Source organism: Diadema antillarum, unplaced genomic scaffold (genome assembly GCF_040938485.1).
Source record: "Diadema antillarum isolate AM-2024a unplaced genomic scaffold, OU_Dant_1.0 seq00000693_RagTag, whole genome shotgun sequence".
NCBI lineage: Eukaryota > Metazoa > Echinodermata > Echinoidea > Diadematoida > Diadematidae > Diadema > Diadema antillarum.
Window position 1 is genome coordinate 1,517,418 of NW_027271598.1, and position 144,179 is coordinate 1,661,596.

Genomic DNA, 144,179 nt, shown 5'->3' on the forward strand with positions numbered 1-144,179 from the left:
AATAGAACTCTCATCTCTCTGCACTGTTGATACCCGCTAGTGGTTAATCAGGTTATAGGATTAACCATGCACGCGCTGAGGCATTTCACCTCAAGTAGCTGAGTGCACGTGACGAGTCCGACTCCCACGAGTCATACAGCCTACGAGTCATACAGCCTACGTGTCATACAGTCCACGAGTCATACAGCCTACGAGTCATACAGTCCACGAATCATACAGCCTACGAGTCATACAGCCCACGAATCATACAGCCTACGAGTCAATACAGCCAACAGGATCGACACAAGGCAAACAAGGCCAACGAGTCCGCTAGGCAAAAAAGGCCCATGAGTCCGCCGCTACAGGCAAACAAGTCCTCATTCCATCACGGGGCTTAGTATACGCAGTGTCGGTCTCGTGTGCCTATTTTTCGCCTAGTGGTGGACTCTTGGGCCTTTTGTGCCAAGTGTCGGACTCATGCACCTCGTTTGCCTACTGTCGCACTCGTGGGCCTTATTTACTGTATCGAGCACATACATGGGCTGTATGACTCGCGGGCTGTAACGTTTTCAATGTCGAGGTTGTGGGCCATAATCATGATTAATGGGGATGACCCCAAATGGCATTCGTCTGAAAATTTCTCGACTCAAACTTCCAACTCCTGTTTGTTAGATGCACCAATACAACAAACAGATATTCAACATCACATTACTGCTGGGAGCATCAAGCAAGCATTTACATTATCACTTTTATAGGATTGATATTCTTTTTTTTTCCTTTGAATTTTTTGTCGTTTTGTTGCCTCGAATATCTGAAAAAGCTAAAGGAAGTTTACTTTTGCTGCTTTGAAGTGATGTGTCATGATTGTTTGGAGTCCTTTATGAAGTACAATTCTATTTTTGATAGTCATTGGAAAGAAAAACTTGAGCTTTAAGACGGCCAAAAAACAACAACAAGAAAGTTAGCATGCCTCAACTAAATGAGCAAGATACTGAGAAATAAGCTGAGGAGAGGAGATCAAATGATAGGGATGAGATATCTATGAGTTTTATTGTTATTATCGTTGTTATTATCTATATCATTATTATCATCATGTTCAATAGCAACTTAAGCTTCCAGGCGTTGCTGGGTTGGGGCTTTCTTCATTCATTCATTCATTCATTTTGATATAGTTCGCTACCAGAAAACAAAGAAAAATGAAAATAGCTGTGACCGTAAAAGCATCGAATATAACGAAAAGTTTGAAATGACTTGAATCAACAAATTCTCTTTAATCATTATTGAGCTTTTTCTTTCTTGCTTTCTGTGTGTTATGTTGTTTTTCCTGTTAATTTCGATCCCAGGGTTCAATGCGTGTCTTCATACTAGTGAAGGACATCGACGAGTGGCGATACGGTGCCGTCGACGAGGTCATCGAATATACGTTCGCCATTCGCGCCGGCAGACCAGCACCGACTATGGAGAGAAGCAAACCGAGTAGATGGCTGTTGTGCAGGGGGCTTTTTAGGTTTGTAAAATAAACGTGCTTTATTACGACAATAATATAGTGGTGATTATAACAATAATTTCATTGATTAGATGAGTCGTAAAGGAAAAAAAAATACGTATATAGCGATATTCATTTGTGTGATTGTCATCGGCTATCACGTAGACTCCCTTTAAACATAATTTCATAGCTGCATATTTTATTGTCATTTTACCCGAATTGACGAAGTAATGCATTACACCACGGTGATGTTGTCACTTGTTTTTACTCTTTTGAGCATTTTGGGCATATCATTTTGTGCATTGTTTTTCACATCTTTTGGAATTCTTCTACAACTAGACACAAACAAACATTGGAAAACTAGTGCCGAGAGGCTTGGATTTCGATTTCAATTATGGACCCCTCCCCTAGCTCCAACCCCGCCCCTGCTTCACCAAAATGGTCTAGTAATTTTTTTCCCTGCATTCTGTTTCGTAGTTTATCTTGCGTCAGGCACTAATTTCGTTTACAAGCTAAATCATACTTCTAGCAATCAGTAATTGTTCATCTGGTGTGTCTCTATGAACTACTTGGAGTAACTGTATCGTCACGATACTATACCTACTTTTTTACACCGTTTTTTTGGGTAAAGGTATTTCAATATATATGCCTATTAGCTGACTTCATCTCTTCAAAACGTCAAAAAAGAAACCAAATAAACACACAGCATCACAAAACAAAACAAAAAACGAAATGAATGCTAAACCAATCCACGACTATGCGGGATGTGAACTATCAAACAAACGAGAGACCCGTCATTTCCCATTTGGCGCCATTTGACAAAGAGGCCAATTTAGAGTTTAGTAAACTTACTCGCAGAACTGGAGCACCGTCTGTTGTTCCGGAGTTAGAGAGAGGTCTAGTTCGATTGTATGTGGAAATAGCTTTGTACAAACCTCCGATGTGCCCATTGAAATCTCAAAAAAGTGCATATGAACGGGATTTTCAAGGACACACACTGTTAGTTTATATTCATGTTTCACATGAAAACAAACGAAATAAAACATAGGAAAAGGGGATGAAAATAATCAGATCTCAATCACGAGAGAGAACAGCCGGAAATCAATTCAGCGTAGTGAATTTAAAGGGATCGTATAGTTCTGGTTGAGACCTAATTTCAGGTTTGTAACATTTTTTGTGAGATAATGAGAAACCTCTTATGAAATATGAAAGAGCATGTAATTCCATGAGGATTTCAACGTTTATTTGATGAAAATTGGTTTTGAAATGGCTGACATATCCAAAACAGAGCGATTGTAATAAAGTGTGGGACCCACCTTACGATCGCTTTGTTTTACTTTGTTTTTGGATGTTTCAGTTATTCCAAACCCGATTTTTATCAAATAAACTTTGAATTCCTCTTAAAATGGTATGCTCTGTACTATTTCATAAGTGTTTTCTTGGTATCTCGCAAAAAGTTAAAAGCCCAATTCTCATCTCCACCAATACTGTACCATCCCTTTAACAGTACATCAAGAGTCTTTGATTTTTATATTACATTCCGCGAAGTATAGTAGGCCTATTTATCATATTTTTTGTATGGAAATATGAAATACCACTATGCTTTGTTATTCATATTTTTAGTCGTTTTGCAAATTTTGAAAGATGAACTAATTAAGAGAAGTGTTGGGCTCCTATTCTGCCTTCTTTCTATTTCTATGTGTGTGAATTGCATGCGTGCTTTTTCGTGTATAATATTACGAGTCGTGAACTTCTTTGAATTGCTGGTATATTGAAAACAATGTTAACATTACTCACACCAAAGTTTCCGTTTCACTCCTCCCACTACAGACTTGACGTCGAATTCACCATCTACTGTGCTAAGAATCACTACGGGAGGAACTGCGACAGATACTGCAAACCGAGGGACGACTACCGCGGTCACTACGACTGTGATTCCGTCACTGGGATACGACTTTGCCACCCTGGATACGAGGGTGTCCGTTGCCAGTTTAAGATGGTAAGATTGAACCTTATGACAAGTAGTTGAGACGCTGCATCTTCTTTCTGCCGCTCTACCTCCGGTACCTCCGGACATTTTCGGTCAAAGTCGTTTAGTGACAAGGAACAGAAATCGTATACTGTAACCATTTGGGGGCACAGTCTTATAATTACGCCCTGTATCCGTCATTTTCGCCCTTACATGTTTTTTTTTTTCAAAGATAATTGTTAAACTGTTTTTCTATCATTTTTTAAATCAAATATATGGTATGAACTTGCACTTTTTAATCAAACAACATCGGCAAAACAAGCTGACGATATGAATATGTAATTAGATAAAAAGCCATGATATACCATATAACATACTATAATATGAAATGTTGCTTCTGTTCGCTTGAGATGTTCCGTACAGCTTTAGCAGAGGACAGTTATGCTGAATTCTTCTTTAATACTGATCGGAAGTTTGTTCAAACAGATAATTTAGACAGTCTCTCAACCACTTCCCCCCCCCTCTCTCTCTCTCTTTCTCGTAGGTCCCGAGAACACTTCCGCCTAGTACTACCAAGAGCACAACTGAACAGTCGACAGAAAAGTTGACATCTCCCCCACGCACAAGTCCTCAACGCACTTTCCGAAAAACAGCTGCTTCCATGACAACGCTTACAGCTCGTCAAGAGACAACAGCGTCCTACGGTTATCCTTCAAGGCCTAGTACACCCTTTCTCACAACATTTCAAGACACATCATCATCACCGACACCTACGTTTATCACGCTGCCGTACAAGTCCTCAAGAGGTACTTCCGTAGAGCCGTCACCAACTATTGCGACAACTTTTCAGCCAAATGCCACGTCGGACAAAACATATACTGCAAGAAATAATCCGGTGCCAACTACACTATTAAGCAACACGTTAGCTGCAACCACGCCGTCGGTTACCTCACAGCGATATACGACCCGAACATCAAATGCAGATATGTCTGTTCCTCCCGCGCCGCAACATACCACATTTTCGGAGATCGCGACTACAGCTAACGAGACATATTCCGAAGTCAGTGTTACACCACTGTCCACAGCGACCTCTCACCTCTCGACACAGAGTGAAACAACCTTGGTAACGAGAACTACCTATCAGACAGACAATCCTGGCGACGAGACTATCACTGCAGGTATTCAGACACTCTCGCCGACATATTCATCTATACCGACTGCAAACGCTCGGCTGTCGACAGGATCAGGCCGCCAAACGCCCGACGTCGACGAAATCACGGCTACAACCTCCTACGTTGCAACAGATATTCAAACTTCCACAGTTGCATCCAGATTTTTCTCTACGATTAAGAAAGTGTCATCTGCTTCCTCTGGTGTTACCAGGGCAACTATCGCGCACACTACTGACTCCCTTGTGCCAACGAGCATCGCAGATGTGACATCCTCACCAGCAACGTCCTTATCACTGGCTCCGTCAGCAACCAACATGACCGATTTATTCGCTACAACTCAGGCTGCAACAAATTTAAAATCATCAGAAGTTGCAACTTCCTCAGTGACACCTAAGTCGTTTTCAACAATAAAAAAAGCATCATCTACAGTCTCCGGCGTTACTAGGACTCCGAGCGTACATTCTAGTGACTCGCTTGTAACGAGCAGCCCAGGTTTTAAAACGAAATCGACATCGATGGATCCAGTGACGATTAGCAACACCACTTTTTCTGCCACTGCTCAGGCAGCGCCAGATCAAGAGTCAGTTACCACGGATTCAACCTCCACTGTTTGGACGACAAGCGATAAACCCTATTCTGGATCTCCTGATAAGGGGGCGTCAGGCAACGTATCTCTGCCTAGCATCCCTAGAGCTCCGCTGCCACCAGAATCAGAAAAGACGACAGATCTTTTGCCAGGAACACTAGTGAATGATCGAATCACGTCTCAGGGCTACGGGTCATCAACTGCTGCACCTGCGACACAGCCGCGTGTCTCTACGATTCATTCCAGGCCGAATCATACAGCAAATACAGTCAATGATACCACCTTCGTTACCACAGTTCCGGCTATCTCTGTATCAGAGGACTTCAGACAGTCTACGGATACAGACATATTTACCACGCCATATCCAACAACTGATGTCCCTTTTGTTACATTTGACGAGCAACTGCTTTCTACTGAGGAAAACTTGGAACCAACACTGTCTGTAACGACAAGTACGGAAAGTATACAAGAAATTGTATCACTTCACACGACCAGAGAAGTAACTTTACCCCTCAAAACAACCGTACTTTCTCCTCTACAAGAAGTTTCTGAAATAACCATAACTGATATAATGACCACACCGCTTGGTACTCATGAACCGTCGTTGCCCATTACATCTCTTGATTACGATGTGACTGAGCAGTATCCAGCTAATACTGTAACAGAAAATTTGTTGAAGCAATCTACTGCAGAACAGCACATGATATCTAAAGCAACTGCTTCTACATCAGAGGAAACTTTTGGAAGTACTACAAGCACCATCGCGCAGACTGAGGTTCCCTACTATCCAAGCACAACAAAGGAATCACTCCCTTTCGGCGACAGCGATAAACCCGTGAAACCATCACCCAAATCTATCTACGACTCATCTTCAGATGTCGGCACGACGCGGACATCTCTGACATCCACACCAGCTCTGGCGTCAGCTGGGCAGAGTTCACCTTCACCGGAAGTACATAACGTAACCACCCTTGACTTCCCTGTTGAACTCCGCGCAAGACCTACCACGATGGCGTCTCTCCCTATGGCGCCAAGACAGATGCTCTACCCTGTGCGGAGCGTTGCTGATGACGTTCGATTGTGTTGGAAACGGACGTTACCGTCATCTGCTCCTTTTCAGTGTCGATGCAGTGATATGTCACCAACGTTACCGTCATTCAACAATGTGTGGTTAAAAGACTCCACGAATCTGGACATAGTTTAGAGAACTCCGCAGAAATCTATGGACCCGAGGGGTAAAAGGGCCTTGTAAATGTGCTTTGATTATTTATTATGGTTAAGATAACGTGACACAAAATCTATTTTGTGCATTTTATTGTGAAACGATTCATCAATTCAGGGAAGCGTGTTCGATTGTTTGTCATAAGAAGTGACTTGCTGCATAAACGTAGAATGTTCTCATATCAAAGAAGTAATTATTGAGCCAGCGAGGACAAACCATTTGACTGATTTATTTATTCGAGTTCATCCATTCCATGCAACTAGAACGCTTGTCGGGAGTGTATCCAAGGCTTTTCTGACTTGGTAATTACTTAGACCCGTGGAAGATGCTATCTTCCCGGTGACAAAGAGGAAAGCGAGAAAGGGACTGAAACGCGCAGCGTATGCGAGAGCATCACAGCATGGATTCTCGGAAACAGCTACCGTCAACATCGTCATAAAAAACAGCAACACACAAACAGTTGTATATTATTTCCATTAAGTAAACTCCGTTGTGGACGCAGTGCAGGCTCAGTCTTTCGAACATTGTCGTACAGCATTAATGATGCGTTAAAGGGGTCGTATAGTTTTGGTTGAGATCCAATTTCAGGTTTCTAACATTGTTTTTTTGTGTGTGTGTGAGATAATGAGAAACCTCTTATGAAATATGAAAGAGCATGCAATTCCATAATTCCATTTATTTGATGAAAATTGGTTTTGAAATGGCTGACATATCCAAAACAGAGCGATTCTGATAAAGTGTGGGACCCACATTTTATTACAATCGCTTTGTTTTACTTTGTTTTTGGATGTTTCAGTCATTCCAAACCTGATTTTCATCAAATAAACTTTGAATTCCTCTTAAAATGGTATGCTCTGTACTATTTCACAAGTGTTTTCTTGGTATCTCGCAAAAAGCCAGTAGTTAAAAGCCCAAATCTCATCTCCACCAATACTGTACCATCCCTTTAACTGTGATACCGCCATGCTGCTTTTCAGAAAAGTAAACTATTATGTGAAGTGGAAGTTCATATGCGAGATGATATACATGATTTCCAGGCAAATTGTACCGGATTGTTCGAAATAATACTACATTTATTAAAGTGATATAAACAGACTAACGTTTGTAATGTTTGTCAGCACGCAGGCTCAAATTCAGTATACCCGGTACAATCAACCTCGCCTTACTCAAATATAAAAGGACTGAAGAAAATCATTCGACCTCACATACATTTCGATTTATATAATACATTAACACGAGATTTTAACCATTAAGGCTGTTTTTTTTTTTCCAACATGTGTGTGTAACACCCACTTAGGGGAGGTTTACTGCAAATTTGAAAATCAGGTTCCCTAGAATTTCAGTTGGTGGTATGATTAAGTGGAAAGTCCTACTAGAGTGCATCTGTATGAGATCAGTAAATGCCGAAGATGAATAAATTGTTATATGACAGCGACAATACCATAATACATGTAACATATCCAACCGTATAGCGTTTGTACACCATGTCTGTAGCTATGTGCACAAATCTACAGTATGCCTCTGAATCGTGAGAGTTGTGATACGCTAGTGTGCCAGAGCATATGAATGACAGTCACTTGTATAGAGAGTAGAGAATTATTCCCGAGACCATCGTCATTACATATCACTTAGAGCATACAGTCCATCTATACGCTGACGGGCTATACATAATTAAATAGAGATGCCTACATTTCTTCTTGGTTTAAGGGGGTATTTACAATACATGTATTATTTGTTCGAAACACCATTCATGATTTATCTGAAATTTTAGTTTGCGTGTAATTTTGTGCAAATTGGACAGATATTGAAAAAAATATGTATACTGTACATACATGTATAAATCTATATATATATATATATATATATATATATATATATATATATATATATGTATGTATATATATACACATGCATATATACATACGTACATACATATATACATACATAAATGATTGAATGTTAATAATGTGGTCTGCCGACACTTCTTCATTTCACACTCAGACGAAGAAACATACTAGAAGTACTTGTACAGCTTTCCACCTTTAGACAGCAAAGAAGACACAACTTATGTGTCTTTTGAGGATGCTTCATGATGGTTAATAGTGAGGGAATATAGAGAGTGTAAGAACGTAGACAAAATTTGACTGAGAGATGATGCCATAGACATTGTGAATACACCACAGCGTCATGATCGCTCCTTTGACGGTACATGTACAATGTATATCATACAAAGTGACATTCCGTCCGAATATGGATTTCCCCAACATACGCTACATTTCTTTGCTTTAAATTCAAATTGAGCTATTTTGTCTGTATTGTAAGAGAAAATGTTTCCCTGAAGTACAATATCTTTGTATTTAGTTTGGGGCACCTCCTAGGACAGAGAAACATCATGTGCAGATTCTACATCTCAGGATTGAATAAATGACTCTGTGATGCACACCTGAACATAGACACTGTATGTATCTCTAAAAATGGTGACCGTAAGATAGTCTTAGCACAAGTCAGAATGACTTTTGCCGATTTTGTCTGGATGTACCCTGGCCATCTGTATAAACTATTTCAGTAGATTGTGTCTCCATGTCTGCCTGTAATATCAATCAATGAGTGAGTGAGAGAGAGAGAGGGAGAACCAGATGGACAGATGGACAGACAGACAGGAGACGGAGAGAGCAATAATATATGAGATATTTCACAAATAACAAACCGGTGATGGTACCTACATGTACAGTTGTACTTAGAAACAACAACGTTGATTGTTTTGATATATGTTTCGTAAGCAAAATACATAACAAAACAAGAAATATGTTGTACAGGTTTAATTAAATGTTTATGGTTTTGAACTGTTTCATTTACAATATTGCTGCATTTTAATAAATTCATGCTTCTCACATATGAATCTCATAAGACAAATGTTTTTTTTTTCTTCCATTACCTGAAATCTTTATTGATACAAGTATTATATACATACTGTACATTGTGCACTTTGACCTTTAGGGAGGACTTTCTTGCATACACTATACATTAATTCCCTGCTGAACAAGGCTGATGAGACTATGATTATGATTACAAGTATTACATTTATATGTTTATCATCCATCCTGCCATAAACAATTCATACAAGTGTATTATTCCAAAAATAACATCTTGTACCTTAAACAAGTTCTCTGTAGGTCCAGATTCTCTTTTTCATATTTCATTGATTAATTTCTATCGTTCTCCTACCGTACATTGGCCATGCAGCAGTCTGCTGCTACAGTATAACAAAAACCATTGAATAGATAACTCATTTCCTTGGTCCAATGAGTTCAGCACACTAGAAGTCCGATGTATGATGCACTGGAACTCTGGAAATTCATGTAAAGTAGGACAAAGTTGACTGGTCAGTGGAGGAGAATCTTAACCAGATGTATTTCAGATACACTGCAGCATGTTGTGAGGCATCTGCGATGCACAGTCCACTTCACAGACACACATGTTGACACGTTCCCAATCAAAACATACTGATGAGCTTGGCATACAGGGCCTAACAATATTAGAGGGTCTTAAGTCTTGTGATATACAGGTACGAGTACTAGCATTGTGCGCATAGTTTTTCTATTGATGCATGTGGACATACGGAAATTGTCAGTCATATTTCAGATTCTTGTAGTTAAAGCCTGACAATATCAAAGACAAATGATGGCATACTTTACTTTCTCCCTTCACAATTTAAGGAAATGAACAAACCCTCAACATAAACTCTCAACATAAATACAACTCAGAAGACTGTGTGGAAATGAAAATGTACTTGTAACTGAAATATGTACAAGCTTGTTCAATTCTGTGTCCCAAATTTGAACTTCAGTTCCATTTTGGCTGTGTAATTTAAGATTAAGAATAATATTGTTCGAAGGCATTCATCACAATGATTCTGAAATACAAAGATGTACAACTGTATGCCCATTCATGTACACTAGGTCATTTAAAACAAAAATATGAACAAATACAGTGCTGTATGTGAAAGGCCATTGTACATCATTAAATGCTATGCTATCAACAGGAGGATGGGTGTTGCAAGAAAAAAAAAAAGGTCTGTATTGGGACACTTGTCACAAGTTTAGTCTTCAAGCATCTATAAACACGTAGACATTACTGGCACACATATTGCTATGATCACACAAATGTACTCTATGTAAAATGGTTATACACTGTAACAAAGTTCTGGTTACTGCAAAATAAAAATTCAAGCCCCTAAATTATCATCTGTTCGGCTATATGTAACAAAATCTTGACATAATGAAAGAAAACTGCTGTTCCCAAGAAATTTGTCATACATGTACCAGGAGCTGCATGCATAGGCGAAAAATAAGGATAAGCTTTTTTGTCTAGTGAATACATTTTAGCAGTTCCAATCACCACACCCCAAACATGGTCAAAAAAATGAGGTGGTCACGGAATTTTCAACTTCACTTGTTTTCCAATGACAGCATTATAAAGTCACAGTACTTATGAGTAGAAGGATTTTCTTTCCACGGATTCCATTATACAGTCAAGGTGACTGTATTCGGTTGCCCTTTTTGAGTCAAAAACACTCAAATTTGGGTGTTCAAGTTATTCAATTAAAAACAAATCATACTCGCACATCTATGCCCCATATCACCATGGAAATTTTTGCAAAGTTCTGCTTGCAAGACTGATATCAGTTGTAAAACAATAACTTACCATGTAAAGCACATGCATTTCACTCTTTTTATCTATTGCAACCCTTTGAAATACAATGTAATGGGCCCTCAAAAGCTGTCCAGCATGTGTGCTATGGGACGAAGATAATTCTGTAATATGCCACATACAGTATCTTGTCATAAACATCATTAATTTAATAGTGCACTTTAAATATTTACAAAATATGAATCCATATAAACAGAAACATGCAGTGAACCTGTTCACAAACATACTCCAATGATCTCATGTAACTGTCATCACCAGAGTAAGTACACTGTAGTGCTGAGCTAATTCTTTGATGTGCATAGCATGAGTGGTACAAATGTGTGTACTTATACATTGTACCTTATACACATAATAGCTAGCTTAAACAATTTTTGACAAACTGAGAGAGAATTGCCTTCCTGAAAAAAAAAAATCAGGTTTCCAAAAAAATTATGAATACATTTGTGAACATGTTCTGCATTCAATATACGAAGTATAAATGCATCAATATTAAGTAAAAATGATAGAGTAGAGACAGAGAGAGCTGCGCACATCATTTCTTTTTCACATCAGGCAAGCATTTCGGGCAATACCACTTGCCCTTGGGTTTGGTGCTCAACCCAACGCAGCCAAAGTGGAACCATTCAAATGGACAGTCTTTGTTGTCACATCCAACCATGTCACCATACGACACCTGCTGGCAAAGACAGTACGTGGGCTCGTTCGGATCAATGGGTGGATCGATGGGCAAGATATCACGGTCAGCTTTCGCCTTGTTGCGCTTCTTCTTCTTCGCCTTGGGGTTCTCCGCCGGTTGTGGGACGTGGTTGTCCTTCTCCTTGGTGTCGATGTTGCGGCTACGTCGCAGCCGCTTGCTGGTCTTTTCGGGCGCAGCTGTCTCCACGACAGCGGGGGCTGCTTTCTTGCTCTTCGGGGGCGGGTCTGGCGGATGTTCGGGCTTCTCAGTGATCTCAAGGTGGGTGCGGTTCATGTTCATCTGGCGGAGACGGTTTTCAACCACCTCTACAATTTGGGAGGCAAACTGGAGCTTCTCATCGCCAAGTTCTTGGCTTTGGATCAGGCTTCGATGGAGGTGGATCAGGGTGCGTCTCTTGTTGTGATTGTCAAGGTCCTTTGTCAGCAGTGTCTCATACAACTGTTTGATTTCCCTGAGAACACCTACACAGGTAAGAACAAACACAAAAACAAATCTAAAAACATGTGTTATTGTATATCAATAGCCTGCATCAAAGTAAAATGAATTTGCACTACACAGTGAGAGAGAGAGAGAGAGAGAAAGATTGAATGTGAAGTCACACAAAACAAACCAAACATAACATAGGAAATACACGTTCATGTATTAAAGTGGACCACTTCATTGACTTCATGAGTGCCACTGCGTCATTTTACATACATGTGACACTCTGTCTTCACTAACTGATTATAAACTTTGCAGTATGATTTTTTTTTGCAAGTTGCCACTGGCATACACTGCATTTAGTGTAGAAAAAAAAACAACACTTTTGCATGCTTTTTATTTTCGTGAATCTTGGCTCTTGTAAACTCAAAAAATTAAAATACACACACACACACACATTAAAAAAAAATCTGGTTTTACAGTAATCCAGAATTGCTTGCTCAGTCGGTCTCATGTTCAGAGCAAAAGATGTCATCATAATCACATTTTCTAATTAAAAGTTACAGTAGTAGATGGTCTAATCATTGTACCTGGGCCGGGTACAATATAAAATTAAAAAGGAAGTATGATCACATTCACAGATTACACTGCATTTTCCCTACCCCACCCCCCCCCCCCCTTCACACACACACAGTTTCACACAGCATCACTTCACTTTTTTTAAAATCATTTTTTGACATTTACAGCTCTCCTCCATAGAAGGGGATTCCGTGAAGCCAGATCCAGATGCAGTCTCCGCGGAACACATCCCTAACAAGATACAGACCAATCTTTTGGTCAACCCCTCTTAAACTTAAAGCTGTTCGGAGTGTTCCCCAAAGCTGCCGATTTACATATACACAGCCCTGTCTGTCGCTGTACAGAAGTCGCACTGTGTCTGGTCAATCTAAATTTACAATCTACATCTAAATTACTATCTAAATACAGACAGTCTACAAGAGTACAATTGTAATACTAGAGAAGCACTCTGAGAGCCCAGACCTCCGCCAAGCATGCAGCTCATTTCCATCACTGATCTTGTTCTTCCATATATATCAGTGATTTCTACCCATACACTTGTACGTACTATACATGTAGCATGCTGAAAGTGTTTATAATACTAGTAGTGTGCTGAAAGTCTCCCGATTTCCCAATATAGAAGCCTTTGTTACGTCATAAACCCTCAGCTGCACAGCGCGCCTCACCCCAGCAGATTTCTGAAACTAGAGCACGCACTTTAGTGCGCGCATGCAAACCTCAAATACGCGCAGCCTGAACTCCCAAGTTCACTGACCCTCCCTGCCAAAATATCAAAAATCCTTCATAAATTACCCAAAAATTCTCGGATCACTACCAAAAGTTAATTGTTTGTTACTTGTGTCATTCTCAACCTTCCCTGCAAGTTTCATCCCAATCCGTTGTCTACTTTTCGAGTTATTTTGCGCACAGACAAACGAACGAACAAACGAACGAACTAACCATCAATGGTAACGAAAACATAACCTCCTCCCTTGGCGGAGGTAATACAGTTCCTAGATGATTAAGACAAAATCAACACCCACATTAAACTTAACAGACGATTCTTCTTCTTTCTTTTTTTTTGAACATACAGATGTAGTCATTGCCTATAGGGTTGTAGCCTACAATTTTGGTGAATGGACCACGGCCCATCCATGCGTCAATGCCATGGACATGGTGACGGGTGTGTTTAAATGAGTGAGCCCAATTTCCACTCCAGATCTTTACTAAACTTGCCTTTATTTAAACCACATTGAATCACAAGATCACTGGCTTCATTAAGTCTGAATTTATAGCAATCCTAGACTTGAATATTACATTAGAATCTAGTAGAAGACTAGTAGTACAGTGTCTAATCAGTAGTCAATGCATAACACCACACTGCACTGCATGCACTGGCATATGCATGGCACTATCAACATCGGCGCTAGGCAGTGTTCAGCCCGTACGCGGCGCTGAATCGCCGGTGTGCTAGGGGAGCATCGGGCAGCCAAGCATACACCACCTCGTTGCAACACGTTGGTTAGAGCACTCACTCTGATATGCGTTGTCGATCTCCCGGATTTGTGATACATTCCGTTGAAGATCATTTGGGAGCGATTCAATGCAGTCCAAATAGTCCTCCACATATGTAGTGGTCTGGTTCATATTTGCTGCGCTTTGACTCATTTTTGGAGATTGGACAGGTAAACAAACACGTAAAGCAGTCGTTATTATTGTACAAAATTTTGTCGGTCCGGGTTTCTCCCCAACATGAAGCAGCAGATGTAAACTACGATTATGACATGACGCATGCGTCCTGTGGTAGATGCTAAAGGTCATCTGATGGTAATTTAAATAATGTGATTTGTTTACAGTAGGTAAATCTTCTTGAATTTTCTTTCTTTTTTCAATCAATGTGACATCATGGGCAAATGTATATTTTATTTTATATGTTTTTATATGTAGAAAATTTGTTAGTCTCATCAAATAAACGTTACTTTCTTTCTTTCGTTAAATATATTATACTTCAGTGAATTCTATTCACCCCATGTTGATCACCAACATGGTATAGACCGGATATGTAAGTCGCGCGAAATACAATGACATCGTCGTATCTGTACGTCCACAACTGCTACATGATGCAGTCATGTACACGGCAGCTGTGGTTACTGGTAGACTCGCGTGTGGTAGGGTACGGGTCCCTCTACATCAAACCCGCTGTTTGGTGTGATGTGTGGGTGGCTAGCTGGCCTAAGAAACTTGTTGCCACGCGACTCTAGACAGCGTTAGGGAAAGACGGACGGACGGACTCTGGGAACAAGCAGTCATGTGGCAGCAGTAAATTTACTGATTTACTGGTAACTCAATTTTATGGCGAATTGTGGACCCATGGGCCATAGCCATTGCTATCTAGATCCATTTAATTGCCATACACAGCACGAACAGGCCACTTGCCCCCCTTGGCATGATTGGGGGCGCCCGGGCCCTTTTTTGCTTTTTGCGTTGACAAAGTGCCATGCATGACCTTTCCTATGTCGAATTGATGAGAGCAATGTACCAATGATAATTGAAAGTAATTTATTAAGTAATGAGTGTTACGAGTGTAATTTAAATTCAATATAGACCCTATTATCTTTACTAATGAGTTAAACTTACGGATTCCACAACTTCATATTGGAAATATTGTATATTTGCTCATGGGATCAGCCTCAAAAGGCCAATGGCCTACTGCTGATTTCCTCCACCATTTATTTTAATTGTTATGTCAATCTTGAACACACACTTTTTAACTTTTAGCTGTGATTATGTACTTACCCAAAATAATTTTTGGTCTGTGTATCATCGCTGGGGCGACAAGACCTCCTATCTACAAAATGTCAAATGTTCAGCCCGCTCAGGAGATCGAACCAAAAAACATGGCGGCCAAAGCACTATAGTGAATGGGACAGCCTTTCCTTTGACATGCCGTGGTGGCTTCATTTTTGGAGTAAGACAGTTGGGATTTGGACAGGACATCTTCTTCTTGTTGACTTCCTCCTCTTGGAGAACTGTAGTCGGGTATTTCCTGTTATAGGTTTTGTAGGATTGCCACAATTAGTATAAAGATGCAAACAGTACTGATTGAAAGTAATAGAGATAGGATAGGATGCATGCACACAATTGATGAGGCTTGAGCAAAACAACTATGGGTTATTGCAGTGACTATAGATTGTAATGAAGTCGCTTGTGATGTATGTCGACTAGAAACTGTAGAGTGACAGTATGAAAATCGGGGACTTCTATTTTGGTGTGTCCAATACTCGTAATTGCCAGTAGTATTGCCCTGGTGATAGCAGTGCCTTGCTGTGCAGGTTGAAGTTCATTCAAGTGGGCTCGTACTGATGCTGGAAGTTTGGATAGTAATGTCTCTCTGTGTTCGTTGTATACAAGACACTCTCCAACAAAGTGAGTAACCGTTTCTGTAGATGTGCCACATGCAGGGCAGCTGGGGTCTTGCCCAGGTTTCTTGATTTTAGCCCGTCGTGCATTGGTGAGGTAGGTCTCTGTAAGGAGTTGTGCTTTTATTGCGACAGCTTTCCTGAGGTGTGATGGTTCGAGTATTGAAGGAAACACATGTTGTAGATGTGCTAAACTGACTCCTCTGAAGAGGTGAAGCGTGGACCGTTCTTCAGTTTCTTGGAGGGCAGATTTTCTTGTGTATACATTCTACTGCAGCTTTGGTTATCATCCCTTTCCATGCTTGGTAGCTAGTGATTACAGTGAGGCATTCTGACAGATCAGGTAGCTGGTATTTTTTCAGGATGATTTGATATTTGCTGAGAGTAGTGGGAGAGTGTGGATGCTGACAGAGGATGTGGTAGAAGAGCCTGGATTCCAGTCTTGCTGATGGCAGTGAGATGATCTTGCCTAGTAGCCTCAGGTGTAGCAGATCCACTGATGTAGAGAGGGGAGTAAAACCTGTTAGAAGGTAGATTGCTGCAGAGCAGGTAGTCAATGGAAGTCCTAGAAGATTTTTAAAGACCTGGTTCTGGTATCTGTCGAGTGATGATTTTTCTCCTTCCTGGAGATTCAAGATCTCTGCCCCGTAAAGCATCCGTGGAACACAGAAGGTTTCCCATAGTGCTACTAATATGGGTGGGGATAGGCCTTTCCTCCTTGCACCTGCTCTAGTATTAAAGGCTGTAGAGGGTCTTGCATCCTGTCTGCATGATATTATGGCATCGGTTGCTGAGTCGGGTAGGAGCTCTGTGTATACCAAGGTGGGGGTGACTGTCTTTCTCTGGTATGGTTTCTGTTCCGTATCTCCATGGTGGCATATCTGTTGTGGATAATCCTGCTGCACTATTGTTGAAGATTACTACCGCACTCTTGAATGGATTTATTGAATAGTGCCAGTGGGATGCATACGAATGCACAACATGTACAACATCACTTAACCCATTATTTGACCATTAATTCAAAAAAAGTCATTTTCACCAAAATTGCAGATACAAGGTCTTGTCACCCCAGCGACGATATGTATGTTTTTGATTTGATTGATTGTATATATTTATATGTGTTTTAACTGAACTTGTGTGGAAAGAAACTGAAACTGAAACTGAAACTGAAACTGATAGAAATTTCTACCATCACTATCTAGTACAGACCATTCTGTCCATTTGATTGAATTTGAGCGCAGTGTAGAACTAGTCTAGTGTAGAAATGTGGAAAGTAAACTTAAATTAGATTCTACTATTACTAGGCCTAGCCCACTAATTAAATTTAGAGGTTCTACTATAATTATTAGAGCAACCGTCTAAAAAGCCTGTAAAATTGACCAAGGTTCAACCTCCTGTGCCAAAATTTGACCACACGCAAAAAAAATATGTTTTATTAACCCGTTCATTCCACAATTCTCCATGCGCCTTCAATGCCTCGCCCCCACACGAGATTGATCTTTTTGCAGGTCGATGGTGACAGGAACTTTATAGAATTTACAGTACCACGGGTACTCTCAAATCCTAGGGAACACTGCATGATATTCAGTCACCACAATATGTGACCCTGCACCTCAAAACAAACAAAAAGTCGCCAGATATGAATTTTTAGTTAAGACCATATTCTGAAAGAGCAGACTTTAAGCTTTAAGATTATGTATAACTCAAATCAAATGGACTCTCCTAACCTATCTAAATATTGGAAAGAAAGCACAAACTCAGGAAAAGTGTGAACTGAGAAAAGAGGCTCTGAAGTAGTGTCTATTCAAGCGCTTAATCTTTACCAGACCGTGCTGGCTGTGCGATGAATGGGACAAAAAACAGGAAGTAAACCACCAGAGTAACAACAATGAAGGGATTATCTGATTGAACTGAAATTAAGCATACCTCATTAACACATTCTGTCCATAATTAATGCCAACTTTCAAAGCAGTAGCACTATCTTTTCAAAAGTTATTAGAGTTGAAAGTGAAGAGTGTGGACAAGGTTTTTCAGAAATGAAAAAGGGATTCTAAAGACACACCTAATCACACTGTTGTTCCAAAAATGTTCGAGATAAACTGCTAAAAAACACTCTTTCCTGCCCGTTTTATGATACCAAATTTTAGCATAATGTAAAAGAAGACCCGCTCTTTCAGAAAATATGAAAAAGTCAAGTTCGGCTAGGTTGACCCATTTCACTTATTCTCAGTCCTCACGCGAAATCAGTGTGTGCGACTTTATGTTCGTTTTGAGGTGCAGGGTCACATATGCAAGCTGCATCACCACACTATGCAAGCTGCGGTACATGTGAGAGGAATGAAATCGTGAGTGAAGCTTCAGTTGTACTGTCTGTGGCATTTGGTGATTAAACGATTGATTTGGGCAGATTTGTGTGTTTCAGGAAAGTATACAAACTTGGCCATCGATTGAATCATGCTCGGGAACATGGCACATAACATTAACAAAAGAGTTAATCAGTGCCCCGGGGTTAGTGTGTGCCATACTGCCACCAGCAGCACCATTGCTTGTGATAAATATTTCAAACTTCAGGCAAGGGCAGTAAATGATTAAGCATACACCTTTGTCATACACACTCGTAGGGACATTTAGTGTTCATGAACAATGATTCAACTTCAAGGCAAACATCGGTTTGAATGAAATCAAGGCAAATTAGATCCATTTCAATTCAATACTGATGGTAGCAGCTAGAAATCTATACTGTAGATTGCATTAGCTGACATGATTGATACCTGTGCCTGCTGTTCAAAATGTGAGACATACAGTATACCAGTTTATGTGGGAAGATCAGTCTCTGTTTATTTTATTTTTTTTAAAATTTATCACTGCATTCATGCTACTACATTGTATGTACTACATCGTGTATATGAAACAGAAATGTGTATATTGTTTGCAGTCTTGTTCTTCTTTCATTTCACTCTAGTCTCTAGATACAGCGCTTCAAATTTGAGAGGTGGCTTGACATCGCAATCTTGATCCTTGGAGCTGACACCGTCAAAGTCATCAAAAGGTATCGAGATGGACGAGGGAGGAGATACCAAGGACCCTGGGAAGGAAAATGTGGTTTTTCCCTTTCCCTTCCAACCATACCCTATCCAGGAAGATTTTATGAGGCACTTGTATGATGCACTGGACAATGGGAAGATTGGCATCTTTGAAAGTCCTACTGGCACAGTGAGTACACTTATAGGATATTGCTTGCTTATCACACTATCAGCAATCAGTGGAAAATAAAGAGGGAAAAAATTAATGTACTGTAAAATGCACGCGAAAGTTCTTGTCTACACTTTATGCATTGAATGTTGGAGGCAACTCGCGAAAATTTTATGCCGCGAAAAAGGCCGTCGGCTCCAATTCGCGAAAATTTCATGCCGCGAAAATATCGTGTCTTACAGTATAGGCTTATTGCAGAGCATACATGTACAAATGTGTATTTTAACAAAATTTCAATATCTCAAGAAATATTTGCATGTTTATAATTTTTGCAATAGTTTAGTGGAGTGCAAAACTTACACACACTGAAAATCCAAGTCATGCAAAATATATTTTATTTCTTTTGATAAAGAAAACTGAATTATCAAAAGAAAACAGTTTCTCATAGAGACACATTAGATATACCTTGGCATCATCCATTGATGTTTCTATTTTGTGACTGAGAGAAAGTGCTAGCCGTTGCGATTTTTTTCATACTTCAATTTTTTGATTTTGTTGTTTCTTGGTCAAGCATGAATTCATTGCAACTCATTTTCTCAGAAGTCATTATGCGGAACAGTATGAGATGCATTGTTCATATTGTTATAGAAATGGCCTGCCAACCAATATTGAACCCACTTGGGTTTGAAGACAAGGAGGGAGGTTAGGGGTTTTTTCTTCTGCATTTTTATGATAGTGTGATTGCATTTGTAAAGAAATATTAAACATGATTATGTGTTTGTGCCTAGAACAAGTAATGCTAGGAGATCTAGTAGTAGTCTTGTCTGGAGTCCACATTTAAATATTACATCACTATAACCACAGCAAGCTTTAATATAATGCAAGCCAAATTTATGTACAGATAACACCTATTGACTATGCATGCACATCAATTGTGTGTGTGTAAATATGCTCTTCCAGTATAAATGATAACTCAGTAAAATGATATTTGCATCTGACCTCATCAGTTTTAGCTGACTGCTTTGTTAACCCGTTGAAGACTAGTCTCGAGTATACTCGGGCAGGCGTCTATGGGAAATGTGTGTTATAGCAAAATCAGCCCATCCTCAATGGATTAGTGTCATCTAGAAGATGTATGTCAATATTATACAAATAGTGAATGGTCACGAGTGCAATGGTACGAGATTTCGCACGAGGTGAAAGATAGAGGCGCTCTATTCAACGAGGCGAAGCCGAGTTGAATAGTGCGCCTCATCTTTCACCGAGTGCGAAATCTCGTTCCATTGCACGAGTAAAGACCATACACTATTTGTTTTATACAACGTCCAAGTAGATCTTTTTGGTTGGAGGAGTGTCGGGTAGGTCTAAATAGGCCTAGAAGTCTATATATGTATGGAAAATATAGCCATACTTACATGTGGATCCACTGCGATTCTCTTTCTGGCCTGTGCAATCAGTGTAGATACAGGTCACAGCTAGCGCTCATACACGTACACTAGCACTACGTAGGCCTACATACGCGCATGCATGTACCGCACACGCACACTGCGCTAGCTGCATGCGATCCTCAATATGCAACACACAGTACATGCAGTACCGTACAATTTCTCGAACCCTGGAATAGAACGAAAAAATCGAACCAAGTTGCACGCAAAAATAGAACCAAAATTGCACGGCGCGTTGAATGGAGTACTTATTGAATATCACGTCACCAACAATCCTCCAATCAAATTGCAAGGATCTACTTGGACGTTGTATAAATGACTCTGTTTGATATTCCTTTCAAGTGTTTATATTCATATATGACAAAATATGCGATTAAGAAGGAACGAGTACAAGCCGTAATAATAATTTGTACTATTGTACTTGTTAATCCATCTCTCATTGACATTGCAGGGTAAATCCCTGAGTCTCATCTGTGGATCGCTGAAGTGGTTACAGGACCATGAGAAGCAGCAGCAGGAAGAACTCCAGGCTCTCATTGATCATCAAGAGTCCGATAAGGAAAGGTGTGGAAATATACAGGGGAACCGTGTTAATATTTGACCCTCTGCATCACAAAACTAACAAAAAGACACCAGACATGAATTTTTAGATAAGGCAGATTCAGAAAGAGCAGACTCTAAGCATTGAAATGATGTATTTCTTCATACATATTGAGTTTCCTAACCTGTCTAAAAAGTGGAAAGAAAGTTCACACTCTGGCAGAGTGTTTACTGAGAAAGGGGGCTTTGAAGTTGAAGGTCTATTCAAGCTCTTTAATACTCATGAAACTGTGGTCTGGGCAGTGAATGGGACAAAAATCAGGATGTAGACCACCATAACGACAATGAAGGGATCATCACATAAAGCTGATATTGAGCGTGCTCTATTAGCACATTCTGTCCGGGACTAATACCAACTTTTAAAGCAGTAGCATCATCCTCTCAAAAGTTATTAGAGTTGGAAGTGAAAAGTGTGTAAAGGGTGATGGAAAGTTTATTCTTTTCTTTGTCTTCTTAACCCGTTGAGGACGAGTCCCGAGTATACTCGGGCAGGGGTCTGTGGGAAATGCGTGTTGTAGCAAAATCAGTCCGTCCTCAACGGGTTAATGTTTTCTTGTCATCTGTTCCTGACATAATCTTGTTCCAGTTTGTTATTTCGAGGATGTGGAAAAAAGCAGCCATTTTTATCTAATAAAGCACTCGGAGGGCGCAGACCTTAACCAAGCAACTCATTTCCACCCGCGCCCCATACAGGAATGCTGAAAATTGCCCAGTTTCCCAATGTAGAAGCCTTTAGTTTACGTCATCAGCTTCCAGCTACATGAGGCCTCGCCCCAGCAGAGCATGCTCCTGAGTGTGTGCATGCAAACCTCAAATACACACAGCTTGAACTCCCAAGTTCATTGACCCTATTTGCCAAACATACAAAATCTTTCAAAAATTCATAAAAATTTCTGGATCACTTCCAAAATTTAATCATCTGTTCCTTGTGTCCTTGTCAAACTTCCCTGCAAGTTTCATATCCATTCACAACTTTGTGAGTTATTTTGCACACAGACAGATAAACACTAACAAAAACATAGCCTCCTTTCCTGGCAGAGATAATGTTGTATTCACAGTTTTGTTGGCAGCTACATGTCATATCCTCATGTTATTGTTATGACTGTCATAAAAGTGTGAGGGTATACATGTCTAAATGATTGAAGGCAATGAAGAGTTGACTCCAGATGAATTGTAATTATGAAAGCAGATGAACAAAATACAGTTTTTAAATCCCATTTGTGTAATATTCATATCCATCTGATGACTATTAAGATGACTGTTGTTATCTTCTCATTTGTTCTGCACTGCTTTTGTTGACCTGCACAGCAATGGAACAGTCTCAACCTCTGGAACACCTGACTGGGTCATGGAGTTTGATTCAAAGCGAGAACAGCAAGAAAAAGCTACAAAATTGATGGTAACTCACACATTTTTTTTTATTATGTCAAGAAGTATGATAGATATGATTGAAAATTGTTCTTCAGCTTGCAGACATAAACTTGGACTGTGCAAAAATCTGCGTCAGAAGTACTTTTTTATGTTTTGTATTATTTCTGTTTTTCTTTCTGTTGTCCTTTACATCAATTTACAACAAAACCCATCACAGAAACTTCAGTTCGTTCCATATATACAGTATCTGTAGCTGTGTTTTGCAGCTAAACAATGCCAATTGATGTGTTATATCTTCTGGTGTACTAGCATGATATTCTCCCATGTGAGGTCTGACTTTATTATAGAGGCAGCATCTTGGACACAAAAGTAATTTTAGTTCTACCTTGTGATTTCTAACAGGAGGAGCGAGAGAAAAAGATTAAGAGGGAAGCAAAGCTGGACCAACTGAGGAATGACCTACGACACAGAGCAGCATTCAAGCGCAAAGTATGAAATTGTCTCGAAGTGCTGTTGACTGCCCTGTTGTATTAGGGGGCATAGAGATTTGTTTCATCCTTTTCATCACTCATGTTAGCCTTGAGTGTTCATCACTTTCATTTTGTTTGTATGTTTGCATCAGATGTGTTCGCTCTTCCACATGATATTTCATTGGATAATGCAATGCATTTTTCAAAATATGGTTTCCCCCCATTGAATTATTGTGCAGTCAGCTTTGCATTTGGCTGTCGCTGAAGCAGAATGTACCTCATAAGAGACTTACATTGCATGAACGTTGTGAAACAAAAGCAATATCTAAATCAACTTATCGGAAAATCGGACCATATAGAGGAAAGTACTGACCAAACCAATATTTGCAAAGATACCGATGACCCCGTGATAATGATGGTCTTGTTCATGTGACTTCAACATTGCTTGTTTGGTAGAAAGTCACGTGGATGCCTGAAATCTACTACTATTAAAGGAGCATTTTTTTGTATGACTCTTCTCCAGATTCATCAGAGATATGACATTTAAACACGTCTTGTAAGACAGATGATGAAATGCACTTTTCTTGCAGAAATGTGCGTGCGATATACTTCTCATTCTTTGATTCTATATTTTGTGAAAGGTGAAGTAACAATTACCAGGCCCTCACAAACCACAAAATTAATGACACACAAAAATGTCTAATAAGTAGCAATTCATGAAAATATCTACATAAAAATTTTAACTCTTGTGATTGTTATTTCCATCACAATTGCAAGAAAACAATTGTCTTTCTGTTTTCCTAACAAAAGGTTTGGTTAAGAGGGCTAGTTTTAGGTTCCCTCAGAATGGTATTCGTAATGATATACTGACATTCATATCATATTTCTGTTTTGACACTGATGTGAGTTCGCTGAGACTTTATCTGATCTGTCGGATTGATTGGAACCAATGTCATTTGTAACAACTTTATATCCAAGGTAGAGTCTCCAGTACACAATTAATGCCCTGCTATTTTCCAGAGATTGTCCACAACTGAGGACGCCGCGGCGACTGCTGCTGACATCCAAGATGCGAAATCCACAGATGTCCTGGAAGGCATTGACAACAATGACGGCGATAACGATGACCACCTTGTGGCCGACTACCACAGTGATGGGGACACGGCCGAGTCTGATGATGAGAAGGATGACGAACCCGAGGAGCAGGAAGCAACAAAGGTTAGTTTTAGTCACTGCCATATTGTGATGTGATTATTTTTCATACACGCTACTCTTTCAAACAAGAAAAACTCAAGCAGGGGTTAAATATGTCAATCACTGGTACTGTATGTGCATGTGCACCAAAGGTGTTTGGGGACATTGATTTTTGGATAGTCTTCCTTTCATTTTATTGCAAATTATTGGCTTTTTGCGTAATCAGGTGTGTATACTATGTGTACATGTGTGTGTACACCTTTTTATAGAAGAATTGAAGTTAATGATTAATTTGATTCTGATGGTCAACAAAATCTGATGGTCAACAAAATGTGTATTCATGTCTATACCTGTCCTCTATAAAGAACTTATGTAAACTAAAAGGGAATTTACTCAACTCTGTATGTGCCCAGATTCACTTCCTAAGTTTTTTCATCAGCATTCTGTGATCAATGCAAACTTAGCCTAGCTGTAGATTAGCAAGACCACTGAGATGTCATAATAAGCCAGTTCGTAGTTCCACTTTGCGCATGAGCAGAAATAAGGTCATTCGGACCAACAGGCATAATGGTTTTTACATTCACTGGGATAAGCATCTGTAATGTAATGATTATTCATGAGATACTTATAAATGCTGCTTGCCAGCACATCCACCTGACAGCAAAAGTGGTATTTGGCAATATCAATAGAAAGAGATTGTCAATACATTCAATGCAAAATAATGAAATGGATGCTTTCCCAAGTGTAAATTGACGGATCATTCTGCTCAGCTGGTCTACGCAACTCTATTCTTTGTTTGAACAGGATTGTGAATCCCATAAATTGTTATGTAAAGCTTATGCATTATGTCGCTCTAAAACGAGTTAAGTGCCCCTAACCGACTGAGAAAAGAGAAAGGTCATTCGTACCAATGCGCCCATGAGCTAACTCCGAACTAGCTTATATACCACAGTCCAACAGGAAGGCCATGGTAACATAACAGGGATCAGAGAAATACTGTAAAAGCTGCTGCTATTATTCGTGAAATTTGCGAATCACTGTTTTGCTGCAAATCTAACAACATGCGAAACTATCGCCACATGCTAAGGTATGCACTTGTATCTTAATGCAATAAAAATAACCTCGGTGTTAAATTGCGAAAATAACGTCTCACAAAAATGTCTGTTACCCCCTCACTCACAAAAATATCTGTATGCAAAAACAACAGGTTTCTCAGAATATGTAGGTAATCTCTGCTCATTGACAATTAGTTTCTAGACATCTTTGTCATTTGGCAAATAGACCACTATGTGCTAGTTGATAAACAAAGCACAGTAAGGGTTAAAGGTAAAAATACCTGCAAAGATGATCACATCTCGGGTCTCGTGTTTAATCCCAGGCTAGAGAGATGAATTTAGTCAAAAGGGCTCCATTTTACTCCATTGGTTCGCCAGTATTGGATGAGAAGTTTTCAGCAGCCTTTTTTGCTACAAGCATATAGAAAGCTTGATCAAGAAATGAAACAATAGATTCATTATCATTTCGAGGGAATTAATCAGGAAAATGGCTTGTTACGTGTGCCACAAAACAGTTATATGCCTCTTTGCTGCATAGTGGAAAGTCGACACCTATAGGGTTGTTTGACACATCTACATTATGCCCCACTTCGCAGATCTTTTACTGCAGCAGAACACACTCCCAGCTGAGCCAGTTTGTGCACGAGGTACAGAAGAGTGCCTTCCGTGACAATGTCAAGGTTGTTAGCCTTGGTTCCAGGCAGAATCTCTGCATCAACGAAGCTGTGAAGAAGCTGAGGTCATTGACCCTGATCAACGACAGATGCCTTGAGATGCAATCAAAAGCAAAATCAGGTGAAATGGGAAAACCATCTTCTGTGGGTCATTGTAGATGTGAGACAGTATTACCCGGAAATCATTAAAACTACTAGCACATACCAAATTTAAGACATTTCGTGAGTCCTTGACAGCTAAGTAGGTAAGTGAAAATACATGTGTATGAGTTTTTACCCAAATAGATAGGTATTTTGAAACTACTGTGACAGTAAAGCCTGTATGTGATTTTTGTGTGTGTGTGATTTATAGCCACCTGTAAAATTATTTGAAATATGAAATTGATACAAAAGCAGAATGAATATGAAGAATAGCAGGGATAAAGTAACAGTGTGTTATCGGCAATGTGAAATACAGATTGCCCTAGTACAAGGTGTAAAGGATTAAACAGTAGGCTGTGGAACAGCATTTAGAATAGAAATTTTGTTTCATGTGTGTATTTGGATGAACATTGGTGTGCAAATGTAGGTATATTTATGCATGTGTGGTATGTTTGTATGTACATATGACCATGTATGTGTGTATACATGCAGGTGTAAGAGGACAAAATTATCATAATTCACCCCACTCTGACATTCCTAATACCAGGCACCACAAAAGTTGACACGGATTCAATGCAGCCAAAGCGCAAGCGATCCAAGCAGTCCAGGGCATGTCCTCACTTCAGCACAGGACCGCTGGCTCTCTACAAGGATCGGGTGTCTGTTGAGGTAATGGACATGGAGCAACTGGTGGACGTCGGAAAGGAGCTGAAAGCATGCCCCTACTATGGTACTCGCTATGCCGTGCCGAGTGCGCAGGTATGGAGAAAACGCCCTGGTATTCAAACTCCTTAAGAGCAGAGCGTTGTGTCTGCTATAAAAGTTTTGCTTGCCGTTGAGTTAAAAGAGGGTGATGTGTCCCTGTCGACAAAGAATACCCTGCCCAATTACTCCTGTAAAATCTGATCTGCAGGAGTTTTGGTTAGCAAAGAGTGAAAATGCAGAAGAAGGACTTCTGTGTGTGCAAAGAGAGAGCATGGTAATGATTTAACAATAATACTCTGCATGGTGACTGCATATTTGAAGAAAACACCAATTCCCATCATGTTGCAGAATTTGATAGATCAGCTGTAAGCAAACTGATTTGTGGAAGCCTGCCAACGACTTGTCTCTGAATGCAATTAAGTTCGTAGTGTGTTAGAGCTCTTTTTCTAAACCACTTTGTATCATTTCAAATTCTTTGTTTTCTAAAATCATGTCATTAGAGCAATAAAATTGTGACTGCAACACTGAAATGCCACCACCAATGAGATTCTAAGATGACTGTGCATTGAATGTAAACATTGTAATACTGTAAAACAAGGAATGTTCGCGTGCATTTTAATTTCGCGAATTTCGCGAGCGCCAAGATTCGCGAAATTAAAATGCGCACGAAAGTTCTTGTTTATACTGTATGCATTGAATGCCAGTGGCTGTTCACGAAAATTTCATGCCGCAAAAAAGGCCGTCGGCTCTAAGTCGCGAAAAATTCATGCCGCGAATATATCATGTTTTACAGTAATTTTTGTAGTTGATGTCACTACCCTAAATTGTATTGTCCAAGGCAGTGCATTTGTGTTGGTGGTAATGTCTTTTCCTCAACTTTGATGTTTCATACATCCCAGCTATCCATCCTTTTTTTTTTTTTGCAGCTTGTGGTTCTGCCGTACAACACCCTGCTCCACAAGTCAACGCGGGAAGCATGCCGGATCAAGCTGAAGGGTAATGTCGTCATCGTCGATGAGGCCCACAACCTCATCGAGACAATCTGCAACGTGCACAGCATCGAAGTGACAGGAGCACAGGTAATCATGTCTGCAAATTAATCAGGCCAAAACCATCTTTTATTTGAATTGAAAAATTAAAACAAAAAGTTAAAGATTAAAGAGCATCTCCCTTCCCAGATGTTGGGGAATGTTAAGAGCAGTATGCCGCATTTTGTTGTAGCATCTGTTGCTTGATGTTTGACCTGTGTACTGTTGACAGTCCTTCAGGTGGGATGTGTGTGTGACTGTCATAAAGATATTTTGCTTCTTTTTGCACTCACAAGAATGAAGGATCGTATTGGGTAAACAACCCTACATGTACATGTACATTTTATGTAGAATGTGTTTTATTGTACATTTAGCATCGAAATCAAGTAGTTTACTTGTTAAACATATTGGTGTTAGTTGTTTTTTTTTGTGGAACAACCCAGTTTTGTATTTGTTGAATGATAACAACACAGATGTTTAAAAAGAAATGAATTTGATAGACATTTCCTTTAAAGTATACATCAGAGTTTATATAGATTGCAATGCAAATAAATGTAAAAAATTGTGTTAAAGCATTATAGCTTTCAGGTAAAAGCCACTGAGAACAAACAAACAACATCGTACCACAGGAAGGCAAGAAGTGTGATCAGAGCAAATTCCATGTCATTATAGTACTTTCCTTCAGAGACTGATTTTGGTATTGCCATATGATTAGATAGATTTTTGTGTTTGGAAATGGATAATGCCTCACATAGTAAGCAGAGGGGTTAAGAGGTAACTCTTTTCACAGAAATACTTAATCATCAAATCAAATCCCATATCTGAAATCGTATGTAAATGAGGAATCATTCCCGTGAATTGTTGCATCCCAGGTACCGTAGCCAGCATCATGCATTGAAATACATTATACAGATTTTGCTTTTCCCAACTTTTCATTGCTATTCTCTTGTTCTGGTTTGTCTTTACAGCTGTGCAGAGCACACTCCCAGCTGAGTCAGTATATGCAGAAGTTTAAGTGAGTAAAAGCTGCAACTGCAACTGTCCTTAGTAATGGGGGGGGGGGGGGGGGCAGGGAGAGCAATTACCCCCCCCCCCCCCCCATCATAATTTTGTGACTTCAGTCTTCAGTTCAGTGACTAACAGTCTTATGCTTTCTACCAAAAGAGATAGATGGTAGGCCAGTTTAAATTTCCAGTTTCGGTGGTAGCCCAGTGCACTTGATACAAGTTGAAACAAGTTGATGCCAGTTTATTTTCTTTCTTTTAAACCAGCAGTTATTTATAAACTGGTTGTGTGCAATGCTGCATTTGGTCAACATATACATATAGTCTCTTGAGAAATACATTTGTGATTTAAAATACTATTTTCAGCTCAATACAAGTTTCGTAGATGGCTATTTAATAAATACATTTCAAGGTCCCTTGTGTGTGTTAACACCAATATGGATACCCCTCAGATATGCATTGTATCACCCATACCACCCCCCCCCCAACAACAACAGTGTGTTTATTGTGTTAAAGCATTGAAGACTAGTCTGGTGTATGCTCATTGGTTCTGTGGGAAATATGTATTATAGCAAAATAATCTTGTCCTCATCAATTATATTGTTCCCCCCAACAGGAGCCGGCTCCTGGCCAAGAACCTCATGTACATCAAGCAGCTCCTTCAGATTCTCTCTAGCTGGGTCCGTCACCTGGGAGGCAGAACCGACTCCGCCCCGGACTCCCAGAAGATGCCCGGAACCAGCTCCACCCGTCTCTTCACCATCAATGACTTCCTCTTTGAGACGCAGATGGACAACATCAATCTCTTCAAGGTAGTGTGCATTCTTGAAAGAGGAAGAAATAACTGCTTTGATTTTGATAATCTCTGCTGATATCTTTCATTTCTTAGAACTTTGAGACACTCCTGCCCTTACAGGAACGTGTGAAAGGGATTAGCACAACATTTGTAATGTCCTTTAATGGCGCTTTGACCATAGTAAGAAGCTTATTTCGTTGATATATCTGAGATTTTTCAGAGTAGATTTTAAAAATAAATATGTTACAGTGTTTATTTAAAAACCTCCTTTTCTACCATTTGTTTGCCATTGGGTTTGCAACTAGGTTAGTATAAATGAGAGAATAGATTCCAAAATACTACTTAAAAAAACAAAAACAAAAAAAAAAAAAAAATATATATATATATATATATATATATATATATATATATATATATAGATAGATAGATTTTTTTTTAAATCATAGTCAACATTTACACAATCTAGCACTGCACCTGCTTTCTTAGAATGATCCCTACTGCAGTGAGTGTTGTTTGTGGATGTTCCAGATAATCCAAATGTAATTTGTTGTAATCTTCTTGTTGATTTCATGTACAGTTGCAGAGATATTGTCAGAAGAGCCAAATAGCCAGGAAGGTAAGGAAAATGACTTCCATCCTCCCAGAATAAAGTGATGTTTAGAGTTTGGTAGCATATCATTCAGAATCTTATCTGCATGGTTGGGGTAATGATAATGGTTGCTGGTTACACCTCAACTGGTAATGGAAATAGGGGAGGGGGAGGGCTAGGTGATATGATATTATTTGTTATTTACTTTTGGAATATTCTATTGAGAACACATAGTGTGAAATTGGGTAGAGAGATTTTCTTTGTGGGTGTGGGTGTGTGTGCATATGTACACTTGATTAAGAGTATGTTTTTTGCTTTTTTTCCCACAATACAATATAGGAGAGTAGTGTGATTATGCATGTTCAAATGACCCCTTTTCATTTCTTGAAAACCCTTTACACACCCTTCACTCTCAACTCTAAGAACTTTTTAATGGATGATGCCACTGCTTTGAAAGTTTGCATCAGTAATAGATAGCATGTGCCAATAGAGTGTGGAACCTTTTAGCTTAATCTGATAATCCCATCATTGTGATCTCTGGGGAGTTTAACATCCTGTTTATTGCCCCATTCATTGCCTGGAGCACAGCTTGGTTAGGGTAAAGTGCTTGAATAGACCCTAAATTTCAAAGCCTCTTTTCTCAGTCAACACATTTCCAGAGTGTGTGCTTCCTTTCCAGTATTATAATGGATCATGAAACTCCATTGTATTGAGTTATACATCATTCTAAATGTTCTTTCATTCAGAATCTACTCTTATCTAAAAATCTGTGTCTATTGACTTTGGTGGTTTTGTGATGCAGGGTCACATTTTATTTCAAGACTTTTATGAACAGCCCCATCTTACATGTTTAACTCTTTATGTGCCACGTTCGCACGTCCGACACAATCGACGGCGTGCCAACTTCACATATTCCGCTCAAACACCCAAACCCGCCCAAACCGTTCGTTAAATCGCCAAATGCCACAGTACAATGAAAGCTTTTTTCGCGATTCCGTTCCTCTCGTCTATAGCTTGCATTTTGTGTAGTGATTGACTATCAAGCAGTGTTTCCTAGTGGATTTGCGTGCATATTCTAAGTTTCTGGCACTGCTTTGTGTGCAATAGACATACATTTGTAGTACTGTAGCCACTGAGCATTTGAAAGAAAAGCAACCATAGATTTGTCATAGAATTTACATCAATGCAAAGCTTGGTATTTTCTCTACAACTTTGTTCACTTCATCTACAATTTAACAGAAATCTGTAAGAGGTGTACAGATTTGAAAAACAGAATGTTTCTCAACGCATGAATATGTTGGTTCGTCAGAATAATGTGGCACATGGGGGGAGGGGGGGGGGGGGGGTTTCCACCATGGCACATAAAGAGTTAAAGTATGAAAGTTCTAGGGAATATGTGACTCTCTTCTGGCTTGGCGATATGGTTCAAATATTGAACTTTCTGAAAACCTTCGTCAGTGCTGCCTAATTTGCATAAAGTAGACAACTTGCTTACTTTGCAGGTAGTGAGGGAGTGAGTGAGTCTAGGGTATACAGACCAGTAATATGTTGATTACTTGCATATTCATTCTAGAGCAGTCTTGTGTTGGGAAATAATCATAACCCTTTCTCATGATCGACATCAAACAGAAAAATACAAATATCTCAAAAGATACATCATCATTTTTGCCCAAACTTCATGTGGATTATGATTTATCTATATTAGATATAATATGGAAAGTTTCAAGGGATTTGGCTGTGAAATAAAGGAGATACGCGGGGGTGAACTTTTGAGAGTTTTTGTCCCTCACTTCACACAGTGCTTTGATGACCGTTACAAATTCAAAGCTTTTGCATCTTATCGCAGAGTTATTTGCGCCGTATTGCTGAGCCTGTATATTGAATTTTGTCATGGAAAAAATGAATGATTTTTTACTGGAAGATTTTTCTCTTTCCCTGCCAGTTAAATGGTTATGTTGAGAAGTACCAGCCTGCGGCCATCAAGGTCAGTGTACCAGAGAAACCCAAAGCATCAGGGATGACCCAGTTCCTGCAAGAAATAAGCAAACGGAAAGACCAAGCCAAAGAAGTGCCTGTGCCTAGCTCAGGTGAGTCGACTCAAATGAAACAAAATCAGATTAAACAAGTGATAATGGAAGGTTGTATGTACTTCTTGAGCTGATAAGCTCCACTGCAGTTTCAGTAGTTTCCATGAAAGAAGAGATTTGGGAAAAATTAATCACTGTCAGCTGGACTAACACTGTTGTTAGATAGTCATAACGAAGCAAGAGATATCACTAAAGTTGTCTTAATTGACTTTGTATACTAGCAGACACAGTACTACGCATCTTAAATCTCCTCTTTTTCTAGATTCTAGCATTCTGCTGTAATATACCTCTTGCAAAGAAGAAAGAAGGAACACCTTGAGAATGTGATGCATCATTTTTGGCAAATTCAGGCATCCAACCAGTGTACCGCATGTCCCAATAAAAATTATAACGGGACCCTCCACAATGATAACTTTAAAAATAGTAAATCAATCCGAATACAATTTCAGGGTATGAAAATATAACTTATTACCCACGTCGTGCAGGAAATCCCATCCGATTTGCTTCAGTGGTCAAAGAGAAATAAGGATTTTTGTAGAGCATGTCAGGAATCCCTTTCCTCCAAGTTCTGTCCATTGTGTTCACACACTGATATGCAGTTCCAAGAGCATCCAAGATAGAACTAAACTTGGAAGAATCACATCCATGACATCCCTTACAATTAACATTACTCTGTGACCACTTAACAAACTTGAATAGGGTCTTCTGCAGAATATGGGTAAGATGTTGTATTTTTAGATCCTGTAATAACATTCAGACAGTTTAATTACATTGGAAGTTATCAATGCAAAAATTTGATTAATTTTTTCAGCCCTTTTGTAAAAATCTGGCCAGCTCATCATGTGAAATGTCTGTTCCTTGACACTCCCTAGCAGGAAGAGAGCAGGAAGAGCCCCACTTCTTCTCCTCTCCACTGATGCACATAGAGGGCTTCCTTCTCGCTCTCACGAATGCCAACAAAGATGGCAGAGTGGTTGTCAACAAACAAGGTATTTTAATGATGTGTCTCATTTTTCTATTTCATATTTTTTATGCCTCCGCAACGAAGTGGCCGGAGGCATTATGTTTTCGGGTCGTCCGTCCGTACATCCGTCCGTCCCGTTTTGTTTTTGTCAATATCTCAAGAACCGTGTGGTGGTTTTACATCAAACTTGGTATGAGGGTATATCCTTGAGGGATAATACTTTGTGTGGATTTTAGGGTCACAGGGTCAAAGGTCAAAGGTCACAGGTTATTTTGTGAAAAAAAAATTGAAATTTCATGTTTTTCTCCATATCTCGCAAATGGTTCAAGGTATCTTCATGGAACTTAGTATATATGCTTGGACCGATGGGCAGTGATTATCTAGGGAAGTTTGGGGTCATGGGTCAAAGGTCAGGGGGTCAAAGGTCAAGGTCAACTCCTCAAAATATCACTACTCTCCTTAAAATGCAATATGTCTGAAGGTTGTTTTTTTTTTTAACTTGATGTATGGCATGTATTACCCAATATATATTTTTGGGGAAGTTTCTTGCCAAAAGGTCAAAGGTCAAAAGGTAAAAGGTCAAGTGAAAGTGCTAAATTGCACTTTTTTCCTCCATATCTCGAAAGTAACTCAAGGTATCATCATGAAACTTACATATTTATGCATGTTCAACCTAACAGTGATTCTCTTTGGAACTGTGAGGTCAAAGGTCAAAGGCCAGGTTTAGATAATGCTATTTTCCCATTTGATACTGAAATTATACTTTTTCTCAATACCTTGAAAATTACTCAATACATAAACTTATAAAAGGGTCAAAAGTCAAGTAAAACTCATCAGTTCCCCAAATACCTGCACTCTGACATTTTAATCATTCATCCAATTGAACCTAGTTCTAGGAAAGTGAACATTCAGCACATTTGTGTCAAACCTGTCATTTTAATGTTTTGCCAATTGTGTGAAAATGTCATCACACATTGTCAAGACATTGTTCTATAGACCTATTAGGAGAACCATGCATTATGGCGGAGGCATATCAGTAGCCGTAGCGATATATCTAGTTTCAGTTTTTCCTCTCAAAGATGATAAGTTTTGTTGTAGTGCAGCCAATGAGACAAGAATGCTGAATGTTGGAAAATGTTGCGCCATATTGACAAAAGACTGTACAGTCACTGCCGGGGCGCAGCAAGACATTTCTTTTCAGAGTTGCATAGCAACCCTGTCAATGCGCATCTCAGAATGTGTGTGTGCGTACAGGTGCACAATTCAATACCACAACAGTAAGATGTGTTTCATTTCTATCTACACAACCCATTTCCATATTGAACCACATGAGCAAACTTTGATTCATTGTGGATGGTGTAAATAATCAATGCTCTGTTAATACCACTGCACTATGATCAGGTTTTCTTATTCTCTTTGATATCTTCCTGGCATGCTGAAGGACTGAAAATGATAAACAGTCATACTACACCTTTGATGCATTGGACCATACTGTAAAACGAGGAATTTTCGCGTGCACTTTAATTTCGCGAATTTCGTGAGCGCTAAGATTCGCAAAATGAAAATGCACGCAAAAGTCCTTGTTTACACTGTATGCATTGAACGCCAGTGGCACTTTGCGAAAATTTCATGCAACGAAAAAGGCTGTCGGCTCCAATTCGCGAAAAATTCATGCCACGAATATATCATGTTTTACAGTAGTTAAGCCATTCAATACAGATGTAAGCATAGTTTATGGAGAATAACTGAGAGTGTGGTAGACCATGAGTTCAGGTGCTCTATTAGGAGAGTACTCGTGATAAGTCTGCCATTTAAGTGGGAAGCAATATGATGAAACATCTCCCCCACTTGATCAAAACCTGTATAGATAATCAGGGCTTGACATATTCATTTGCCTGGTATCCTGCGGCGACTTAACATTGATGTTAGGGCACCAAATTTCCAAAGCTCTATTTTGGTGACCCAGAGGTCACTTCAGATTCAAAATGGTTTGTTATATGTCCATTTATTTCAGGCCTCTGCATTTCCTTCTTCAGCCACCACAATTTTAGATTTAGAGAAGAAAAAGGTAATAATGAGTCCTGAGTTTGATAATGATACTCGTAACCTCTAGACTATGGGGCGCTGTCACAACATCATGCCCATCTGTATCATATATCTCCTCTTTTCCACAGCCAGCAAAAAATTTACTTGTCTGATTCCATTATCTCATTTTATGAAATAATGCACGGGGCTACATCGAGGATCAGTGAGAATTAGATGCTCTCATTTAGCTTTAGAAACCGTCTAAAACTCACTAGCTATGCTCATGGGTTTAAACAGTTCCAAAGTTAAAACTCGTGCATCCAATTCTCAGCAGTCCACTCTGTCCTGTGCATCATTGGTATAATTACAAAGAATAACCTGCAAATCGCATGAAGATCTTTCAATATCCTTCACCTTTTCTCAATGCCCCAGAGCTGCTGAGTCACTGCAGCCTCAGGTTTCAGCTTCTGAATCCAGCCGTACACTTCACTGATGTCGTCAAGGAGGCCAGGGCGGTCATCGTTGCCGGGGGAACCATGCAGCCTGTGGAGGAGTTCAAGCACCAACTCCTGGTGTGCGCTGGGGTCTTGCCAGAGAGGATAACCGAGTTCTCTTGTGGTAGATATTTTCATTTCATTTTTTCATCAGGACACATACCAGTTTATGTAAAGATAACATTCCTCCTAGTGTGAGATTCTTGTTTAAAAATTGTGTGATGCTAATATGCTTTGTATGCAGTAGAAAGGCATGATGTTTATACATGTACATATGTGAGCGTAAACAGTAGCTAAGAATTACTGTAGCACTAATCACATGGTTGTACGCCGCACAGCTGAAAATTAAGGCTGTCCTTCATGCATGCTTTGTTTTCTGTTTATTTAATTTTATCATTATATAGCAGAATGATACCTCTAAAAACACCCCCACAATGAATGACAGACAGAGCTACAGTGTATACATCTTATTCTTTCATGAATCCTAGTTAGTGCCCTTTGCATGGTATGCATTTGGTTGTCACTCTTCTGCCAATTTTTCAGGGAGTCCTTCTAAGCTTTCAAGTTTTATATTGTAAGACAGTGGTTCATTTTATGATAACTTCTGAAAGGAATATTTGTTTGAAAGTTTTCTTTGCATATTGTTGCTTGTCTTGCCACCTCAGGTCATGTGATACCCCCTGAACAGCTTCTGCCGATCGCCCTTTCCAAGGGTCCGACAGGCCTTGAGCTTGATTTCACCTTCCAGTCCAGAGACTCGCCCAAAATGGTGGGTGATTGCATACAGTGCACTCCCCTTATAATGAATACGGTTATAATGAAAATCTCATTATTACAAAGTAGAAATTCAGGATATAGATTTATTATCTAGCTATCTTGATATACCTAAATGTTTGGTTATAATGTAATTTTAATGTAGTGAAAGAAATTTGCCAGTCCCTCGGATTTTGTTATAATAGGAGTTGCCTGTATCATCACTATGTTTTCTTTACCTCTGCCAAGGAAGGAGGTTATGTTTTCATCGGCATTGGTTTGCTTGTTTGTTCGTCTGTGTGCAAAATAACTCACAAAGTTGTGAACGGATTTGAATCAAACTTGCTGAAAAAGTAGTTAATAACACAAGGAACAGGTGATTAAATTGTGGCAATGATCTGGGAATTGTTAATAAATTTTTGAAGGATTTTTTATATTTTGGCAGATAGGGTCAATAAACTTGCGAGTTCAAGCTGCACTTATTTGGGGTTTGCACACTCGCACTGAAGTCCATGCGCTGCTTGGGCCAGGCACAGGGAAGCTGGAAGCTGATGACTTAATAGAAGGTTTCTTCATTGGGAAATTGGGCGATTGTCAGCATGCGTATATGGGTAGAAATGAGCTGCTTGGTGGAGTTCTACGCTGTCTGAGTTCTTTTCTAGTTATTATTCTGCAACTTTGTTGCTGTTATGTATTTTACTTTTTGTGTTATCATTTGAACATTTTCTCAGCAAGGATTTTTCTTGTTAATATCCATTACTACATAGGCCAGTATATTGTGCCATCTGTTCTTTATTCCAAGTTTTATAGTGTAACTACAGGTGTTTTTGTTGTTGTTGTTGTTAAGTTTTTTTTTTAAATCTTGTATATTTGTATGGACACAAACAGTTATACAAGATCTCCTCAGGCAAGTGGTGTCTGTGTCATAATTATAGCGCTGTTTCTAATTTATTTGCTCACGTTACAGTAATTTATGATTAATGTTGTTGATAATGTAACCAAACCTCAGTTTCCCTCGCTTCAGATCTTGACTCTGCAGGAATGAGGAATGATCGTATGGAATGAATACAATTAAGAAATCATAATACCTCTATTTTCGTTGGTGTCGGGGGAAACTATGTTCGAGCTTACAAGCCTGATGTTGTAATCATACACCATTTCTTTGCATCGTGTTGCTGAGTTTCCAGTAATTGATTAAATGGAAGGAATACTGACCTAAAATTGTAATACCTGGGCATTTCCTCTGGCATGACAGGAAAAAATTGTAATACCTGGGCATTTCCTCTGGCATGACAGGAAAGAGTTGTTAACCATGCAGGCCTGATGTTTTAATGTTCCTTTTCTTTCTTTTCTTTCCCTCTTCCTTTGTTAGTTTTAATGTACACTTTTTTTTCTTCTTTTTGTTCGTCATTTCACTGACTTTGCAGAAATCAAAGTTGTGGAATGAATATATTCTTAAATTGTTATTTTCTTGGGTTAAGGAAAACTGCATTAATACAGCCGTATAGGCCTGACATCATTATGACATATATTGTGCCACCATAGTGTATGTTTGATTGTATATTGTGCTCAAATAATTATTGTACAATTTGTGTTGCACACAGATGGATGAGGTCGGTCGAGTACTTGTCAACGTGTCGAATATCATCCCGGGCGGCGTTGTGTGCTTCTTCCCATCCTATGACTACGAGAAGCAGATCTACACCTACTGGGAATCCCAAGGGGTCATCGCAAGACTCGGCCACCGGAAGAGGGTCTTCCGTGAGCCCCGGAAGGCCAACCAAGTGGAGCAGGTGCTGGGCCAGTACTCGGCAGTGATCGAGGTACGTTGCCACTTCTTGGTCCTGCATCGCAGCTTTAACCCTTCATGTGCCCAGGCATTTAGCTTAACCCATTTAAGACCAATCCTGTGTATACTCAAGCAAGTGTCTATGGGAAATGTATATTGTAATAAAATCAGCTCATTCTCAACGTGTTTGTAACCTGCATTTTTTTTTTTCATTGGCATGCAGTAATCCGTCCAATCTTGACCTACATGTTGCATGATGCATGTTGAAGTATATGAGGGAGAAGGGTTTGTGGTAGCACCGTGTGTACATAGTGCTTTCAGAGATCGTGGCTTGATGAAAGAAAAGCCTAGAAAGAGGAGAATTGAGGAGGGAAGCGAAAAATGGAGAATATAAAGAAGGAAAATAGTGACAAGTGAGGGGCAGTGGAGAGCTGGAAGTTGAAGTTGTACAAGTGAAGAAGGGAGAAAGGGGGACAGAGAGAGATCTCTACAAAGACTACATACATGGTGCTACCACAAACCTTTCTCCCTCATAAATTTGACCTAGTTGTAAAATTTTCAAGCCCACTCAAAGTACCATAGTCGTACAGGGAGGTCATTGTCACACTATGGTGATTAGGGGGAGCAATACTCATTCACAGTTGGTTCCCACACATTTGTGGAAATTGGCAAACACGTCACTTTGACGGTGAAGTTGCCTATTCACAGTTTGATTTGCTGGTTAGTGCTTGTGTTTGTACATATGGGAGCCCATAATCTTTTGTGTGAGGCAAAGTTGATCAAGGTTTTGTTGTCATGAAAGTTGCTGCTGTTCTGTTTATCATCAGTATGATTATAGTAATTCCATGCGAATAAGGCTTGCAATCAGTAAAGACAGATAAGCATTGGTGGAATGCTCTTACTGTATACTTTTGTAGCTCTTCCCTCCGAGATCTAGTACTTGGAGTAATCATGACTTGCAACAGACTATCGTCAAAGAAGAAAATAGTTTGTCCCACTGCACCCCTCCCCTTTTCTCATCCCACTAACTATTTTGTCAATATCAGTAAACGCTTAGTTCCATACCTTTGTGTTCTACATTTCAGAAAGCATGCAGTAGTTGTCATGGCAACCTAAATGGAGCCATCCTCTTCTGTGTTGTGGGAGGCAAGATGAGTGAAGGCATCAACTTTTCTGATAACCTTGGCAGGTGAGTGTTATTTGTGGTTTAAAATGAATAGAAAGCGCTTCCATTACACTGAACATGGTTATAAAGAAATTTTGTGATAATGAAGTTAAACTTCAGGACCCCAAATTAGTGTCATTAAAGTCTATGGTGCAAATTATCTGTGGTTGTGAAGGAATTTTTGATATAATGAAAGAATACTGCTGGTCCTGACGACTTCATTATAATGGGAGTCGTCTGATCACAGACTGTTTACAGCTACATACTGTAAGGCATTTTATCAATCAAAGCCTTTTCATATTACAAAGTGGATACCGGGGATGTAACAAATTTGAAAAAAAAAAACACAAGAGAGAGAGAAAAAAGATGACAGAATATGGGGGAAAATTAAAGATAATAAAAAGTTTTGGTACCTCAAAAGTGTCCTTGAATTTCCTTGTCTTAGTTTGTGTTTCAGGTTAAAGTACCTTTCATATAACTAACACTGTGAGACTTACTCGCCCCAAAGTGCTCTCATGTCTTAGTAATCATGCAATTAACTGCGATCAGCAGCCCCATACGCATAGCGACCAGCAGTCCCATACGCATAGCGTAATCGGGCTTCGCATTGTAGCATTCAGGATCATGACAGATTTAGTATCGCAGGGTAAATGTCAACTTAAAATCCCGTAAGTTCTTCAATTTGAAGACTTACCAATTAACTTGAAGTATTGAAAACAGGCTTCGGGCAACGTTTGGTTCTGCCTATAGTCCCTTTCTGTTCGAATTGATGACTGAATGTGACTCGGTCGACAGGACCTTAGGAGAGCTACATACAGTACACTGAATACTACAGCCAGTGCATGCGAACACATCACATGCACACAAATTTCAAATCCATGAACGGATAAGATGTTTGTGTGCGCATGCGCTGGCCATGGTATCCAGTGTATGTAGCTCTCCCAAGGTCCTGTCGACCGAGTCACATTCAGTCATCAATTCGAACAGAAAGGGACTATTGGCAGAACCAAACGTTGTTCGAAGCCTGCTTTCAATACTTCAACTTAATTGGTAAGTCTTCAAATCGAAGAAATTTTTGGATTTTAAGTTGACATTTACCCGCGATACTAATTCTGTCATGATCCTGAATGCTACAATGCGAAGCCCCATTACGCTATGCGTATGGGGCTGCTGGTCGCAGTTAGCTATGCGTACAATGGGCTGCACGCTGCTGGTCGCAGTCAGTGGTTTCGTACAATATTTATCGACGCTGGACAGCATCGGCTCTGGTACGAAACCATTATTGCATGATTACTAAGACATGAGAGCACTTTGGGGCGAGTAATTCTCACAGACAACGTACTTTAACCTGAAACACAAACCAAGACAAGGAAATTCAGGGAAGCGTTTGAGGTACCAAAACTTTTTATTATCTTTAAACATAGGCTAAAAAAAAGTTATGTGCTACATGTATGTATCTCATTAGTCTTAATATTCATGATCAATTTTTATCTCAATATTCCCAATGTCCTTTTATATCGTACTTATACAAAGTATATTGGCCCTATATGCCTCTCTTAAATTCCTAGAGTAGTTGAAAGCGCAAATTATTTTATTTTCAGTAATGTATCCCCCCCCCCCCCTCCCCATTATTCTTCTTCCATATTGTTGTTTTCCAAACTGGTGATTGATCATCTGAAACGTGGGAAATATGTATTTTGTGTGTGATATAGATGTGTCGTCATGGTTGGGTTGCCCTATGCCAACATTAAGTCACCGGAGCTCAAGGAGAAGATGGAGTATTTGAATGCAAATGTGGTAAGTCATAGTGACCTATTTTAACCCTTTCAGGCTTTTAGCCTCTACACATAGCTGTCATTATCTACTGCAGTCAGCCTTTCCTGAAATGTGAGATCAAGCTCTGTTTAAATGAAGGTTGCAGTGTCAAATAGAGATAAAGAAAGTAAGAAGGAAATCTAATATTGTATTCCTTATTTATCAGTGGGTAAAATTATAATCATTGTGTTTACATGCATGCACAGTCAGACTGATCTGAATGTGTTTAAATATGTTTGTAATGTATTTGGAGAATAATTATGTGACTGCATCAAAGATCACCATGCCGCTATAAAGGCACTAGATTGCATTACTGAAGTGATGAAGAGGAGTAAAGAGAGATTCCTAGTGAAAGAAATGGAACAAAACAAAACAAATCTTCAGATTTGACACACTTTTATATTATTAATTGGAGCAATTGCATTAAATATTGAGATATGCCCTTAATACTCACAAACACACACAGCTTGGGGTTTTGTTGTTTTTTTGTTGTTTTTGTTTTTTCTTGTTTCCTTATTCTTTGTGCTTTTTTGTGTTGTTTTTGCTGTGCGTATGCACATGTGTATGTATGGGGAATTATGTTTATGAGGCCTTTGTGATACATATGGGTCACAGGTCAACTCTTTTGTCTTTTCTCATATTGTTTCATGATTTACAAAACCTTGTGTGAACATAGAGGATCACACAGTTCTCGGAATTGTTTGTTTTGTTTTACCAGCCTCCCATCAATGGACGTAGTGCAGGTCAAGTTCACTATGATAATCTCTGCATGAAGGCCGTCAATCAGTCCATAGGTGAGTGGTTATCTTTGTCATTCCAAGTATTAGTTCTTGTTCTCTAGAGGTTCTAAATGGTTTTTCTGCACTCATAGGCCCGAATTCACAGTGGTGGTGCAATTGAAACCATGTTTTAAACCATTGACAATTCATATGGAGCGCCAAGTGTCGCATGGCCTACGTGTATTTCGTTCCGAAAAATCAGTCATTTTGTCCGACAAAATGACAAAATTTCGTCGACGAAATAACTGATTTCGTAACGAAATAGGCCATGCGACACTTGGCGCTCCATACAAATTGTCTATGGTTTCAATTGTACCACCTTCGTGAATTCGGGCCATTATGTCCACCTAGTTAGAACCTATAGCGATTTTTCAGCTCATGCTTGTTTAGTGATGTGAACACCAAAGATGTCATGGCTCCACCCCCAGCCAGCTTGATTTTTTTTTTTTTTTTTACACTGGATGACTTGATCTGTCCTGAAATCATAGTGACAAGGAAATCCTTTACAGACATGTTCTTGAGGCTGGTATTAATGTGCACAAGAATCTGGAGTTCGCACTGTTTCTGTAAATGATCACATCAATCTACTATGTGGCATGCACACCAAAAAGTTGTTTATTATGTCATCATTAACCATCTCCCGTGTAAACCAGATGACACCATGCATTGTATCTGTCGTATATCATCACATCATGGAAGTAAAGGATTAAAAAATTTGACTTGCCCTGCTAAAGTTGTTGGTGTAGAATATGAGTTATAGTTTTGACACATGGGCACTTTGGATAAATGCAGTTGGAGATGTGCATATCCCTTCTACAAACCACACTTGGTTCGTAACAGATGTCGCTTGTTTAATACTTTTGATCCTTTTTATACCGATGCATTCCACAAGTTGATGAGACACTGATTGTATTGCCACTAGGGTAATTTTACCCCTAAACATCCCAAAGATTTTTATTAGTAAACCCACTGGGCAAATTGATAAGACAGTCCCGCTAGAAGGCCATTGAGATGCAATATGGAGTAGAACAATTGCATATAGTCCTACATTGATACTTATTTTGAGGACTTAGTGTGCTGTTCTAATGAATGCATGAAGTATGCCAGCAAGTACAGTATGCCAATTGGCGAAGCACAGTAGAAGATATCATGTTTTGTTGTACTACAATGCAAGATAGTGTTGTGGATGCATGTTTTATTGGCATCCATGTTTTGCCTGCATCAGTCACTGTTTCCTCACTTAACCACACCTCAACAGCCTGGGAGCTGCCATAGCAGTGATGTGACATTTGCTCCTGCAACAATTGCTCAGGTCTTATTTTCTCCGGGGACTTAGTGTGAGGGTTAGGGTTCTGATAATGTTTTAGGATTAGTTTGATGTGAGGATTAGGGTTAGGGTTGCATTTGTGGGTAGAATCTATGTTTGGTTTAGCTTGCAGATATTTTGTAGGAATAATTGTCGCAGGAGCAAATGTCATGGAACTGTCGTAGCAAGTTTGGCTGTGTGCTAGTTTGAACAGCATTGTATATAATAAATATGCGCATTTATTTTCTCTGGTTCATATTTTCCCCATATTGCCCTTCTCTGCCAGACAATCTCCATAAATACATGATCAGTTTGTCTAAATCTGTGAAAATTGTGCAGACATTGATGATCTCTTCAGTGAGTAGAAGCTGGCATAGCAAAAAAAAAAAAAAAGAATTCTAGATATGAAAATATTTTAAGCCTACACAGGCTTCAAATATTTTCATATCTAGAATTCTTTATTCTTTGTAGTTTGGTTTTGGTTACATCAGCACATGTTACAGGTCTGTAATTGTTGATCTTGCATTGTCTTCTTGTCTATCTGCTGCTTGTAGTTTCTTTTTGCGTGGTATTAGCTTTTTAAGCGTATTTGCTCATTTTATGTCCATCAGGCAGAGCCATCAGACACAAGGGCGACTATGCCACCATCTTGCTGCTGGACCACCGCTACACTCGCCCCTCTATCAAGGCCAAGCTACCGGGCTGGATAGCCGAGAGACTGCAGACAGCCTCCCGCTTTGGGCCAGCCTTTGCTTCTGTCAACAGGGTACCCTTGAACTCTAAACACCACCTTATCAGTAGATGAATTATGTATATGGTGCCAAGAATTGGATGATGTCATGTCAGGCATATTCTTTGAACAGTGCCATACATGTAGAGTATGCCAGCTAGTGCATGTAGTACATGCTGCATGTCATATTTTAGTAGATTTATCATGAGATATGTTGCTGTAAATTGTGTCCAAGTCATTTGTTCATGAATGCATGAATGAATGACATTTTATTTCCAAGTTTACCAGTCCTAAACATATCATCTAGCCTAAAAAATACTGGCAAGAAAATGTTATCCATAGGAAAGCAAAAAAAAAAAAAAATTGTTTGTTTGTGTGTTTGTTTTATAGGTTATTGATTCATTTCATTTCATTTATTTCATTTCATTTCATTTATTTTATTTAATTTTATTTTATTGTCCATAAAATGGAAAGTCTTCATCCATTCAGAACTATTGAAACTACAGTAGAATAATCATTTCTTCAAGATAAATCTGTAAAAAAAAAAGCTTCATGATGAAGTACTTGCTGGGGTATGAGACTAAGCCCATATGCATTAAGCCTGCTGTGGCTTTTCTACTTTGCAGTAGGGTGTGCATGAAATTTTCCTTCTATAATATATTGATTTCTAATCTGTTCTTTCTCCTTATTTTTCCTGACAGTTCTTTGTGGACAAGAGGCCAGACAAACAGCGGGCTAACACACAGAGCAGTGGTGTGGAAGCAAGAGCTAGTCATGACGTGGAATAATGTGAAGGTGTTCAAGATCTATTCACTCTCACCTATACTTCATGTGTCCACAACAAGCAAGTCTCAGATATGTACAACGTACAATGATGACACAGTCATCACAGTCTCCATTAGTGTTAATTGAGAGGAAATGAGGCTGGCTATGATTACTTTGCCAGTGCTTTTAAGATCTTACTATTGCTAATTACCCAAGTTTGGACAATGTCTTCCCATTGTCATTGTCGGCTCAAACTGTGTTTAACCCTGCCACGGCCACTCAACCTCGTAATCTACTCCGTTCTGGCAGAAGGAAGCAAGTGACATATCCTCAAAATCTGATCATTTGTGATATCAGATTGAACAAAGTATTGTATGCTCTACTTGGATATCAAGCTGTGAGCAGAGAAAAGTCATCCCTTTGAGATATAGCCAAGTCGATGTTTGTTACCATTGTACTTGTGTCGAAATAAGTGACAGAGTACATTTTGCTCATCTTTAAGAAATAGGTTTTTCTTATTGTGTCATTTACTTGCTTGTGCCAGCACCAGAGCAGTGATGTGTGTCATGATTTTAGCACCTCTTTGAAGTCTGTGCCAAGTTTGTTGCTCAGTGTGGCTGGGACAGGTGAACCAAGCAAGGAGTTTGTAAGTAGGTGGAGATGGTGATGATCCTGCCTGAACTCAGCTGGGGCCATCTGCCAGTTTAAAGGATACAGACACAAAAGCTGAGGGAGCCATGACCTGGAGGTCTCAAGCAGAAGTAAACCTTAATTTTAGTTAACATTACTTATTTTTTTATCCATTCATTGTTAATTTCAAAGCAAGGACGCTTGTTGTTGAAAGTTTTTGATTTGATATTATAGTCGAGATCATTGTCAAATTTAGATGAGCAGAGAAATCTGGGATTGAGAATCTATATCAGACATTATTTATGACTATATGTACATTTGTAGGTGAACTGTATCTATTATTTATTCTGAAGTTTGCTTTTATTTATGATAAATAGAGAAATATCATGTTTCAGTTATCAATTGTCGAAGCTATTGTAAAGGGAATTGGTGGGGGGCCATGGGTCCGACAGGTCTCGCACCAGACTATGGGCACTCTTGCAACAAATCAGTCCTCACATTGTGCCTTCCAGGAACCATGACGTCACTGCCAGGGAGAAGTAGAAAGGTGCTGAAGTCCTGCCATACTGGCGCCCTCTATTGTTGATTAGCCCAATATGTGGACAATGCAGTCCTTACACGTCTCCCCCACTTAAAGAGGTTATTGTCCCTGATGGCCATAGTAACATAGATGCATACAATGTAAGTACAGTGCACTCCCGTTATAACGAAATGCTTGGGACCGGCAGTTTTCTTTCGTTATAACGAAATTTCGTTATAACCGAACAAATACAATATATAACGAAAACAAGGAAACCACGTATATGGTGTGCTGAATACTCATCATACACCGGAAAGCTATGTGAAATGTGATGGGATAACTGTATCATAATAATAAACACAAGTTCCCCTCAGAAACAGTACTGTGCGTGACACAAAGAGCGAACACACAGTGGTGTGAAGCGTTCACCCATGCAGAGACACAATAAATGCTTGTTCCGCTAGGCATTTTCGAAAGCAATTCGCATTTTGTTATAACGGAGCACATTTCTTTTGTTTTTCTTTGCCTGTGGCGCTCGGAAAAGACTTCGTTATAACGGAAATTTCGCTATAACCGTGTTCGTTATAAGCGAATTTTTTACCATAGACTTTAATGGTGATTATTTTGGGACCAGAAGATTTACTTCGTTATAACGAAATTTCATTATAACCATGTTCATTATAACGGGAGTGCACTGTATACTACATGAGATAACCAAACGGAATTGCAAAACCATTGATGGCCTTTCTGTATCGGCTCTTCAAGTAACAAAGTTGGCTCCCATGCGAAAAAGGAGCAGTTTTAAACCAGTTTGAAGATGAGCAAAATTCTTAAACATTGGTCCCTAGCCATTGCAACATCAGTAATCTGTTTTGAATGCAAGTTCCAATTCATACTGACCAGTTTTCTCACTGTTTGTGTGCATCATGACTGACAAGTGTAATAGACAATAGAGTAGTCACCAGTGTAATGATACAATCCAAAGGGAGGCAGGCGGCAATTCTTTTATCGTCGAAAGTGGGAAGGAGTCCCGTTGAGTCATGCTGTTGATGTGGATAATCTAGGCACAACCTAATTCTTGAGTCTCTTCCTTACCACAACCACAGAAATCGATCCTTTGTGTTAAGGCTCGCTACTGCACTGATCTCTGACATTTGGCCAGTTACAGGAGTTAGTCCTCAGTGCTGTTGCCTCTTGGTTTGCATATAGCTTTATGTACTTTATTGTATGTGGTAGGAACCTCCCCTCCAGGTCCACTGCATAGTCTCTACTGATCTCCTTTTGTTTCTGCTTCCACTCAAGAAAGTGGCACTGCAACTTCTCTGCCGGCATGTGATCTGACTATGAAGTCTCCAAAAATGTAAGGAGTTTCTCAATCTTTTTCAGCCCTCTTTGATGTATAATTAACTTCTAATTGTCGGCCATCTCCATGATAGTCCATAGGGAATGCTCGTGTGCTGGTCTTTAGGGATGGTATACCACATGAATGCATTCCTCGTAGCACTGACAAAATCTGCCCAAACTAACTACAAAACTTGTTTCGTATGTGGAACATGCTTCATACAATACACAGTCACTTCACAATGTTTCCACCAGAGATGTAGCAGTTTTATTAAGGTAGCGGTTTTTCATTGTCTACCGTAACTGTTGATTGCTGTAAAAGTGAAAATTTGCGCGGTGTTGAAATTTTCGCGCATTTCGCGCAACCAGAAACTAGCGTGAAAATAAAAGCATGCAAATATTTTTGCATGCCATACATTCCAGTGGTTGATGTCTTGATTCCGGGGAATTAAAAACACGCGAAAATCTTCTCACCCGGCCAAGCGCGAAAAATTAGTTGCGCGAAAATATCCTCTTTTACAATTACTATTGGATTGGAAGGAGGAACCACGCATGTAAATTTCATTTCCTGCTAGACAGGAAATTTGTATGATCCATGACCAACAAAGCAAAGTTGTCAGACTCCCAAGTTCCTTATTTTCAAATACTTCTGGCATTTTTTATCAAGACGAGAGATGAAAGGAAATACAGTACATGTATTATGTAAAGTTCATGTTCATTGTGATTGTGAATTACTTTGTGACTTGTGAACTTTGAAAGCAGTCACTTGAAACAGCAAGGATGCACATGTCTCTTTGAATGTTCCTGAACACTTGTACAGTATTTCAAAAGGAAAGCGAAATCTCAACAACAAAAACCCACAAAAACAAATTGTAGCTCTCTTTGGTAGAGAGAAGCAGTTTAATAAAACCTTGTCCTTTCACGTTTGCAAATTGTGTAATATGTGTTGTGTGTCATGTTCTTAGAGTTCAGTTTTGTTTTGTTTTTATTTTTATTTTTATTTTTAATGTGTGCAAGAAGAGCGAGGGTAGCCATGTGAAGTGCCATGCCCCGCCCACATAATTATCAGCCTGATGATAACACCAATCACTTCTTCCAGGTCTTGTAAAAAGTTTGTCTGCAGGGTTTGGGTAGCATGCACCATTAGCCTCCAGGAATATTGAGTTTCCATTTGTATCTGTTGCTATCAGGAGTACAGAGTTCAAGAGGGTAGTCTTCCTTTGCAGATCTATCAATCTTCATTATCTCTCATATTTATGATCATGCCAATGAGTACATGTATAAGTAATACTACAACACTTCAGTGCCTTCAGTCTGTATTATGATATGACCAAGATTAAAAAAAAGGGAAAAAAATGATTCAAAATTTCATACAATGGTATTTTCATTTTGTAGTGAATGTATTGATAGAATGGTACATGTTACTTTGCCTGCACAAATATGTGTGTGTGTGTGTGTACTTACAAAATATACACTCCAGAAATTTATTACCCAGGTACAATTGTATTCTAACAGGGTGGTATCAGATTTATATAAAGTAAATACAATCTAACACCCTCATTTATAAATGTATAAATATTACACAAACAAAAAATGAAAAACAAGCCATGTACACTTTTGTGTCATTTATTTCATTTCAAACTTCATTCCAGTCAATGCTAACCACATTGGAGCTGCAATTTCACTGGATCTTTTTTTTAATCTTAAATCAGCTGCTTGGAATTCTCAAAGAATTACATCTACAGTTGCGCAAAATAGCCAAAATTTCTTGTGACAAATCTTACTACATGAACATGCCCATCATCACTGTATTCTGGACAATGTACACAAGCTGATCAACACTGAACAAAAATTATGCAATTTTGTGCATAGCATACTTTGTATGCTAATTAGAACCATTATTATTGCAAATGTAAAATGAATACTGCCATTTTGGGACCATTATTACAAGCACCACACACATACACATACCAGACATCTTTTTAATTGGCAGCACATTCAATATCAAATAGTCATTGCGAACACTGGCGAACAGACATGTGACTATAAACGTGCTGTTGCACACTGGTGGGCAAAGAGTTTGCGCATTTTAGCAAGAAATGGCTAGCCATGCAACCAGGATTACGGTGTAAAAGTTTGCATCTACAACAAGCCAAAAGAAAATTGATCCCACAAATTTTCCAAGCGTCAGTAATTATTGGAAATAGGTACCGGTACGTTTAAAAATGATGGATTTCTGCCAATAAAAGAATTGCTCACTGTTCTATAAAAAAGATGACACATAGGTCTTTTCATGCATCAGTAGGAAAAATGTTCATGCAGTAATTATGGAATCTACTGGTACAGGTTGTAGTTTTAAAACAACTTTGTTGCACCTTGTGGGTGACAGATAAACAGTTACAGAGTTACATTTACACCTGATGCATTCAGACCTGTGCATCATTTGTATACGGTGTACTGTCATAATCCAATATTCACACATTTATCTCAATCTTTTCATGCACAGGCCAGTATCCTTTGCCTTGTTACAGTTGTATAATGTTATCCCAACCAGGCTCACACGACTTTGATGTCTGAGGTTTTTCAGCATAAAGTGTGGTAAGAATTTAAGTACAGGCAACTCACTGCTTATACTTTGATTTCAGTATCATGGAATGGATTGCAGAAATATGAACTTTTATGGATAATACAGCTTTGAACTTGTATAAGCCACTATTTGGATGAAGTGAGTTTGTTGTAGGATCTACCACGTAGGTTAAAGACTATAGTTATGTAGTGTACTGTTGAGTATACAAAGACTGCTACAATGCTACAAAGTACTTGCAATGTTTGGTAGTGGTTTGGCAGCAGTCAGTCAGTTGTGAACATTTCAGCAGCACCATGTATTTAGTGCAGTTTATCGAACTTGCTGGGATAGTGTCCTTTCTTAAATTACAAATTACAATTGTACATGCACTGGTCACTTGCTGTAAAATAAAGATCAATTGACATGAAGACATGCAAACAATTCCCCCATCTTTTTGATGATGACCAAATGACATTTTGGAAGACATTAACAATTAAATACAAGTACAAAATATTACATGTGTAATTCATTATCCTTTGTCCGGGTATAGTCTGAAATGATTAAAAAAAAGAACCACCAAAAACTTTCATGAAATATATGAAATTCAACAACGAACAAGACGATAATTACACTTCATTAAGGGGCATTCGATTTTTAGCAATACCTTACAAAGAAAAGAAGTTACACATTGTGATAATTATCAACCACACTGCTTGTGAGCATATGTACCAATCACTGTTAAAGTAAGGCATTAATACAACAGTGTATAAAACATGAGTTGACAAACTGTCTTCCTTTCATTACACAATCATGTAGTTAAATGATGACATTTTTATAAAGTCCCTACAATTTTCCTACCCAAAGAAGAGTTGTTCTGTTGGAATGTGGGTATTGGAGCATTTTTTATGAAACCAACTATCAGAACAGTAAGCCATTTATTTGTAAAGATCCAACACAAAGTCCTTGATGTGGTTACCAATCTCTATGGGTGAATCCTCTTGCAGGAAATGCAATCCTGCACACTCTACGACCTTTTGGTTCGGCCAATTCTGGGTTCCGCGCAAGATCCCCTTACTGAAAAACCCTGGCTTGCCATTGATGTACAGCTTGGGCAAGCTGGCCGACTCTCTGAGCCAGGCGTAATATGCAGAGACGATGGCAATGACATCATCGGGACCATCACCCACGATAGGAATCTCCCTGGGCCAGGTTAGGGTGGGGCGGCGGTCTTCTCCCGGAGTGGTGTATGGCTCCTTGTAGGCATCAAACTCCTCCGGCCGCAGCTCCCTCAGGATGGAATGCGGCAGGAGCAGCTCTACGAAGAGGTTCTTGTCCAGGATCATCTCCTCGCCGGCTTTGGAGCGTATTGCCTGGAACATATTTTTGGCGACCTCTGGAAAGCTGTCCCAGCCTGGAACAGGTCCCACGATGCTCTCCATGTGGACCAGACCAAGGAGACGGTCCTGGTGCTTGTGGCACCAGTGGAATCCAAGTCCAGATCCCCAGTCATGGCAGACTATTGTGATCTGCAGAAAGAGACCAGTGGTGCTTTCAGTATCAACTATACGACCTCAAACCTGCCTTACAGGAACCTGGTGGTCCGAGCATTAAATCTATGGGCATTTCAGAATTTAGTATGGAATGGGTTAAAAGTTCATTCTTGCTATAGAAAAGTTGTATGCTATTACTTAAGTGCACTGCGACATTATGCAGATGGTAATTACACTTCATAGTGGGTGTATTATCATATTCTATTTACATAATGTTTATGCTGAAAACATGAGCAAAGAAACACTCGCATGCACCCATAAATACAAATTACAATATACCATTACCAACTTGGTTTGTTTAAATATAAATTTTCATGACAATTATGCAACATTAAAGGGTTATAACATGTAATGTAGATGTGGAAGGAATTTATCCACTTCGAGTCAAAAGCTGCACAGGTAGAGCTAGAGGTTCAGAACATCCTATAAATACTTAGTTCAAAGTAAAACTTGTGCTTTGAAAGGCTAAATAAATCTGCAAAATAATTATTTTCTTGTGTTAGACCAATCTACTGGACATTGTCATTGTAACTTGTACCGGGCCTAGAAAAAAAAACTAGAAATGTCGCTATGGCGACTGGTATGCCTCCACCATAATGCATGATTCTCCTAATAGGTCTAGATAGTACATGTGGACAATGTGTGATTACATTTTTACAATATTGGCAAAATATTAAAATGACAAGTTCAGAGCTACCAAGTCTCACGCATTTAGGGCCTGTCTCACGATCTCACGCAGGGCACCCATTTTTCTCACACATCGGGTGAAGTCTGCAATTTGTGCCAAAAATAAGGAGTATAGCTCAAAGGATTCAAGTGATAGTTGCATTTTAAGGTATATTTCCCTTTCGTCTTTCAAAATTAGTAAAAAATAGTCACTTAAGTATGCACCAGATCGCATCATTAAGAGCTAATAATTCAAAAAAGCTCCCTACCATGGGAGGGGTGACACCCTCCTCGTTCGCGCGCGCATGCGCACGAGCGCCGAAACACCGAGGCATGAAAATCTCACTCATAAAAGTTTTTTGAACTTGGCATCTCTGCAAGTTTGTCACAAATGTATTGAATGTTCACCTTCCTTGGCCTAGGTTTAATTGGATGAATAGGAGAGCATGTATTTGGGGATTTAAGGACTTTAACTTGACTTTGACCCATGCATGTTTTATATGCATTGAGTAATTTTCAAGGTATGGAGAAAAGGTGCAATTTCTGTATTGATTAGTAAATTGTTACCATTTTCATCTGGCCTGTGACCCTAAAGTTCATTAGATAATCACTGTCAGGCAGAACATGCATAAATATGTAGTAAGTTTCAAGATAACTTGAGCCACTTCCGGGATGGAGGAAAAGGTTAGTTCAGCACTTTCACTTGATCTTTGACCTTTTGACCTTTGAACTTTCCAAAGAATCTCTATTAGGTTATAATGTATGCATACACCAAGTGTAAAAGAAAAAAATCCTGCTGGCATTGCACAAACATGAGGGAAATAGTAAAATTTTGAAGTGTTGTCCTTAACCTTTGACCTCTGACCTTTGACCCCAATGAACCCTAAATTGTCTAGTCACTGCCAATCAGTACATGTATGTTCCATGAAGATACCTTGAACAATTTCCAAAGTATGGAGAAAAAAGTGAAGTTTTACTATTTTTACTTGACCTTTTTACCTTTGACCTCATGACCCCAAACTTTCACCAGAGAATCTTAATTGGATAATACATGTGTACACTAAGTTTCAAGAAAATATCTTCAGGCATTGCATAGATATGGTGGAAATAGTGAAATTTTATGTATTTGACCTTGACCTTTTGCCATTTGACCTTGACCTATAGTATTCACATTTGACCTTGAGCATGTGCACCCAAAATTTGATAGTGAGATAGGCACAACTTCACCCCCTATAATACACATACATGCCAAGTTTCATTAGGATACCTCAAAAGGTATTTTTGCTCAATACGCTGTCCACAAAATTCAGTACGGACGGACGGACGGACGGACAACCCCAAAACATAATGCCTCCGGCACCACTTCGTGGCGGAGGCATAAAAATACCTCAGGCCCCTGAAAGTCAATTGCTTTAGAATTCTTAAGTAGACGTTTATATACCTTCTGAGGCAGATTCATCAAATCAAACCACGCAGACAGGTACCGGTACTGATCAACAAAGCGATAGGAATGGTTAGCCAACTTGCTGGACCGCCCCATGCCCATGAGGTCCGGCGCCAAACACCGGGCGAACGGCTGCACTTGCGGCATGACATTTCTCCAGAGATACGATGACGTTGGGTTCCCATGTAAGAATACGACAGCATGCCTGCTATTCAGTTGATTGGGATCAGAATCATAGTAAGACATAGTCTCGCCGAGGACTTTAATTTTCTTACACTTTCCCCACCATTCATCAGCAGTAACGAGACGTACGGCCGACCCGGCCTTTTCGGCGACTTGCCGGACAGCGATGCGCCCGTTGGCCGGTGCAAGTCTGCCAAATTGCAAGTGGCCGACTACTGTTTGAAGCCTGTTTTTCGCATCTTCTGCCATCTTCGAATGATCAAAATCAGCCTTATGCCTTCATGTACGTCCTCCACACATGTATCTGAGCTGAGACAGCTGTCCTGTGATGTGAATAACAACCTGCTTCGTAGCTCGGCCTCCGGGTTTCTCTTGGTAAGCTGTCTGAGCCAGCTAGCTGTATCAAAGATCGTACACGATCGATCGCGAGTCCGAGGTACGATCTTTGGCTGTAGGGAGCTGTATACAAACGTGTCATACTTTCGGTACCCGTACGTTACCACACCAGTGCAGCATCAGCAGCCGCCAGCCAGCAGCAGGTTGATGGCGTTCCGTAGTGTCACGTACCGCTACTTAGTGGTCGCTCGATCCTCGAGGGCAAAGGCCAGGCGCAGGCACGTACGTACAATGTATAATATGTCGCAAGCAAAGAGCTCTTCAACATGTACTTTATCAGTTGAGGATGTTTGACGATCGAAGCCAATCTTAAAAGTTTAGATGAACTCTGACTGATAGCTATAGGCCTATTGTCACTGGTTTCCTTGTTTAGTTTATACAATGCCTACAGATCTGGGGCATTTCATGAAGCATTTTGTCAGACAAATTTGCTCTCAGTCAATCAGTTGCAAGAATTTCTAGCTTGTAGTGTAACAGTTAGTCAGAAAAATATCGGACCAAAACGCTTCATGAAATGCCTCCCAACTGAATCCACTTCAAAATGTAATAACAAAGGCGCTGAAGATTTTTAGCTCACCCATCACCGCAGTATATACCGATATATCAGGGGCGGATCCAGGAACTCCGTAAAGGGGGGGGGGGGGGGGGTGGGCGCAAACAATATTTCTGGTGTTACTTCCGGGTTTCATCTCTTTTTCTTTCTTTTTTTCTTTTTATTTCTTTTGTTTTAACATCAAATAGTGAGGGGGCGCGTGCCCCGGTGCACCCTTTCTGGATCCGCCACTGAATATGCTACCGTATTTTATTTCCTTCCACCAAGGAGGATAAGTTTTTGCCTGCATACTACACCGTATGTGATGTAGGATATGTGTTTGTTTGCAATATAAAAAAAAAAGTGTTATGAACGGATTTGGAGTAAGTTTTCAGGAAAACTTGAATCAGTATGGGCGTCACGGGGGGGGGGGGGTGCAAACGCACCCCCCCCCCCCAAAAAAAAAAAGGGGGGAGGGGAAATGCCACTTCAGTCTGCGAGCGACTTCAACGCCGGACGCTAAATATAATTATTCCTTTGTATACTTTCCTTTTTATTTTGCACCAGGGACACCCCCCCCCCCCCAAAAAAAAAAAAAAAATAAATAAATAAATAAAAAATCAAAAAAACTCAAAAAAAAAATCAAAAAAAAAAAAAAAAAAAAAAAAAAAAAAAAAAAAAATGCACCAGGGCTCTGGCAGCACTGATGTTCCAATGACACAAGGAATGGTGATCCAGATCACCATCTGGACTCAGGAATTGTTTGCGAGAGTGGGTGAATCACGGTAGATTAGTTAAGGTACATACTGTATGTATAAAGGATATAGAATTTGCCTGGATGCGCTCTCTTTCGCATGAGCAGCATCTTTCGAGTACATGAATCACATCACACAGTAGGATACAGTGAACTTATACTCATTTTCCTTTTAATAGTTGATGATTTAGGACCTATTCAGGGCCATACTTAGACCACCCAAGGAAATTCAAGAGATAGAGTAGTTCCAGATGGTTTTTTTTTTTTTTTTCCAACAGGGGCGGATTTAGCACATAGGCCTGTTGTGCTATGGGGTGACTCAATGACGATGGGTCATGACCAAAACAAACAAACAAAAAAAGTCTGGCACATATAACAGTACTTCACTTTTTTTTTTTGCTCCCTTACACTTCTCTCCCTAAATCCACTGACACACAAACACACACACACACACACACACACACACACACACACACAAAGGAGCCCAAGAGGGGGGGGGGGGGTTCAAAAACCTTTAGTCAAAACCTTACAATAAAATTGGTATAGCTAGAAAGCCAGCTGCATGATGGAAAAATATCTTGAGAAACTTTATTTTGATGTTTGAGTGCACTCAAGTACATAGGAGATACAGTAAGACATTCAGAGCTACCAAGTCTCACGCATTCTGAGTGAGACTCAAGCATTTAGGGTCTGTCTCACGATCTCTCGCATGACACCTATTTTTCTCACGCATCTGGCAAAGTCTGCAACTTGGGCCTACAATAAGGAGCATAGCTCAAAAGATTAAAGCGAAAGTTGCAATTGAAGGTATATTTTCCTTTTGTCTTTCAAAATACGTACAAAATAGTCACTTTAGTATGCACCTGATCACGTCATTAAGAGCTAAAAATTGAAAAAGCTTCCTACCGTGGGAGGCCACAGAGGGCCCACACCCTCGCTCGCGCGTACATTCGCTCGCCGAGATGCCGAATCATGAAAATCTCACTCATAATTTTTTTTTGAACTTGGCATCCCTGGACATTCTACACGTAAAGTCAATTCTACAATGATAGCATGCTGAAAAAAAAAGTTTCAATTTTCAAATAAATGTACTCGTAGATATCAAATTTACTTTTTTCAGCTGAATCACACACTCTCATGTGCATATTTCTTAGCTTTGATTCCCCTCACTTTTGTAATGGTTCCCATTATGGAGAATCAGACACAATTTGTATACATAAGTATAAATTTATGCTTGTAAAATGAAAATAATGCCTCGTTTTGATTTATGTAAATTTAGCATCAGGGAATATTGTAAGGAAAATTTATTGCAAGAAATAATCATAAACTGCAAGTGTTTCAGAAAAAATAATGGTGTCTATTTGGACACCTGTTTTCTTGATACATTATGTATGATGAGATGGTCTGAGTCATATTTCATTGTCTGTTTTTAAAGTGCTTTGTTTGAAATAGTACATGTATACAGTAGTATGATGTGTTATGTGTTTAGATAAATATATGTTTGAGTTAGAATAATAAATATGTCAGTGGGAAGGAAACACACACACACACACACAAACACACACATACACAAGCTTAAGTGTGTAGACAACAGTAGACGTATAGAAAGAGAGAGAGAGAGAGATACTGTAAAAGTGGTTTCTTTCGCAGTGGTTTTATTTTCGCGCTTTGAGGTTGAACCGCGAATTTAACATCACGCGAAAATGTTTTGAACTCGTTGCTTGTACAACGCTATCATTACCGATCGCGAATTTAAACACACGCGAACAAGTCCGCACCAATGGAAACGCGAAAGTTTCTGTACGCGAAAGAAACCACTTTTACAGTACAGAATGCTTTACAGCATATTCCAGAACATTATACCTTCCACAGAGGAGAAAGGACAGCAATGCAAATTTGGTAGATTGACATAAGATGTAATATATATTGTAATATTTCAATCCTTGAAATAAACACAGAAATGTGTAAACTTGCAAAGCATCACCTGGAATGACTCTGTAGTGAACATCTATAAGCATTTACGTGTATTTAATACTGTAATCACATTCTTTTTCTGTGATGCTTTTCATTTAGATACATTCATCTTCCACATGATGTCATCATCAATTCATTAGTTTACATCATGTAAAAAAAATGTGAAAACATAGACTGCTCTTGTTGATACAGTAGAATACTTTAACTTGATTAGATATAAAATCTCTTTAAAAAAAAAAACACAGAAAAGATGGATCACTACTTATTTCTTAAAGAGTGTAAATCTAGATCCAACATTCAACTTGCCTCAAGACTGTATTACATTATTCCATGAGTGAAATACTGTTACATATCTACAAGACAGTTGCAGTATATAATTATTAAAAAAAAAACAAAAAAAAAAACAAAAAAACCCTCAGTCTATTAAGACATGGAAATTTTTCAAGCCAGATGCATTTGACTGATATGCTGAGATGTACACTGTAGCATGCAGCATTTGATTCATTTACAATATATAGAAGCTCACATATTGAACCTACTTTGTATTCACCTTCATTATATTCTGGCAAATATCCAGAAAGTTTTGCTTTGAACCTACTACCTCCATGCATCAGATTTTATCTTGACAAATACCACACATCTTTTCTCTTTTATTAAAAAAAAAAAATCAGGCCTTTCAGCAGCAAATTGGATAACATTTATGTCCAATGTTGTATATTTTTATGTTAATGTGTAGACTAAATTTGCAATTACATTCAACTCCAACCCCATAATATTTTCATAACTCTGACACGCATCTATAACTGCACTTCTTATACCTACCAAGTTTGATGAAAGAGCATACATATTTGAGTAGCTGTTCAAACAATGACATGCAAAAATTTCCCCTTTACCTTTGAACCTAGATTCTCAGTGAGTAAACATCACTTTATATATTCATCTCGGCACATACTGACATATATATATGTACGGTAATACTTTATCCTAAGCTGGCCTGCACTGAGCTGATCAAATATTTCATGAAAACTTCTACAGTACTAGCTTTCATGTATCATGTATGAGAACAGAAATTCACGCAGATTGGGCCGTCACATTTTAGCTGTTTAAGACATTGAACATACAGTATCACATTCATTACAATTTGAACATCTGCACATCAGTACCATACACAAAACTCCATATACCTGCCAAATTGCAAGAAATAAGCTTCCATTTGGCCATTGAATTAATGAGTGGTCAGCTCTGCCACTGATTAACCAATGCTGTAAATCTTTGCTACCTTGGCAAGCAAGCTGCTCCATCCCTATCAACAGTTTGACCCCAAAAGGCACTAACCCCTAAGTATGGTTACAGCAGAGGTCCTAGTGATGCTACATTGACCATCAACTGCAACAACTTAACCTTTTGACTCAATTGTCACATGGAAAGTACATTAAACACAACATATTCTGAGGAAGTGCTCTTCAGGAATCAAGATCACATTTAATTCCATCATGATTTTGGTCTCTTCTGAGGAATACCTCAAATACAGACACAATTTATTTCAGATATGTTTGGAAAGAAAACTGCATAAGTTCTGAAATCTACTGCTCATGAATACAGTACATGCCAAAACCATCTTTAAGAACAAATTATTGTTTCACAAATTACTCATCTTATGATGGACATCTCACTCAACAAACTGAAAACAAAAAGGCACTGTCGTCATCATCAAAACACTTTCACTTGTAAAGATCCGACAAAAAGTCCCTGATGTGATCCCCAATTTCTATGGGCGAATCTTCCTGAAGGAAATGCAGTCCAGCAGCTTCAACAATTTTCTGATTGGGCCAGTGCTCAGTGCCTTTCTTGATGCTCTCGCTGAAGAAGCCTGGTGTGGCGTGGATGAAGAGCTTTGGTAGATCTGCAGATTCCTTCAGCCAAGCATAGTAGGCTGCAGCAATGGCAATGACATCATCAGGACCATCCCCGACGATGGGGATCTCTCTTGGCCATGTCAGGGTGGGGCGTCTGTCTTCTCCCGGAACTTTGAAGGGCTCCACAAAGGCATCCATCTCTTCCTTCCTCAGCTCCCGCTGCATGGAGCGAGGCAGGAGCAGCTCCACAAACATATTTTTATCGAGAACCATCTCCTCCCCTGCCTCCGAGCGCAATGCCTTAAAAATGTCCCGTGCAATATCTGGAAATCTGTCCCATCCAGGAACGGGAGCGATGACACTTTCCATGTGAACAAGGGCTTCCAGGCGATCACGATGTTCGTTACTCCAGTGGAAGCCCAGCGCCGAGCCCCAGTCATGGCAAACAATGCTGACCTGTGGACAGAAAAAGCAGGATTGTGTTACAGTTTCAATTGACATAGTAGCCTAACAGGTGAGCCCTGTCTCTCCATGGAGATGGCAATTTTGAAGGGAATGTGTTTACAGACAATTTGGTTAACATTTTTTATCCGGAACACTCATTTTATAATGAACATGGTTAATAATAAGATCAAATATAACTCTCATTTACACAAAGTGTACACCAAATTAAAGATGTAGGTCCCAAACTTATTGTCTATTTTAGTTGTTTGGCTACTGTATTTATGACAAAATTTCGATATAACGAAGGAAAACTGCCAGTCCCGAAGATTAAAATGGGAGTTGCCTGTAACATGCACTCTTTTTTTCATCCAAATTTCATCATCCAAATCAATCACATCATGCGGTACCTAGTTTCACTTGTTGATAATATTATCAAAGGCAACAAGGCCAGGAAAGATATTCATGGAAACAACAGGTGTTGTAGTGAGCTCATTAGTCTCTTCAAATCAGATGCATAAGACGCAAGTGCTCACTATTTGCTTTTTCAAAACATATGTACACACCCTCGACTGCCTCGAGTACACACCTTTGAAGGCAGGTTAACCCGGTCGAACCAGGCAGACAGGAATCTATAGTGATCGACGAAGCGATACGACAGGCTTGCGAGCTTGTTGGATCTGCCCATGCCGATGAGGTCGGGAGCCAGACAACGAGCAATAGGCTGAACTTGAGGTACGACGTTCCTCCAGAGGTACGACGAGGTTGGGTTCCCGTGGAGAAACACGACTGCTCGATCACTTTCGCGTTGATCGGGGTCGGAGTCGTAGTACGACATCTGTTCGCCCATGACATTCACTTTGGAGCATTTCCCCCACCATTCTTCGGCTGTCACTAGCGGTATCGTGGATTGGTGTCGCGCCCGAACTCCACCTGTCGCTGGTAGGTGCACGCTGAGAAGTCGACCCACATGCACACGACCAACAACGGCAACGGATTTGAGAACACTTACGGCTCGGATAGACATCATGCCTGTCGAATTTATACTTTTTATAGATTGTACCACTACCACTGGCTATCAGGTATTAACCTGTGTGAAATGATGGCTTGCTCGCTGTTTCTTAGAATCGCACAAATTGTGATTTTCGTGCTTTCCACCTGTGTCTACTCTTCAGCAGTCGACATCACAGTAGTGCAATGCGTAGTTCAGTTTGTATCTCTAGCTAGCTAGCTGCGCACATTACACACGTACGGAGCTAGCAGTGAATGGGCCAGTAGTGGGGAACCCTGGGCATCATGGTATCTTCAAAGAGTAAAAAGATTGAGAAAAAGGAGCGTTGTGACTATTGTTCACTTCTCACTATAATAGGCTCCAAGAAAGTTTGTCAGCTCCATCGCTAAGCTAGAAAAGCACTTTATGGCATGTTGGTCAAGGATAAAAAGTTACAGCTCTCTGTGGACACACAGTGCTACCTATTTGATCATCTTGTTTTACCTGTTTTACTCTATGGTTGTGAAGTCTGGGGTTATGAGTGCATAGACCATGAAATTGAAATTTTCCATAGGAAATTCTTAAGAAAAAATTTGCGTGTGAACAAATGTACTCCCGGTTGTATGGTTTATGGTGAAACTGGACGTGGAGTAATTTTGAACCATATTAAATGTCGAATGATTGGATTCTGGTTGAGATTAGTCAAGGGAAAAGAAACCAAACACTCATGTACAATTTTCAAATTTCTGCTGCATTTACAAGGAGACATGCACTCCCCGTCAAAATCACAATGGTTATTATTTATCGCAAATATTTTTTATTATGCAGGGCTAGGGAATGTGTGGTTAGCACAGGGGGTGGATTTAGTGCTGCATGGATTTCACACACCTCAAAAGTTAGACTTTTTGATATGTTTATTCAAGAGTGGAGAGCAGCAACATGGTCAAATAGAATCTGTACAAATTATAGAATGTTTAAGGATAACTTGGTGTTAGAGAAGTATTTACAGGTCTTGTGTAAGAAAGATTATATTACGTTAAGTAAATTCAGATGTAGATTTAATGGATTACCCGTTAATAAGGGCAGGTTTGATGCAAGCTTGACAGATGAATTGCATTGTGCTCTCTGTTCATCCGACGATACAGGGGATGAATTTCATTATATTTTTGTTTTTCCCTTTTTCAACAAAGAGAGATTATTGTATTTACGAAGTAGCTTGACGGCCAGTAGACCAAGTGCATTACATATGGCCAAATTATTCAATTCAACTAATGCTTGCCATTTGAAAAAACTAGCCAAATTTGTCAGAATTATTATGTTTCAGTTCTCTTCAATACCAAAGAAGAAAGACAGTATTTTTGTAGAAAGTAAAGTAGATGTGAATGTTTGTACACGTAGTGGTAGAGTAGTTAAACGTCCTTTACGCCTTGTTTTGTAAACATATTTATTCATATCTGTTATTTTCACATGTACATGTACATTATCACTTATATTTTTGTATTCATAATATTGTAAATATGTTTGCACTCTCATACCCCGAGAGGGGGTCGATAGAGTCAATAAAATCTTACAAATCTTACAAATCTTACGCCCGACGGAAATAGTCGTAATTTCCAAACTGCAAAATCTGCTTTTGTTGTATCGCTCAGCGTGATACTGATCCTCATAATTTTAAACATTGTAGGCCCTATATTATTTATCTTGTCGATCTTGAACCGCGCCGGAACTCTTCTGTTTTTTTTTTATGCCTCCGCCAACGAAGTGGCCGGAGGCATTATGTTTTCGGGTCGTCCGTCCGTCCGTACGTCCGTCCCGTTTTGTTTTTGTCGCTATCTCAAGAACCTTGAGGTGGTTTTGCATCAAACTTGGTATGAGGGTATATCCTGGGGGATGATACTTTGTTTGGATTTTAGGGTCACGGGGTCAAAGGTCAAAGGTCACAGGTTAATTTGTGAAAAAAGGTTGAAATTTCATGTTTTTCTCCATATCTCGCAAATGGTTCAAGGTATCTACCGTGGGAGGGGGATCCCCCTCCACACCCTCCCTCGCTGAGGTTCTCACACCGTCACATAATGTACGCCCGTATGTTATAATCATACTCCTTCGCACTGAATTTTTCACTTTGTTTAATTCCCTATAAATTTGTTTTTAAATGCTCTAAACGCGATATACTCTTTATACTCTGTATTTACAAAAAGTTCCTACCACGGGAGGGGGATGTCCCCTTCCCACACCCTCGCCGAAGATCTCACACCGTCACAAAATGTATCCCCCGTATGTTATGATCATAGTCCTTCCAATGATTTTTATATGTTAATTCCCTTGAAATTTGCTTTTAAATGCTCTATGATACAGAGTATAAAGAGTATATCGCGTTTAGAACATTTAAAAGCAAATTTCTAGGGAATTAAACAAAGTGAAAAATTCAGTGCGAAGGACTATGATTATAACATACGGGCGTACATTATGTGACGGTGTGAGAATCTCAGTGAGGGAGGGTGTGGGAGGGGGGATCCCCCTCCCACTGTAGGGTCTTTTTGTAAAAGCAGAGTACACAAGTCGCGTTTATAGAGCATTTAAAAGCAAATTTCTACGAAATTAAAGGGATAGTACAGTTTTGGTTGAGATGAAAATTGAGCTTTTAAATTTTTGCAAGATACCAAGAAAACTCTTATGATATAGTACAGAGCATACCATTTTAAGAGGAATTCAAAGTTTATTTGATGAAAATCGGGTTTGGAATAACTGAAACATTCAAAAACAAAGAAAAACAAAGCGATCGTTACAAAGTGTGGGTCCCACACTTTACTGGAATTGCTCTTTTTTGATATCTCAGCCATTTCAAAACCAATTTTCAACAAATAAACATTGAATTCCTCATAAAATTGCATGCTCTTTTATATTTTATATGACATTTCTCATTATCCCACCTGAAAATGGTAGAAACCGGAAATTAGGTCTCAACCAGAACTGTACGATCCCTTTAACAATATAAAAATCAGTTGGAAGGACTATGATCATCACATACGGGGGTACATTTTGTGACGGTGTGAGATCTTCGGCGAGGGAGCGAAGTGACCGAGCGGGGGAGGGTGTGGGAGGGGAATACCCCCCCCCCCCTCCCACGGTAGGGATTTTTCGTAAATACAGAGTATAAAAGTGGCATTTATAGAGCATTTAAAAGCAAATTTCTAGGGAATTAAACATAATGAAAATTCAGCGCGAAGGACTATGATTACAACTTATGAAAACTCTTCATTTTACTATAACTACGGGCAGAGGGAGCGAGTCACTTTGCCATTCGTCTGAAATGTATTCATTAAAAGCTTAAGGATCACATTGTTCGAGCAATAAGAAATATTCTTATATTAGAAAGCAGAGAAGAAAAGGAAAAATGTAAGGTTTACTAATGGTATGTTTCAACGGGCACACTCGAGGACGAGAGGCTACCATGTATACACTTAATTTACTCATAGGTTGATATTACTGTTTACAGATATAATAATGTATAAATTATATAGTGTATTTTCAGTTATGGAATTGACAACTGTAGACAAGAAAAATGCCTTTGTTGTTCGTTTTGGTCTTTAAATAATTGATTAATTATTTGTTACAGGGGGCACTTTGCGGGCAAAAACTCGTTTTGCCCCCAACATTTTATTTGGGGGGCCCTTGGGGGCCCTCCCGGCGCCCTTGCCTGTGTTAGAACAACAACAACTACAACAAAGCCCTCCCAAACATGACACATTTATCATTACCATTATCATTACATGTGTCATTCCGTTATTATATCTTTTCACTGCCCCTCCCCCCCCCCCCGAGATTTTTACAGGTCTAACCTTAAGGGAAAGTTTCCCCCAATACATGAACATTGAGTGAGTGGAGCAATGTTAGTGGAAAACACCAGCGAGGTTTGAGGAAAATTCGACAATCCGTTCGGAAATTATGAATCTTAAAGTTTTGGTGCCACCATCACTGGATGAGAAGACTACCATAAGTGCAGTTCATGGTGTCACGGCATAACGAACATTATGAAATGCATAAAAAGAATCCTGGAAAAATACTTAATGTTCTAGCATGATGCAAAAGCAATAGACTTGCCTATGGCACCTTCCTCCTTCCTCTTTTAGAAAGCAAGTGGTATTATATTACCCCATGCATTATCTCGGTAACAAGTCCAATGAATAAATATACCTTACAAACGTCACAATCTCTTGTATTTTTTTTAATGCTGCGATGGCTACACCAGAAATTCAGGAATCATTACTTTTGAACGGATTGTCTTATTTTCTTAAAACTTTGCTGAACTATTCAACTAAAAATGGTTAATTCAATGCACATGTATATTTTGAAGAAACTTCCCCGGTAACTTTATTAAGTAATAAATCTTTTAATCATCTAAACTCCTTAAGGAATGATTCACGTTCAGATTTTAAGACTCTGTGACCTTTATAAGGCTCTATTTATATTTTTCTCATGTTTCTGACAACTCTTTGTTTGATTTCCAGTTTGAAATAGGCTTGTAAAATGCATGCATAAAGGTATTCTTACGTGCCCATGAAATGTCAGATGCTTTAAAATTCTTGTTTATATGGCAAAAATCACTTCTTATGTAGATTCATCGAATCCCACCAAGCAGACAGGTAGGTCGACAAAGGACTGGTTTGTCAACTTGATCGAACCCTAAACAAAGTAGATGGTCATGGGTCATGTACGACTATTCTTCTGTTGGCTAGGATCAGTTATGTCAGATACACTCTCGGCGAGGACTTCAATTTGCTTAACACTCCCCCACCATTCATCCGTGGTATAACGAAAGGAAGGTCTTACAGCCGTCGATCCCGTCCATTTCGGCGACTTCCCCGTCCGTGCTTGCCGGACAGCGCAATTTAGGTACTCGATGGCCAGTGACGTCTGTGAAAGTCCTCCAAAGTTGCAAGTGGTCGACTGCTATTCGATGCTCGCCTTTCGTCAGTCACCGTCATACCCCTGGACTCGAGCAGAACCGATTGACTGATCGCAGCATTATCATGATCATGATTTCATGTAGGTCTACACCATCCACATCAAAACACCCGAGACAATGTTACAAGCCGGCCGGCTGGCTGTTTCGATATTTACCTCAATCATAGGTTTGCGCGACTACTGGTCTCTATGTTTGTAGAGAACGTACATGCTCCTTGTCCATGCTCCACACAAATCCAGTCAGTGAAACGCGATATATTTCTGCCGGGCTTTTTCCTCTCTTGCTGCTTCCCCCACTAATAGCATTATTTTCAGTCCTTGCTAGAAAGAAGAAACTTTGATGTGGATGTTCACTAGACAGGGCCCTGAGACTGGATGTATAAACTGCATCCAAAATGTCCGATTCAATTAAAATTGCCAAGGTCAGATACTAATGCAACGCAAAAATTTGTTGAAGAAGCACAATATTGCGCCTATGCCACCATCATTTTCTTGTAGAAATCATTTTAAGAGAAATGCATTAATTTAAGAAGATAAAGAATTAATATTCCAAACACTGAGTATATTTTGTCCATTGTCTCGGGTCTTTGTCATGTAATTAATTGTCAACTACTCCGATGCAGAAGCGATCGTCAGCTACAAATTTCTGTTTGTCTCCACTTCCAACTTCGCCCTCAACCTTACGTTCTTTTCTTTTCTTTTTCTTTTTTCTCTCTTTATCTCTCATTTCTTATTTCTGAGGGGAACAGTAATACTGACTTCACAGCTGTCTAGATTCATGGGAAGAATGGTGCCTCCGAAAGCTTTAGTAATGCTGAAACAAGAGTAGGTAGTGATTTATATATAACTAATACTTTTACAGATGTTCTGCGTAAATGGTGACTCGACACTGCTTGACCCTGCAATTGTTGTTCTCTGTTCAATCCACATATGGTTTTGTTTACATGATTTCTCTCACTAAGAGAGTTATTGTCGAAAAACGGAAATGAATTTGCTTTGAACTGAATTGAAAGTAAAAATTGTTGACTACTGTTTGATGCCTGATTTTTGCATCGTCGGTTATCTCCGTACTCAAGTGAGACTGGTTTGTAGTAGCCTGGTTTTTTTTTTCACACACTCCATCGACACAAACATTCGAGGAACGTGCAGTGCTCTCTGCTGAGAGGCTGCCTGCTTCGGTAGGCCTACATGTATTTTCCAGGGTTGCGTTCTTTCCTCGATTAAAGGTCCTGTCACACCTTTCCGGGTAAGCTACGCAGGCTTGTTGCGAGGAGGGATTTTCCAGTACGCAGGCGGGCGGACAAGGATGTTGGCGAGCTCCGTACTTGCGTCTTACTGCTAGACGCGTGCTATTTACCTGCTACTTGCATGTATTCCGTGTGACCTGCGTGAGTGCTTTGAAGCCTATCCATTTTCAGGTACGAGCGACATACGGGGACTGCGAAGTAAATGCGTTACAGCTGCGAAGTACCTGCGTGGGAGTTGCCTGCGAGGTGCTGCCGCTACTGAAGTGCCTCCTATTTGTGTTCTGCATGTACCTCTGCGGGCAAACCCCCACGACTCACCCGGAACGAGTTTTAAGCATGCTCAAGGCCTTGTCACACCGTGTCTGGGGAAGCCTTGCGGGTTGACTTGCGGGTCTCCCAGTAGTTAGTCCGCATCTGACAGTGCCTAGCGCGTATCTCACCCGTAGTTGACCGGAGGTGCGCACGCAAGTCCGATTTACCCGCAGCCAAGTTTTGAGCATGACCAACACTTTTTACGGGTGAGTCGCGGGGATTACTAGTACCCGCAGAGGTCTATGCAGAACGCCAGTAAGGAGGCCCTAAGCGGCAGCAAAGTGCTTTGTTAGAAATTGAATGATGTATTATGTGTTTAGATGGTGTATGTTTGATTTAGAATGATAAATATCCCAGTGGGAAAAATGCACACACAAAGAAGTATAAACACACACACACACACACACACACATACAAAATACATACACAAACAAAGTGTGTAGACCAGTGTAGAGATGTAGAGAGAGAGAGGGGGGGGGGGGTGCTTTATTCAGCTTATTCCAGAACATCATACCTTCCACAGAGAAGAAATCCTTGAAATAAACACAGATATTTGTTAACTTCCAAAACATCACCACGAATGACTCAGTATTGAACAGTGGCATTGTAATCGCATTCTTTCTCTGTCATGTTTTTCATTAGGGCCTACTTAATGATGGATACATTCATGTTCCAGATAATGTCATCATAAATCTATTAGTTTACATGATGTAAAAAAAAGAAAACATAACTGTTCTTGTCGATACAGATTAGAAATGATATAATTCTCTTTTCAAAAACCACAAATCAATTGGAATCACAACATATTTCTTGAATAGTGTAAATCCTGATCCGTCATTCAATTCCCCTCAAAACTGTATTTCAAGAGTGAAATAGTTACACATCTCTGTAATTACATTAACAGTATTAAAAAAATAATTAATTTACAACATATTTAGGCTCACAAAGGCTATTGTGCCTTCATCATATTCTGCCCAATATCAATGGAAGTTTGCTTCGAACCTACTACATGTACCTCCGTGCATCAAGATTTTCTAATGGCAAATGCCACACATCTTTTATTTTTCAAGTGACAAAAAAAAAAAAAAAAAAAACCCAGGCGCACTTTCATCAGCAAATTGGATAAGATCTATGTCCAATACATGTATTGTACATTTTCATTTTATTGCAGTAAAATGAAATTGCAATTACCACTTAACTCCTTCGCTTTAATATTTCTATGACTCTTGACAAACATATATGTACTACGAACGAGTGCCAAGTTTGACGAAAGAACATGATATTTGAGTAGCTGTTCAAACAATGACATGCATGAATTTGACCTGTACCTTTGAACCTAGATTCTCAGTGAGTAAATATCACTTATTCATCTTGGAATAGGCAGACATAAGTATGTACTTGTAGCCTGCGCTCGGCTGAGTTGATCAAATATTTCATGAAAAAATCTACTATAATAGCTTTCATGTATCACGTATGAGAACAGAAATCCACACAGCAGATTGGGTAGTCCCATTCTTGTTGTTAAAGATCATTGAACATATCCCACTCATTACAGTTTCTATTAGTACCATACACAAAACTCCCGATACCTGACATCTTGTAAGAAATACACATCTATTTGGCCATTGAATTAATACGTGGCCAGCTCTGCAACTAGCAGCAAGTGCTGTAAAACTTTGCTACCATTACAAGCAGACTTCTCCATCTCTACTGAAAATTCAACCCATACCATTTTGAACGAATTTATCCACGAATATTTTTATCATTTATTATGAATATGACTAATTTGAAACCATGAATATAATCTTGGAATATTGTTCAGTGTAATTTGTTTGTTTATGTCTTTGTTTCTTTTAGTATTGTTTTTGCTTTTGTCTCTGTTTCTGTTTCCTGTTAAGATTGAAGTATGTGGGTTTTGTTTTTTTTTTGTTTTTTTTTATTGGTGAACTGTACTTTAAGGACCCCAAGTCAGACCAGTGTTATTTTGAAAATATCACTGAATTTGGAATATCCTCCGTATTATTTTGATGTACATGATTTTGTATGTGCTTTTTATACATGATTCAGAAATACAAACAAACAAAGAAACAAACAAACAAGCAAACGGGCACTAACCTCTGAATACGGTTACATCAGAGGTCCTAGTGATGCTACATTGACCATCAACTGCAACAGCTAAACCTTTTGGGTCCATCGTCAAATGGAGAGTACATTAAACACAACACATTCTGAGGAACTGATCCTCAAGAATCAAGATCATATTTCATTTCATCAGTATTGCTGTCTCGTTTGAGGGATTTCAGATCTGTTTGGAAAGAGAACTATAACTGAAAATCACTGCTCATGAATACAGCACTTTATGACATACTATAACAGACATTAAGAACAAATTATTGACTCGGGAATTATTCATTTTATGTCTCACTCAAAGAAATTGCACTGTAATTTCACTTGTAAAGATCAGACAAGAATTCCTTGATGTGATCCCCAATTTCTGTGGGCGAATCTTCCTGAAAGAAATGTAGTCCACCATCAACTTCAACAATTTTCTGATTGGGCCAGTGCTCAGTGCCTTTCTTGAGGCTCTCGCTTAAGGAGCCTGGTGTGGCGAGGACGAGGAGCTTTGGTAGATCCGTAGATTCCTTCAGCCAGGCATAGTAGGCTGTAGCAATGGCAATGACATCGTCGGGACCATCCCCGACGACAGGGATCTCCCTTGGCCATGTCAGGGTGGGGCGTCTGTCTTCTCCTGGAACTTTGAAGGGCTCCACGAAGGCATCCATCTCTTCCTTCCTCAGCTCCCGCTGGATGAGGCGAGGCATGAGTTGCTCCACAAACATGTTTTTCTCGAGAACCATCTCTTCCCCGGCCTCGGAGCGCACTGCCTTAAAAAAGTCCCGTGCAGAATCAGGAAATTTGTCCCACCCGGGAAAGGGAGCGATGACACTTTCCATGTGCACAAGGGCTTCCAGACGATCGCGATGTTCATTACTCCAGTGGAAGCCCAGCGCAGAGCCCCAGTCGTGGCAAACGATGCTGACCTGTAGACAGAGAAAGCAGGATTGTGTTAGTCGCAATTGTATTATGTATACAATAGCCTACCAGGTAGGTCCTGTCTCTCCATGGAGATGGCAATCTTGAAGGGAATGTGTTTACAGGCAATTTTGTTCACATTTTTATACAGAACACTCTCAATGAACATGGTTAATAATAACATCAAAGAAAACTCTCATTACACTAAATTTAAAGTCTAGGCCCAAAACTTATTGTCTACCTTGTTTGCTTATTTACAAGAAAAGGTCAATTTATTATAATGAAAGAAAACTGCCATTCCCGAGGAGTTCCTAATAATAGAAGTGTCATGTAATGATACAATTTAGTACGAGTTTCAAAGTTAGGGTCTGAATTGAAAACTGTTGGCGAAAGAGTTCCGGTCAGTCGTTCCACAAGAGTTTGCTTAACATTTGGCCACAACAGTTTGCTTATAGTTCGGGTTTCTTGGACAATCTAATTGAGTGCAATAATCCAAGATATTATGTCTGAGATTGTTCATCTGCTTTATGATTTGTCAACTATTTTGAGGAATAAACAAAGTTTCCATGGTCAAGAAGTTAAGAGGAATAACAGTTAATGAGAAACAAGGTTATGCAAGTTCAAGGTCATGGTCAAAGTCAATGTCGTATATGCTGTAATATGTATTGATGTCTATTGTCCCATGCATTGTTCAATTGCATTATTAACGTTTGCATGGCCCGCGTGGATAGTGTTAAAAAGATGAACGTTTGGACGGTCTTTGTAAAGACCTCTCCCTTTTGGCGAACAATCCGAAAATGATAATATTGCGGATGTGAATCCATGGAGTATCAAATGGGCTTTTGGTATCATGAATTGCTCATGTTAAAACGTGAAAGTTGGATCATATCTTTTCGCGTATGTATCGTGTCGGAACGCTCGACGTACGAAGTTCGGGTGCGCGGAGGGATATTATATTATTAAAGTTGGAGATAGAGTTATATGTCTAGCCGTAGATTCATGGATAATCTCATTTAAGACTACAAAAAGGTTGCTAAGGAAATTCTAATGCTTGTTGTTGTTAATGTAGCATTTGTGACGAGAAGTCTTGTAGTGAGTTTGATGTGAGATGTGGCATTGAGCGAGTACAATCATGAGATTTAAGATATTGATTTTGTTGAATAAGATTAACTAGTGATTTGTCTAACTTACCCAGAATATTGAAAGTTCATTATGTTAATTCTGCTTGTAGATTATACCAGATACACAACGACAGTGCTCATGATGATAGTCGACACAGCCACCCCTTTAAGTGAGTTAGAATAGATATAAACGTTGTTTTCATATTCTGGCCATAATTACTTCACTCAGAAAAAGAAGGAAAATGTTCATTATCGTCTTACTATTTCTGTGTAGGGTTGAAATAGTAATGATTTGTATATGGCGTGTTAAATACGAATAACTTTCTTTCTTGTTTGTATCTAACAGGAACCACTCATACATACACAGTTGTTGAATAGACTACACTAGCAAGCGCAAGTTTGCAGTACACACAGATATCGTCGATACGTGCATACAATGTAACAGAATAAAGAACCCACATCAAGTTTAACCGAGGATTCCGTTGTTCTTTTATTGCAATCTGTCCATTTGATGAGATTACATACGAATCCATCGCAAGGAGATGATTGTAACCTGGAATCTTCTTTTTTTCTGATAATCATTACTAAGAAAAGGTACACAATTGTACAAACATTCCCCTTCTCTGCAAGACACAAGAGATAAATCTCGTCAAATCAGACAGACAATGGACAAACTCATTCAGCACAATTTTCTTTATTCCTCTGAAACGGATCTATTTCTCTCAGTGCTCTGTGCTGTGTATGATTATGAATTTATTACAGGTCCTGCTGCATAACTTGTCCCTTTACACAAAGAGTATCGAGTGGGCCTACAAATTGTATCCCGCCTTCAGTATTGCAGAAGTTTTTAAGCAAAAGGTTCGAGAAGGATACTACTAAAATGGTCTAATATGGGTCCTTTGAACCAAGGTCTATCTCCCAAATCAATCACATCATGTCATACCTAATTTCACATGATGATTTCATTTCAAAGGTAAACAAGGACAGATACAAATATTCATGAAAACAATGTCACATGTTTTAGTGAGCTCCATAAGCCTCTTCAAATCAGATAGGCAACTGCTCACTTTTTGTTTTGGGTGTTTTCTTTTTCCAACCATAACACACCCTCGAATACACACCTTTGAAGGCAGGTTAACCCGGTCGAACCAGGCAGACAGGAATCTATAGTGATCGACGAAGCGATACGACAGGCTTGCGAGCTTGTTGGATCTGCCCATGCCGATGAGGTCGGGAGCCAGACAACGAGCAATAGGCTGAACTTGAGGTACGACGTTCCTCCAGAGGTACGACGAGGTTGGGTTCCCGTGGAGAAACACGACTGCTCGATCACTTTCGCGCTGACCGGGGTCGGAGTCGTAGTACGACATCTGTTCACCTATGACATTCACTTTGGAGCATTTCCCCCACCATTCTTCGGCTGTCACTAGCGGTATCGTGGATTGGTGTCGCGCCCGAACTCCCCCAGTCGCTGGTAGCTGCGTGCTGAGAAGCCGACCCACATGCACACGACCAACAACAGCAACGCCAACGGATTTGAGAACACTTACGGCTCGGATAGACATCATGAATGACTTAACGTTCAAATTTATACCCTTTTTGTATCATGCATTGATTAACCTGTGTGAAATGGCGGCTTGCTCGCTACTTCTTAGAATCGCAGAAATTGTGATTTTCGTGCTTTCCACCACCTGTGTCTATTCCTCAGCAGTCGACATCGCAGTAGTGCAGCGCGTAGCTTGTACACGGCGCTTTTGTATCAACGAGTATAAAAACGCACGCACTGCGCGCGCTTCTATACCCTTTGGTGTAGAATGAGGATCTTGGCCTAAGGCGTAACTTTCGGTTGCTCGTACATTCCTCTCTCTAGAATCATATTGTTGTTTTAATTAGATTTTTGTCACATTGATGGATCGCTCGTGCAGCGCTGGACCTGTTTGTGATACTACTTTGTGCCTCATCATCACCGTTTTGGATCTATTCAAGAATTTTCAGCGTTCGTGCATGGTGTTTCCTCTCGTAAGTTGCTCTTCGAACTTCATCTTCATCCGTAACTTAGCGAACTTCATCTTCATCTTCATCAGTAACTTAGCACACAGAACGATCTTGTATAGCGCGGACCGCCCTAGCGCAGCAAGCAGCAAGTATCAACAAATCTGCGTATCATAAAGTAGGCCTATCTGGGTGGATAAGACACCTGTCTCCTAGCAACTCACACATCATCTCTCTTCCTCTTCTCAGTGAGCAAAAGAGCACATTGTCTCTTAGCAACGTGAGCAGCATTATTTTCTTCCTCTTCTCATCTAGTTGAGTTATCATTTGCGCATCAGTGTGGTGTTCGGGCTTATCATCCGTTTACATTGTGACGTCACTAATAGACTTCACCAATGGCTACCAATAAGTTCATCCTCCTGGGGGCCGTTGCATAAAAGTTACTATTATGGTAACTTTGCCATTTAATGGTAACTTCCATGGAATTCTTGATTTGATTGGCTGTTGAGTATTGTTGCCATGGTAGTTACCATTGGATGGCAAAGTTACCATATATTATTGTAACTTTTATGCAACGGGCCCCTGGACGATATGAGGTATCTGCTAACGCTAAGTCCGTATATCATACAATCACAGAAGCAGTAAGCTATCCTGTTGCCGCTTCTGCATGGTGCCCAGCCAAAAACAAAACAAACGATGAAAGAGAACTTGAACCGAAATCAAATTCCGCTCTAAACAATAACAAAATGATCAACTGGCCGACGCTGTGACAAAAGTAATGGAAGCAATCCAACTTGTCAAAGCCCAGTCAGTTCTAGCCGCTGTCACTACGGTACTGTACGGAAGCTTATAAGTGCCAACCAGATGACGAGATAAGAAGACGAGAAGACAAGTTAAATACCGAGAAGCCGAGTTATTGAAACTCGGCACGTTGATTTGTTTTGGACGAGAAGACAAGACGATGAGTTGTCGAAACTCAGCAAGTTGATTTGTCGGGGAAAATAAGACGATACGACGGGTTGTTGGACCTCGGAAAGTCGACTTGTTTTCGACATGAAGACAAGATGACGAGTTTTTAGAACTTGGCTAGTCTACTTGTTTGTGACAAGAAGACAAGATGATGAGTTGCCAAAACTTGGCAAGTCGACTTATTTTGGACAAGAACACAAGATGACGAGTTGTTGAAACTCGGCTGGTCTTCTTGGTTGGGACAAGAAGACAAGATGACGAGTTGTTGAAACTTGGGTAGTTTACTTGTTTTGGACAAGAAGACAAGATGATGAGTTGTTTGAACTTGGCAAGTAGATTTATTTGAGACAAAATGAAAAGATGACGAATTGTCGGAAGTTGGCAAGTCGGTTTGTTAAGGACAAGAAGACAAGAAAATGAGTTGTGAGATCTTCGGCGAGGTTGTGAGAAGGGGATATCCCCCTCCCGTGGTAGGAACTTTTTGTAAATACAGAGAATAAAAGTCGCGTTTAGAGCATTTAAAAGCAAATTTCTAGGGAATTAAACAAAGTGAAAAATTCAGTGCGAAGGACTATGATTATAACATACGGGAGTACATTATGTGACGGTGTGAGAACCTAAGCGAGGGATCCCCCTCCCACGGTAGGGTCTTTTTGTAAAAGCAGAGTACAAAAGTCGCGTTTATAGAGCATTTAAAAGCAAATTTCTACGGAAATAACAATATAAAAAATCAGTTGGAAGGACTATATATGATCATAACATACGGGGGGTACATTGTGTGACGGTGTGAGATCTTCGGCGAGGGAGCGAAGTGACCGAGCGGGGGAGGGTGTGGGAGGGGAATACCCCCCCCCCCCTCCCACGGTAGGGACTTTTCGTAAATACAGAGTATAAAAGTGGCATTTATAGAGCATTTAAAAGCAAATTTCTAGAGAATTAAACATAATGAAAATTCAGCGCGAAGGACTATGATTACAACTTATGAAAACTCTTCATTTTACTATAACTACGGGCAGGGGGAGCGAGTCACTATGCCATTCGTCTGAAATGTATTCATTAAAAGCTTAAGGATCGCATTGTTTGAGCAATAAGAAATATTCTTATACTGCTAGAAATCAGAGAAGAAAAGGAAAAATGTAAAGTTTACTAAAGGTATGTTTCAGCGGGCACACTCGAGGACGAGAGGCTACCATGTATACACTTAATTTACTCATAGGTTGATATTACTGTTTACAGATATAATAATATATATAGTTAGTGTATCCCCGTTAGGGTGGGATTTCACGTAGCACGCGAACGATTTGCGAAGAACGCGAATGGCAAAATCCAGCATTCGTATTTTAGTCTGCAAAAGATCGCCAAACGAACGTGAGGGTTCGGAAGCGTCGTCAATTGTTCGCAAATGTCGTTTTTACTTCGGTGAGAATTTCAAAAAAGTTTGAAATTTTTTGCGAACCTTTTCCGCACACTTCGTCGTGATTTGCTCGTGAATTGTTCTCGGAAGTGTCTTTAAAGCCTCGTCATATGCGCAAGACCTTCGCAAGACACGCGCGATGTTCGCAAAATGTTCGTGAAACCCCAAACAGATTCCGAAACTTTTGAGAATGTCTCACGTATGTTTCGCGAAATCTGCGAAGTTTTTCCGATCATTTTACGACGTAATCGCAAACAGTTCGCGTACCTTTTGAGACATTCTCCCGAACGTTTAGCGCACGTTTGGGGGATGTATGACCTATACGTTTTCTACAAATAAAAATCGTAGCATACATCTAAACATCAAAGAATTATTAACAACTATGGTAACAAAAGAAATGTAAGACTATAGCAAAGAGATAGAAATGTCTGATATACAAAAAAAAAATCACAGAATACACTTAAAATTAGTCTAAAGTATCTACCATTTCATTTGAACTATAGAGATTATGTGTTGGAGGAACTGCAAAAAAAAAAAATCAAATGCTTTACTAGTGGAGATAAGTATTAAGAAAAAAAATGTAGGCAAGCACACGATAGAGAAATGAAAACAAAAGAAAGGAGAAATAGAAGGAAAGAAAAAAATCAACTCAAGGCAGCTTCCATCTCTCCTTGGGTACATTTTCTACCATGATTATTGGAAATTTTTCGTTGTTCGCATTTCCGTCGCGTGTTCTTCGTGTACGTAACATGCTGTACTTTAGCAATGATACACACGACATTCGCACATACGTCGTGAAAACTTCGCACAAATTGCGCAAGAATAGTTTTCGGCTTCATTGTCGGAACACATTCGGAGAAAAACTTTTCCGAATGTTGGATTTTGTCATTCGCGTCCTTCGCAAATCGTTCGCGTGCTCCGTGAAATCCCACCCTTAGGGGCGAAAATTTCGCATTTTCAGTTATGAAATTGACAACTTTAGACAAGAAAAATGCCTTTGTTGTTCATTTTGGTCTTTAAACAATTGATTGATTATTTGTTACAGGGGGAACTTTGGGGGGCAAAAACTCGTTTTGCCTCCATTTTATTTGGGGGGCCCTTGGGGGCCCTCCCGGCGCCCTTGCCTGTGTTAGAACAACAACAACAACTACAACAAAGCCCTCCCAAACATGACACATTTATCATTACCATTATCATTACATGTGTCATTCCGTTAGCATATCTTTTCACTGCCCCTCCCCCCCCCCCCCGAGATTTTTACAGGTCTAACCTTAAGGGAAAGTTTCCCCCAATACATGAACATTGAGTGAGTGGAGCAATGTTAGTGGAAACACCAACGAGGTTTGAGGAAAATTCGACAATCCGTTCGGAAATTATGAATCCTAAAGTTTTGGTGCCACCATCACTGGATGAGAAGACTACCATAAGTGCAGTTCATGGTGTCACGGCATAACGAACATTATGAAATGCATAAAAAGAATCCTGGAAAAAAACTTAATGTTCTAGCATGATACAAAAGCTATAGACTTGCCTATGGGACCTTCTTCTTTTAGAAAGCAAGTGGTATTATATTACCCCATGCATTATCTCGGTAACAAGTCCAATGAATAAATATACCTTACAAACGTCACAATCTCTTGTATTTTTTTTTTTAATGCTGCGATGGCTACACCAGAAATTCAGGAATCATTACTTTTGAACGGATTGTCTGATTTTCTTAAAACTTTGCCGAACTATTCGACTAAAAATGGTTAATTCAATGCACATGTACATTTTGAAGAAACTTCCCCGGTAACTTTGTTAAGTAATAAATATTTTAATCATCTAAACTCCTTAAGGAATGATTCACGTTCAGATTTTGAGACTCTGTGACCTTTATAAGGCTTTATTTATATTTTTCTCATGTTTCTGACAACTCTGTTTGATTTCCAGTTTGAAATAGGCTTGTAAAATGCATGCATAAAAGTATTCTTACGTGCCCATTAAATGTCAGATGCTTTAAAATTCTTGTTTATATGGCAAAGATCACTTCTTATGTAGATTCATCGAATCCCACCAAGCAGACAGGTAGGTCGACAAAGGACTGGTTTGTCAACTTGATCGAACCCTAAACAAAGTAGATGGTCATGGGTCATGTACGACTATTCTTCTGTTGGCTAGGATCAGTTATGTCAGATACACTCTCGGCGAGGACTTCAATTTGCTTAACACTCCCCCACCATTCATCCGTGGTATAACGAGAGGAAGGTCTTACAGCCGTCGATCCCGTCCATTTCGGCGACTTCCCCGTCCGTGCTTGCCGGACAGTGCAATTTAGGTACTCGATGGCCCGTGACGTATGTGAAAGTCCTCCAAAATTGCAAGTGGTCGACTGCTATTCGATGCTCGCTTTTCGTCAGTCATCGTCATACCCCAGGACTCGAGTAGAACCGATTGACTGATCGCAGCATTATCATGATCATGATTTCATGTAGGTCTACACCATCCACATCAAAACACCGGAGACATTGTTACAAGCCGGCCGGCTGGCTGTTTCGATATTTACCTCAATCATAGGTTTGCGCGACTACTGGTCTCTATGTTTGTAGAGAACGTACATGCTCCTTGTCCATGCTCCACACAAATCCAGTCAGTGAAACGCGATATATTTCTGCCGGGCTTTTTCCTCTCTTGCTGCTTCCCCCACTAATAGCACTATTTTCAGTCCTTGCTAGAAAGAAGAAACTTTGATGTGGATGTTCACTAGACAGGGCCCTGAGACTGGATGTATAAACTGCATCCAAAATGTCCGATTCAATCAAAATTCCAAGGTCAGATACTAATGCAACGCAAAAATTTCTTGAAGAAGCACAATATTGCGCCTATGCCACCATCATTTTCTTGTAGAAATCATTTTAAAAGAAATATATTAATTTAAGAAGATAAAGAATTAAGATTCCAAACACTGAGTATATTTTGTCCATTGTCTCGGGTCTTTGTCATGTAATTAATTGTCAACTACTCCGATACAGAAGCGATCGTCAGCTACAAATTTCTGTTTGTCTCCACTTGCAACTTCGCCCTCAACCTTACGTTCTTTTCTTTTCTTTTCTTTTTTCTCTCTATCTCTCATTTCTTATTTCTGAGGGAAACAGTTATACTGACTTCACAGCTGTCTAGATTCACGGGAAGAATGGTGCCTCCGAAAGTTTTAGTAATGCTGAAACAAGAGTAGGTAGTGATTTATATATAACTAATACTTTTACAGATGTTCTGCGTAAATGGTGACTCGACATTGCTTGACCCTGCAATTGTTGTTCTCTGTTCAATCCACATATGGTTTTGTTTACATGATTTCTCTCACTAAAGAGAGTTATTGTCGAAAAACGGAAATTAATTTACTTTGAACTGAATTGAAAGTAAAAATGGTTGACTACTGTTTGATGCCTGATTTTTGCATTATCGGTTATCTCCGTACTCAAGTGAGACTGGTTTGTAGTAGCCTGTTTTTTTTTTCGCACACTCCATCGACACAAACATTCGAGGTACGTGCAGTGCTCTCTGCTGAGAGGCTGCCTGCTTCGGTATTTTCCAGGGTTGCGTTCTTTCCTCGATTAAAGGTCCTGTCACACCTTTCCGGGTAAGCTACGCAGGCTTGTTGCGAGTAGGGATTTTCCAGTACGCAGGCGGGCGGACAAGGATGTTGGCGAGTTCCGCACTTGCGTCTTACTGCTAGACGCGTGCTATTTACCTGCTACTTGCATGTATTCCGTGTGACCTGCTTTGAAGCCTATCCATTTTCAGGTACGAGCGACATACGGGGACTGCGAAGTAAATGCGTTACAGCTGCGAAGTACCTGCGTGGGACTTGCCTGCGAGGTGCTGCCGCTACTGAAGGGCCTCCTACTTGTGTTCTGCATGTACCTCTGCGGGCAAACCCCCACGACTCACCCGGAACGAGTTTTAAGCATGCTCAAGGCCTTGTCACACCGTGTCTGGGGAAGCCTTGCGGGTTGACTTGCGGGTCTCCCAGTAGTTAGTCCGCATCTGACAGTGCCTAGCGCGTATCTCACCCGTAGTTGACCGGAGGTGCGCACGCAAGTCCGATTTACCCGCAGCCAAGTTTTGAGCATGACCAACACTTTTTACGGGTGAGTCGCGGGGATTACCCGCAGAGGTCTATGCAGAACGCCAGTAAGGAGGCCCTAAGCGGCAGCAAAGCGCTTTGTTAGAAATTGAATGATGTATTATGTGTTTAGATGGTGTATGTTTGATTTAGAATGATAAATATCCCAGTGGGAAAAATGCACACACAAAGAAGTATAAACACACACACACACACACACACACACATACAAAATACATACACAAACAAAGTGTGTAGACTACTGTAGACATGTAGAGAGAGAGAGAGGGGGGGGGGGGGTGCTTTATTCAGCTTATTCCAGAACATCATACCTTCCACAGAGAAGAAATCCTTGAAATAAACACAGATATTTGTTAACTTCCAAAACATCACCACGAATGACTCAGTATTGAACAGTGGCATTGTAATCACATTCTTTCTCTGTCATGTTTTTCATTAGGGCCTACTTAATGATGGATACATTCATGTTCCAGATAATGTCATCATAAATCTATTAGTTTACATGATGTAAAAAAAAGATAACATAACTGTTCTTGTCGATACAGTATAATACTTTATCTTGATTAGAAATGATATAATTCTCTTTTCAAAAACCACAAATCGATTGGAATCACAACATATTTCTTGAATAGTGTAAATCCTGATCCGTCATTCAATTCCCCTCAAAACTGTATTTCAAGAGTGAAATAGTTACACATCTCTGTAATTACATTAACAGTATTAAAAAAATAATTAATTTACAACATATTTAGGCTCACATAGGCTATTGTGCCTTCATCATATTCTGCCCAATATCAATGGAAGTTTGCTTCGAACCTACTACATGTACCTCCGTGCATCAAGATTTTCTAATGGCAAATGCCACACATCTTTTATTTTTCAAGTGACAAAAAAAAAAAACCCAAAAAAACCCAGGCCCACTTTCATCAGCAAATTGGATAAGATCTATGTCCAATACATGTATTGTACATTTTCATTTTATTGAGTAAAATGAATTTGCAATTACCACTTAACTCCTTCGCTTTAATATTTCTATGACTCTTGACAAACATATATGTACTACGAACGAGTGCCAAGTTTGACGAAAGAACATGATATTTGAGTAGCTGTTCAAACAATGACATGCATGAATTTGACCTGTACCTTTGAACCTAGATTCTCAGTGAGTAAATATCACTTATTCATCTTGGAATAGGCAGACATAAGTATGTACTTGTAGCCTGCGCTCGGTTGAGTTGATCAAATATTTCATGAAAAATTCGACTATAATAGCTTTCATGTATCACGTATGAGAACAGAAATCCACACAGCAGATTGGGTAGTCCCATTCTTGTTGTTAAAGATCATTGAACATATCCCACTCATTACAGTTTCATAGCATATATTAGTACCATACACAAAACTCCCGATACCTGACATCTTGTAAGAAATACACATCTATTTGGCCATTGAATTAATACGTGGCCAGCTCTGCAACTAGCAGCAAGTGCTGTAAAACTTTGCTACCATGACAAGCAGACTTCTCCATCTCTACTGAAAATTCAACCCATACCATTTTGAAAGAATTTATCCACGAATATTTTTATCATTTATTATGAATATGACTATTTTGGAACCATGAATATAATCTTGGAATATTGTTCAGTGTAATTTGTTTGTTTATGTCTTTGTTTTTTCAGTATTGTTTTCGCTTTTGTCTCTGTTTCTGTTTCCTGTTAAGATTGAAGTATGTGGGTTTTTTTTTTTGTTATTGGTGAACTGTACTTCAAGGACCCCAAGTCAGACCAGTGTTATTTTGAAAATATCACTGAATTTGGAATATCCTCCGTATTATTTTGATGTACATGATTTTGATATCTTATATATTTTGTATGTGCTTTTTATACATGATTCGGAAATACAAACAAACAAAGAAACAAACAAACAAGCAAACGGGCACTAACCTCTGAGTACGGTTACATCAGAGGTCCTAGTGATGCTACATTGACCATCAGCTGCAACAGCTAAACCTTTTGGATCCATCGTCAAATGGAGAGTACATTAAACACAACACATTCTGAGGAACTGATCCTCAAGAATCAAGATCATATTTCATTTCATCAGTATTGCTGTCTCGTTTGAGGGATTTCAGATCTGTTTGGAAAGAGAACTATAACTGAAAATCACTGCTCATGAATACAGCACTTTATGACATACTATAACAGACATTAAGAACAAATTATTGACTCGGGAATTATTCATTTTATGCATGTCTCACTCAAAGAAATTGCACTGTAATTTCACTTGTAAAGATCAGACAAGAATTCTTTGATGTGATCCCCAATTTCTGTGGGCGAATCTTCCTGAAGGAAATGTAGTCCACCATCAACTTCAACAATTTTCTGATTGGGCCAGTGCTCAGTGCCTTTCTTGAGGCTCTCGCTTATGGAGCCTGGTGTGGCGAGGACGAGGAGCTTTGGTAGATCCGTAGATTCCTTCAGCCAGGCATAGTAGGCTGTAGCAATGGCAATGACATCGTCGGGACCATCCCCGACGACAGGGATCTCCCTTGGCCATGTCAGGGTGGGGCGTCTGTCTTCTCCTGGAACTTTGAAGGGCTCCACGAAGGCATCCATCTCTTCCTTCCTCAGCTTCCGCTGGATGAGGCGAGGCATGAGTTGCTCCACAAACATGTTTTTCTCGATAACCATCTCCTCCCCGGCCTCGGAGCGCACTGCCTTAAGAAAGTCCCGTGCAGAATCAGGAAATTTGTCCCACCCGGGAAAGGGAGCGATGAGACTTTCCATGTGCACAAGGGCTTCCAGACGATCGCGATGTTCATTGCTCCAGTGGAAGCCCAGCGCAGAGCCCCAGTCGTGGCAAACGATGCTGACCTGTAGACAGAGAAAGCAGGATTGCGTTAGTCGCAATTGTATTATGTATACAATAGCCTACCAGGTAGGTCCTGTCTCTCCATGGAGATGGCAATCTTGAAGGGAATGTGTTTACAGGCAATTTTGTTTACAGAACATTCTCAATGAACATGATTAATAATAACATCAAAGAAAACTCTCATTACACTAAATTTAAAGTCTAGGCCCAAAACTTATTGTCTACCTTGTTTGCTTATTTACAACAAAAGGCCAATTTATTATAATGAAAGAAAACTGCCAGTCCCGAGGAGTTCCTTATAATAGAAGTGTCATGGAATTATACAATTTAGTACGAGTTTGAAAGTTAGGGTCTGAATTGAAAATTGTTGGCGAAAGAGTTCCGGTCAGTCGTTCCACAAGAGTTTGCTTAGCAGTTGGCCACAACAGTTTGCTTATAGTTCGGGTTTCTTGGACAATCTAATTGAGTGCAATAATCCGAGATATTATGTCTGAAATTAATATTTATGCTTTATGATTTGTCAACTATTTTGAGGAATAAACAAAGTTTCCATGGTCAAGAAGTTAAGAGGAATAACAGTAAATGAGAAACAAGGTTATGCAAGTTCAAGGTCATGGTCAAAGTCAATGTCGTATATGCTGTAATATGTATTGATGTCTACTGGTCCCATGCATTGTTCAATTGCATTATTAACGTTTGCATGGCCCGCGTGGATAGTGTTAAAAAGATGAACGTTTGGACGGTCTTTGTAAAGACCTCTCCCTTTTGGCGAACAGTCCGAAAATGATAGTGGTATTGCGGATGTGAATCCATGGAGTATCAAATGGGCTTTTAGTATTATGAATAGCTCATGTTAAAACGTGAAAGTTGGATCATATCTTTTCACGTATGTATCGTGTTCGGAACGCTCGACGTACGAAGTTCGGGTACGCGGAGGGATATTAAAGTTGGAGATAGAGTGATATGTCTAGCCGTAGATTCCTGGATAATCTCATTTAAGACTACAAAAAGGTTGCTAAGGAAATTCTAATGCTTGTCGTTGTTAATGTAGCATTTGTGACGAGAAGTCTTGTAGAGAGATTGATGTGAGATGTGGCATTGAACGAGTACAATCATGAGATTTAAGGTATGGATTTTGTTGAATAAGTTTAACTAGTGATTTTGTCTAACTTACCCAGAATATTGAAAGTTCATTATGTTAATTCTGCTTGTAGATTATACCAGATACACAACGACAGTGCTCATGATGATAGTCGACACAGCCACCCCTTTAAGTGAGTTAGAATAGATATAAACGTTGTTTTCATATTCTGGCCATAATTACTTCACTCAGAAAAAGAAGGAAAATGTTCATTATCGTCTTACTATTTCTGTGTAGGGTTGAAATAGTAATGATTTGTATATGGCGTGTTAAATACGAATAACTTTCTTTCTTGTTTGTATCTAACAGGAACCACTCATACATACACAGTTGTTGAATAGACTACACTAGCAAGCGCAAGTTTGCAGTACACACAGATATCGTCGATACGTGCATACAATGTAACAGAATAAAGAACCCACATCAAGTTTAACCGAGGATTCCGTTGTTCTTTTATTGCAACGTGTCCATTTGATGAGATTACATACGAATCCATCACAAGGAGATGATTGTAATCTGGAATCTTCTTTTTTTTCTGATAATCATTACTAAGAAAAGGTACACAATTGTACCAACATTCCCCTTCTCTGTAAGACACAAGAGATAAATCTCGTCAAATCAGACAATGGACAAACACATTCAGCACAATTCTCTTTATTCCTCTGAAACGGATCTATTTCTCTCAGTGCTCTGTGCTGTGTATGATTATGAATTTATTACAGGTCCTGCTGCATAACTTGTCCCTTTACACAGAGTATCGAGTGGGCCTACAAATTGTATCCCGCCTTCAGTACTGCAGAAGTTTTTAAGCAAAAGGTTCGAGAAGGATACTACTAAAATGGTCTAATATGGGTCCTTTGAACCAAGGTCTATCTTCCAAATCAATCACATCATGACATACCTAATTTCACATGATGATTTCATTTCAAAGGTAAACAAGGACAGATATAATATTCATGAAAACAATGTCACATGTTTTAGTGAGCTCCATAAGCCTCTTCAAATCAGATAGGCAACTGCTCACTTTTTGTTTTGGGTGTTTTCTTTTTCCAACACACCCACGAATACACACCTTTGAAGGCAGGTTAACCCGGTCGAACCAGGCAGACAGGAATCTATAGTGATCGACGAAGCGATACGACAGGCTTGCGAGCTTGTTGGATCTGCCCATGCCGATGAGGTCGGGAGCCAGACAACGAGCAATAGGCTGAACTTGAGGTACGACGTTCCTCCAGAGGTACGACGAGGTTGGGTTCCCGTGGAGAAACACGACTGCTCGATCACTTTCGCGCTGTCCGGGGTCGGAGTCGTAGTACGACATCTGTTCGCCCATGACATTCACTTTGGAGCATTTCCCCCACCATTCTTCGGCTGTCACTAGCGGTATCGTGGATTGGTGTCGCGCCCGAACTCCACCTGTCGCTGGTAGCTGCGTGCTGAGAAGCCGACCCACATGCACACGACCAATAACGGCAACGGATTTGAGAACACTTACGGCTCGGATAGACATCATGAATGACTTAACGATCGAATTTATACACTTTTTGTATCATGCATTGATTAACCTGTGTGAAATGGCGGCTTGCTTGCTACTTTTTAGAATCGCAGAAATTGTGATTTTCGTGCTTTCCACCACCTGTGTCTATTCCTCAGCAGTCGACATCGCAGTAGTGCAGCGTGTAGTTTGTACACGGTGCTTTTGTATCAACGAGTATAAAAACGCACGCACTGCGCGCGCTTCTATACCCTTTGGTGTAGAATGAGGATCTTGGCCTAAGGCGTAACTTTCGGTTGCTCGTACATTCCTCTCTCTAGAATCATATTGTTGTTTTATTTAGATTTTTGTCACATTGATGGATCGCTCGTGCAGCGCTGGACCTGTTTGTGATACTGTTTTGTGCCTCATCATCACCGTTATGAACTATTCAAGAATTTTCAGCGTTCATGCATGGTGTTTCCTCTCGTAAGTTACTCTTCGAACTTCGAACTTCAAGTAGATATCATTACAGGATCCGTATGTTATGATAATATGGACACATTTGCAGTTGTATCTGAAGCTCAGGTTATGAACGAAATCTACAAACTGAAAAATAAAAAATCGACTGGAATTGATGGTATATCGGTTGAGATTTTGAAAGTATGTGCTGATATATTGAATAAGTCTATAACGTATTTGTTGAATAAATCAATTATTGAAGGAGTTGTCCCAGAGTCATGGAAAATAGCCAAGGTAATTCCGATATACAAAAAAGGAGATAAGTCGAACCCTGATAATTACAGGCCAATTTCCCTGCTGCCTTGTATCTCGAAATTACTGGAGCGCATAGTCTCGTTACAATTATCACACTATCTTAATGAGAACAATGTCTTAACACCGGTTCAGTCTGGATTCAGGGCAAATCATTCCACTGAAACTGCCCTTGTAAAGGTTACTGATGAATGGCTTTTGGCCATGGATGAAGGTGAATATACTGGGGCGATATTCGTCGACCTACGGAAAGCGTTCGACACTGTCGACCACAATGTAATGTTAGACAAGTTGTCGAGAATTGGTATAAATGGAGGTACACTTGAGTGGTTTAAGAGTTATCTGACGGGCAGGAGGATAGTAACTAAGGTCAACAACGCATTGTCTGATGAAATGTACTTAACTCATGGTGTGCCCCAGGGCTCTCTTCTTGGCCCTCTACTGTTTTGTGTTTTCATTTATGACCTGCCTCGCATTTTTCAGTCATGTCGTGTTCATCTTTATGCGGATGATACAGTCATTTACTACTCAAACAAAGATATTAAAGTCTTGGAGTCCATTTTAAACAAAGAAATGCAAGTTTTTGATCAGTGGATGTCACAGAACAAACTCTTGGTGAATTATTCAAAGACCGTCAGTATGCTTTTTGGTACGAAATGTATGCTCTCAAGGTGTAATTCACTAGATGTAAAAATAAAAGACACCCAGATTCGAAATGTTGAAACGGTAAAATATCTTGGAATTCATATCGACGCTGAGTTGAAATGGAATATTCATGTAGATAAAATGTGCCAAAAAATCAGTAGATTGATTGGTTTTCTTGGAAGATTAAGACATGTTGTAAATGAATCAAATTTAAATTTGATATATAAATCTGTGATTCTTCCACATTTTGATTATGCAAACGTTATCTGGTATTCCGCTCCACAAGGTTCTCTGTCAGCCCTTCAAAAGCTACAGAATAGAGCGGGTCGTATGATTATGAGAGTAAATCCATATTCTTTTGTATCTACTCAACATATTCATGATGTTTTGGGCTGGAAATCTCTTGAATACCGATATAAAAAGAATATGAGTATGATGATTTATAAGATATTGCAGAACTTTCTCCCCAATTACATGTCTGATAATATTTCTAGAAGATTTCTTAATTATTCACTGCGTTCAAACCAGAATTTGAATCTTCCAAAGCCAAATTCGAATAACTGTAAAAGGACTTTCTTTTACAGGGGAGTATCAATGTACAATCAATTGCCCAATGAAATTCGTAACGCATCAACTTTAAGATCTTTTCAAATGTTATTATCTGATTATTTAGATAGAGTATTATGGTAAAAAAAAAGACTCAATGGAGTACCAAATGTAACAGCCATTTTTGTGTTGTTTTTTTTTTTAGGGGGGAGGGGGGTATATGAGTCTTGCCTTTTCTTTTGTAAGTTTGTTCTCCTCCTCTTTTTCTTTTCCTTGCTCTGCTCTTCTCTACCTATCTCTGATTATTGCTGACTCTCACTGTACCAGTTCGGTAAATGATTTTCATTATTTTTTTTCTTATGTTTTGTATATACAGTGTTTATCATCCTTGTATTGTACTGTAAATTAGGGACCCTGTGGAAGAACAGACATATTTTGATAATATGACTGAACAGGCAATCCCCCGTTTCTTCTGTAAGTATATGCAATGTATATGCAACTTGTAATGTGTGTATTTTTATATGAAGACGGAAATAAAAACAACAACAACAACAATCTTCATCAGTAACTTAACGAACTTCATCTTCATCTTCATCAGTAACTTAGCAACCAAAACGATCTTGTATAGCGTGGACCGCCCTAGCGCAGCAAGCAGTAAGTATTAACAAATCTGCGTATCATAATATAGTATCTGGCTGGATAAGACACCTGTCTCCTAGCAACTCACACATCATCTCTCTTCCTCTTCTCAGTGAGCAAAAGAGCACATTGTCTCTTAGCAACCTGAACAGCATTATTTTCTTCCTCTTCTCATCTAGCTGAGTTATCATTTGCGCATCAGTGTGGTGTTCGGGCTTATCATCCGTTTCCATTGTGACGTCACTAATAGACTTCACCAATGGCTACCAATAAGTTCATCTTCCTGGACGATATGAGGTATCTGCTAACGCTAAGTCCGTAGATCATACAATCACAAAAGCAGTAAGCTATCCTGTTGCCGCTTCTAAATGGTGCCCAGCCAAAAACAAAACAAACGATGAAAGAGAACTTGAAACCGAAATCAAATTCCGCTCTAAACAATAACAAAATGATCAACTGGCCGACGCTGTGAGAAAAGCAATAGAAGCAATCTAACTAATCTAACAATCAAAGCCCAGTCTGTTATAGCCGCTGTCACTACGGCAATGTTCCTGAGAGCGCCAACGAAGACACGACGGATGTTGTAGTCAAGTTGGGCAACGAACTTAGTGTCAAGCTGCATGGAGAGAGATGACATCAGCATCGCTCATCGTCTTGATGGCGGAAAGGACACGGAGAAGCCTGCTGGGATCATCGCGAAATTTATGCGACGCGAGCGGAAGGTGGAGATACTGATCTTCATAATTCTAAACATTTTCATAGGCCCTACATACTTATCTTGTCATTCCTATGTTAGAACAACAAAAACAACAAGAACAACAACACCAAAGCCCTCCCAAACTTGACATATTACCATTATCATTATTCTCATTATTATTACATTATCATTGTTTTGACCATTTTAGTTTTATCATCATCATCATCTCAATATCATCATTTATCTCTTTTTTTTTTGTTATGTTTTATTTTTTGGGAGGCGTGAGAGGGGTTCGGGGCATTTATCACACACCATTCATTCCATTCCGTTATTAGATCTTTCAAGCTCCCTCCCCCCCCCCCCCCGATATTTTTACAGGTCTAACCTTTAGGGAAAGTTTCCCTCAATACATGAGAATTGAGTGAGTGCAACAATGTTAGAGGAAAACAACAGCGAGGTTTGAGGAAAATTCGACACTCCGTTCGGAAATCATGAATCTTAAAAAGTTTCGTTACCACCGTCACTAGATGAGATGACTACCATAAGTGCAGTTCATGGTGTCACGGCATGACGAGCATAATTATGAAAAACATATAAAAAGAATTCTGGAATAAACTTAAATTTCCACAGCATGATGCAAAAGCAATAGACTTGCCAATGGGACCTTCCTCTTTTAGAAAACAAGTGAAATTATATTACCCTATACATTATCTCCGTAAGAGGTCAAATGAATAAATATAGAAATAAAGTTGATCGTTTGTCCCACGAAGCGAGGTAAACACACAGGTATGAATACGACGTTTCGGCCGCGTAATCTGCTGGTCTTCGTCTGGCAAAGTTGACCGAGCGCTGCAGTGCATGCCTATTGCTCAAGGGCACGCCATTGTTCCGCATGGAGCGTAAGGTGCGCTATTTCGCGGCCGAAACGTCGTATTCATACCTTTGTGTTTACCTCGCTTCGTGGGACAAACGATCAACTTTATCTCTTTCAGTTTCACCCACGATGATGAACGTCTTCCGTACTATTGAATAAATAAACTTTACAAAAAAAATGATATGAAATTTTGTGCAATTCTCCTTATATCGTTGCTCTATAGTGACGTCGCAATCTGTTTTTTTTTTTTTTGCACTTTTGCGATGGCGACACCAGAAATTCAGGAATTCATAGCTTTTGAACGGATTGACTGATTTTCCTAAAACTTTGCCGAACTATTCAACTGAAAATGGTTAATTAAATACAAATGTAGATTTTCAGGAAACTTCCCCGGTAACTTCATTGAAAAATTAATCTTTTAACTATCTGAACTCTATAAGAAATGATTCACGTTTAGATTTTGAGATTCTGTAACCATTTTAAGGCTTTATTTATATTTTCTCATGTTTCTGATACCTCTTTGTTTGATTTCCAGTTTGAAATAGGCTTGTAATAAAATTCTTGTCCACAATGGCAAAGATAACTTCTTAGGTAAATTCATCGAATCTCACCAAGCAGACAGGAATAGGTTGTAACCCTTACCAATGAGGTGGAAAAAAAAGATGACTTTGGGTCTTGCACGACTAATCTTCAGTTGACTAGGATCGGAATCATGAGAAACACTTTCGCCGAGGACTTCAACACATCCCCCACCATTCATCCACGGTAACGAAAGTTAGGTCCTACAGCCTTCGAACCCGACCATATCGGCGACTTGCCCGCCCGTGCTTGCCGGACAGCGCAATTTAGGCACTCGATGGCCAGTGAAAGTCCTCCAAAATTGCAAGTGGTCGACTACTAGTCGATGCTGGTTTTTAGTCTGTCATCTTCATACCCCACGCAGGGCTTCATACTCGAGTAGAACCGATTGATTGGTTTATCGCAGCATTGTCATGATTATGTTTTCATGAAGGCCTGCACCATCCACATCAAAACATCCGGGACGATGCTACAAGCTGACCAGCTGGCTGTTTCGATATTTACTATAATCATAGGGGTGCGTGACTACTGCAAGGTCTCTATGATTGTAGAGAACGTACATGCTCGTTGTCCATGCTCCACACAAATCCCTCAGTGAAACGCGATATATATCTGCCGAGCTGTTTCCTTTCTTGCTGCTTCCCCCATCAATGGCGGCATTGTCATTGCTTGTGTTCATAGCGCCACATTATTTATAATTGTATGTTGTATGATTTATGAACTTCTTGTTTTTGTATCTCATCTTATACCTTCTTGTTTTATTGGTGCAAAATAAACTAAACTGAAACTAAAACTGATAGGGTCCTATTAATTGTCTCTCTTGGGAGGATCGATGCAAGTTTAATTCTCTGTATACACTTAACTAACATGCCTTGATTTCAGAGGATTATGCCAAAAGCTATGTATTATGCCAAAAGCTATATATGACAAGTTTTAAGCATTTCAGTCCTTGTTAGAAAGAAGAAACTTTGATGTGGATATTCTCTAGACACTCAATAGACAGGACCCTGAGACTGGATGTATAAACTGCATCCAAAATGTCCGATTCAATGAAAATTGTCAAAGTCAAATACCAATGCAACGCAAAAATTTCTCGAAGAAGCACAATATGCGCCTATGCCACCATCATTTTCTTATAGAAATCATTTTGAAAGAAATTAGTTTAAGAAGACAAAGAATTAAGATTCCAAACACTGAGTATATTATGTCCATTATCTCGGGTCTTCGTTATGTAATTAATTGTCAACTACTCCGATGGAGAAGCGATGGTCAGCTACAAAGTCCCTAGCCCTCCTTACTGTTTTTTTCTTCTTTTTTTTGTCTCTCTATCTCTTATTTCTTATCCCTGAGGGAAACAGTATACCGACTTCACCACTGTCTAGATTCACTGGAAGAATGGTGCTTCCGTAAGCTTTAGTAATGTTGAAACAAGAGAGAGTTGTGTGTGATTTATATATAGCTATATAAATTTACTGATAATCGGTGTAAAAGGTAATCACTTGAACCTGTAATTGTTGTTCTCTTTCCAATCCACATACATGTATTGTTTTGTTTACATGATTTCTCTCACTATTAGAGAGTGAGATGTGTTCATGTTATTGTCGAAAAATGGAAATAAGTTTGATTTGAATTGAATTGAAAGTGAAAGTGGTTGACTGTTTTTTGACGCCTGTTCTTTTTTCTTCGCACTTTTTTTTGTAGATTTTATTGACTCTTCCGACCCCATTCCGCGGTATGAGAGTACAACACATAGATACAAGATATGGTCATTACAATATCAATGAATACATTTTTGTGATATATTACAATGATGTATATAAAATAGTCTATACCTACTAAACACATATAAAGTGATATTCAAATTGGCAAGCAATCATCTGTCATCTCCGCAGAGCTACCAAGTCTCACGCATTCTGCGTGAGACTCAAGCACTTAGGGTCTGTCTCACGATCTCACGCATGGCACCCATTTTTCTCACGCATCTGGTGAAGTCTGCAATTTGGGCCAAAAATAAGGAGCGTAGCTCAAAGGATTAGAATGATAGTTGCAATTGAAGGTATATTTCCCTTTTGCCTTTCAAAATTAGTGAAAAATAGTCACTTAAGTATGCACCAGATCGCATCATTAAGAGCTAATAATTTAAAAAAGCTCCCTACCATGGGAGGGGGACACCCTCCTCGTTCGCGTGCGCATGCGCGCGAGCGCCGAGACGCCGAGTCATAAAAATCTCACTCATAAAAGTTTTTTGAACTTGGCATCTCTGTCTCCGTACTCGAGTGAGATTGGTTTGTAGCAGCAATTTTTTTTTTCTTTCGCACACGCCATCGAGACAAACATTCGAGGTACGTGTACACTCAATATTATTCTTTGCTGAGAGGGCTGCCTGCTTCGGTATTTCCCAGGGTTGCGTGACCCGGGGAGCTCGGGGCATTCTTTCCCTCGGTAAGAGGGCAAAGGCCAGACGCAGGCAGCAGGCTGGTTTGTACACCATTGCATTGTGTCATACCAAGGAGGTACTAGGTACTAGGTACCTCCTTGGTCATACCAGGGAGGTGAGACACCTCCCTGGAATGACGCACCAACTGGCACACCAATTTTCACGAAAGCCATACACTTCCTAGTCTGGGCTCCGTCCCCTTTTCCTTGGTGCCAAGAGAGGGCGCAAACTTTCTGATTGCGATATTCGAGAGACTGCGCGCCCAACGAAAAGGGTATCGCAGTTCTCGGCGTATCGCAATCCTCGGGTGTCACGCCCTCATACGGCTTGACGTGTACACGATCACTGCTACGAGTAAAAAGAGTCCAGAAGCTAGACTATACACTTCCTTGACCTGGCGTGCTCCTCAACTCTAAACCGCCAGAGTACGGCATCTTTCTATTAACTCTCCTCACACAGACTGACCTCCCTTGCCTGCAGAGGTTCATATCATCAGCAAAGGCAATCCAGAAGCTCTAAATATTCCAGTCTTTTCAATAGAATTCTCGATAGTCATTTCAGTTGAAATAAATGTGCATGTTTACTACAGAGGGCCATGAGACAGCGGCTGATGAGACTGGATAACTTCTGAAAATAGCATCGCCAAGATCGTGCACACTTTAATGGCTGAGTAGAGCATCATTACTACTTCAATTTATTCTAGCTGAGATGTTAGATCCTGAAATCTTTCATAATGATTCGATTAAGCTGGCTGGCTACATTATTGATAGGTTGCTAGGAGTGATAAATCTCAGTGAGAGTACGTGCGCGCTCAAATAAACAGCAGTTACACAGCAAAAGTGTTGCTTCAAAATGGCAAATCATTCTCGTTAGTGTGATCTTGTGTGATACAATTATTGCACTGCTAAGCAACGAAACTCAAGTAGGTAACAGATACGAACAATTCTTCAGTGGACCAACTATAAAAGGAAATCGACTGACACTTTCATGGAAGATCTACGCAAATAAAATATTCGATCTCAATGAAACCCTGGACCCAAATATTTTCATGAAGGGCACACGGGAAAAACGCGTACCTTTCCGTCGTATACCATCATTTTCTTGTAGAAACCATGGTGTAAAACCCCCGGTCGCAAAGCGCTTTACGGCTTATGCACGGCCAAAACACGTCAAAAAGTGGTCTCCCGTGAAGCAGACGATGTTGTTCGCGTTGATGTTAAAGGACAAGTTCACCTTAATAAACATAAGGATTGAGAGAATGTAGCAATATTAGTAGAACACATCATTGAAAGTTTGAGGAAAATCAGACAATCCGTTCAAAAGTTATGAATTTTTGAAGTTTTTTGTGTAGTACCCGCTGGATGAGAAGACTACTGCAGTGTATGAATAACTTAAATGTCACATGCGTACAACAATATAAGGAAAATATAAAGAGAATTTCACAAAATTCCATCTTTTGAAAAAAGTACACATTCCCCTGACTCGTTACCGATAAATGTTATGGGTAATATTATTCCCCCTGCCTTTAGAAAGAGGCAAGTCAATTGCTCTTTTATTATGCGACAAAGGTGAAAATATGTTGAATTTTCTTTTATATTTTCTTTATACTGTTGTACGCATATGACTCACAAGCTGTAGTAGTCTCCTCATCCAGCGGTTCCAACACAAAAATTTAAAAAATTCATAACTTTTGCATCGATCGTCCAATTTTCCTCAAACTTTCACTGATGTGTTCTACTAATATTGTTGCATTTTCTCAATCCTTATGTTTATGAAGGTGAACTTGTCCTTTAAGTTTAAGGCGAGCTACCGTAGATTTATAGACTGGCAGGACGCGGGGAAAATTCTGAACAGCGTCGGACGCGGTAAAAAGTTTTGATCTGCTCAAAATTTTATTCCGCGGACAACCACGGGAGGCACACGTGGTAAAGACGTGCAACACACGTGAAACACACGTGATGATCCGTGTTCCGGCAGTGATTAAAACTTGGGGAGACGCGGTAAAGACGCGAAAGTTTAGCGATCTGTCACGGGCAGAGCACGGTCATCTGACTCCTGTTACGCGTTGGTATCACAGGAAATAGCGTGTGTTTAGCGGCTTATCGCTGACAAATGGATTTTTCCGCGTACACACACGTGGCTGGACGTGGTCAGCCGTGCCTAGGTAGTGCTTCAGCAGTGGAACAGTCGCCAACGGCCATACCCCGTATAAAGCACGACCAAACCAAAGTTGACCAAAAACTTACCACTTACTACCACGTCCACCAAATTTTCATAACTTTTTGTACGTGATTTGGACGTGGAGTGCCGTGGGAGGGGGACACCCACATCCTCCCACTCGCTCACTCTTATCGCTCTTGCTTGGCCGCGTTCATGATATTCAGTGTAAATATTAAAACAGGAAGTTTATTTGGATGATACTATTTTACGGGCAAATTGTTCATTAATAATCTACATCAAAATTTACTGCTACCTTAAACAAGTGGGACTGTTTCAAGTCGATAAAACAAGCAAAACATGCATCAAATTGCACCATTTACAACATCAAAATGCAATTTCAGTTCTAAGAGTGGGAGGAGGGGGGGGGGGGGGACAACAGGTACTTCTACATCCTCCTCCTCCCCCCCCCCCCCCAAAGATAAAATCCTAGCTACGCCGGTGCCCTTTCCCCGTTTGGTTTCCCTCAAAAAACAGTAAAAGTCTAGGGATTGAGAGCTTCCTATCATATTCCAAATGTCTGTCCAAAAAATCTCGTTACATTTTAGTGTCAAAACGCACCCCCCTTGAAAAAAAGCTGGTGACGCCCCTGCTTAGCCCTCCTTTATACGTTCTTTTCTTCTTTTTTTCCTCTTTCTCTCATTTCTTACCCCTGAGGGAAACAGTATATCATACCAACTTCACAATTGTCTAGATTCACTGGAAGAATGGTGCCTCCGAAGCTTTAGTAATGTTGAAACAAGAGTTGTATGTGATTTATATATAACTATATAGTTTTACAGATAATCGGTGTAAACGGGAGTCACTTGAACCTGTAATTGTTGTTCTCTTTCCAATCCACATTATTGTTTTGTATACATGATTTCTCTCACTATTAGAGAGTGAGATGGGTTTATGTTATTGTCGAAAAACGGAAATAAGTTTGATTTGAATTGATCTGAAAGTGAAAGTGGTTGACAGATATGGACAAATCTTCAGTGGACCAACAGACCGACACTTTCATGGTAGATCCACGCAAATAAAATGTTAGATCTCACTGAAATCACCGGAGGCAAAAAAAAAAAAAAAAAAAATCATGTCGGGCACAAATGGAGGAACGCGTACAGAAAAGTCGTACCACCATTTTCTTCTGGAAACCATGGCAAAAGCAATTTAGAGAAGATATTCGAACTTTATTGAAATTCGTCTTTAGAAACCTGGAATATGCCGCACGATGGAAGAAAAAAAAAATCTTGAGTACAGTAATAATCATAAGTGTTTCAGAAAATGGTGTCTATTTGGACACCCGTATTCTTGATGTGTATGGCAATAATAAATGATGGTCTGAGTCACATTTCATTGCCTGTTTTTCAAAGTGCTTTGTTAGAAGTAGTATGATGTATTATGTGTTTAGATAACGTATGTTGGATTTAGAATGATAAATATCCCACTGGGAAAAATGCACACACAAAAGAAGGACAAACACACAAACACACACATACAACATACATACACAAACATAGTGTGTAAACCACCGTAGAGATGTAGAGAGAGAGAGAGGGGGGGGGGGGATGCTTTACAGCTTATTCCAGAATGTTATACCTTTCACAGAGAAGAAAGAACAGCAACCCAATTTGGTAGATTGACATACGGGTCCTGTTGCATAAAATTTACTATTATGGTAACTTTGGCATCATGGTAACTTCCATGGAATTCTTGATTTTGATTGGCTGTTGAGTATTGTTGCCATGGTAGTTACAATTGGATGGCAAAGTTAACCATAATATTAATTTTTATGCAACATGCCCCAGATGTTATATATATTGTATTATACAACACCTCAGAATGATGTCGAATTGTGATTGGCCAAGAACATGTCACATGACATTCAATAGAAAATACCTACCAAACTCATTGAGAGTGACAGCCATACAATAGGCCCCTGGCATGGGCCTATTGCACGGCTCGAAGGTACTATAGCACGGCTTCGTGGGGGGCTACTAATGCATGGCCGCTCACAGAGTTCTGTGGCTCACAGCAGCAATAAAAGCGCCAGCAAACTACATTGTAGGGTGGAACATCCTATTACCGGACGCTTTTCTTTGTGGCTTTGAATTCCGTACTCATAGAATGAAATTTCGGCTAAAAACAACACCACTTATTCACAGACTCATGGAAATTACGAATTCAGCCAACTTACGTCATTTCTTCGTTCCAGTTTTTAGAAAATATGCTTCAAACATACCCCTCTAAAAATAGTGGTTTTTTGCGCCGTGCAAAATCGCATTGTATTACCGGACGCTATTTTCGTAATCGAATAATCGAGGTCTTTCGCACCTAATCCTTGCACCAGAATCACAATTCATCCCACAAATCACCGTACACATTCTCACCGAGCGGATGACACACACAAAAAATCTGCAAATGAAGCTCAAATTTCGTATTTTACAGTAAAATGTCTGTCTTGACCATTTCGAACAGTTCACGCAATAAAACCTTGTGAGAAATCGACAACTGGTTAGAGTATACGTGCTTTGTCTATGGGAGCTGCACGCGCGGGCGATGAGTTGCGTGCCCCTTGGCGCACAACTATTCCGCATCGTTCGCGTTTGAGGACGATAGCTACAAATTTCCGATATTGATCAGTGAACTTTTGGTTCTAATAGAATCTTCAGCATTTTTCCTGTATGTGAGTGGGATTTCATGGAATTTCAGTCGCGAAATGTGATTCAAACATGCATAAATATTAACTATAAACGAGGTGCGGGTCACTCAACTATAAATTTGAGGTAAAATGTGAATTTTTTCGTGTTTTTACATTTTTATGTGGCGTTTTTTGCGATTTCGGTCCACACAAAGTTCTGTGAGGCTAATCTACGAAGTCTCGCGCGTACAGAATGTCATTAGTACGCAAAAATGTGCGTGTCCGGTAATACCATGGTGTCCGGTGACACCATGCTTGCCCCTACGTGCTGGCCGGCTGCGCTGCGATGCGCTGCCGGTAAACAGACCAGTCGCGGCGGAGTACTGCAACGTTAACGTGTACGCGCAGCTACTTTACCTAGCTAGTTGCATGTATTGCGGCCTACCTACTGCTGTGTTTTTAGTTTTGACTCTGATCTGCTATGTGGACCACAGTGATCCCAAAATCAAGACTTCATTTGAAGTTGAGAAACCGTAATTTGATTATTTTTCTGTGTTTTTATACAAAATCATTTTCGGAAATAGAGAAAGTCTAGACCTACTACTAGATCTACCGACATCTCAGGTAGGCTTAACAGTCAGGCCTAACTCGATCTAACGTTAGCGTAGAATGGGTATAGACCCTGCGGAGTTTGTGATTCCTGTGACTGTGTGGTCGAATCATGACGAGTGTTTGAAGCAGTACACAGGGTGGTTTACAATTCTCGGCCTAATTGTTACATTTATTTTTGGGCCTTCCTGAGTTAGCGGTCACTAATTTAGTACTGTGATTGTGGACAAGGTGTTGTATAAAACGAATAATTTATGATTTTGTTCGTGCATTGGGGCACGTAATACCGCACTCGGCGCGAGATTCGCCACTGGTCTATTCAACGCGGCGCTACGCGCCTTGTTGAATAGACCAGTGGCTTATCTCGCGCCTCGTGCGATATTCGTGCCCTATGCACTCACAACTCATAAATTATTCGTATAATATTGCAGTCCTTGAAATAAACACTGAAATTTGTTAACTTCCAAACATCACCTGGGATGACTCAGTATTGGACATTCATTTTATACAGCATTGATAAGTGGCAATGTAATCACATTCTTTCTCTGTGATGTTTTTCATTAGGGCCTACTCAGTGATGGATATACAGTCTGTATTCATCTTCCAGATGATGTCATGGGCAAAATGGACCTTTATTTCTTCGCACTTTACTGCGGTTTTTTTTTAAATCTAAGACAAGAAATCAGTTTCCTCTAAACAATTTTGGGAACAGAATGTGTACTTTATAACATATTATATATATATATATATTTATTTATATATTCTCGTGGTGATCATATACAATTTTCATAAACAAGTAAGATGTGTCAAACTTCAAAACATTTAATGACTTTAGGATTTTGACCGCAGGTAGTTAAGGAATCGACACAATTTCCAGGTGCAAGTTTGGATTCAGTCAAGCATGTATGAGATTAATTTTTTTTTTGACAAGTGTCAATTCTACATGTAGTGCTAATAACATGCTTCACAAAAAATAACATATTAGTAGTTTTTAAACATTGCAAAATGAACCCAAGGTAGTTTTTACATTTTGAATAGATACTAAATTATTCCTCTTCATCCATATCATCTTAAGATGCAGTTTGATCAGGTTTGATGTCTGTGACCTTGTCAGGGTTTCCTGGAGGAGGATCACATAATATATGAAATATATGAAATCAAATCATCAAATCAAAATCACATATAATCAAAACTTGTAGAAGCTAACCCTAGCACTCTTACTGTGCATACACATGCATACAGGGAGGGAGATAGAGAGAGAGAGAGAGAGAGAGAGACAAATAAGAAAAGGAGATAGATCAATATATATATAGAGAGAGAGTGAAGGAGAGAGATAGAGCGAGAGGGAGTCCTTTACAGCACATTAAACAACACGTAAAGAGGAACACAATTTGTGATTGGGCCGATCTTTTATTCGAAGTCTCACAGACAACACAGAAATTGCTGATTTAGTAACATTCATACAGAATGTCTCAGTATTGATTATTTACATCTAGTTAAGGGTAGAGCTTATAATTGGGAGCAGCGATGTTCGAGTTATTACATTTGTTGCATAATTATGTGTAGGTCAGTTGCATCACAAAACATCCTACTATATGAAATTTTTGCAAAAACCCCTAAAATATAAGGAGATATCACTATTTTTCTCACTTAACCCGTTCCATGCCGAATTCTGAAATTCCCATAGATTTAATACACAGGCCACCAGGTTCCCGTAAGGAATGGGTTAACCATAACTGTGGACGGTTTAGTCTAGAAACACTTTTATTATAACTGTTGTTCATATTTTGTATATCTAACATTAAACAATATGTAACATTGATTATCCTGATTAATTTTTTACATTAGTGGTTTCTATCCCTAACTCACATTTTAAAACTATTTTGAAGCACTAAAGCTGAGTTTTTGTTTCATCTGCAGATGTGGTATAGGGCCTAAATAATGCCTTTAATGTATATCATGCACTCACGTCTTTTCTCTGCGCGTATGATGTACTCCATTTGCCAAGAATTGGCATATTTACCCTTTATCTACGTAATGTTATCATCAATTTATCTGCATCATACAAAAATGAAAGCAATGGTAACTCTGAACTGATTTAAGACTGATTATCTCGGTTTGAATAATGCTGCAAACAAATTCCAAGAAACAAAACAAACAACCACAAATTGATTAAAACATTCATTTCATGAAGTCAAGCTGTAAGTTTTCGTGATAATCGGATCGGCGACCTTGTGCCCATCTCCGCATGATCGCCATCGGATGGGACGTCGTCTAAAAATCGAGACAATTTTGTTTGCAGCCTTTAATACGGTTTCTATAAAAAGCTTCCCTCTATACCATTTCCCCTTGTCTCCTCCATTCTCATCGCGCAGAGTAATACATGAGCTTTGTTGACCCGCGGGCCGACGGCAGACTCGGGTCTCCATTCCATAAATCTCATTACAATGATTATTGTTATGTTACAATGATGGTTCTTTCAATGGCAGCAGTCATGCAGTAACCAATCAGATATGAGTATTCGGGTTATTCGTCATGGTAACTGCAATCACAGCAGCCTTTGATTATGGCAAACCCACCAGACTTCATTACAATGTCATGTATCAATTTCGCGCACCTATTATATTCGCCCAGGGATTTTCATAATTTCCCGTAGGTGCCTCCTACTAGAGCAACCTGTAGATTTTCGTTCTATCAAGGGGGTACTAGGCGAGTCTAGCACCTCACCCTACTTTCTGGTTGCCCTGTACGGAGTCCATGAGCAATGAGCAATCTAGACCCTTTTGACTGACATGTTGTAACATACACATCTAATAGCAGGCAACATTTTTTTTTTTATCATTTACAATGTTTTAAAGCTTACATACTGAGTCCATTCAGCTTTGTCACTATCTACAGCCTAATGTGCAGACAATTTTGTTTGATCCTCCTACATCCACTAATAAAGATTCCATTATTGGCAAATACCGTACATTTTAAAGTAAAAAGAGAGATATAAAGAGAGAATACATCAGGCACATGACTTCCACCAAGCTTTTCTCAACTTTTCTGCAGAAAAAAAAAGTAAGCTCATGCACATTTACACTTACATTTTCATGCCGTTGCGCAGACTACACATTTTGTATTTCGCACTTCACCCCTACACCTCGATTTCTATTAACCATGACGTACTACAAACATGAGCCTTGTTTGATGAAACAACATACATGTACAATACAATTCAATACAATTGAATCATTTATATAGCGCTCTTACACGGTCAAGGAATGGTTTCACAGCACTTCACAACAAAATTCAGTCACAGATTATTATTATAAAGGAATGACAATAAAAAAAGCTTTTGGTGTCACCATATTATTCATTAAACACAACACATTTCGATCTTCAAGAATAATGGTTACATTTCATTCCATCATTATGATGATCTTTCCAGAAGGATCGATTGGCTGCCTCACAGAGAAGCACAGTTTCTGCTCTGTTTTCGGGGGGGGGGGGGGTGGAAAGAATAGTCTACTGCGCATGAATGCTTCATCTCATGCATTTAATTAGCCGTCGTTCATCTTGTTTATAAACAATGATTGATTCAAGAATTACTCATTACATGATTATTTTCTGAGACAAACCCTGCCCCTAAATAGAAGGTAAAAATGAAATGAAAAAAATGAAAACATTTTCACTTGTAAAGACCAGACAAAAAATCTTTGATGTAATCCCCAACTTCAATGGGCGAATCCTCCTGAATGAAATGCAGTCCAGCCGCATCAACAACTTTCTGATTGGGCCAGTGCTCAGTGGTTTTCTTGACGCTCGGGCCAAAGAGACCAGATAGGACATTGATGAACAACTTGGGGAGATTTGCAGACTCACTCAGCCAGGCGTAATAAGCTGCAGCAGCTGCAATGACATCCTCGGGACCATCTCCAATGATGGGGATCTGCCTTGCAAACGTCAGGGTTGGGCGTCTGTCTTCTCCTGGGTTCTTGAAGGGCTCCACGTAGGCCTCCTTCTCCTCCTTCCTAAGCTCCCGCTTGATAAGGCGAGGCATGAGTACTTCCACAAAGGCATTCTTCTGGAGAACCATCTCCTCCCCTTCGTCGGTGCGGAACACCTTGAAATCGGCATCGGGAAATTCCTCCCAACCGTGATAAGGAGCGACGAGGCTTTCAATGTGAACAAGGGCGTCCAGACGATCACGATGTTCATTGCTCCAATGGAAGCCCAGTATGGAGCCCCAGTCATGGCAAACGATGCTGATCTGTAGACAGAGAAAGCAGACTTAAATGGAGCTACATGTAGTAGTTTTGGTTGAGACCTAACTTCAGGTTTCTAATATTTTTGGGTGAAATAATGAGAAATATCTAATGAAATATGAAAAGGCATGTAATTCCGAGAGGGATTCAACGTTTATTTGATGGAAATCGGTTTTGAAATGGCTGAGATATCAACAACAAAAAAGAGCATTCCTAATAAAAAGCTGGACCAATCTTTTATTCCTGGTCGGTTTGTTTTACTTTGTTTTTGGATGTTTCAGTCATTCCAAACCCGATTTTCATCAAATAAACTCTGAATTCCTCTGAAAATGGTATGCTCTGTATACTATTTCGTAAGTGGTTTCTTGGTACCTCACAAAAAGTTGAAAGCCCAATTCTCATCTCCACCAACCCCTTTATTCAATTACAACCTCAGTTAGCACATTTTAATTGCCCACCTTGCATTGCCAGTGGATTCTGTCTATTTTTCATCTGAAGTTGAAATAATGACGGACAACTTCGTTTACATTTTCATTAATTTTAACTCTTAACCCACAAGCACGAATATTCTCATTGTCCTAACACGAATAAGAGTTATTTCATACAATAAGGATAATTCTTTCAGTATTTTTTTCCACATATTTATCTGAATCAGATCTTTTTCTTTCCAGTTTCTTCATCACCTCTCTGGTTAAGGCACAATTTATTCTAGACCAGAAATAACTAGATTTGTTTTAGCTCATTTTTGCAAAACACTTCTCGGGAACAGTTCTCGAACAGTAAATATGCATATATGCAAATGTATGAGATCGCGATGTCATCACCTCAAAGTTTTCTTCTGCTTATGTGCAAAACAAACAACTTCAAAATAGCCCTACTTGATATTATATATACATTTCCATAATAATATGGTTATGAATGAGTTGATGATTTCATGGCCTCAAAACTATAATAGTGATCAGTAAGAAATATAAATATAATTTTGAATAAAACAAGCTGGAATCAGTTCTTGTCTACAAAATATGTGACAAGTTTTGAGGCCATGAAATCATCAACTCATTCATTTCCATATTCATATTGACTATTCGAGAACTTTACTTGTGTAAATCTGTGAAAATTCAGAATACTGTGAATTTCCTAATTTCATTTCCTGTTGATCAAATTTTCAGTTGTGCCCTTAAAGCTTATCTATTTCTTTTCAGACATGCTATTCTGAGCTGTATTATGAACTGGTAACTCAAAAAAGGCAAGAGGTATAATGAACTCACAAAAAGATGCATAAACAAGTAAGATCTCTAACATGTGTAGGGAGCTACTGTTTGTGATAACACAAGAGTAGGAATTCACACAGTGAACGACAATTTTTTTAAACAAGATATATTAGGGTAAAGGATACAAAAATTAACATATTTATCGTAGTAAGTGCTTTGAGCCATGGTTTATGTATTACGATATAGTGCCGATTTTACATTATAATATACGTACTACTACAGTACTTACAATCTCAGCTTCGGGGAGGATCAACCGCCTAACTCACACATTAACGAAAGCTAACAAAGAACGAGAGAGAAAATATTATGGAAAAAACGAAACAGCATTTTGAAGAAAAAAAAATCACGTTAGTGCTCACTGTTCATTTGTGTTTAAAAAAGTAACCAAACATTCCCTTAAGGAGGCCTACACACCTTTTTAGGCAGGTTAAGCTTGTCAAACCAGGCAGACAGGAATCTATAGTGATCGACGAAGCGATACGACAGGCTTGCGAGCTTGTTGGATCTGCCCATGCCGATTAGGTCGGGAGCTAGACAACGAGCAATAGGCTGAACTTGAGGTACGACGTTCCTCCAGAGGTACGACGAGGTCGGGTTCCCGTGGAGAAACACGACTGCTCGATCACTATCGCGCTGATCGGGGTCGGAGTCGTAGTACGACATCTGTTCTCCCAAGACGTCCAATTTTTTGCATTTCCCCCACCATTCGTCTGCTGTCACTATTGGTACTGTGGACTGTTGCTGTGCTGGCGCTCCGTCTGAGGAAGACATGTCTGACGTAACATTTAAAACGTATGAAAATTGAACGAAAATTGTCAACTTTTCGTGTGTAAGACGATGGTTTGTCGTTAGGATGTAGATGTGATTTTGTGTCCTCCACCTGCGCTCATAGATCAGTCGCATCCCTTGCCTGGTGTACTAATGTTCCCTGGCCTCTGAGAGCGGAAGGGGTTATTTTGTTCCACCAAGCATAATATGTGAATTACAAGCTTAAATAGTCCGAGAAAGCCCGTTATACGAGTGCATCGTTGCGCGACAGCGTGTACCCTGGGCATCCCAAGTTTAATGGAGCGGCCATCCAGGTATCATGTTTAATCTAAAAAGTAAAAAAAAAAAAAAGTAAGCCATGTAACATTATTCACTTCTCAAAAGATGATTCAGGGAAATGTTTGTTAGCTGATTTTTTAAGCCCCTGGAAGAAAAGTCTTTCATTCCCAGACTGCAGAATCTGCTGCTGTAGTAGGTCTACTGCTCATCCTTGCTGATCTTTAGTTGTTGTTTTTTCCAACATTATCAGTAACTTTGTGATTTTCTGTAAGTACTAGTGGCAACATTGTCATTAATGTCATCCTTATTATATCCTGGGGGGGGGGGGGGGAGTAGTCGTCCTTCAGTCTATAATAATCTATTCAATTTCATCCCGATTCAAGTCAAGAGTTCTCATTATCCGACTTCACTTTAAAGTAAATCTATAACGGCCTTCATGAACTTTACGCCTATATGGCATATTTTGGGCAAGACTCTTTAGCCGTCTCACGTAGGGCTTCAATAATTTTATGTCCCTGATTACGGGCTTTACTTTTTATTTGATTTTCCACTTTGATTCAGGTTGTCCATTTAAAAGAATATTCCAGCGCCAGAGCATTGTCAGGTACCCATCACCATGAAAATACAGTGATATGAAAATGCTTGCGTATCAATAAGCTATCATCTGAGAAAGACCCATCAAATCAACCCAAGGAGACATGATTATAATGGGAGTGGTCGACAAGGCTTCAGGAGTTGTTGGTCAAAGAGATGGATCCCATACTAATGAGGCCCCAACAAGTAAAATGACATTCGGTTCTCCTACAAGAATACTACAGCATAGATAGGCCTACATTATCTACATACTCTCCACTTCGTTGAGATCGGAAACATCAGAATCGTATATCATTCAAGAAATACTGTCACGGAGGCTGTTACTTATCTTTTAAAATCCCCTCCCCGTTCATCCTCAGTAACGACCAGCTCAGTGACTTGAAGAACAGCGAGATGTTCGTTGGCCGGCAAAGTAGTTGACACCTGTTCGATGGATGTTTTGTTTGGTTTTGGTGTTCTTGTTTTTTGATTTTTTTGTCCCCGCCGAACGAGTTCGAGCAGGGGACTATGAAACGGGCTCCGTACGTGTGTGTGTCCGTGTGTGTGTATGTGTGTGCGTCCGTGTGTGATCGAAATATTCAATTTGCTACTTCTCTGTCATTTATGAGCCAATTTTGATTCTGTTTGCTTTATATGATAACACTACATGGGAGCTTTGAAACTTCTACACAGAATTTCAGTTGTGACCTTTGACCTTGACCTTTGACCTTTCCGACATTTTGCTACAAAATGCTACTCCTTCGCCATTTCTAACCCGATTTCGATTCCGTTTGCTTTATGTGATGGCACTAGGTGAGGGCTTCAAAACTTCTACACAGAATTTTGACCTTTGACCTTGATTTTTGACCTGTGTTGTACATTTTGCTACAAAATGCTACTCCTTTGCCATTTCTAACCCGATTTCGATTCCGTTTGCTTTATGTGATGGCACTAGGTGAGGGCTTCAAAACTTCTACACAGAATTTTGACCTTTGACTCCTTTGACCTTTGACCTTGATTTTTTACCTACATTGTACATTTTGCTACAAAATGCTACTTCCGGCGGGGACATTATATTACGCACCACGTAATTTCTACTTTCCTTATTGTTTTTTATTTGTTTTTTGTTTTTTGTGTTTTTTTTTTTGCAACGATTTCCTGGTTTGAAGCAGCAAACACTGTTTTCGCACATACCATCGACACAAACGAAGGTACATGCAGTGATCTTTGCTGAGAGGCTGCCTGTTTTGGGACTTTCCAGGGTTGCGTGCATGACCCGAGGAGCTCGGGGCGTTCTTTCTCTCGGTACGAGGGCAAAGGCCAGACGTAGGCACCAGGCACGTTTGGTTACCATTGCATTGTGTCAGACCAGGGATGTGAGACCAAAGTTCTGTGGGGGAGACACCTCCCTGGTATGACGCACCAACCTGCACACCAATTTGCACGAAAGCCATACACCTCCCTGACCTGACCTCCTCCTCAACTCTAAACCGTCAGAGTATTATAGAGTACGGCATCTTTTTATTAACTCTCCTCACACCGACTGACCTCCCTTGCCTGCAGAGGTTCATATCATCAGCAAAGGCAATCCAGAAGCTCTAAATATTCCAGTCTTTTCAATAGAATTCTCGATAGTCATTTCAGTTGAAATAAATGTGCATGTTTACTACAGAGGGCCATGAGACAGCGGCTGATGAGACTGGATAACTTCTGAAAATAGCATCGCCAAGATCGTGCACACTTTAATGGCTGAGTAGAGCATCATTACTACTTCAATTTATTCTAGCTGAGATGTTAGATCCTGAAATCTTTCATAATGATTCGATTAAGCTGGCTGGCTACATTATTGATAGGTTGCTAGGAGTGATAAATCTCAGTGAGAGTACGTGCGCGCTCAAATAAACAGCAGTTACACAGCAAAAGTGTTGCTTCAAAATGGCAAATCATTCTCGTTAGTGTGATCTTGTGTGATACAATTATTGCACTGCTAAGCAACGAAACTCAAGTAGGTAACAGATACGAACAATTCTTCAGTGGACCAACAATAAAAGGAAATCGACTGACACTTTCATGGAAGATCTACGCAAATAAAATATTCGATCTCAATGAAACCCTGGACCCAAATATTTTCATGAAGGGCACACGGGAAAAACGCGTACCTTTCCGTCGTATACCATCATTTTCTTGTAGAAACCATGGTGTAAAACCCCCGGTCGCAAAGCGCTTTACGGCTTATGCACGGCCAAAACACGTCAAAAAGTGGTCTCCCGTGAAGCAGACGATGTTGTTCGCGTTGATGTTAAGTTTAAGGCGAGCTACGGTAGATTTATAGACTGGCAGGACGCGGGGAAAATTCTGAACAGCGTCGGACGCGGTAAAAAGTTTTGATCTGCTCAAAATTTTATTCCGCGGACAACCACGGGAGGCACACGTGGTAAAGACGTGCAACACACGTGAAACACACGTGATGATCCGTGTTCCGGCAGTGATTAAAACTTGGGGAGACGCGGTAAAGACGCGAAAGTTTAGCGATCTGTCACGGGCAGAGCACGGTCATCTGACTCCTGTTACGCGTTGGTATCACGGGAAATAGCGTGTGTTTAGCGGCTTATCGCTGACAAATGGATTTTTCCGCGTACACACACGTGGCTGGACGTGGTCAGCCGTGCCTAGGTAGTGCTTCAGCAGTGGAACAGTCGCCAACGGCCATACCCCGTATAAAGCACGACCAAACTAAAATTGACCAAAAACTTACCACTTACTACCACGTCCACCAAATTTTCATAACTTTTTGTACGTGATTTGGACGTGGAGTGCCGTGGGAGGGGGACACCCACATCCTCCCACTCGCTCACTCTTATCGCTCTTGCTTGGCCGCGTTCATGATATTCAGTGTAAATATTAAAACAGGAAGTTTATTTGGATGATACTATTTTACGGGCAAATTGTTCATTAATAATCTACATCAAAATTTACTGCTACCTTAAACAAGTGGGACTGTTTCAAGTCGATAAAACAAGCAAAACATGCATCAAATTGCACCATTTACAACATCAAAATGCAATTTCAGTTCTAAGAGTGGGAGGAGGGGGGGGGGGACAACAGGTACTTCTACATCCTCCTCCTCCCCCCCCCCCCCCCCCCCCCCCAAAGATAAAATCCTAGCTACGCCGGTGCCCTTTCCCCGCTTGGTTTCCCTCAAAAAACAGTAAAAGTCTAGGGATTGAGAGCTTCCTATCATATTCCAAATGTCTGTCCAAAAAATCTCGTTACATTTTAGTGTCAAAACGCACCCCCTTGAAAAAAAGCTGGTGACGCCCCTGCTTAGCCCTCCTTTATACGTTCTTTTCTTCTTTTTTCCTCTTTCTCTCATTTCTTACCCCTGAGGGAAACAGTATATCATACCAACTTCACAATTGTCTAGATTCACTGGAAGAATGGTGCCTCCGAAAGCTTTAGTAATGTTGAAACAAGAGTTGTATGTGATTTATATATAACTATATAGTTTTACAGATAATCGGTGTAAACGGCAATCAGTTGAACCTGTAATTGTTGTTCTCTTTCCAATCCACATTATTGTTTTGTATACATGATTTCTCTCACTATTAGAGAGTGAGATGTGTTTATGCTATTGTCGAAAAACGGAAATAAGTTTGATTTGAATTGAACTGAAAGTGAAAGTGGTTGACAGATATGGACAAATCTTCAGTGGACCAACAGACCGACACTTTCATGGTAGATCCACGCAAATAAAATGTTAGATCTCACTGAAATCACCGGAGGCAAAAAAAAAAAAAAAAAAAATCATGTCGGGCACAAACCACACTGCAAAAAATGCGGTGTTAAAAGTGTAACACCAACCGGGTGTTAAACGGTGGGTGTTAAATTTGGTGTTAAATTGACACAATTTGACACCCTTCGGTGTTGATTTAACACCAACATTCTCTCATTCATTGGGTGTTAGATTCTCGGTGTTAAAATGACACCCAAGTGGTGTTATAGTTTTGTCATGAAAAGGGGGTTTTCACTAGTAACACCGTATCGGTGTTAGTTGTCCACCAGAGAAAGTCACGTGTTCGCAGTCCGATGATCTCATTGGTTACACATGCCAATGCCTGAAATTTGTTGCTGTGGCGCGGAGTCGTCAACGTCTGTCATCGCGATAGTCAGGTTTTCGATGTCGTCTGGGGCTAAAAATGACATTGAATCTATGATGGTGACTTTGCTAAGTCTGTCAGCGGGGATAAGTATCTTTTAAGGTAATTATTTCGTGTACCAGTTATTTTCTATCATAAACGATGTGCATGATTTTCACGGATTTCATCGCATATTATAGACAACTTTGTCTTAGCACACACATAATACTATAGTATACTATGTAGCGCAGCATACTAAGTACATGTAGCCTATAGTGTTTGCCATACATGTACATAGTAATAGGCCATAACACCAACGCGCTATACAGCGGTGCATTGAGTCCGAATTTCGCTGAGGGTTCCTTTGTCCAATAATTGCATTTTAAAAATATCATCAAATTTTAAATATAAAAGGTTCCGTGGCATTTTGTATTGTTATTGATGTAGTTTTCTTACCTCTGAGGCTCTGGTGCGGATCTTTGTTAGCGCGCAAATCATTACCCGCTACTGACGTGCACGAAGACGAAGTTCGAACAATGTTTGTGTGTAACGTTACATGTTCGTAAGTTTGTACATGTTCGTAGGTATACTATATTTTTTGTAGGGCCTACTGTAACTGTTCTAGGTCCAAACTGTTAGGTTTAAATTAGTGCTAGGTACTAGTAGCAAATATCGCTCTAAAAAGAGCGTAAATACCCGATTAAAGGGGCTGGGTGGGGGGTTCTCCCGACCTGATTTTTGTTTATCACAACAGGTTACGTGATGTTTTCAGTAGCTACACGTAGGAACGTAGGGGCCTCTATAGGACGCTAGTGTTTGCGCGTGGATCTTACGTTAGAATCTACTAACTAGTTTCTAATATGAGTACGTTGTACTACTATTTATGAGTTTGCTAACCGATTACAAATTTAAGAATATGCTCTTATAAAGTTGACGTCACATGCATGTAAAACCGGTATTTCCACCGAGTCCATGTTAAGACTCTAGACTCTAGATCTAATTGTAAGGTGCGAGTTCAAGGGTAGCGAGAAACAAAATCACAGCCCATATTAATAACTGGCAGTTGTTCTCTGTCTGAGAACTGATCCTAAATTTCACAAATGAGTCAAAATGGAATACATGTATCATCGCTTTTTTCATGATTCAGGTGAGGGAATATACGTCTACTTTGATGGTAGTATTTGTTGAAATAATCTCTTGAAAAAAAAATCCCTTCTGGAATATGCCTCTTCCCCATACTTATGTTATTGCCACACTTAATGATATTGGCAATATTGCACTTGAGAATCTTGAAAATGACAGAATTGCAAAAAGACCTTTTACTTGTATTATCTATCTAAAAAAACCTTGAAAATGAGAGTAGATCAATTGCAAAATGGCATTTGATTTTTCCATTTCTCCTCAAATAATATTTGCATAAATGTACACTGCATAAAGATGATGAATACCTGGAAGCAGGATATTATTGCCCCCCCCCCCCCCCCCGTGGCTAATTAAAACAAACTTGAAATTATGAGCATATCTCAAGTAGGTATATACATGTATAATACAATCACCGACTGAATTAATCTGAAGCCACCTGAACAAAACCCTTTGTTTTCTGCAGTTCTGATCAAATCTTTCATGCACACAAGATAAATCTGTTTCATGCACTTGTATACAGTAAATACACTAGTGCAGTAATATGTGGATGTTCAGTACTTTGAATCCTAAGCCAGTGCATCACACCTTGCGCACCAGCTTGACAGTTTGCGGACTTGTAGCCACTTGATAATTATGTATGTTCATGGTCCTTACACATGCAGGTTGAACAGTACTTCTCACTCCTTCTCCCAGGCAACGATGCCAAGCTTTTTTGAGCAGTGGCCAGTTTTTGGTGGAAGGTCTTGTCAAGCTAGCAAGAGGAAAGCCTTCAGAAACCACAGTCAAGCTGTTGAGTTTGCTGGGAGAACACACGCGGAAAACTGATGTGGATTCATGAGACTTGGAGCAATCATCAAATAGTGTACCACCAGACCTGGTAGCAGTCAGGGTATGCACAATACTATAGGTTTTGAAAGCCCCCTTTTTTTATGTTCTAGATGTCTATCCATCCAATATCGTTTCTTGTGTATCATGCCGCAAGTTGAAAACAATCATCTGTGAATGAAACTTGGTAAGGCTATGTAAATCCAGGGGGCGTTCCACAAAACTTGTCATTGGTGACAACTGTTATAAGTAGCTGAAATCTTTGCATCTGACAATACATTTTATCAAACGTTTCCCTGGAGTCGATGAGGGTCGTGAGGTCAATAATCAAGGGTCAGGAGCCCTTCATTATGAAAAAAAAAAATGCAGGAAATATCTTGTGACTTTGATTTTTCAAAGGCAGATGAATGGATTTCACCAAACTCAATTGTAATATAAAAGTTCACAGTCACAAATCAATATGTAATGTAATTTTGTTATTTTGGAGATGCTGATGAAATAAAGAAGACTTTTTCTTGTTTTCTTTTAAAGAAGTCACACAACAACCCATGGGTTCATCCTACATGAAGGATCATATGTTTTACTTAATGCTCCCTGATTATGCAGTGCAATTCACTGATAATTTCTGTTGATACCTGGATACTTTGTTAATGAGTCGTAGAATATATTGTATATAACATGCATTTCTTACAACACAGCATAGAATGTAAGTAACCTGCAAATCCTTCTTGTACTCTATCTGCTTCCACCTGTGAACCAGGGCACAAGGATTGTGCAAGATTTCTGTGGCTTTGGCTATAGACTACCTTATCCGATTTCAAAAGGTAAGTCTACATGACTATAAGGTTTGTTCAAATATGATGCGACAAACCCCCTGACATTTTTAGTGTTCAGATATGGTGCACCGAACCACGCCACTTTCATTATGTTAATGAATGCACATGACTCAAAAAAAAAATAAGATAAAGATAAACTCATGACATTGTATCTTCACTTACTTTTGAGCTTGATTGCACCATATCTTCTTGCCACTGTGTTGCAAAATATATTCCTCTTGCCTCAGTGTTTTTGTTTTGTTTTGTTGCATTTTGATCTGTTTATTTGTTTGTTTTTTACCATCTCATATCGCATTGATTTGTGCACTAAAATGTTGCCGGAGTTTGACTCATCATATCTGAACAAGCCTTTATGAGTCATTTTGGACAGGCAATTAGAACTCACAGTACTTTGGTATTCTGAAAATGAAATTGATTTTTACGAGTTTAATTGATTTTGCATTTTCTACTTTCTATGATCTGTTTTTGTATTAGAAAAGAAATTAGAGGTCAAGGGAAATTTTCTGGGGTTTTTTGTCTTGTTGGACTATGTAATTTATTAAGATCACTTGCTTTTCAATGTTTCATAGGTTAACTTTTTTTTTTTGGATGTTGTGAATATTTTTGCGCACTTGCCTTTGTCAGGGTTATGTCCTGATGTCGACGAGAACTTTACTCGTGAATTCTTCAAAGTCGATCCTTGAACTTTAAAGATTGTCTTCCCCATATGTAGGCTAAAATTTTGAAGTTGCTTTTTGATCAGTCACGAATAAGAGAAAAGTGATAAATTTCAAAGCTTCTTTAAGAAAAAATAGGTATACAAGTGTAAGTGAGTTTTAATTGTGAAATTATAGTGATCTTTAAGTAAAATGGAATAAGATCCATTTATTATCCTCTGCCAAGAAGTGGTGCCTGAATTGTTATGGTTTTGAGTAGTCCATCCCTCCGTGTGTGTGATAGCTTGAAATCTGTTAAAATAATCATAAATGTGAATAAAATGTGTTAAGCCTATGTGTGACTGAGTCTATCAAATTGCATTATGGAATCGAAATAAATGTCACAGTCAAATTTGTCTAGTTTTTATTTGTAATAGATTCATACAATGTCTCTTTGTTTTTCATTGTTTCCTTACATTTTCAGCCTGATGCTAGTTTTGATCACCACTTGAAGAGGGAAAGCAGAAGAAGATGTAGCTCTTGATGCAGCTTGGTTGCTTGAAGATCAGAAGATGCAGCTTGCTTGACAGAGGACGTCAGAAGGATAACATACATGTGTACCAATATTACTTCATTGTTGACCACTTGGTACTACCCTGCCCTGGTGATATCATTCAGAGTGCCTTCGACACATTGTTCAAAGCACATTAAATATGTGTTTTGTCTACGGTATGCAAAACCTCTCATCAACCTTTGGACATTTGGAATTACCCCGAGTTCGTGAACCGAGATCTAAACTTTCAAATAGATAATGAAGTGATGCATTCTTTAGGAGTTCCCACTGAAACTGCTTTTTTTTTTCACTGTTTGCCATACGAACATGGACTGAGTGATGGACAAACAATAAATTGCGCCCAGGGGGCCTGTGTACGGACATAATTTGATTCGTTCAATGGTTTTAGAAGACACTTGAAGAATCATCATTGTGACAGTGAAACTGTGAAGATACTCCAAGTCCAGTTCTATGGAGGAACCGAGATAGAGACTGATGATATACAGTTGATGAAGCAGTACTCTTCATTAGTCGATGACAGTTTTTGATGAGGAGGTGATTACCTTTAGTCCAGGGGACATTGAACAACGACCTTGTAATTTTTACATGTCCTAGTTTACATGTGTCAGTATGGAGTAATGCATTACCATGGTAACATCAAATTTTCATAAAGATTACAAATACAGAATGTGGATCAAGCTACTTAGTTTTAAATCAATTCTGTTGAAATTCGATTGTCCAGAAATCTGTTGCCATGGCAATTGCAGTTTTTAAACAAATCATACAAAATTGTGTGGATCACGCTGCTCTCGTAGTTTCTTTTTTTTTTAGCATTTAAATCTGAATTTGATACATATGGTCACTATGATAATATGTTATCGTGCAAGACACTTTGTGGGGGGTCATAAATCCGTTTCCATGGCAACAGCATCTTCATACAAATCATCCACAAGTACCATGTGGATTCAGCTAACTTCCTCAGATTTTGAGCATTTGACTTTAAATTTGGCACATGTGACCACTGTATTATGTACCTGTGCAAATTTTATTTTTCGTCATTGTCAAATAGTATGTTGTCAAGTTAATGGTATTTTGTAATGAGAATCGTATAAACTACAAGTGGATTGAGCTTACTCTCTCAATTTTTAGCAATAACCATGAGATATGACACCTATATATTGTGACAAGATAAATTCTAGATGTGCAAAACACTTATCTCGTCAATGTTAAACAATGCGTTGCCATGCTAACTTATTTTTTTTTTAATACAAAGCAATCGAAGATATTGTGATTGACTCATAACTCCCTCATGTTTTAGGCATTTGACTTGAAATTTGGCACGTGACCACTGTAGTGCGCTAATGTGCAAATGTCATCTTTTGTATCGGTCAAAGAAAGTGTTATCATGGCAGTGACATTTTCAAATTAAAAACTTACACGACAGTTGATTATGCAATCTCCCTCAGTTTCTTAGCATCTGGCCTGAAATATTGCACAGAGTGCTAATGTAATGGCAACCATCTTTCAAAATGAAAATCAAACAAAAAATACTGTGAATTGGGTGAGCTCCCTCAGTTTTCTAGCATTTGACTTGAGGTTTCGCTCATGTAACCAGTGTAATCTTAAAATGAGTCGCACACTGATCTCACTGTTGAGTAATCTTGCTATGGTAACAACTTTTGTTACATTGTACTTTTTTTTTCAACAAAAGGCATACAAGAATATCATGAATTGAGCTAACTCTCTAAGTTTTAGGTGGGGGTATCAATTACATCCAGTTCGAGTTGAAAATATTGGCCCAAGAAGGCCTTATGTGTGTCATTTGAATATTTAAATGATCAGAATTTCACATGCTTGTATCGTCACTTGCAATAGCATTGATCAAAAGAAAGAGTATAATTTTTTTTTATGTTAACATTTTACAACCAGACTGGATGATCTATGTTGAATATTTGAATTATACAGCTGAGTAGGCAATTCAATTTGAACATTTGAATGATAGAGCTAAGAAGATATAATACTAGTATCAATTTCATTTGAAAATTCAACTTGATAGTGCCAAGAAGGCCAAAGGTATTCAGAGTGAGTATTTAAATTTGATATTTTAGCCTACAATAGCCATAATGTATCTCATTTGCATAGATAATCACAGAACCAACTGACAGGGTCAAAGGTTTTCCATTTTGATACTTATATTGTAGAGATGAGGCTTTCATTACATGTAATAGAATTATTGTGTTTTGTTGTGACAGACAGAATTTATTAAATATTTTGATCAACCTAGTGGCACGTGACTGTCTTTCACCTACTTACATTACTGTGTTATTTTGTGTGATTGAATGTGGAGAGTGTGAAATGATGTCGAGGTATCGACACTTCAAATTGTTAATAAGTTGGCATCACTTGGAATTTATTTCTCACTCTGAAGCGTTGAATCAACACTTCTGTGGTGTCAAATAAACACCAAATAATGCAAACTTATAACACTTTGAAGTGTTAGAATAACACCATGACAGGTGTTGGGGTATAGATTCTAACAACAAATAGTGTTGAAGTTACACCGTCATTGGTGTTAAAGGGTGTCAAAAGAACACCAAAGTGGTGTCAACTTATCAATAATCTAAGCAACACCAAAGCTGGTGTTGGTATATTTTAACACCACGGGTGTTGAACTTACACCATAACTGGTGTTGGGATGTCAAATGAACACCATTATGGTGTCAACTTCTTAACACTCTCTTAAGTGTTGAAAAAACACCGAGGCTGGTGTTGGTATATTTTTACACCCTTTAACACCCATGGGTGTTGGATATTTTAACACCAGAGACGGTGTTACTTCAACACCAGATGGTGAGGTCCTTTATTGAAGTTCGGCCGGTGTTAGATTCAACACCAGTGGTGTTAAATCTAACACCACTGTTTTTGCAGTGCACGCGTACCGCACAGTCGTACCACCATTTTCTTCTGGAAACCATGGCAAAAGCAATTTAGAGAAGATATTCGAACTTTATTGAAATTCGTCTTTAGAAACCTGGAATATGCCGCACGATGGAAGAAAAAAAAAAATCTTGAGTACAGTAATAATCATAAGTGTTTCAGAAAAATGGTGTCTATTTGGACACCCGTATTCTTGATGTGTATGGCAATAATAAATGATGGTCTGAGTCACATTTCATTGCCTGTTTTTCAAAGTGCTTTGTTAGAAGTAGTATGATGTATTATGTGTTTAGATAACGTATGTTGGATTTAGAATGATAAATATCCCACTGGGAAAAATGCACACACAAAAGAAGGACAAACACACAAACACACACATACAACATACATACACAAACATAGTGTGTAAACCACCGTAGAGATGTAGAGAGAGAGGGGGGGGGGGGGATGCTTTACAGCTTATTCCAGAATGTTATACCTTTCACAGAGAAGAAAGAACAGCAACCCAATTTGGTAGATTGACATACGGGTCCTGTTGCATAAAATTTACTATTATGGTAACTTTGGCATCATGGTAACTTCCATGGAATTCTTGATTTTGATTGGCTGTTGAGTATTGTTGCCATGGTAGTTACAATTGGATGGCAAAGTTAACCATAATATTAATTTTTATGCAACATGCCCCAGATGTTATATATATTGTATTATACAACACCTCAGAATGATGTCGAATTGTGATTGGCCAAGAACATGTCACATGACATTCAATAGAAAATACCTACCAAACTCATTGAGAGTGACAGCCATACAATAGGCCCCTGGCATGGGCCTATTGCACGGCTCGAAGGTACTATAGCACGGCTTCGTGGGGGGCTACTAATGCATGGCCGCTCACAGAGTTCTGTGGCTCACAGCAGCAATAAAAGCGCCAGCAAACTACATTGTAGGGTGGAACATCCTATTACCGGACGCTTTTCTTTGTGGCTTTGAATTCCGTACTCATAGAATGAAATTTCGGCTAAAAACAACACCACTTATTCACAGACTCATGGAAATTACGAATTCAGCCAACTTACGTCATTTCTTCGTTCCAGTTTTTAGAAAATATGCTTCAAACATACCCCTCTAAAAATAGTGGTTTTTTGCGCCGTGCAAAATCGCATTGTATTACCGGACGCTATTTTCGTAATCGAATAATCGAGGTCTTTCGCACCTAATCCTTGCACCAGAATCACAATTCATCCCACAAATCACCGTACACATTCTCACCGAGCGGATGACACACACAAAAAATCTGCAAATGAAGCTCAAATTTCGTATTTTACAGTAAAATGTCTGTCTTGACCATTTCGAACAGTTCACGCAATAAAACCTTGTGAGAAATCGACAACTGGTTAGAGTATACGTGCTTTGTCTATGGGAGCTGCACGCGCGGGCGATGAGTTGCGTGCCCCTTGGCGCACAACTATTCCGCATCGTTCGCGTTTGAGGACGATAGCTACAAATTTCCGATATTGATCAGTGATCTTATGGTTCTAATAGAATCTTCAGTATTTTTCCTGTATGTGAGTGGGATTTCATGGAATTTCAGTCGCGAAATGTGATTCAAACATGCATAAATATTAACTATAAACGAGGTGCGGGTCACTCAACTATAAATTTGAGGTAAAATGTGAATTTTTTCGTGTTTTTACATTTTTATGTGGCGTTTTTTGCGATTTCGATCCACACAAAGTTCTGTGAGGCTAATCTACGAAGTCTCGCGCGTACAGAATGTCATTAGTACGCAAAAATGTGCGTGTCCGGTAATACCATGGTGTCCGGTGACACCATGCTTGCCCCTACGTGCTGGCCGGCTGCGCTGCGATGCGCTGCCGGTAAACAGACCAGTCGCGGCGGAGTACTGCAACGTTAACGTGTACGCGCAGCTACTTTACCTAGCTAGTTGCATGTATTGCGGCCTACCTACTGCTGTGTTTTTAGTTTTGACTCTGATCTGCTATGTGGACCACAGTGATCCCAAAATCAAGACTTCATTTGAAGTTGAGAAACCGTAATTTGATTATTTTTCTGTGTTTTTATACAAAATCATTTTCGGAAATAGAGAAAGTCTAGACCTACTACTAGATCTACCGACATCTCAGGTAGGCTTAACAGTCAGGCCTAACTCGATCTAACGTTAGCGTAGAATGGGTATAGACCCTGCGGAGTTTGTGATTCCTGTGACTGTGTGGTCGAATCATGACGAGTGTTTGAAGCAGTACACAGGGTGGTTTACAATTCTCGGCCTAATTGTTACATTTATTTTTGGGCCTTCCTGAGTTAGCGGTCACTAATTTAGTACTGTGATTGTGGACAAGGTGTTGTATAAAACGAATAATTTATGATTTTGTTCGTGCATTGGGGCACGTAATACCGCACTCGGCGCGAGATTCGCCACTGGTCTATTCAACGCGACGCTACGCGCCTTGTTGAATAGACCAGTGGCTTATCTCGCGCCTCGTGCGATATTCGTGCCCTATGCACTCACAACTCATAAATTATTATATTAAATCATAAATTATATATTATTGCAGTCCTTGAAATAAACACTGAAATTTGTTAACTTCCAAACATCACCTGGGATGACTCAGTATTGGACATTCATTTTATACAGCCTTGATAAGTGGCAATGTAATCACATTCTTTCTCTGTGATGTTTTTCATTAGGGCCTACTCAGTGATGGATATACAGTCTGTATTCATCTTCCAGATGATGTCATGGGCAAAATGGACCTTTATTTCTTCGCACTTTACTGCGGTTTTGTTTTAAATCTAAGACAAGAAATCAGTTTCCTCTAAACAATTTTGGGAACAGAATGTGTACTTTATAACATATTATATATATATATATATATATATATATATATATTTATTTATTTATATATTCTCGTGGTGATCATATACAATTTTCATAAACAAGTAAGATGTGTCAAACTTCAAAACATTTAATGACTTTAGGATTTTGACCGCAGGTAGTTAAGGAATCGACACAATTTCCAGGTGCAAGTTTGGATTCAGTCAAGCATGTAAGAGATTAATTTTTTTTTTTGACAAGTGTCAATTCTACATGTAGTGCTAATAACATGCTTCACAAAAAATAACATATTAGTAGTTTTTAAACATTGCAAAATGAACCCAAGGTAGTTTTTACATTTTGAATAGATACTAAATTATTCCTCTTCATCCATATCATCTTAAGATGCAGTTTGATCAGGTTTGATGTCTGTGACCTTGTCAGGGTTTCCTGGAGGAGGATCACATAATATATGAAATATATGAAATCAAATCATCAAATCAAAATCACATATAATCAAAACTTGTAGAAGCTAACCCTAGCACTCTTACTGTGCATACACATGCATACAGGGAGGGAGATAGACAGAGAGAGAGAGAGAGAGAGAGACAAATAAGAAAAGGAGATAGAGAGTGAAGGAGAGAGATAGAGCGAGAGGGAGTCCTTTACAGCACATTAAACAACACGTAAAGAGGAACACAATTTGTGATTGGGCCGATCTTTTATTCGAAGTCTCACAGACAACACAGAAATTGCTGATTTAGTAACATTCATACAGAATGTCTCAGTATTGATTATTTACATCTAGTTAAGGGTAGAGCTTATAATTGGGAGCAGCGATGTTCGAGTTATTACATTTGTTGCATAATTATGTGTAGGTCAGTTGCATCACAAAACATCCTACTATATGAAATTTTTGCAAAAACCCCCTAAAATATAAGGAGATATCACTATTTTTCTCACTTAACCATAACTGTGGACGGTTTAGTCTAGAAACACTTTTATTATAACTGTTGTTCATATTTTGTATATCTAACATTAAACAATATGTAACATTGATTATCCTGATTAATTTTTTACATTAGTGGTTTCTATCCCTAACTCACATTTTAAAACTATTTTGAAGCACTAAAGCTGAGTTTTTGTTTCATCTGCAGATGTGGTATAGGGCCTAAATAATGCCTTTAATGTATATCATGCACTCACGTCTTTTCTCTGCGCGTATGATGTACTCCATTTGCCAAGAATTGGCATATTTACCCTTTATCTACGTAATGTTATCATCAATTTATCTGCATCATACAAAAATGAAAGCAATGGTAACTCTGAACTGATTTAAGACTGATTAATCGGTTTGAATAATGCTGCAAACAAATTCCAAGAAACAAAACAAACAACCACAAATTGATTAAAACATTCATTTCATGAAGTCAAGCTGTAAGTTTTCGTGATAATCGGATCGGCGACCTTGTGCCCATCTCCGCATGATCGCCATCGGATGGGACGTCGTCTAAAAATCGAGACAATTTTGTTTGCAGCCTTTAATACGGTTTCTATAAAAAGCTTCCCTCTATACCATTTCCCCTTGTCTCCTCCATTCTCATCGCGCAGAGTAATACATGAGCTTTGTTGACCCGCGGGCCGACGGCAGACTCGGGTCTCCATTCCATAAATCTCATTACAATGATTATTGTTATGTTACAATGATGGTTCTTTCAATGGCAGCAGTCATGCAGTAACCAATCAGATATGAGTATTCGGGTTATTCGTCATGGTAACTGCAATCACAGCAGCCTTTGATTATGGCAAACCCACCAGACTTCATTACAATGTCATGTATCAATTTCGCGCACCTATTATATTCGCCCAGGGATTTTCATAATTTCCCGTAGGTGCCTCCTACTAGAGCAACCTGTAGATTTTCGTTCTATCAAGGGGGTACTAGGCGAGTCTAGCACCTCACCCTACTTTCTGGTTGCCCTGTACGGAGTCCATGAGCAATGAGCATCTAGACCCTTTTGACTGACATGTTGTAACATACACATCTAATAGCAGGCAACATTTTTTTTATCATTTACAATGTTTTAAAGCTTACATACTGAGTCCATTCAGCTTTGTCACTATCTACAGCCTAATGTGCAGACAATTTTGTTTGATCCTCCTACATCCACTAATAAAGATTCCATTATTGGCAAATACCGTAGGGCCTACATTTTAAAGTAAAAAGAGAGATATAAAGAGAGAATACATCAGGCACATGACTTCCACCAAGCTTTTCTCAACTTTTCTGCAGAAAAAAAAAAGTAAGCTCATGCACATTTACACTTACATTTTCATGCCGTTGCGCAGACTACACATTTTGTATTTCGCACTTCACCCCTACACCTCGATTTCTATTAACCATGACGTACTACAAACATGAGCCTTGTTTGATGAAACAACATACATGTACAATACAATTCAATACAATTGAATCATTTATATAGCGCTCTTACACGGTCAAGGAATGGTTTCACAGCACTTCACAACAAAATTCAGTCACAGATTATTATTATAAAGGAATGACAATAAAAAAAGCTTTTGGTGTCACCATATTATTCATTAAACACAACACATTTCGATCTTCAAGAATAATGGTTACATTTCATTCCATCATTATGATGATCTTTCCAGAAGGATCGATTGGCTGCCTCACAGAGAAGCACAGTTTCTGCTCTGTTTTCGGGGGGGGGGGGGGTGGAAAGAATAGTCTACTGCGCATGAATGCTTCATCTCATGCATTTAATTAGCCGTCGTTCATCTTGTTTATAACAATGATTGATTCAAGAATTACTCATTACATGATTATTTTCTGAGACAAACCCTGCCCCTAAATAGAAGGTAAAAATGAAATGAAAAAAATGAAAACATTTTCACTTGTAAAGACCAGACAAAAAATCTTTGATGTAATCCCCAACTTCAATGGGCGAATCCTCCTGAATGAAATGCAGTCCAGCCGCATCAACAACTTTCTGATTGGGCCAGTGCTCAGTGGTTTTCTTGACGCTCGGGCCAAAGAGACCAGATAGGACATTGATGAACAACTTGGGGAGATTTGCAGACTCACTCAGCCAGGCGTAATAAGCTGCAGCAGCTGCAATGACATCCTCGGGACCATCTCCAATGATGGGGATCTGCCTTGCAAACGTCAGGGTTGGGCGTCTGTCTTCTCCTGGGTTCTTGAAGGGCTCCACGTAGGCCTCCTTCTCCTCCTTCCTAAGCTCCCGCTTGATAAGGCGAGGCATGAGTACTTCCACAAAGGCATTCTTCTGGAGAACCATCTCCTCCCCTTCGTCGGTGCGGAACACCTTGAAATCGGCATCGGGAAATTCCTCCCAACCGTGATAAGGAGCGACGAGGCTTTCAATGTGAACAAGGGCGTCCAGACGATCACGATGTTCATTGCTCCAATGGAAGCCCAGTATGGAGCCCCAGTCATGGCAAACGATGCTGATCTGTATACAGAGAAAGCAGACTTAAATGGAGCTACATGTAGTAGTTTTGGTTGAGACCTAACTTCAGGTTTCTAATATTTTTGGGTGAAATAATGAGAAATATCTAATGAATATGAAAAGGCATGTAATTCCGAGAGGGATTCAACGTTTATTTGATGGAAATCGGTTTTGAAATGGCTGAGATATCAACAACAAAAAAGAGCATTCCTAATAAAAAGCTGGACCAATCTTTTATTCCTGGTCGGTTTGTTTTACTTTGTTTTTGGATGTTTCAGTCATTCCAAACCCGATTTTCATCAAATAAACTCTGAATTCCTCTGAAAATGGTATGCTCTGTATACTATTTCGTAAGTGGTTTCTTGGTACCTCACAAAAAGTTGAAAGCCCAATTCTCATCTCCACCAACCCCTTTATTCAATTACAACCTCAGTTAGCACATTTTAATTGCCCACCTTGCATTGCCAGTGGATTCTGTCTATTTTTCATCTGAAGTTGAAATAATGACGGACAACTTCGTTTACATTTTCATTAATTTTAACTCTTAACCCACAAGCACGAATATTCTCATTGTCCTAACACGAATAAGAGTTATTTCATACAATAAGGATAATTCTTTCAGTATTTTTTTCCACATAATTATTTATCTGAATCAGATCTTTTTCTTTCCCGTTTCTTCATCACCTCTCTGGTTAAGGCACAATTTATTCTAGACCAGAAATAACTAGATTTGTTTTAGCTCATTTTTGCAAAACACTTCTCGGGAACAGTTCTCGAACAGTAAATATGCATATATGCAAATGTATGAGATCGCGATGTCATCACCTCAAAGTTTTCTTCTGCTTATGTGCAAAACAAACAACTTCAAAATAGCCCTACTTGATATTATATATACATTTCCATAAAAATATGGTTATGAATGAGTTGATGATTTCATGGCCTCAAAACTATAATAGTGATCAGTAAGAAATATAAATATAATTTTGAATAAAACAAGCTGGAATCAGTTCTTGTCTACAAAATATGTGACAAGTTTTGAGGCCATGAAATCATCAACTCATTCATTTCCATATTCATATTGACTATTCGAGAACTTTACTTGTGTAAATCTGTGAAAATTCAGAATACTGTGAATTTCCTAATTTCATTTCCTGTTGATCAAATTTTCAGTTGTGCCCTTAAAGCTTATCTATTTCTTTTCAGACATGCTATTCTGAGCTGTATTATGAACTGGTAACTCAAAAAGGGCAAGAGGTATAATGAACTCACAAAAAGATGCATAAACAAGTAAGATCTCTAACATGTGTAGGGAGCTACTGTTTGTGATAACACAAGAGTAGGAATTCACACAGTGAACGACAATTTTTTTTAAACAAGATATATTAGGGTAAAGGATACAAAAATTAACATATTTATCGTAGTAAGTGCTTTGAGCCATGGTTTATGTATTACGATATAGTGCCGATTTTACATTATAATATACGTACTACTACAGTACTTACAATCTCAGCTTCGGGGAGGATCAACCGCCTAACTCACACATTAACGAAAGCTAACAAAGAACGAGAGAGAAAATATTATGGAAAAAACGAAACAGCATTTTGAAGAAAAAAAAAAATCACGTTAGTGCTCACTGTTCATTTGTGTTTAAAAAAGTAACCAAACATTCCCTTAAGGAGGCCTACACACCTTTTTAGGCAGATTAAGCTTGTCAAACCAGGCAGACAGGAATCTATAGTGATCGACGAAGCGATACGACAGGCTTGCGAGCTTGTTGGATCTGCCCATGCCGATTAGGTCGGGAGCTAGACAACGAGCAATAGGCTGAACTTGAGGTACGACGTTCCTCCAGAGGTACGACGAGGTCGGGTTCCCGTGGAGAAACACGACTGCTCGATCACTATCGCGCTGATCGGGGTCGGAGTCGTAGTACGACATCTGTTCTCCCAAGACGTCCAATTTTTTGCATTTCCCCCACCATTCGTCTGCTGTCACTATTGGTACTGTGGACTGTTGCTGTGCTGGCGCTCCGTCTGAGGAAGACATGTCTGACGTAACATTTAAAACCTATGAAAATTGAACGAAAATTGTCAACTTTTCGTGTGTAAGACGATGGTTTGTCGTTAGGATGTAGATGTGATTTTGTGTCCTCCACCTGCGCTCATAGATCAGTCGCATCCCTTGCCTGGTGTACTAATGTTCCCTGGCCTCTGAGAGCGGAAGGGGTTATTTTGTTCCACCAAGCATAATATGTGAATTACAAGCTTAAATAGTCCGAGAAAGCCCGTTATACGAGTGCATCGTTGCGCGACAGCGTGTACCCTGGGCATCCCAAGTTTAATGGAGCGGCCATCCAGGTATCATGTTTAATCTAAAAAGTAAAAAAAAAAAAAAGTAAGCCATGTAACATTATTCACTTCAAAAAAGATGATTCAGGGAAATGTTTGTTAGCTGATTTTTTAAGCCCCTGGAAGAAAAGTCTTTCATTCCCAGACTGCAGAATCTGCTGCTGTAGTAGGTCTACTGCTCATCCTTGCTGATCTTTAGTTGTTGTTTTTTCCAACATTATCAGTAACTTTGTGATTTTCTGTAAGTACTAGTGGCAACATTGTCATTAATGTCATCCTTATTATATCCTGGGGGGGGGGGGGAGTAGTCGTCCTTCAGTCTATAATAATCTATTCAATTTCATCCCGATTCAAGTCAAGAGTTCTCATTATCCGACTTCACTTTAAAGTAAATCTATAACGGCCTTCATGAACTTTACGCCTATATGGCATATTTTGGGCAAGACTCTTTAGCCGTCTCACGTAGGGCTTCAATAATTTTATGTCCCTGATTACGGGCTTTACTTTTTATTTGATTTTCCACTTTGATTCAGGCTGTCCATTTAAAAGAATATTCCAGCGCCAGAGCATTGTCAGGTACCCATCACCATGAAAATACAGTGATATGAAAATGCTTGCGTATCAATAAGCTATCATCTGAGAAAGACCCATCAAATCAACCCAAGGAGACATGATTATAATGGGAGTGGTCGACAAGGCTTCAGGAGTTGTTGGTCAAAGAGATGGATCCCATACTAATGAGGCCCCAACAAGTAAAATGACATTCGGTTCTCCTACAAGAATACTACAGCATAGATAGGCCTACATTATCTACATACTCTCCACTTCGTTGAGATCGGAAACATCAGAATCGTATATCATTCAAGAAATACTGTCACTGAGGCTGTTACTTATCTTTTAAAATCCCCTCCCCGTTCATCCTCAGTAACGACCAGCTCAGTGACTTGAAGAACAGCGAGATGTTCGTTGGCCGGCAAAGTAGTTGACAACTGTTCGATGGATGTTTTGTTTGGTTTTGGTGTTCTTGTTTTTTGGGTTTTTTTTTGTCCCCGCCGAACGAGTTCGAGCAGGGACTATGAAACGGGCTCCGTACGTGTGTGTGTCCGTGTGTGTGTATGTGTGTGCGTCCGTGTGTGATCAAAATATTCAATTTGCTACTTCTCTGTCATTTATGAGCCAATTTTGATTCTGTTTGCTTTATATGATAACACTACATGGGAGCTTTGAAACTTCTACACAGAATTTCAGTTGTGACCTTTGACCTTGACCTTTGACCTTTCCGACATTTTGCTACAAAATGCTACTCCTTCGCCATTTCTAACCCGATTTCGATTCCGTTTGCTTTATGTGATGGCACTAGGTGAGGGCTTCAAAACTTCTGCACAGAATTTTGACCTTTGACCTTGATTTTTGACCTGTGTTGTACATTTTGCTACAAAATGCTACTCCTTTGCCATTTCTAACCCGATTTCGATTCCGTTTGCTTTATGTGATGGCACTAGGTGAGGGCTTCAAAACTTCTACACAGAATTTTGACCTTTGACTCCTTTGACCTTTGACCTTGATTTTTTACCTACATTGTACATTTTGCTACAAAATGCTACTTCCGGCGGGGACATTATATTACGCACCACGTAATTTCTACTTTCCTTATTGTTTTTTATTTGTTTTTTGTTTTTTGTGTTTTTTTTTTTGCAACGATTTCCTGGTTTGAAGCAGCAAACACTGTTTTCGCACATACCATCGACACAAACGAAGGTACATGCAGTGATCTTTTCTGAGAGGCTGCCTGTTTTGGGACTTTCCAGGGTTGCGTGCATGACCCGAGGAGCTCGGGGCGTTCTTTCTCTCGGTACGAGGGCAAAGGCCAGACGTAGGCACCAGGCACGTTTGGTTACCATTGCATTGTGTCAGACCAGGGATGTGAGACCAAAGTTCTGTGGGGGAGACACCTCCCTGGTATGACGCACCAACCTGCACACCAATTTGCACGAAAGCCATACACCTCCCTGACCTGACCTCCTCCTCAACTCTAAACCGTCAGAGTATTATAGAGTACGGCATCTTTTTATTAACTCTCCTCACACCGACTGACCTCCCTTGCCTGCAGAGGTTCATATCATCAGCAAAGGCAATCCAGAAGCTCTAAATATTCCAGTCTTTTCAATAGAATTCTCGATAGTCATTTCAGTTGAAATAAATGTGCATGTTTACTACAGAGGGCCATGAGACAGCGGCTGATGAGACTGGATAACTTCTGAAAATAGCATCGCCAAGATCGTGCACACTTTAATGGCTGAGTAGAGCATCATTACTACTTCATTTTATTCTAGCTGAGATGTTAGATCCTGAAATCTTTCATAATGATTCGATTAAGCTGGCTGGCTACATTATTGATAGGTTGCTAGGAGTGATAAATCTCAGTGAGAGTACGTGCGCGCTCAAATAAACAGCAGTTACACAGCAAAAGTGTTGCTTCAAAATGGCAAATCATTCTCGTTAGTGTGATCTTGTGTGATACAATTATTGCACTGCTAAGCAACGAAACTCAAGTAGGTAACAGATACGAACAATTCTTCAGTGGACCAACAATAAAAGGAATCGACTGACACCTTTCATGGAAGATCTACGCAAATAAAATATTCGATCTCAATGAAACCCTGGACCCAAATATTTTCATGAAGGGCACACGGGAAAAACGCGTACCTTTCCGTCGTATACCATCATTTTCTCTGTAGAAACCATGGTGTAAAACCCCCGGTCGCAAAGCGCTTTACGGCTTATGCACGGCCAAAACACGTCAAAAAGTGGTCTCCCGTGAAGCAGACGATGTTGTTCGCGTTGATGTTAAGTTTAAGGCGAGCTACGGTAGATTTATAGACTGGCAGGACGCGGGGGAAATTCTGAACAGCGTCGGACGCGGTAAAAAGTTTTGATCTGCTCAAAATTTTATTCCGCGGACAACCACGGGAGGCACACGTGGTAAAGACGTGCAAACACACGTGAAACACACGTGATGATCCGTGTTCCGGCAGTGATTAAAACTTGGGGAGACGCGGTAAAGACGCGAAAGTTTAGCGATCTGTCACGGGCAGAGCACGGTCATCTGACTCCTGTTACGCGTTGGTATCACGGGAAATAGCGTGTGTTTAGCGGCCTATCGCTGACAAATGGATTTTTCCCGCGTACACACACGTGGCTGGACGTGGTCAGCCGTGCCTAGGTAGTGCTTCAGCAGTGGAACAGTCACCCAACGGCCATACCCCGTATAAAGCACGACCAAACTAAAATTGACCAAAAACTTACCACTTACTACCACGTCCACCAAATTGTCATAACTTTTTGTACGTGATTTGGACGTGGAGTGCCGTGGGAGGGGGACACCCACATCTCCCACTCGCTCACTCTTATCGCTCTTGCTTGGCCGCGTTCATGATATTCAGTGTAAATATTAAAACAGGAAGTTTATTTGGATGATACTATTTTTACGGGCAAATTGTTCATTAATAATCTACATCAAAATTTACTGCTACCTTAAACAAGTGGGACTGTTTCAAGTCGATAAAACAAGCAAAACATGCATCAAATTGCACCACTCTACAACATCAAAATGCAATTTCAGTTCTAAGAGTGGGAGGTGGGGGGGGGTGGACAACAGGTACTTCTACATCCTCCTCCCCCCCCCCCCCCAAAGATAAAATCCTAGCTACGTCGGTGCCCTTTCCCCCGCTTGGTTTCCCTCAAAAAAACAGTAAAAGTCTAGGGATTGAGAGCTTCCTATCATATTCCAAATGTCTGTCCAAAAAATCTCGTTACATTTTAGTGTCAAAACGCACCCCCATTGAAAAAAAAGCTGGTGACGCCCCCCTGCTTAGCCCTCCTTTACTACGTTCTTTTCTTCTTTTTTTTCCTCTTTCTCTCATTTCTTACCCCTGAGGGAAACAGTATATCATACCAACTTCACAATTGTCTAGATTCACTGGAAGAATGGTGCCTCCGAAAGCTTTAGTAATGTTGAAACAAGAGTTGTATGTGATTTATATATAACTATATAGTTTTACAGATAATCGGTGTAAACGGCAATCACTTGAACCTGTAATGTTGTTCTCTTTCCAATCCACATTATTGTTTTGTATACATGATTTCTCTCACTATTAGAGAGTGAGATGTGTTTATGTTATTGTCGAAAAACGGAAATAAGTTTGATTTTGAATTGAACTGAAAGTCAAAGTGGTTGACAGATATGGACAAATCTTCAGTGGACCAACAGACCGACACTTTCTATGGTAGATCCACGCAAATAAAATGTTAGATCTCACTGAAATCACCGGAGGCAAAAAAAAAAAAAAAAAAAAAAAATCATGTCGGGTCACAAATGGAGGAACGCGTACAGAAAAGTCGTACCACCATTTTCTTCTGGAAACCATGGCAAAAGCAATTTAGAGAAGATATTCGAACTTTATTGAAATTCGTCTTTAGAAACCTGGAATATGCCGCACGATGGAAGAAAAAAAAAATCTTGAGTACAGTAATAATCATAAGTGTTTCAGAAAAAATGGTGTCTATTTGGACACCCGTATTCTTGATGTGTATGGCAATAATAAATGATGGTCTGAGTCACATTTCATTGCCTGTTTTCAAAGTGCTTTGTTAGAAGTAGTATGATGTATTATGTGTTTAGATAACGTATTGTTGGATTTAGAATGATAAATATCCCACTGGAAAAATGCACACACAAAAGAAGGACAAACACACAAACACACACATACAACATACATACACAAACATAGTGTGTAAACCACCGTAGAGATGTAGAGAGAGAGAGAGGGGGGGGGGGGAATGCTTTACAGCTTATTCCAGAATGTTATACCTTTCACAGAGAAGAAAGAACAGCAACCCAATTTGGTAAATTGACATACGGGTCCTGTTGCATAAAATTTACTATTATGGTAACTTTGGCATCATGGTAACTTCCATGGAATTCTTGATTTTGATTGGCTGTTGAGTATTGTTGCCATGGTAGTTACAATTGGATGGCAAAGTTAACCATAATATTAATTTTTATGCAACATGCCCCAGATGTTATATATATTGTATTATACAACACCTCAGAATGATGTCGAATTGTGATTGGCCAAGAACATGTCACATGACATTCAATAGAAAATACCTACCAAACTCATTGAGAGTGACAGTCCATACAATAGGCACCCTGGCATGGGCCTATTGCACGGCTCGAAGGTACTATAGCACGGCTTCGTGGGGGGCTACTAATGCATGGCCGCTCACAGAGTTCTGTGTGCTCACAGCAGCAATAAAAGCGCCAGCAAACTACATTGTAGGGTGGAACATCCTATTACCGGACGCTTTCTTTGTGGCTTTGAATTCCGTACTCATAGAATGAAATTTCGGCTAAAAACAACACCACTTATTCACAGACTCATGGAAATTACGAATTCAGCCAACTTACGTCATTTCTTCGTTCCAGTTTTTAGAAAATATGCTTCAAACATACCCCTCTAAAAATAGTGGTTTTTTGCGCCGTGCAAAATCGCATTGTATTACCGGACGCTATTTTCGTAATCGAATAATCGAGGTCTGTTCGCACCTAATCCTTGCACCAGAATCACAATTCATCCCACAAATCACCGTACACATTCTCACCGAGCGGATGACACACACAAAAAAATCTGCAAATGAAGCTCAAATTTCGTATTTTACAGTAAAATGTCTGTCTTGACCATTTCGAACAGTTCACGCAATAAAACCTTGTGAGAAATCGACAACTGGTTAGAGTATACGTGCTTGCTTGTCTATGGGAGCTGCACGCGCGGGCGATGAGTTGCGTGCCCCTTGGCGCACAACTATTCCGCATCGTTAGCGTTTGAGGACGATAGCTACAAATTTCCGATATTGATCAGTGAACTTTTGGTTCTAATAGAATCTTCAGCATTTTTCCTGTATGTGAGTGGGATTTCATGGAATTTCAGTTTCAGTTTATAAACGAGGTGCGGGTCACTCAACTATAAATTTGAGGTAAAATGTGAATTTTTTTCGTGTTTTTACATTTTTATGTGGCGTTTTTTGCGATTTCGGTCCACACAAAGTTCTGTGAGGCTAATCTACGAAGTCTCGCGCGTACAGAATGTCATTAGTACGCAAAAATGTGCGTGTCCGGTAATACCATGGTGTCCGGTGACACCATGCTTGCCCCTACGTGCTGGCCGGCTGCGCTGCGATGCGCTGCCGGTAAACAGACCAGTCGCGGCGGAGTACTGCAACGTTAACGTGTACGCGCAGCTACTTTACCTAGCTAGTTGCATGTATTGCGGCCTACCTACTGCTGTGTTTTTAGTTTTGACTCTGATCTGCTTTGTGGACCACAGTGATCCCAAAATCAAGACTTCATTTGAAGTTGAGAAACCGTGATTTGATTATTTTTCTGTGTTTTTATACAAATCATTTTCGGAAATAGAGAAAGTCTAGACCTACTACTAGATCTACCGACATCTCAGGTAGGCTTAACAGTCAGGCCTAACTCGATCTAACGTTAGCGTAGAATGGGTATAGACCCTGCGGAGTTTGTGATTCCTGTGACTGTGTGGTCGAATCATGACGAGTGTTTGAAGCAGTACACAGGGTGGATTACAATTCTCGGCCTAATTGTTACATTTATTTTTGGGCCTTCCTGAGTTAGCGGTCACCAATTAGTACTGTGATTGTGGACAAGGTGTTGTATAAAACGAATAATTTATGATTTTGTTCGTGCATTGGGGCACGTAATACCGCACTCGGCGCGAGATTCGCCACTGGTCTATTCAACGCGGCGCTACGCGCCTTGTTGAATAGACCAGTGGCTTATCTCGCGCCTCGTGCGATATTCGTGCCTATGCACTCACAACTCATAAATTATTCGTATAATATTGCAGTCCTTGAAATAAACACTGAAATTTGTTAACTTCCAAACATCACCTGGGATGACTCAGTATTGGACATTCATTTTATACAGCATTGATAAGTGGCAATGTAATCACATTCTTTCTCTGTGATGTTTTTCATTAGGGCCTACTCAGTGATGGATATACAGTCTGTATTCATCTTCCAGATGATGTCATGGGCAAAATGGACCTTTATTTCTTCGCACTTTACTGCGGTTTTTTTTTAAATCTAAGACAAGAAATCAGTTTCCTCTAAACAATTTTGGGAACAGAATGTGTACTTTATAACATATTATATATATATATATATATATATATATATATATATATTCTCGTGGTGATCATATACAATTTTCATAAACAAGTAAGATGTGTCAAACTTCAAAACATTTAATGACTTTAGGATTTTGACCGCAGGTAGTTAAGGAATCGACACAATTTCCAGGTGCAAGTTTGGATTCAGTCAAGCATGTATGAGATTATTTTTTTTTTGACAAGTGTCAATTCTACATGTAGTGCTAATAACATGCTTCACAAAAAATAACATATTAGTAGTTTTTAAACATTGCAAAATGAACCCAAGGTAGTTTTTACATTTTGAATAGACACTAAATTATTCCTCTTCATCCATATCATCTTAAGATGCAGTTTGATCAGGTTTGATGTCTGTGACCTTGTCAGGGTTTCCTGGAGGAGGATCACATAATATATGAAATATATGAAATCAAATCATCAAATCAAAATCACATATAATCAAAACTTGTAGAAGCTAACCCTAGCACTCTTACTGTGCATACACATGCATACAGGGAGGGAGATAGACAGAGAGAGAGAGAGAGAGAGACAAATAAGAAAAGGAGATAGATCAATATATTATATAGAGAGAGAGTGAAGGAGAGAGATAGAGCGAGAGGGAGTCCTTTACAGCACATTAAACAACACGTAAAGAGGAACACAATTTGTGTATTGGGCCGATCTTTTATTCGAAGTCTCACAGACAACACAGAAATTGCTGATTTAGTAACATTCATACAGAATGTCTCAGTATTGATTATTTACATCTAGTTAAGGGTAGAGCTTATAATTGGGAGCAGCGATGTTCGAGTTATTACATTTGTTGCATAATTATGTGTAGGTCAGTTGCATCACAAAACATCCTACTATATGAAATTTTTGCAAAAACCCCTAAAATATAAGGAGATATCACTATTTTTCTCACTTAACCATAACTGTGGACGGTTTAGTCTAGAAACACTTTTATTATAACTGTTGTTCATATTTTGTATATCTAACATTAAACAATATGTAACATTGATTATCCTGATTAATTTTTTACATTAGTGGTTTCTATCCCTAACTCACATTTTAAAACTATTTTGAAGCACTAAAGCTGAGTTTTTGTTTCATCTGCAGATGTGGTATAGGGCCTAAATAATGCCTTTAATGTATATCATGCACTCACGTCTTTTCTCTGCGCGTATGATGTACTCCATTTGCCAAGAATTGGCATATTTACCCTTTATCTACGTAATGTTATCATCAATTTATCTGCATCATACAAAAATGAAAGCAATGGTAACTCTGAACTGATTTAAGACTGATTAATCGGTTTGAATAATGCTGCAAACAAATTCCAAGAAACAAAACAAACAACCACAAATTGATTAAAACATTCATTTCATGAAGTCAAGCTGTAAGTTTTCGTGATAATCGGATCGGCGACCTTGTGCCCATCTCCGCATGATCGCCATCGGATGGGACGTCGTCTAAAAATCGAGACAATTTTGTTTGCAGCCTTTAATACGGTTTCTATAAAAAGCTTCCCTCTATACCATTTCCCCTTGTCTCCTCCATTCTCATCGCGCAGAGTAATACATGAGCTTTGTTGACCCGCGGGCCGACGGCAGACTCGGGTCTCCATTCCATAAATCTCATTACAATGATTAATGTTATGTTACAATGATGGTTCTTTCAATGGCAGCAGTCATGCAGTAACCAATCAGATATGAGTATTCGGGTTATTCGTCATGGTAACTGCAATCACAGCAGCCTTTGATTATGGCAAACCCACCAGACTTCATTACAATGTCATGTATCAATTTCGCGCACCTATTATATTCGCCCAGGGATTTTCATAATTTCCCGTAGGTGCCTCCTACTAGAGCAACCTGTAGATTTTCGTTCTATCAAGGGGGTACTAGGCGAGTCTAGCACCTCACCCTACTTTCTGGTTGCCCTGTACGGAGTCCATGAGCAATGAGCAATCTAGACCCTTTTGACTGACATGTTGTAACATACACATCTAATAGCAGGCAACAATTTTTTTTTTATCATTTACAATGTTTTAAAGCTTACATACTGAGTCCATTCAGCTTTGTCACTATCTACCAGCCTAATGTGCAGACAATTTTGTTTGATCCTCCTACATCCACTAATAAAGATTCCATTATTGGCAAATACCGTACATTTTAAAGTAAAAAGAGAGATATAAAGAGAGAATACATCAGGCACATGACTTCCACCAAGCTTTTCTCAACTTTTCTGCAGAAAAAAAAAGTAAGCTCATGCACATTTACACTTACATTTTCATGCCGTTGCGCAGACTACACATTTTGTATTTCGCACTTCACCCCTACACCTCGATTGCTATTAACCATGACGTACTACAAACATGAGCCTTGTTTGATGAAACAACATACATGTACAATACAATTCAATACAATTGAATCATTTATATAGCGCTCTTACACGGTCAAGGAATGGTTTCACAGCACTTCACAACAAAATTCAGTCACAGATTATTATTATAAAGGAATGACAATAAAAAAAGCTTTTGGTGTCACCATATTATTCATTAAACACAACACATTTCGATCTTCAAGAATAATGGTTACATTTCATTCCATCATTATGATGATCTTTCCAGAAGGATCGATTGGCTGCCTCACAGAGAAGCACAGTTTCTGCTCTGTTTTCGGGGGGGGGGGGGGGTGGAAAGAATAGTCTACTGCGCATGAATGCTTCATCTCATGCATTTAATTAGCCGTCGTTCATCTTGTTTATAAACAATGATTGATTCAAGAATTACTCATTACATGATTATTTTCTGAGACAAACCCTGCCCCTAAATAGAAGGTAAAAATGAAATGAAAAAAATGACAACATTTTCACTTGTAAAGACCAGACAAAAAATCTTTGATGTAATCCCCAACTTCAATGGGCGAATCCTCCTGAATGAAATGCAGTCCAGCCGCATCAACAACTTTCTGATTGGGCCAGTGCTCAGTGGTTTTCTTGACGCTCGGGCCAAAGAGACCAGATAGGACATTGATGAACAACTTGGGGAGATTTGCAGACTCACTCAGCCAGGCGTAATAAGCTGCAGCAGCTGCAATGACATCCTCGGGACCATCTCCAATGATGGGGATCTGCCTTGCAAACGTCAGGGTTGGGCGTCTGTCTTCTCCTGGGTTCTTGAAGGGCTCCACGTAGGCCTCCTTCTCCTCCTTCCTAAGCTCCCGCTTGATAAGGCGAGGCATGAGTACTTCCACAAAGGCATTCTTCTGGAGAACCATCTCCTCCCCTTCGTCGGTGCGGAACACCTTGAAATCGGCATCGGGAAATTCCTCCCAACCGTGATAAGGAGCGACGAGGCTTTCAATGTGAACAAGGGCGTCCAGACGATCACGATGTTCATTGCTCCAATGGAAGCCCAGTATGGAGCCCCAGTCATGGCAAACGATGCTGATCTGTAGACAGAGAAAGCAGACTTAAATGGAGCTACATGTAGTAGTTTTGGTTGAGACCTAACTTCAGGTTTCTAATATTTTGGGGTGAAATAATGAGAAATATCTAATGAAATATGAAAGGGGCATGTAATTCCGAGAGGGATTCAACGTTTATTTGATGGAAATCGGTTTTGAAATGGCTGAGATATCAACAACAAAAAAGAGCATTCCTAATAAAAAGCTGGACCAATCTTTTATTCCTGGTCGGTTTGTTTTACTTTGCTTTTGGATGTTTCAGTCATTCCAAACCCGATTTTCATCAAATAAACTCTGAATTCCTCTGAAAATGGTATGCTCTGTATACTATTTCGTAAGTGGTTTCTTGGTACCTCACAAAAAGTTGAAAGCCCAATTCTCATCTCCACCAACCCCTTTATTCAATTACAACCTCAGTTAGCACATTTTAATTGCCCACCGTGCATTGCCAGTGGATTCTGTCTATTTTTCATCTGAAGTTGAAATAATGACGGACAACTTCGTTTACATTTTCATTAATTTTAACTCTTAACCCACAAGCACGAATATTCACATTGTCCTAACACGAATAAGAGTTATTTCATACAATAAGGATAATTCTTTTAGTATTTTTTTCCACATATTTATCTGAATCAGATCTTTTTCTTTCCAGTTTCTTCATCACCTCTCTGGTTAAGGCACAATTTATTCTAGACCAGAAATAACTAGATTTGTTTTAGCTCATTTTTGCAAAACACTTCTCGGGAACAGTTCTCGAACAGTAAATATGCATATATGCAAATGTATGAGATCGCGATGTCATCACCTCAAAGTTTTCTTCTGCTTATGTGCAAAACAAACAACTTCAAAATAGCCCTACTTGATATTATATATACATTTCCATAATAATATGGTTATGAATGAGTTGATGATTTCATGGCCTCAAAACTATAATAGTGATCAGTAAGAAATATAAATATAATTTTGAATAAAACAAGCTGGAATCAGTTCTTGTCTACAAAATATGTGACAAGTTTTGAGGCCATGAAATCATCAACTCATTCATTTCCATATTCATATTGACTATTCGAGAACTTTACTTGTGTAAATCTGTGAAAATTCAGAATACTGTGAATTTCCTAATTTCATTTCCTGTTGATCAAATTTTCAGTTGTGCCCTTAAAGCTTATCTATTTCTTTTCAGACATGCTATTCTGAGCTGTATTATGAACTGGTAACTCAAAAAGGGCAAGAGGTATACTGAACTCACAAAAAGATGCATAAACAAGTAAGATCTCTAACATGTGTAGGGAGCTACTGTTTGTGATAACACAAGAGTAGGAATTCACACAGTGAACGACAATTTTTTTTAAACAAGATATATTAGGGTAAAGGATACAAAAATTAACATATTTATCGTAGTAAGTGCTTTGAGCCATGGTTTATGTATTACGATATAGTGCCGATTTTACATTATAATATACGTACTACTACAGTACTTACAATCTCAGCTTCGGGGAGGATCAACCGCCTAACTCACACATTAACGAAAGCTAACAAAGAACGAGAGAGAAAATATTATGGAAAAAACGAAACAGCATTTTGAAGAAAAAAAAATCACGTTAGTGCTCACTGTTCATTTGTGTTTAAAAAAGTAACCAAACATTCCCTTAAGGAGGCCTACACACCTTTTTAGGCAGGTTAAGCTTGTCAAACCAGGCAGACAGGAATCTATAGTGATCGACGAAGCGATACGACAGGCTTGCGAGCTTGTTGGATCTGCCCATGCCGATTAGGTCGGGAGCTAGACAACGAGCAATAGGCTGAACTTGAGGTACGACGTTCCTCCAGAGGTACGACGAGGTCGGGTTCCCGTGGAGAAACACGACTGCTCGATCACTATCGCGCTGATCGGGGTCGGAGTCGTAGTACGACATCTGTTCTCCCAAGACGTCCAATTTTTTGCATTTCCCCCACCATTCGTCTGCTGTCACTATTGGTACTGTGGACTGTTGCTGTGCTGGCGCTCCGTCTGAGGAAGACATGTCTGACGTAACATTTAAAACGTATGAAAATTGAACGAAAATTGTCAACTTTTCGTGTGTAAGACGATGGTTTGTCGTTAGGATGTAGATGTGATTTTGTGTCCTCCACCTGCGCTCATAGATCAGTCGCATCCCTTGCCTGGTGTACTAATGTTCCCTGGCCTCTGAGAGCGGAAGGGGTTAGTTTTGTTCCACCAAGCATAATATGTGAATTACAAGCTTAAATAGTCCGAGAAAGCCCGTTATACGAGTGCATCGTTGCGCGACAGCGTACTATACCCTGGGCATCCCAAGTTTAATGGAGCGGCCATCCAGGTATCATGTTTAATCTAAAAAGTAAAAAAAAAAAGTAAGCCATGTAACATTATTCACTTCTCAAAAGATGATTCAGGGAAATGTTTGTTAGCTGATTTTTTAAGCCCCTGGGAGAAAAGTCTTTCATTCCCTGACTGCAGAATCTGCTGCTGTAGTAGGTCTACTGCTCATCCTTGCTGATCTTTAGTTGTTGTTTTTTCCAACATTATCAGTAACTTTGTGATTTTCTGTAAGTACTAGTGGCAACATTGTCATTAATGTCATCCTTATTATATCCTGGGGGGGGGGGGGGGGGGGAGTAGTCGTCCTTCAGTCTATAATAATCTATTCAATTTCATCCCGATTCAAGTCAAGAGTTCTCATTATCCGACTTCACTTTAAAGTAAATCTATAACGGCCTTCATGAACTTTACGCCTATATGGCATATTTTGGGCAAGACTCTTTACCGTCTCACGTAGGGCTTCAATAATTTTATGTCCCTGATTACGGGCTTTACTTTTTATTTGATTTTCCACTTTGATTCAGGTTGTCCATTTAAAAGAATATTCCAGCGCCAGAGCATTGTCAGGTACCCATCACCATGAAAATACAGTGATATGAAAATGCTTGCGTATCAATAGGCTATCATCTGAGAAAGACCCATCAAATCAACCCAAGGAGACATGATTATAATGGGAGTGGTCGACAAGGCTTCAGGAGTTGTTGGTCAAAGAGATGGATCCCATACTAATGAGGCCCCAACAAGTAAAATGACATTCGGTTCTCCTACAAGAATACTACAGCATAGATAGGCCTACATTATCTACATACTCTCCACTTCGTTGACCTTGATTTTTTGACCTACATCGTACATTTTGCTACAAAATGCTACTTCCGGCGGGGACATTATATTACGCACCACGTAATTTCTACTTTCCTTATTGTTTTTTATTTGTTTTTTGTTTTTGTGTTTGTTTTTTTGCAACGATTTCCTGGTTTGAAGCAGCAAACACTGTTTTCGCACATACCATCGACACAAACGAAGGTACATGCAGTGATCTTTGCTGAGAGGCTGCCTGTTTTGGGACTTTCCAGGGTTGCGTGCATGACCCGAGGAGCTCGGGGCGTTCTTTCTCTCGGTACGAGGGCAAAGGCCAACCGTAGGCACCAGGCACGTTTGGTTACCATTGCATTGTGTCAGACCAGGGATGTGAGACCAAAGTTCTGTGGGGGAGACACCTCCCTGGTATGACGCACCAACCTGCACACCAATTTGCACGAAAGCCATACACCTCCCTGACCTGACCTCCTCCTCAACTCTAAACCGTCAGAGTATTATAGAGTACGGCATCTTTTTATTAACTCTCCTCACACCGACTGACCTCCCTTGCCTGCAGAGGTTCATATCATCAGCAAAAGGCAATCCAGAAGCTCTAAATATTCCAGTCTTTTCAATAGAATTCTCGATAGTCATTTCAGTTGAAATAAATGTGCATGTTTACTACAGAGGGCCATGAGACAGCGGCTGATGAGACTGGATAACTTCTGAAAATAGCATCGCCAAGATCGTGCACACTTTAATGGCTGAGTAGAGCATCATTACTACTTCAATTTATTCTAGCTGAGATGTTAGATCCTGAAATCTTTCATAATGATTCGATTAAGCTGGCTGGCTACATTATTGATAGGTTGCTAGGAGTGATAAATCTCAGTGAGAGTACGTGCGCGCTCAAATAAACAGCAGTTACACAGCAAAAGTGTTGCTTCAAAATGGCAAATCATTCTCGTGAGTGTGATCTTGTGTGATACAATTATTCATGGGCGTCACCAGGGGGGGGGGGGGGTGCGTTGGGTGCGAACGCACCCCCCTTCAGATCCTTTAAAAAAAAAAAAAAAAAAAAAAAAAAGCTTCAGTCTGCAAGCGACCTCAACGCCGGACGCTAAATGATTATTCTTTTCTATTTTGTTTTTAATTTTGCACCAGGGACATAAAAAAAAAAATCGTGGGCAAAAACAATTCGCACCCCTAGTTCTGGCAGCACTTATTTCATACATATCTACTAGTATTCTATACAGTGTTTACTATGTATCGACCGTACTGTACATCCGTACAGTACGGAACACGTACACGTTTGCATGTTCGTGTGCTACTTACAAGTATGTAGGGTCTATGTAGGTTACTTCTGACCAATCCATATTGCCAGCCCAAGAGCGAGCCCTAAATTAGCCTCATAAAAAAAAAGAATGGAGGGGCAAGCATATCATTTTGCCCCCCCCCCCCTCCATAATTCCAGAGATGAGAAGATTTTCTTACCTTTTATTTGACAGAAAAAAAAAGTTGCCCCCATAAAAATATTGGAGGGGCAAGCATAATTATTATAATTTCGCCCCCCCATAATTAATAATTCCCGAAATGAGAAGATTTTCTTGCTTTTGAAAGAAAAAAAAATGTTGCCCCCATAAGAAATATTGGAAGGCAATTGCACCATTTGCCCCACCCCACATGCTCATAATTCCCGCGATGAAAAGATTTTCTTGCTTTTTTGTTAGAAATCTGTCCAATTATTTCACCCAAATGCAGTGGCGTAACTACGGGGAGGGGGGGAGGCGGGAGGGGGAGGGGAGGGGGGGGGGAGGGGGGAGGGGGGGTAAGAAAATCATCTAAGGTAAGAAAATCTTCTATGATTTCTTTTAACCATGAAATAGGTGTATAGTGTGAAACATTGTTCAAAAAGCCCGGAGCCGACAAAAGATTGTGATTCAGCGTGATTCCTGGGGCCCGTTGCATAAAACTCCAACCAGATTTTTTTTTTCCGGTTGAAATCACAAAATTCCGGTTGGAAGCTCCCAACCAGAGTTTTTATGCAACGGATTTTACATTCTTAGGTTAGCAACCTTAAAAAATTCAGGTTGGGCAAATCCCAACCTGAATTTTCTAAGGTTGCTAAAAAAGTTTTATGCAATGGGACCCTGGTTGGCATCCTGCAAAGCAGTATGTGCGCAGTGTGTACTCAGAATATCCGAACGGCAAAAAGAGTCGCTACAATGTTGCACAATGTGATGTAGAATTTACACCTTTGTACCTTACGCTTCGTTATATCAAAGCTAGATCATTGATTTTGCAGTGTTGCTTTACATATTTATAGTCTATATAAAAATGTCTTGCATTGCCAATAAAAAGACTTGACCTTTATGGGCTAATTCCTAACTTTTCCATGTATATAATACACACACACAAACAAACACTCACAATTAGGGGATGCTCTAAAGTGCAGATTTTGGACATCCTTCCCCCGCTTGGTCACTTCGACGCCACCTCGCTGGTTATACCTCCCCCAGTCATGAACATAAACCGACACCCTTGACTACCAGTGGCGGATCCAGGGGGGGGGGGGGGTGCACCGGGCGTCCCCCCCCCCCCTCACAATTTCCAAAGCGAAAAAATATAGCTTCAAATGGCAGTTTTTGTCCGCTCGCTCGCATTTAGTCGTATAATGCCATTGAAGTTGCTGCCAGTAATTGCCGGCAGTTGCACCCGGTGCGCCCCCCCCCCCCCCTCAATTTCCAAAGCAAAAAAATATAACTACAAACGGCAGTTTGGGGACTGTAAAATAACACAATTTTCAAGCTCGCTCGCTACCGCTCTCGCATTTAAATTCTCCTGATATTGCTGCCAGTAATTGCCAGCAGTTGCGCCCGGTGCGCCCCCCCCCCCTTAATTTCGAAAGCAAAAAAAGACATAGCTTCAAACGGCAGTTTTTGGACTGTAAAATGTCAAAATTTTCGAGCTCGCTCGCATTTCAAATCTTTATGCAATTCTTCTGATGTTACTGGCAGTAAATGTCAGCAGTTGCGCCCGGTGCGCCCCCCCCCCTTAATTTCCAAAGCGAAAAAATATAGCTACAAACGGCATTTTTTTTTACTGTAAAATGTCAAAATTTTCAAGCTCGCTCTCTTCGCTCGCTCGCATTTAATCGTTTTGCAATTCACCTGATGTTGCTGCCAGTAATTGCCAGCAGTTCCGCCCGGTGCGCCCCCCCCCCCTTAATTTCCAAAGCGAAAAGATATGGCTAAGAACGGCAGTTTTTGGACTGTGAAATGTAAGATTTTCAAGCTCGCTCGCTCGCATTAATAATAATCGTTATGCTCTCCTGATATTGCTGCCAGTAATTGCCAGCAGTTGCGGTCGATGCGGCCCCCCCCCCTTAAATTCCAAAGCGAAAATATATAGCTAAAAACGTCATTTTTTTTTTTTTTACTGTGATGTGTTAAAATTTTCCAGCTCGCTCGCTACGCTCGCTCGCATTTAATTGTTATGCCATTCTCCTGATGTTGCTGCCAGTTATTGCCGGCAGTTGCGCCCGGTGCGCCCCCCTTTATTTCCAAAGCGAAAAAAATATGTCTCCAAATGGCAGTTTTGGGACTGTAAAATGTCAAACTTTTCAAGCTCGCTCTCTTCGCTCGCTCGCATTTAATTGTTATGCCATTCACCCGATGTTGCTGCCAGTAATTACCAGCAGTTGCACCCGGTGCGCCCCCCCCCCCCCTAATTTCCAAAGCAAAAAAAAAAAAAAAAAATGACTGTTTCAAGTCGATAAAACATGCAAAAAACTTGCATCAAATTATTTACTATTTACAACATCAAAATGCAAAAAGTGCTCACCGTGGGAGGGGGACACCCACATCCTCCCACTAGCTCACTCTTATCGCTCTTGCTTGGCCGCGTTCATGATATTCAGTGTAAATATTAAAACAGGAAGTTTATTTGGATGATACTATTTTACGGGCAAATTGTTCATTAATAATCTACATCAAAATTTACTGCTACCTTAAACAAGTGGGACTGTTTCAAGTCGATAAAACAAGCAAAACATGCATCAAATTGCACCATTTACAACATCAAAATGCAATTTCAGTTCTAAGAGTGGGAGGAGGGGGGGGGGGACAACAGGTACTTCTACATCCTCCTCCTCCCCCCCCCCCCCCCCAAAGATAAAATCCTAGCTACGCCGGGGTGCCCTTTCCCCGCTTGGTTTCCCTAAAAAAACAGTAAAAGTCTAGGGATTGAGAGCTTCCTATCATATTCCAAATGTCTGTCCAAAAAATCTCGTTACATTTTAGTGTCAAAACGCACCCCCCTTGAAAAAAAGCTGGTGACGCCCCTGTTATTGCACTGCTAAGCAACGAAACTCAAGTAGGTAACAGATATGAACAATTCTTCAGTGGACCAACAATAAAAGGAAACCGACTGACACTTTCATGGAAGATCTACGCAAATAAAATATTCGATCTCAATGAAACCCTGGACCCAAATATTTTCATGAAGGGCACACGGGAAAAACGCGTACCTTTCCGTCGTATACCATCATTTTCTTGTAGAAACCATGGTGTAAAACCCCCGGTCGCAAAGCGCTTTACGGCTTATGCACGGCCAAAACACGTCAAAAAGTGGTCTCCCGTGAAGCAGACGATGTTGTTCGCGTTGATGTTAAGTTTAAGGCGAGCTACGGTAGATTTATAGACTGGCAGGACGCGGGGAAAATTCTGAACAGCGTCGGACGCGGTAAAAAGTTTTGATCTGCTCAAAATTTTATTCCGCGGACAACCACGGGAGGCACACGTGGTAAAGACGTGCAACACACGTGAAACACACGTGATGATCCGTGTTCCGGCAGTGATTAAAACTTGGGGAGACGCGGTAAAGACGCGAAAGTTTAGCGATCTGTCACGGGCAGAGCACGGTCATCTGACTCCTGTTACGCGTTGGTATCACGGGAAATAGCGTGTGTTTAGCGGCTTATCGCTGACAAATGGATTTTTCCGCGTACACACACGTGGCTGGACGTGGTCAGCCGTGCCTAGGAAGTGCTTCAGCAGTGGAACAGTCGCCAACGGCCATACCCCGTATAAAGCACGACCAAACCAAAATTGACCAAAAACTTACCACTTACTACCACGTCCACCAAATTTTCAT

At 39.7% G+C, this 144,179-nt stretch overlaps 9 protein-coding genes and 2 long non-coding RNA genes across 11 annotated transcripts; 2 read left to right on the plus strand and 9 right to left on the minus strand.

Moving 5' to 3' along the window:
• Window positions 1-11,612: 11,612 nt before the first annotated feature.
• LOC139737475 (inhibitor of growth protein 2-like) lies at window positions 11,613-14,467 on the minus strand. Its single transcript, XM_071648150.1, has 2 exons — window positions 14,335-14,467; window positions 11,613-12,282 (listed from the first exon to the last, which is right to left on the minus strand). Exons 1-2 carry the CDS (start codon window positions 14,465-14,467, stop codon window positions 11,657-11,659), a joined length of 759 nt encoding a protein of 252 aa, XP_071504251.1. The 3' UTR covers window positions 11,613-11,656.
• A 4,808-nt stretch (window positions 14,468-19,275) lies between these two features.
• LOC139737453 (ATP-dependent DNA helicase DDX11-like) lies at window positions 19,276-45,547 on the plus strand. The gene is made up of 21 exons (XM_071648129.1): window positions 19,276-19,431; window positions 21,307-21,419; window positions 22,764-22,854; window positions 23,229-23,315; window positions 24,317-24,514; window positions 26,142-26,340; window positions 26,908-27,119; window positions 27,992-28,144; window positions 29,062-29,108; window positions 29,714-29,909; window positions 30,471-30,509; window positions 32,425-32,569; window positions 33,442-33,558; window positions 35,991-36,176; window positions 36,718-36,821; window positions 38,410-38,628; window positions 39,680-39,783; window positions 41,472-41,556; window positions 42,293-42,368; window positions 44,271-44,425; window positions 45,091-45,547. Exons 1-21 carry the CDS (start codon window positions 19,276-19,278, stop codon window positions 45,175-45,177), a joined length of 2,769 nt encoding a protein of 922 aa, XP_071504230.1. The 3' UTR covers window positions 45,178-45,547.
• A 5,336-nt stretch (window positions 45,548-50,883) lies between these two features.
• LOC139737476 (coelenterazine h 2-monooxygenase-like) lies at window positions 50,884-54,470 on the minus strand. The gene is made up of 2 exons (XM_071648151.1): window positions 53,869-54,470; window positions 50,884-51,737 (listed from the first exon to the last, which is right to left on the minus strand). Exons 1-2 carry the CDS (start codon window positions 54,301-54,303, stop codon window positions 51,147-51,149), a joined length of 1,026 nt encoding a protein of 341 aa, XP_071504252.1. The 5' UTR covers window positions 54,304-54,470; the 3' UTR covers window positions 50,884-51,146.
• A 3,896-nt stretch (window positions 54,471-58,366) lies between these two features.
• LOC139737414 (coelenterazine h 2-monooxygenase-like) lies at window positions 58,367-61,258 on the minus strand. The gene is made up of 2 exons (XM_071648089.1): window positions 60,597-61,258; window positions 58,367-60,022 (listed from the first exon to the last, which is right to left on the minus strand). The coding sequence occupies exons 1-2, from the start codon at window positions 61,035-61,037 to the stop codon at window positions 59,432-59,434; spliced, it is 1,032 nt and encodes a 343-aa protein (XP_071504190.1). The 5' UTR covers window positions 61,038-61,258; the 3' UTR covers window positions 58,367-59,431.
• A 6,723-nt stretch (window positions 61,259-67,981) lies between these two features.
• LOC139737415 (coelenterazine h 2-monooxygenase-like) lies at window positions 67,982-73,400 on the minus strand. Its single transcript, XM_071648090.1, has 2 exons — window positions 72,798-73,400; window positions 67,982-70,563 (listed from the first exon to the last, which is right to left on the minus strand). The coding sequence occupies exons 1-2, from the start codon at window positions 73,242-73,244 to the stop codon at window positions 69,970-69,972; spliced, it is 1,041 nt and encodes a 346-aa protein (XP_071504191.1). The 5' UTR covers window positions 73,245-73,400; the 3' UTR covers window positions 67,982-69,969.
• On the minus strand, window positions 67,982-82,418 carry LOC139737416 (uncharacterized). The gene is made up of 2 exons (XR_011711376.1): window positions 82,121-82,418; window positions 67,982-69,637 (listed from the first exon to the last, which is right to left on the minus strand). It is a non-coding gene; the product is annotated as an uncharacterized lncRNA (long non-coding RNA).
• A 13-nt stretch (window positions 82,419-82,431) lies between these two features.
• On the minus strand, window positions 82,432-85,650 carry LOC139737417 (coelenterazine h 2-monooxygenase-like). Its single transcript, XM_071648091.1, has 2 exons — window positions 85,262-85,650; window positions 82,432-83,050 (listed from the first exon to the last, which is right to left on the minus strand). Exons 1-2 carry the CDS (start codon window positions 85,520-85,522, stop codon window positions 82,457-82,459), a joined length of 855 nt encoding a protein of 284 aa, XP_071504192.1. The 5' UTR covers window positions 85,523-85,650; the 3' UTR covers window positions 82,432-82,456.
• A 14,359-nt stretch (window positions 85,651-100,009) lies between these two features.
• On the minus strand, window positions 100,010-104,851 carry LOC139737477 (coelenterazine h 2-monooxygenase-like). Its single transcript, XM_071648152.1, has 2 exons — window positions 104,239-104,851; window positions 100,010-102,558 (listed from the first exon to the last, which is right to left on the minus strand). Exons 1-2 carry the CDS (start codon window positions 104,725-104,727, stop codon window positions 101,977-101,979), a joined length of 1,071 nt encoding a protein of 356 aa, XP_071504253.1. The 5' UTR covers window positions 104,728-104,851; the 3' UTR covers window positions 100,010-101,976.
• Window positions 104,852-111,402: 6,551 nt separating this feature from the next.
• LOC139737478 (uncharacterized) lies at window positions 111,403-114,424 on the plus strand. The gene is made up of 3 exons (XR_011711378.1): window positions 111,403-111,612; window positions 112,309-112,372; window positions 113,504-114,424. It is a non-coding gene; the product is annotated as an uncharacterized lncRNA (long non-coding RNA).
• A 7,821-nt stretch (window positions 114,425-122,245) lies between these two features.
• Window positions 122,246-124,818, minus strand: LOC139737479 (coelenterazine h 2-monooxygenase-like). The gene is made up of 2 exons (XM_071648153.1): window positions 124,526-124,818; window positions 122,246-122,839 (listed from the first exon to the last, which is right to left on the minus strand). Exons 1-2 carry the CDS (start codon window positions 124,772-124,774, stop codon window positions 122,258-122,260), a joined length of 831 nt encoding a protein of 276 aa, XP_071504254.1. The 5' UTR covers window positions 124,775-124,818; the 3' UTR covers window positions 122,246-122,257.
• Window positions 124,819-135,289: 10,471 nt separating this feature from the next.
• On the minus strand, window positions 135,290-137,984 carry LOC139737480 (coelenterazine h 2-monooxygenase-like). The gene is made up of 2 exons (XM_071648154.1): window positions 137,554-137,984; window positions 135,290-135,871 (listed from the first exon to the last, which is right to left on the minus strand). The coding sequence occupies exons 1-2, from the start codon at window positions 137,908-137,910 to the stop codon at window positions 135,290-135,292; spliced, it is 939 nt and encodes a 312-aa protein (XP_071504255.1). The 5' UTR covers window positions 137,911-137,984.
• Between the last annotated feature and the right edge of the window lie 6,195 nt (window positions 137,985-144,179).

Bases quoted from the DNA above. Each gene is read 5' to 3' on its own strand.
- LOC139737475 (XM_071648150.1), bottom strand. From the start codon at position 14,467: ATGAGTCAAAGCGCAGCAAATATGAACCAGACCACTACATATGTGGAG. The intron at 12,283-14,334 runs GTGAGTGCTCTA...TTACCTGTGTAG, and splicing joins GATCGACAACGCATATCAGA to GTGTTCTCAGGGAAATCAAA.
- LOC139737453 (XM_071648129.1), top strand. From the start codon at position 19,276: ATGGACGAGGGAGGAGATACCAAGGACCCTGGGAAGGAAAATGTGGTT. The intron at 33,559-35,990 runs GTATTTTAATGA...TCAATGCCCCAG, and splicing joins AGTGGTTGTCAACAAACAAG to AGCTGCTGAGTCACTGCAGC. The intron at 41,557-42,292 runs GTAAGTCATAGT...TTGTTTTACCAG, and splicing joins AGTATTTGAATGCAAATGTG to CCTCCCATCAATGGACGTAG.
- LOC139737476 (XM_071648151.1), bottom strand. From the start codon at position 54,303: ATGGCAGAAGATGCGAAAAACAGGCTTCAAACAGTAGTCGGCCACTTG. The intron at 51,738-53,868 runs GTATATAAACGT...CTCTTTCTGCAG, and splicing joins TGATGAATCTGCCTCAGAAG to ATCACAATAGTCTGCCATGA.
- LOC139737414 (XM_071648089.1), bottom strand. From the start codon at position 61,037: ATGATGTCTATCCGAGCCGTAAGTGTTCTCAAATCCGTTGCCGTTGTT. The intron at 60,023-60,596 runs GTGTGTACTCGA...TTCTGTCCACAG, and splicing joins GGGTTAACCTGCCTTCAAAG to GTCAGCATTGTTTGCCATGA.
- LOC139737415 (XM_071648090.1), bottom strand. From the start codon at position 73,244: ATGATGTCTATCCGAGCCGTAAGTGTTCTCAAATCCGTTGGCGTTGCT. The intron at 70,564-72,797 runs GTGTGTATTCGA...CTCTGTCTACAG, and splicing joins GGGTTAACCTGCCTTCAAAG to GTCAGCATCGTTTGCCACGA.
- LOC139737417 (XM_071648091.1), bottom strand. From the start codon at position 85,522: ATGGGCGAACAGATGTCGTACTACGACTCCGACCCCGGACAGCGCGAA. The intron at 83,051-85,261 runs GTGTGTATTCGT...CTCTGTCTACAG, and splicing joins GGGTTAACCTGCCTTCAAAG to GTCAGCATCGTTTGCCACGA.
- LOC139737477 (XM_071648152.1), bottom strand. From the start codon at position 104,727: ATGCGACTGATCTATGAGCGCAGGTGGAGGACACAAAATCACATCTAC. The intron at 102,559-104,238 runs GTGTGTAGGCCT...CTCTGTCTACAG, and splicing joins AGCTTAACCTGCCTAAAAAG to ATCAGCATCGTTTGCCATGA.
- LOC139737479 (XM_071648153.1), bottom strand. From the start codon at position 124,774: ATGTCGTACTACGACTCCGACCCCGATCAGCGCGATAGTGATCGAGCA. The intron at 122,840-124,525 runs GTGTGTAGGCCT...CTCTGTATACAG, and splicing joins AGCTTAATCTGCCTAAAAAG to ATCAGCATCGTTTGCCATGA.
- LOC139737480 (XM_071648154.1), bottom strand. From the start codon at position 137,910: ATGTCTTCCTCAGACGGAGCGCCAGCACAGCAACAGTCCACAGTACCA. The intron at 135,872-137,553 runs GTGTGTAGGCCT...CTCTGTCTACAG, and splicing joins AGCTTAACCTGCCTAAAAAG to ATCAGCATCGTTTGCCATGA.